Source organism: Fringilla coelebs (genome assembly GCF_963513975.1).
Source record: "Fringilla coelebs genome assembly, chromosome: 8".
Taxonomy (NCBI): domain Eukaryota; kingdom Metazoa; phylum Chordata; class Aves; order Passeriformes; family Fringillidae; genus Fringilla; species Fringilla coelebs.
In genome coordinates, this window is record NC_140066.1 from 29,082,487 (window position 1) to 29,204,382 (window position 121,896).

Consider the following 121,896-nt stretch of genomic DNA (forward strand, 5'->3'; position numbering starts at 1 on the left):
TATTCTGGGCATTTTTTAGAGCAGGATTAAAATCACGTTAAAATTAGAGCTTGGTTCAGTTCTTCCTTAAAGGCAGAAGAAAAGGACTTTTTTGTACTCAGCTAGACTCCCCATAGCTCAGGTCCCAGAACTGATGCTGAGAGTTCTGACTCTTATAATACCTGTGCTTAAGCCACATTTTCATGTGAACAGTATCTTATCCCCAGGAGGTGGCCACAGATACTTAGGGAATGATAGTGACAGTCCTTCCCCAAACCACTTACAGGATGTTAAATCAAAATGAATTACTGGACCTCTTAATTAGCCAGCCATAGCTCTTATTTGGCACGTTCAAATGCTGAGGAAAACAATTCCTGAGCGAGAGAACCTGCCATCTGAAAGACAGACAGTCCTACACAACAGACTTGTCTGCTGCAGACAAGCTCTGCATTGCAGAGGCAGAAGCAGAATTTGGCCCACATATTCAAAAGGTTGTAGTTCTGGCTTTTGGCTTATGCTTTATTATATAAGAAAAAGGAAAGGAAGTGTTCATCTGATTGCTCAGTTTCCAGATTTGTTAATTATCCAGAATATTTCTATAGCTTTGCCCACTGAAAGGTCTTACAAAGCTATTTTTTCTCCTTCAGCTAAAGAAATGTTAGCAACTCCACTTTAAGGGACAACAATGAGGTGGCTCAAACAGCAGATGTGCTGAGCAATACCCCACACTCCTCTGAGAGCACTGGTGTCAAAGTACCAAAGGAGTAAAAGGTTTCACAAGAAGAAAAAACAGCCATTGGAATAATCTCCCCAAGGAAGTGGTGGATTCCCAATGCTGGACAGTTTTAAGATTCAGCTGAACAGGGTACTGGATCACCTTTTAAGCAATAAAGAAAGCCCAATTTTTTTTTTTTTTTTTTTTTTTTTTTTTTTTTTTTTTTTGAGAGCGGTTTGAAGTATTGAAGTATTTCTTAGTGCCTTACTGGTATTAGTTCTTCCTAGGCATGAGGATTACTGGGCTAATCTTAGGGACAGAGGAACGAGGGGCAGGGAGATGATGAAGGCTGTATGATCATGATTGCCCTGTCTCCCCTCAATCTCCCCCACACAGGTGTGCCTACTCTGATATGAAATGCTGAGCAATTTGACATGTGGGTTTCTTGAAATCCCACAAAATTTCACCTAATTTTCCTTCTTGTTGTAAGAGCAGTCTCTGATCCACTCAGCTTTGCTCAGGCTGGAGCTGGAGGTTCATGTGAGCCAGGAAGAGTCTTTCCTCTGACTTTAGTAGGTGGTATCTTAAACCATCTTAAAACTCAGCAGCCCTCAGATGTGGTGTTCACTTCTCTTTTGAGAATGCTTAGTTTGGCAGACAGGATCCTAGACTTAAATACAGATAATTTAGACTGAAACACTGTCACAGCCAGATGCCAAATGACTTAAGGCAAAATAGCTATGCTTCAGCTACTTCTCTGTGAACAGAGATAATTATTCCCTGCTGTAGAGAACATGTAACAATAAAATCCATCACTGATTTTATACACTTTAATAATAAGTACAACAATGTAGGCACTAAAATAGATCAGATTAATTTATTTTTTGGTGAAAGCTTAATTGCACAGCACTGAGAACACCTGAGATCATGTCTGAGTAGTAGCATAAAACTGCAGCAGTCTTGAGGAGGAAGTATATTTTCCCATGAAGATAGAGACATGGAGGTGGGAGACAAAAAAGTTGAAGAAAAGGGGAAAACACCTTGTATAGAAAAGAAAAAGGAAAAAGGACAAAAGAAAATGAGAATAGGTTGGAAATGGGAAATGATTTATGTTCTTGGCTGCAGGGTGAAATTCAAATACTTTAAAATAGAAATGCATCAATTTTATGTATCAAATTTCAGCTTTTTGCATAGCTCTCACAGCCATTTTCTGAATTTGCATGAGATAAATTGGGGTTACTGGTTCAACCATGAATAATTATGTCCACAAAGATGCTCAAGAGGCCTGTTGCACCTCTGCTATGAGGTCAGGCTGGGAACTGGGGCTGTTCATCCTGGAGAAGTCTCCGGGGAGACCTCAGAGCACCTTCCAGTATCTAAAGGTACAAGAGAGCTGAAGAGGTAAGTTTTACAAGGGCATGTAGTGATCCGACTTGGGGAATGGCTTCAAACTAAGAGAGGGTGGGTTTAGATATTGGGAAGAAATCCTTTGCTGTGCGGGTAGTGAGGCCCTGACACAAGGTTTCCTAGAGAAGGTGTGGATGCCCCACGCCCCATCCCTAGAAGCACTCAAGGCCAGGTTGACTGGGGCTTGGGATAACCCGGACTAGTGGAAGGTTCCTGCGGCCGTGATGGCCGCACCGCGGGCTGCGAGCGGCCGGGCAGCAGCACATGCCCCGCTCCGCGCCTGTGCACCGGGCTCCCGCCTGGGCGGGGCGGAATGAGCGGCACGGAGCCGCCGGGAGCGCCTGGAGACGTCGCTGGCCTGCGGGGGCCGCTGCTTCTCCTCTTCCCGCCGACGGCCTTCGAGTGAGCGCCCGGCCCTGCTTCCCGCGTGGGGCAGCGCCGACGACGGGGCGGCGGCCCGGGGTGAGCGCTGCTCGGAGGGGCGATAGGGGCAGGGGCGGCCCGGGGTGAGCGCTGCTCGGAGAGGGGAGAGAGGGGCAGGGGCGGCCCGGGATGATCGCTGCTGTGGGGGGCGAGAGAGCGGGGAAGGAGCGGCCCGGGGTGAGCGCTGCTCGGAGGGGCGATAGGGGCAGGGGCGGCCCGGGGTGAGCGCTGCTCGGAGAGGGGAGAGAGGAGCCGGGGCGGCCCGGGATGAGCGCTGCTCTGAGGGGGGAGAGAGGGGCAGGGGCGGCCCGGGGTGAGCGCTGCTGTGGGGGTCGACAAGAGGCTAGGGGCGGCCTGGAGTGAGCGCTGCTCTGAGGGGCAGGGGCGGCCCGGGGTGAGCTCTGTTGTGAGGGGCAGGGGCGGCCCGGGGTGAGCGCTGCTCTGGGGGGAGAGAGGGGCAGGGGGTGAGAGCTTCGCTTTCCCCCGGGAAAGGAGCCGGGGGTGAGCGCTTTGCTGAGGGGAGAGAGGGCCGAGGTGGCGGGGCTTGGCTTCGGGCTTGGGTGCAGGCCCTGGGACGAGGCTGTCTGATTTTATTCTGAGTTACTTAAAATCACTTAATTTTAATCACTTGAAAATCACTTCAGAATCAGTTAATTTTAATAATACCTCTTTAATTGCTGTTGTTGAAAGCACTTTTCTGGTGGAGTTGGTTTGCAGTGTCACTTAGAAGACTGCTCTATTCACAGGTTTCATTTTAGTTTGTTTTTGACTATACTTTTCATTTAAAACAATTATATTGCATCTTAGCATTCGGAAAGCAGGTGCTGAAAATGCATTTCCGCAGAGCCCAGGGCTTTGCTTCCTCTCAGGCCGCCGCTCTTGGGGCAGTGGTTCCCCTTCGGGCATGAGGAACCCAGGAGTGCAGCCTGTGCTTTTTATTACTACAAACTTTTTTAACAAAAGTACAGCGAGGTCTCTTCCAGAGACATAGTGAGCTTCACGTGCAGGTGTTGATGGCTGCTCCTATTTGTCAGTGTGTTCCTCTTCTAAAGGAATTTTCATCATTTAATCTGCAGTATTCATTGTTGAGTTCTTTAGCGCAGAAAGTTTTGCTGTGCAAACAAAAGAAATAGATGGTAGGGAATTAGCCTTCCAAAATGAATGCTTAAATATATCTTCAGAATATGACCCAAAAATACTTTCATTTGTGTGCCTGCCTGAATTAATCTTTAAATCTGTACTTTTGCAGTTACCTGGCCCACAGCCACCTTTGGTCAAACTCTTAATGTCAACCTTTACATGATGGCAGAACTACTTAATCTTCATCATAACGAAGTTACAGATGCAGATTTAAGCAACAGGGTCACAGGTACAAACTTACTGTTGAATAGCTTTTAGTTTTGAGGCTGAATTTCTGAAATATTTAACAGGATCCCATATTTTGTAAGCAAACAATACAGGGTATTTTTGACAAATGTAGAAACAGTACAGAAAGTTTTAACAAAGGCAGAAGTGCAGTAAGAGAGATTTTGTCCTAAGCTTGACAGAGGTATCTTGACTTTATTCTTCTGTGATTGTGGATATGCTTTATTATTGATACACATCGTCAGTATGAGTATGGCTTGTGAATGTAATCCTAATTATCCAAACTTGTGCCTGCTGAAATGCCTCAGAATCTAAAAAACCCACCAGGATAATTGAAGTGTTAGGGAATTTGGACTGATACATGGGAGTTGGAGTTCCTTCAGCAATGCTTCTTGCCTCTTAAGTACCTTGGTACTGTCTGATCCATGTTCTCTTACTCCAAGCTGGGGAGAGGGAAAGGCTTCATTTTGGGAGATCTGAACTAGCTTTATGTGCAAACATCTTGGGTCTGGAGAGTTCATGAAATTTGATTTCGTGTTAGGCAAGAGTTATAGTTCAAGCAGAGTTTACAAGGTTTACTTGCTTCCAGGTGGGAAAAAAGGCCGTCTCAGTGGAGACCTTGGACAGGCCTGCCAGACTGGAACGAGATCTGAGTGGCTTATGTAGCCTAGCACAGAAACAAGTTCTTTGTAGGTGGATGAGTTGCCCCTCTCTTATAAAAACAGAGTTCCTGCTATATTGATATGCAGGCTTAGTTGAATGTTTTCTAAGAGTTGTTTGGTAAAGAAAAACTCGCAGGAAAGACCACAAGGTTTACAAGGCACTCACTGGAAAGTCAGAGTCTCTTGTTTCAGAGTGTTTTGTTTCTCAGTATTGAGTGATAAGCACAGAAGGTGAAAGTGTTGTTTTAATAATACCACTGATTGCATGATTGAGTAAATGTGGTATCAGAATGAAAACAAGTGACTTCCAGAGTGTGTCATGGTCTGAGCATCTCCATTTGTTCAAACGGGCTGGCAGAATAGTAGGAGTACCCAAGAGCCTTGTTTCTTCCTGCAAATATTCCATAACATAGGCTTGTGTTGGTGTTGTTAATCAGATCCCTTTGCAAATACTTCTGCTTCTAGGAAGTTCTATGGAAGACAAAACTGGTAGAGAGAACTGCATAGCTGCAGCTGATAAAGAAAATACTGTGAGTTATTTCACTTTATAGTTGCCCCAAGTATTCTGAGCATTTCTAGGTAGCAGGAATTATCAGCATGTATTTCTATTTCTAGAACTTAAAAGTTTTGTCTCCTTTTGTTGCCATGTTTTTATATATTAGAATATTTCTACCCTAATGGGCAGGTTTTTTCCAGTAAGAATGACTTCAGGTTTTTCTTCCACAGGTGTCACATTCTAATTGGATTAATGGGAAGCCAAAGAAATTGCAATGTTCCTCTAAGAGTGCTTTTTCTATTTGCTATGATAAGAGTTTCTTGAGTTTGTTAGTACCACCCCCTAAAGGGGGCACTTGCCATCGTTGTGGTCTGTTTGGTAAGTGCCTGCTGTCCTGTAGTCTGTGACATACAGTACATCTCTCAGTGAAACCAGACCAGGTTTGCTCAGAAATGTCTTTAAATGGATGAATATTTTTAACTCTCAGACACAAGTATATTCTATTCAGAATATAGTTGGAGTAACAGAACTGACAAACAGAAGAGAGCATTTCTTTATCAAAAGTGGTGGGTTTTTTTCCCTTAAATGTAGAAGGAGTTTTGGACATTCGAGCAGTGATGTCTGGTAGCTGTTTGTTAATACAAATACCTATTTGTGTGTGCTTAGAATTGCAGGGGAGCTGTTTTGTAAAGCAGTTATTTAAACAGTTGTTTTTCCTTCCAATACATGTTTTGCTCAGACTTCTCTTGTCTTTTTTTTTTGGTTTGTTTTAGGAAAGCTCAGATGCTCACAGTGTCTGCAAACATACTATTGCTCTGCAGATTGTCAGAAAAAAGACTGGCCAGCACATAGAGTAGTTTGTGATCCCCTTAAACAGAAGTAAGTTTGTTTAAAGTTCTGCCAAATAATCTACCCAGAAAAACAATGTCCCTCCCACTACAACATAAGTGACCATGGGAAGGCACTATTACAGTAAAATATGTTTCTTATTCTTAAGCTAGTACTGCATTATCTTCTGCCTGTCATTATTACATATTACCATATTTGTAATTCTGCATTTTAGTGGATGAGGAATAAGGGTTGGCAAGAATCACATACTATGAACACAGCTTTTTATCTATTTGCAGGTAGATTCTATTATTAATGCTGCTTATCAGTCTTATCAGTTCTTCAAACTGACATATTTTTCTTTGATTACAGTTTAAGTCATAGCAAAACCAAGACTGGAGTTTATCTTAAGGTATGTCAGACAATTTTGACTATGTCTTGACTGGATCTGCTGTGAGTGAGTGGCAGTGTGCTTCATTTAACCTGTACAGGAAAGGAGCAAGTTGCTCCTTTTGGAAAGATCAGTGCTTCAAATGAAAAGCTACTGGGAGAAGCATTCAGAAAATTGTTACTTCTAGAGCTCTTAGAAGCACTGTCAGACAACTCTGCTTTTATTTGAAAAAAACTTCAGTGAAAAAAGTTAAAAACTAAGACATGTATGATGTTGCTAGAGAAATAGTGTGGGAAGGAAACAGATGCAGTGTGTCCAATTCAGAAAAATTCTGGTGTCTTGTTTCTGTGAAAAAATCATTAGCTGACTCTTAGAGCCTTGGAAATTTATTAGTAAAACACATTGAATGTAGTATACAGTAACAGATGCAGATAAGCTGTTGTTTCTTTGCTGTAGAAGGAGCTAAAGATGACACAGTTCTCCTCTGTAATGTGTTGAAGCCTCTCTTGATCTTACTTTGAGCCAAACATTTCTTCCACTCTATGAACTCTTCTGCAGGAGTTGATTTTTCTGTCTTTGTGGTTTCTTGGGATCACATTTATGAAGGTGAATAAGTTGGCATACCTCCAGCTAGCCTCTTGCTTTGTCATGTGCTTCTTTGAAGTAGCTTATTCATCTGTTTAACTTTTTGAAGGAATGTAGAAAGGAGGCTTCATGTCATGAGACTTCTGTTATCTCATCCTGTCAGTTCCTGTTGTGTGTGTACTTGTGACTGGGATCTAATGAAACTGATCAACTGATGGTGAGGGCCCTTTATACCCAGTGGTTGTACAGTATGAATAAAACATTTGCAGTCACTTCATTTTCAAAGTATGGAAGAGGTTTTGTTATCTTGTTCACCTTTTGAAGCTCTCATAAGTTCTGCAGAAGTAAGAGATTGCATGTTGAAGGGTATTAAAGTGGGTTACATTAAATTATTAGACTTTTAAAAAATGGATGCCAGCAGATGAAGCAGGAGTTCTAATCTACTCTGAGGTGTTAAGGTTATGAGAAAGCTGGTGGAATTTGATTCTTCTTATTTATGAGAGCATCATAAGTGGGAATTTTAGCTGAGTTGTCCTGTAAAACAGGTGAGGAGGTGAATGTGTGAGCCTTCAGCACTTGTTCTTCATTGATGTTCAGCATGTCTCTGCAGTGTTTGTTGAACTTTGTTTCTACAAGCTTCATATTAAACATAATATGTACCTGTTTTAAATAGGGTTCTTCTTGGGATTCTTTATTTTTACCTTAATTTCTGAATTCTTTGGAAGAGAGTGCAGAAGTTAGTTGAATTGATAGCACTTCAAGCCCCAGCAGCAGCTTTAATATGTAAGGTGATATTTTTGAAGGCCTTTATTATTTAGTCACTTAGATGGGAAAAAATAATCTGCTATCCCTTCTTGTTCTAATTACATTATTTCCAAGCCATTAAGTGTTTCTTTGCCCATTATGATCCAAAAGAAAAAGGATGGAATGGAGGCATTGCCAGCTTTTTTTCTCAGCTCTTAGGAAAGCACTGTTCATTAACTGGTGTTGATATATTGCAGGAGGAAGTGAGGTTGAGTTTTGCTGTAGATGTTGTACTTCCAGATTCTGGTGAGTGCTTGATTGTGTGGGTAAAGTAACTCACCATAATTAAGGCTTTTATGTTCACACCCGTCCCTAACACCTGTAAAAGAGAACACCTTTTTTTTTTTTTTTTCTTTTGCCATCCTCCCTCTTGTCACTTTCCCAACCTCTCCCTTGACTTCTTTTTTTTTTCAATTCTACTTTTTCGCCTTTCCATAACTTGTCAGTGCCTGAAATACCTTGCTAAGATTAATAACCTTAAATTTTAGTAAGGTTACTTTTCCAATAGAATTGTACTAACTTCAGTGTGTTCTGGATCATCTTGTTTATTTTTGTGTTTTAACAGATGCATGAAAATTTGGTACTATTTTATTTCTTTCTCATGCATTTTTAACTCTTTAAAAATTACAGTGTCAATTTCTAGTTCCACATAGGATTTTACCAGCTTTCATTATATTTCATACATGCTCACTAGGTATTCCAAAGTCAGAACAATCATTGGATATTGCTGTGTCCAGTTGGAGAACTCTATAAGCGTGTTTATATTTCTAACTTAGCAAGCTTCAGTGAGAGACAAGCCAAGCACAAGACCTTTGAGGAGTCAGACTTCAGATTTTCAGTTGAGCTGGGTTTGATTGTCAAAGCAGATCAATACATGCAAGGTGTACCTTTTGTCATGTGGAAGATTACTGTTTAGATTTTCCTCTGTCTGCAGACAGGAATGATGTAGTGCCAAGACCATATTCATTTAATTGATCTGCAGCCCACAGAAACATTCAGGGATGTGGTGGTTGATGTTCCTAGCTTGCTAAACTTGCTCATGTGCAGGAAGCTTATCTCCATGTAATACTGTGCAGTCTGTCAAAGGATGGTTCACTTTAGTCCCCTGTAAATTCAACTGATTAAGGATTGTACTGGGCATATTTCACATTTGGTTGCTTCACAGCACACTAGTGGTGAAGTCATGTGTGACCTGCCAACCTTTGGGAGAGAAGATCACATAAATGTCACTGCATTCTTGAAGTGTTCCATGCATTCATTCCAGACTTTATAAGCAACTGAAACAACTGTATTGAGGTTTTAATTTGAAAATAATGGTATTGAAAGTTTGGAATGCTGCTTCATGCATCAGAAATGGAGTATGTAACAGCTGAGAAACCAAGATTTACAAAGACATCTTGACTAAATCATTACATACTCAGTGTTGTAAATAATGAGGTAAGTTATGAATCCTTGTGTCTAAAAAGCAGTAATCAGTTTTTCAGCTCACAGTCTTTAGTGGCTGCAAGTAAATGTTGATTGTTACTGCTTTGCTCATTTTATGAAGTTAGACAGTCTTGGAGCTCTGAATGTGCTCCGAGAACTCAAGTAGCTGAGCTACTCTGAAATTACCTTTGTTTTGCATTTTAAGCATTAAGTGCTGAGCAATTAAGTAGAGTATGCTCACCTTGTGATAGGAATATAGATCTGGCTCAGAGGATGTTTCTGAAGTGAAACTAGCTGATGGCTATCTTGTGTGATAAATCATTTATTCTTGATCTGTATTTTAGAAGACTGCGTAAATAAAGTTCCCTTAGAAATGAAGTCTTATTTAACTTCAGGAAGTGATGCCAAAGTGGACTCTCCAAGAGGTAAGCAAGCAAACCAAACTAAACTTTGGGAAATTTAGATCCTCCTGTGCTGCATGATATTCTAGCTGCTCATTAGCATCACCTCAAAGTTAAAAATGTTGGCTAATGGAGCTTCAGATCACTGTTGGCATTAGCTCATAGACATTTTAATAGTATAAAACATTTGTGTAGTGATTATTATGTGAACATGAATTTCATAATATGACAGGAGCCCTCCAAGTCCAAAGCATCAATAAAAATAATAAACTATTTCAGTGTGTTTATATTTTCAAATTCAGCTAGCTTTTGATTGGCAACCTTTTTTCTTTTTTATGTGCAGTATCAGAAAATCATTCAAAGGGAGGTGAAAAAAAAATACCTGAGGATGAAGACTCTTCTCACTGTGTTAATTCAATTACCAAGTTTGTCTCTTTGAGTATTGGAGATGAATTTTCTGGTGTAGTTTCTCACATTCAAAGTCCAGACATCTTTTTTTGTCAGCGGATGCAAAGTGCTCGTAAGTGATGGGTTGGAAGTCGGATGTGGAATGCCTGGTATGGCATTTTGTTTTTGGTAGGGAGTGGCTGGAGGAAGGTGAATTTTCTTCTGTGTCCATGTGCAGCCTTTTAATTCTGAGTAATCAGTAGCAAAGTGTGTTCTTTGGGAAGAAGTGGCCTACCTCATCTGCCTGTTGCTGGAAGAGCTGTCTTCCTTGGTTTCTTCTTGGCATGCCTCCACTAGCTTGTTTTTAATATGTACTGGCTTCAGCTTTGTCCCTTTGCTGAAAAAATCCATCACTGGTTTTCCTGTCTGTTCACTGCTGCTGTGATTCCTCAGACACACATGAGGACTCTCTTGGATGTTAATGATTGAAGAGCCCTGGTCTGATCACTGTTAAACATTTGAAATAATGTCCATTATGCTACAAGATGTTCTTCCAGGCTTTGAGCTTAATTGTTTTGTAATAATTGCAAGACAGGCTGTGTTCCAAAACCTATGTATTTTAACATCAGGTCAACTTGCTGAGCTTGAAGCATCTCTTAATGAATACTGTGGCAAAATTCCCATTAATCCATCTTTCCATCCTGCTGCTGGCAATGTGTGCTGTGCCCAGTTCACAGGTAAAAATTGAGTGAAAATACTAAGTTATGTTACTTAAATTTATTACCAAAAAGATACATTTTGTAATTTTGTTTAGAAATGTTTTATGTAGAGTTGATTTATCTCTGATTTTTAGCTGTGGGTAATGCTAGGTAGTGATTTGAAAAATTGTTATCTGTAAAATGCCAATTTTAAAATGTCCCTTTATTGACCAAACTCTTAACATTGGATTGAGATTATTTAGAGTAGTTTATTAGGAGATGATGGAAAGTTTGGGGTTTTTTTATGTTGCTAAGTACTATTTCCTCAGGGGTGGAAATAAGTATATATTTGAAATTTCAGTCCCCAAAAGAAGCACAGTTGAAATGGGATTATTTGGAATGATGCTGCTCTGATAGACTGCTTCTCAAAATGCTACTTTAGCCAACACTTGGTAGTCCTGAGCTGTACTGAGATCGATGTATTTTTATATTGGTCTGGCAAAAAAAAAATTCATTCTCTTCTCAGACAAAACATCTGTATCTTCCTTTCTAGAAGACAACCTTTGGTATCGTGCTGCTGTTACAGCTTATGCTTCTGAAGACACTGTTTTGGTAGACTATATGGATTATGGTAATTCTGACTCTCTTCCACTGACCAGACTTCGTCCTATAATTCCAAGCTTAATGGACTTGCCAGCTCAAGCCATAAGATGTAGCCTGGCAGGTATGAAGTAAATGATTAGCAGTTTCAAACTAGATAGGGGGAGAACAAGTGGTATTACATAACCACCACACCTGTAGCATCTCACTCTGAAACATGGGAAAGGATGGAGGTACTGCTAGGCATTATTTCCAGAATTCTTAACTGTCATGGCATATCTACAAAATGTGACAAATATTTCAGAATGTACTTGCAGTTGTTGTACCTGTTCACACATTGGTGAGAGTTGAACTGACCTCAGAACCTTTCCATACTATGTGACTTTTTAGGTGTAAAGCCACCATTAGGAGCATGGACCTCAGAAGGTGTTTCTTACATGAAAAAACTGGTGAAAGACAAAGTGTTGACAGTAAAAGTAGTGGATAAAGAGAGTTCTAAATCCGTGGTGGAGCTTACAGATGCCTCAGGTACTCCAGTAATAAATGTATCGAGCCTTCTCATCGAGGAGGGCTTTGCAGCTGAGGAACTGAGCATGGCCTTAGCAGCAGCCAGAGGGAGTGATGTTGAGCAAGCCAAGGGTGAGTATGAACACATCTTGCTGCCCTGGCATTACCTCCTGCTAGAGTGGGTACAGAGAATGCAAGCTCTTATCTCTTAGAGCTTTTCAGATTGGCTCATCAAGTCTAGCCTTCACAAGGCCAAAGTTTATCCATGGCAACTTAACTGTAAAGAATTGTGTGTCTGTGTGTGTGTCCAGGTGTGCACGCTTAACAAAGTTGTTATTGCCTGCTTTTGGAAGTTGGTACTTACTCTTGTTGGAAGTATTAGTTTGCAGTTGAAATATGCTATGGCTAGTTATTACCTACTTATTCCTACGTCCTTGTCCATCAGTGCAAATAATGTTTGCTCTACTGTCATCTTCATTGTCCTATATTTTACACATAAACCCACATACTTAGTCCTTGAATATTTGACTGTAGTAGCTTATAAAGCTTCAAATCTATGCTTAAATTGCTTTGTTTGAATTTAGTGACCAAAGCTTCAATCCAAGAGATCTCTGCTACATTACATTAAAGTTACATTAAATTTCTTTGAAATCTTGGGGAAGATTCCTGGCTTCTCTCTTATGAAGCATGCTAAGTTCCTTTTCTTTCCATCCTATGTCTGGCAAGTGTATGTATTCTCTTCTGATCCATTGGTACTGAAAACTTTCTGTCAAGTCTATGTTCAAATGATTTTGATCTTTCTCACTCGAGGCCTTGTGGCCAGGACGCAATTATTCCTTGTCTTTGTTCAGAAGAGTGAGGAATCTTACAAAAAAAATAGAATAAACAGTACTTTCCTGGCTGTATCTAAACACATTTTTATCTGTGGCCCTCATCAAGGGCCTGTTTTGTACTTCCTTGTTTTATTGGTTGCCTCTCACCTTTTTGTCATTTCCATCACTGAGCCAGAGCTGTTGAATGCAGGTTTTAAAGAGAATGTGTTCTCCAGTGCCATGATTTAGTGTTCTCATGATGTATTCTACAACTTGTGTTAAATAAAAAGTTTCTTTCAGGTACCTGAGTATAATATTCAGTGCAAATTTCTGCCACCGTCTTTCTGGTAATCTTTTTTGCTCTTCCTCCTTAGATTGTTTCCAGTAGTGTTGGTGACAGATGTTTCCCTCTTTTATGCTCCCTACACTGTTTCTAGGATCCAAAATTCCGCAGTGACCCTCTTGCCCAGGCTGTTGCCAGCTAGCCTTTACCTCTTTGTGTAATTACTCTTCCCTGCTATCTATGGCTTCTCTTTTTGATAATGAAGAATTACATTAAAGAACTGGCATATTTGTCTTACACCCTTTATGATTTTTTACTCTGCAAAGAGGCTCTCACTGGTAATTAGGCTGTTGGACAGTTTATAACAAGATATTCAAGGATGTGAATGAGCATTCAGGATTTTTTTTTTTTTTGTGTAAAAGTTACTTTAATTTCTTTTCATTCTGTGCTTTTTTCTGTCCTCTCTAGAGGACACAACGAACAAAAGAATGTGCAAGTGGATTAAATTAACTCTTAACCAAACACTCAGTGTCATAGTATGTACAGTGTACAATCCTGGAGAATTCTACTGTCAGATTTCAAACAGCCATGGTAAGTTTATTCAGCTTAATTCTTTCTGATAGTTTCTTTGCTTCTTGGTTTGTCATTTATTATAGTTCTAATGAACTACTGTGTCAAATAAGCTTACAGCACAAAGACTTACCTCTGAGGTTTTTATCTAAGAATACAAGTGGAGTGACCAAGAAATTGGGTCATGGTACTGAAATCTGAAAATGGTGAAGATAAGCAGAGGAGGAAAGGGAAAGAGTTACCAAAGGATATCCTAGCCAAAAGTTATCTTAATTTTTTTCCCACTGGACGAGTGGCCAGGCATTGCAATAAGTTGTTCAGGAAGGTGTAGAGTCATTGTCTCTGGAAGAGTGCAAGAAGCATCTGGATGTAGTACTTAGAGGTGACTATGGTGGTGCTGGGTTGATGGTTGGACTAAATGATCTTGAAGGGTCTTCTCCACCCTTCATGATTTAGTGATTCTGTTAATAAAAGCAAATAAGAGATATGTTCCCTGTGCCAAAGACAGTATTTGCTGGAGCTCTCTTCTAGTACGCTCTCATAATTTATAAAAACTTCAGGAGATGTAATAAGTGTAACACAAAAAAGAGAAAATGCAGCTATTGGGATGTGACTTCCTGTTGGATTAATTAAAAAGTAATCTTGTTTCTCTACCAGAAGTCAGTATAAAGACTTCTGATAGCCATTGGCATTGTAAATGCTAGAAAAAGAGTGTGACAAAATTCAGTGGCTGAAGAGGGAGCTAAAGGCATTCAAACAAAAAATATGGGGCAGCTCTTAAAAGTGGTGGGTTGTTTGTTCCTTGACTTATGTAGTCAGGGAGTACATTTGAAGGTTTACAAGTAAACTATAGAGTGAACAGCATTGATAAAGTTCAAGTCTGCTCATTTCATTGATCTCACCTTCGGTTTTTTTTTCTAATTTTCAGAGTTACTTGCTCTAAACTCACTTAACAAATCATTGTCTGAATACTGTCAGAAAACACCACCAGATGTTTTTGAGCCTGAGAATGGAGACCCTTGCTGTGCTTTTTACTCTGGCAAGTAACAGACTAAAACAGTTTTTTTTTTTTAATAGGGTGAACATGAAAAATCAGCTGATAGTTCACATTAGTAGAGGACAGCAAAGAATCATATTTATTTACTAACAAGTGAAAGCTGGTAGACTTAGCAAATGTGTGAAGTAATTATTAATTTTTTTTTTAATCTTCTTTAAAATTAGAGGATGGTAACTGGTACCGTGCTGTGGTGCAAAGTGTCACTTTAGATGGGAGTGTTCGAGTGAGCTTTGTGGACTATGGGAACACTGAGGATGTACCACGGGATAATATCCGACAGATCTCGCCCTCTTTCCTAAAACTTCCATTTCAAGCAATTAAATGCTGGCTCTCAGGTGAATCTTCTTTTCTCATACAAGTGCTCTTGCATTTAGAGACTTGCTGCTTTGGGGGAAGGAGGTGATGACAGGGAATACTGTGCAGAACTCTGTTCTTTTGGGTTTGTTTGCTTTCTCTTCTCTGCACTCCTGCCAGTTCTCTGGAGTGATCTGCATGGACTTTGCTTACTGCTTTACTGGTCAAAAGGGAGCTGGTTTAGTTCTGCTTTATCTGTAATGCTTACTGGTTTTTGGTTGTTGCCTTCCTAGGAGTAAAGGTGCTTTTGTGCAACTTTATTTCTCAAAGCTTTTGCGGGCAGTGGAGCTAATCTGTTTAAGTAAAGCAAGTTGGCCTTTCAGTTCTCTTTCATTTGACTCCTGAAGAGTTTGGCACTGTACTGCTGTTTCTTAATGTTCTGCAAATTCCTTTTCCACAGGAATTCTGCAGAACTTCTCTTTCTTTCTGGTGTAGTCTGCTTGGTTTAAAAATGAAAAATGTGGAAACAGGAAAAAGCTCAAAACCTCACTTTGTTCAAGTGTCTTGTGCAGTTCCCCTGCCCACCCACCTTTAAAACACTTAGGTTTTGTCTGCTCCTTTGATAAAAAGGCCTGATTACACTGATCCAAAACCAGTTTTAATATTGTTGTTTGTGCTCAGGCATAGGGTTTACTTAGTTGAATCATAAAATATAAAAGATGAAACTTGGGAGTCCTGAGAAAATATGGGCATTTAGAAAAAAGGAGGGAGAGCGAGAGCAGTTAACAGGGTGAAGGACAATGTGTTGCCCTAGCGTAGTAAAAGTAGCCGTGATATTTCAGGGTATGCTCTAAAGAAATATTTTAAGTATTTTTTAAAGAAAATTATAATGTTGAGGAAAGTCAGTATTAGTGAATGGAGATATTTTAACAGTTTCTTACTTCCCAGGTATAAAGCCTGGAAATAGCAAATGGAATCCAGAAGCTACAAGAAGATTTCATGTGTACACTTCAGGCTTAGAGCTTCAAGCCACAATAACTGCCCTTTCTGAAGATGGGGCAGGTGTAGTGCTTACTGATAATTCCACAGATTGCCCAACAGTTATCAATGAGATACTAACTTCAGAAAAACTGGTTGTAAAGGAAGTTCTACAAGATAAAAATGACTTTCCAAACACATCTCTTGACCACAAAGGTAATTAAAGGAATGTTGACTTTTAGATTTAACAAGAATTTTCAGTATTCCAGCGTTTAACTGTTATTTTCTTGTTTAACTACAATTAATATCAATGCAGGGTTTTGGGTATATTGTCAGTTCTTACAGTTGAACACCAGCTGCCCTGCAGGTGGCATTACAGACAAAAAGAGAAAGTTAAAAATCACTGTACTTGTCTTAAATGAATGTTGTTTGAGTAGGAATCAGAAGTTTTTCTATGACTGAAACTTTTCTCATGTTTGCTTTTCAAGGTATTATTTTTTCTGAGCTGTTTTTTACTTAAGCTACTTTTATATGCCAACAGTTTATGAACAGTAAAGTAAGCATCATTATCTTGATTTAGATTTTTCTTCTTGGAGGGAAGGCATGTAGTCGTGTCTGAAATTCAAAAAATTATTATAAATATCAAATAAAATAATGGTTCCTTAAAATATATATATGTTTGGAGGACAGATAACACTGCATTTTCTTACAATTTCTATTAGCAGCCTCACTTGGGCACTGGAAGTCAATTGAATTGGCTGTAGATGAAACCATGTCTGTCTGTGTAACTGAAGTTGTAAGCCCAGACTTGTTCTATGCTGTACCATTTCCAAATAAAGGTAAGAAAAAGTGTTCATTGTTCCTAATGCCAGTAAGAAGTCACTGTTGCAAGCTAGTTAATAAAATGAATGTGTAGTGAACTGAACCGTGTAGAAATGTATCTTGGGCAGTAGGAAAATATAAAAATGACAAAAGTGGGAGCAGGGGGCTTCAGTATGCTCTTCATTGTACCAGATGTGGTTAGTGAATGTGGCTTTTTTCCTGTAGGTCAAAGGAAGCTCCTTAAGGAGCTGATTTCACTGGAAGACTATTGTAGATCTTGCAACAAGCAGCCCTTCCAACCAAAACTGGGTGAAGCCTGTTGTGCTCAGTTTTCAGGTGAGACAATCATTTGTCCTTCCATTTCCTTGGCCAGTATAAAACAGCTTTCATTTTTGCTTTAAACAAAGGAAAAACACCAACTTGTAAGTGCTTGTGGTTCTCTTAATTGTGCTTCTAGTCAATTGGCCTTTTATATATCCACCACAGTATTTAAAAATTCTTTAAAAACTTTACAGTGTCTTGTTCTCAGGATAAACTGTATTTATAAGATGATTCTTCTCACGTGACCCTTCTTGTTCCAATCTTTTCAGGTAATGGCAATTGGTACAGAGCTGTTGTTCTGGAAGCTTCCCAGTCTGCAGTGAAAGTTCTGTATGGAGACTATGGCAACACAGAAACTTTACCCCTTTCAAAGGTGCTGCCAATCACCGATTCCTATTTAAAGGTGCCTTTTCAGACCATTACATGTTCACTTGCAGGTAAGGAAACCACCCCAAAATAAGGAAAAAAAAAAAAAACAAAACAACAACAACAACAACAACCAAAAAAAAAAAAAAAAAAAAAAACCAAACAAAAAAAAAAAAAACCACCACCCCAAAAACCCCTGACTGGTTTTCTTGAACATTTTAATTTTTTACCTGTTCTGGTAGTAGTGTTCATTCTTTACTGCTGGTAAACAGCATGATGATCTTCCTGAAATACTATATTGGTAAGCATGGTAAAAGCTGGTTTAGAAAACATGGATTTAGTTCATTATCTCTAGATTTAAGCTATTTATATTAGGAAACTTTAGCATCATATCTTCCAAAGCATTGTATGTATGATTCAAGTTACAGCTTAAAGGAATTACTTATATAACAGACTTGATTTTCCTTTTTTCACAGGAATAGAGAAAGCTGAGTGGTCTCCATTAGCACTTGACACATTGAAAAAGCTGTTATTGAAGCAACATGTCACAATTACAGTGAAAGGGATTAATGGAAATGTTAATTTAGTAACAGTGCAGAAACACCTGGACAATGGTTATTTGAATGTAGCTGACAAACTGCTAAAGGAGGGTTTGGTCACATCCTGCAGTACTGAAAACTCACATAGTGAGCATCAAGGTACATACTTTGGCTTGATTACTTCAGTTTGCTTATTCTGAAGAACTTGTAAGCACATGGGGTGGCTAAATGACTTTTCCTTCCAAAAATCTTGGAGAATGCCACCTGTCACCTCTTAAATTAGGGAAAGAATGTATGTGTGCATTTTACTCATTCACTTTGGTTTTTGTAGGTAATGAAGGTGAGACCAACTGCTGCTGCAAGGAATTAAAAGTGCAAGTAAGATTCACTCCAAGCAATACTTCCTTTTTTATGTTTCCAGAATTCAAAAGAAACCCTGTGTAGGAAGCAAATGGGAGTAGGGGGAATAACAGCTACTGAAACATGGAAGTTTAGTGATATGTATCCTGACACTTGTTCTCAGGTTTTTTTATATATGGTAATAATTAGGGCACCCTGAAGCTGCGGGAGGATGGTGTTTAGAGCACACAGACTTCATTAGTCTGGACTCTGCCCCACAGACAGCTCTTACTTAATTTTCCAAGTCTTTGAAGTCTCAGGGGTGGCACTTTTCCCTGTTACCTAATTTAAGATGGTGATCTCAATCTTGAGTATTTAATCAATTTGATTTGAGGTAGCTGCTTTAGGGAAGAAAAAAGGGAGGAGGGACACATACATGGACAAGGGGAAGTCAGCTACAGTTCTGTTGGCTTTTTCCCCCTCCAGAAGATTTTACAACAGAAAGGAAACTAAATCTCTCTATGGAATGAATATGGTATTTAGCTGAGTTTGTCATGTTAGCATCTACCCTAATCTGAAATCAGCAATTAAAAAACCCCAGAAATGTATACTTCTAATTCTTTCTGCTTGTTCCACAGCTTGAAAAGCATAAACAAGTCCTGCTCTTCCTTTTAAACAAGTTTGGGAATCCAGATGGATTCACTGATATGAAAAATCTGTTGAAGCACTAAGTCTCTGACATGCACCATTTCATTTTTATGTCCACCAAGTTGCTGCAGTTCCTTTTTTAGAAGATCAAGAACATCAGCTTAAAAAATGAGGGTAGAAACTGTGCTGTTAAAGCACCTGCATTTATCTGTATGCTTGATTGTTACTGTGACACAAGTATGTAACTTGGAGGACTGCAAAGCTGCAAGCTAAAATTTCTGTTCTGTTCTTGTTTTATGCTACCATGTGCTACTGAACATTTTGCTTGTATTTTCTTGTTAAATGCACAGAAGTTTATGGAATGGCCATTACATTGTGAGTCTGTTCTGCAGACTTGCATTTGAAATGATTGCAATTGTAAGGCTCTCTTAACTTTGGTACCATTTATATTACTTGAAAAACTGTATCTTCTTTTGATTACTGATCTTTCCGCCTAATTTCTGGTCTGAAGTTAGACCCCCATTTGTTCTTCATAACCTTGATTTCAGTATCATTAAAGGTTGAATGTTGTCTTGGACTGCATACAGGTAGTTCTCTCTAAAATCAGTAAACCCTTTAATGTGCACAGTTCTTTTTTACACTTAATGCTGTATAATATGCATCTATGAATGTTATTTTGAAGTGAATTGTATTGAAGCTGTTTTTTGTGTACTTACATCATCAGGATTTCTACACCATCAAGTTTTCACATCATAATAAAAAAGACCCAGTCTCAGCTATGACAAAAATACTGAATCAAATTATTAAGGGATTAGCAGTATTTTCAGTATTAAGAGATTATCAGTAATTTCTGACTAATTCAAGAATGTCAGATTACTGTGTTTCACAAAAAGTAGACATTTGCTGATTGAAACTGCAAGGTCAGCCTTTTTGTCCACTTACACATACTTCAAGTTTGGGCTTTTGCAGATTGGAAGAATCTTGAGATTAAAATTGTTGCAAAATATTTTCCTTTGACTTAATGTTTTATTACACTCAAATTGCCGCAGATTTTTTTTTTCCTGCCTCCTAGTTTTTGTTGCATCATATTCTTGCAGTAACTAGTAATTAGATGAATGCTTGCAGTTGAATTTCTGGAGTTCTGTTCATGCCCCTGGTTCTCAACCAAGACTATGGCTTTGTCAAGAATCCTTTGACTCCCTGGGAGCAGAGTGACTTGCACAAGCATTTGCTCTTGTGCAAAGCACCTCACTGATGATTTAGTACTCCCACACCTCTTGTTCACTTGTCCACAACCTCCCTCAAAAGCAAACTGGAAGTCTAGAATAACAGCACTTTTGAAAGCGAAGTAATATGAAATTAATAAAAATTACCTAGCACTGCAAAGCAACAAGGCTTTTTTTATCCTTACAATTTTAATTTATGAAGCACTGATGGAGGAACTTGAGTGTACTTTGCTTACTGGGTTTGGCTGAAATTATTTATTATTTAGCAGTTGGTATGTTCCTAAATCTACATACTGTGAGGTAGACACAAGGGTGTGTTTTGCCTGTACAATTCAGAAATTGATCATTGGTTAGGTTTTGTGTGGGAAGAGGTGTGCAAGCTCTTCATTGACTGAAAGAGCTCAGTTCTGTGCAACTGCTAGTACTGGCACAGAATAATAATAACAGCATAATAACAAAACATGATTTTTAAAACAGGCCCCTTACATCATTCCTCCTGGTGTAGTTGGTGTGAATATAGTACTTCTGCTCACAGGTCAAGAATAGTTTCTGTGGAAAAGAAAGCATTAGAAGAAACATTTTAAAAGCCTGATTCCTCCATGCAGCTCCTTTGGGGCTGCTGTGAGCACAGTGACTGTGTGTCTGTTCTGTCGGTGCTGCCGCCAGCCCTGCTGGCTGTGCTCCAGGGCTGCCGACAGTTTGGGCTGTCCGGAGCCTATCGGAGGAGCGGATGCACCGATGTTCCTCCTAAATGTAACCTACAGCAATGTGGGTGTTCCTGGCGTTGTTTCCCCACCCCCCAGTTGGTAGTTATAGGTTTGGGCTGTGGGGGATGTGGAGGAGAAGCTGTCAGAGCTGGGCACGGTGTGAATCCAGGTGGGGCGAAGGCGGCTCATAAGCCCCGCAGGTGCACCGGGGCCGCGCAGTCTGCCGAGAAAAGGTAAAGTGCAGCTCGGAGAGCTTTTTTCCCACCCTTTTAAACGGAGAACATCCTAAACCTCCGGCTGGGAGGGTAGGGGCCGTGTGGGGCTCCGAGGTGCTGGGGGTTCGCTCGCTCAGCGGAGCCGGGTGTGCGGCGGCGTTCGGGGGCAGCCCCGCCCGGCTCCTCCTCCGCCTGCTCCGGGCCGCTGCCTCCGCAGCCCGGTGCGGAGCAGGTCGGGGACGGTGGGGCCCGGGAGAGCCTTCCCGGGGGGATGATGGGGCCCGGGAGAGCCTTCCCGGGGGGATGATGGGGTCCGGGAGAGCCTTCTGGGGTGTGCTGGGGCTGGTTCCCAGCGGGCCGGGCGGTCCCATCGGCGGGGACACTTTGCTGTCCCATGGGCGGGTGCGCGGGGCAGCGGGGATGCGGGGCCGGCTCCGAGCTCCTGCGCAGCCCCGGACGGGCAGGAGGGACAGGAGGCACCCAAAAGGGCGGTTCCGCAGCCCAGGTCCTGTCCCGGCTCTGGAGGAGCCCCGGCCGCTGTGCCTCTGGTCCCCCCGCAGGGAATGCCGAGCTCCGTGCGGGGATTGCCGCAGCTCGGCAGGAACACAGCGTGAATCTCTTCAATAAATAAACAAGGGCATGGTGCGTTACTAAAATAAAAGTAATCCCCACCAGCCAGGAAACCAGACTCAGCCCGAGCTCTCGTGCTTTAATTACTTTGTTTCTAGCACTTTTGGGGTGCGGCCAGAGGAAAGTGCTGAGCCTGCCAGGGCTGGCTTTCCAACAGGTTGTGTCTCATGTCTGTAATAGACATCTTTCTGCAAAAGACACAATAGCAACTTGATCACGACTTAATAATCAAGGAAAGACTGATACCTCTAATGTGTCTGGATACTTCATGAAAGAAATGAGAGCAGCCTCTTTGTTTATTTTGCATGGTAAAGATGAGGCGTCCCTGTGAGATAAATTGTCCACGCAATCAGATTTCCCCATTTATTCAGCAAGGGCTGTGCTGGACAGGCAGTGTGTGTTCTGACCCACTTCTCATCTGTTGGGGTGTGAACCATGTCATCTTCAGTGTGTGCTCTAGCCACAGGGAAAGTCAGTAGCATAAGCACTTCTGTCAGAATAAACTGCACAGTAAGTTTAGCAAAAGCCATCTGGTCAGAGAAGTGCCTTTTATTCTGTAACTCATGGGTTGTACAGGATCTGATCTCCAACATGCTGATTTTGACAGCACCCCATGAGAGCAGTGCTGCAAGATCAAGGTTTCTATGGACAGGAGTCTTTGCTGTACAGGGGAAAAGGGTCTCTCAAAATTCCCTCACTGCAGAACTGGGCGGGGGAGAACAAATAAACTGGTTTTGCAGAGTGTCTTCTGGAAATTCAATCCCATTTATCCCTTGGAGAAAAACATTGTCAAAACTTTTAGACTGAAATTTGTGATGTTTGTTTTAAGAAGTTAAACGTTTCCCTGTTGTCTTCCTCCTCACCCTTCAGTTTCAGATCCCACTGTGAGCTGCCCCCAAGCAATGCCTGGGGCTGGGCAGAGGGGATGTGTGGGGCTCCTAACAGAAGTTGCTTACTGCCTCCAAACCTTGGCAAGAAGAAAAAAGTAACATTTATTTATGGAAAACAAGCTGAGAGAGACTGAAAAAGGAGACAGGAGGACTGGCTCCCTGTCTCCCTCCCTACATCTGAACATCAGATGAGCACGTAGCAGTGAGCTCCCCTCAGCAAGCTGGGGCCATTCCTCAGCACTGACAGGAGGTTGCTTGGCTTGTTAAGAATATGTTTTAATGAATATGCAGTGTCATCTTTCCTGCTTTCTCCCCTATTAAAATGAGTGATATTTTACAATGTTGAAAGACATGTTGGGAGGGTACTTGTCAAGAGGAGCTTTTCTCCCCTTTACCTCTCTTTCTCATCTCTGGTCTCATTTCTCCAAACACATGGTTACACATGGTTACAACTCTTACTTAACAAGAGTAAATTGCTGTCATATTCATCCAAGTGAGAATCTGGGTACAAAAATAGGAGTTTTGACTTAGTGTGGTTTAAAAAATACGTATTTTGGACTCATTATTGAGGTAGACGTTATTAAAATTCCCTATTTAATGGCTGAGATGACAAAATGAAAATTCCTTTGCTCACCACCCCATCCCTCCAGCAAAGCTGCTAAGGTTGCTGCTGCTAATCCTCGGCTAATGCTGATGAGCAGCAGGTGATGATGAAGCTTTCTTTCAATTCCTCTTGCTGAGAGTCTGGCAGGGCTAAAAGGCAAAGAATTCATCCTGCAGATCGGTTGATTTAAACCCAAGATAAAACCAAGTTGGCGAAACGTCTTGACCTGTCAATGTTTTGTATGAAAACAATGTGAAATCCCCAGCACCTGTCACATCTGGCTGCAAGCAGAGGCCTGTCCAGCTCTGGGTGATGTGCACCCTGGAAAGAGCTCCTAGGAAGAATGTCCTTGAGGCACGGCAGAAGAATGACCTTTCCTCTGTGGAATTTGCAGGGCTTGGAGCTCCTGGGGGACACACAGTGGGGCTTCCCCAATGAAGTCATGTATTGTGTTATTTCCCTTTACTTGGCCAAACCTGGGATCTGCTGAAGGGGGATGCTTGATGCACCTGGCGCTGCAGGGCAGGGTTATTGTGTCTGTAACAATGGTGGGGTGATTTCTTAATCCCCTCTTCATTTTGTACCTGTGCAGGTAACTGAGCATGGCCTGCTTTAGGTATCTTGCTGTATCTGATGTGAGTGATATATAATTTGCTGCAGAGACAAGTATTTCCTGAGAAAAATCCACCCATTTTCTGGAAAAACAACTAATAGAGCTGGTTATCAAGAAACACACTTACTTGTCTTTAACTACATAAAGAAAAGCTGCTTGTGCAATGACAGGGGCAGAGACCCATCAGGAATCTGGTCCAGTGAGTGCTTTTAATCTGGAGAAAAAATAAATATACATGTTTGAAATAGAAAGCCAAGAGCTCTACCAGATACATTCGGTCTAAATCCGGGCATGCTTGAAAGTGTCACTGAAATCTACCTACGATGTGATGGCAGCCTCGCTGATTTCAAAGGAAAAATGAGCAGAAAATTGAGTTTGCTGGACAGTTGTGCATAAAAACATCTCCCCAGAATGCCACTCCTTGTAAAACAGGAGGCATGGGAGAGCCTGGGGCTGAGTGTTGTTGGGGACGGGGATAGGGACAGGGATGGGGGCTGGGGATGGGGATATGGGGACGGGGGTTGGGGATGGGGCTGGGGATATGGGGACGGGACTGGGGACGGGGATGGGGATGGGGACGGGGATGTTGACGGGCAGCAGCGGTGCTCGAGGGACGGGTCCCTGGGCTGGGCTCCCGAGCGGGGCCGCCCCAGCCGGAGCTGATGGGGAGCTCGGGGGGGATGCGGCTCGGACCGTGCTCGGTGGAGCCCCGAGCAGCTCCCGTGGGCTCTCCAGCGGCTTCCCCAGGCACACGGTGCCCTGGTGGGACTCAGCTGAGAAAGGGAGGAGAGGAGAGGGGATGCCTGCGTGGGCAGGGAGAGGAGCGCAGACTGTCCCTCCCTCCCTCCCCGCCCGGGCTGCTCTCTCCGGGTGTGATGGAAAAGGAGAGGAGTATGTTGAGAGATTTCCTTTCCTATTATTCCTTAATTTTCATGGTTTTCCCTTCAATCTGTTCCCCACCATTCTCCCCAGGGCAGGAGTTACTTTTGCCCCCCAGACAAAATGTTTCTGAGCTCATCACCTGAGACACCCAGGAAGAAGATGATCAGCTGCAGGTAAAGAAATTGGCTTTGGGAACTGGATTTCTATTCCTCTCTTCTTTTGTTTCTTTTTGGTGTTTTTTTCGTTCCAGATTTATCACCATGAACTTCTTGGCATTTGAGTCCATCTGCATTTTCCTGCTTTCCCAAGGTATGTTTAAAGCTGCCATTTGCATCAGTGGTTTTTGTCTTGGGTGCTTCCCTATCTCCAGCTGGGGTTCTTCACTCTGAGGAATGAGAGCCAAGTCAGCGCCTCTCCAGGAGGTTTAGGGATAAACTTCTGAAACATGGTCTCACACAAAAGGGGAGAAAATAATACCTGGAGAAAAAGGTCTTCTGAGAATTTGAACATGTAACTGATCCGTATGTAAAGTGTCTAACTGATGTGAGAAAAGCTGATATTATATTAATAGGGCAGAAATCTATCCAGTGTTTATGGCTGTAATCTCAGAAGCCTAAGGCTGGCCTAGCTATCATTCTTCCCTGTGTCCCTGCATGCAGTGAGCAGAGAGACTGTCCTTTGTGCTGCAGTCATGTCCTTGTCATTCTCGTGCTCTCTGTGTCCCTGCCAGAAGGAATTTCCTGACATAGATACACTGCTGTGTCACCAAATTATGTTTTTCAGCTGTGGAACCTATCCAGCAAACCAGCATTTCTGCTGTTATAGGATTGTCTTGCTCATGGATGTCTGTTTGATCCCACAGCTTTGCTGGTCTTGGGTATACAACAAATCCACGTTGGCCAGGACATGATTGGCAAGATCTCAGCTGCTGGCCAGTGTAAGTTTGTTTTATAAAGCATTTTCTATATCTGAATTCCCTCTTTCTTTGGTTGTCTTGTGTGTTTTGTTTGGGCATTTTAAATGTTTTTTGTTGTTGCAGTTATTTACATTTATTAGCCCCTCTTCAGTCTGTAAAGTCCCCACTCACAGCACTGTGGCTGCCTCTACCCTAGCCTGGCTTTCTTCCCCACTGGGATTAGCTCTCCTGGGATGTGATCTACTCTGCTTTTCCCCAGACTGGCTATTTGCCAGCTGGATGGTGTTTCTGTCAGTTCTTCAGAGCCTGCTCCAAGCAATCCTGATTTGCAGAGCTGTGTTTAATTACAGCCTTGATCAGACCTCCCATGTGGGTGCTTTTTGCAGGCTGTAAAGCCAGCACAGCCAGCTTGCTGGGAGCAGGGGTGATGGGGCTCTGGCTGGCCCATCTTCACCTGCAGCTCCCTTGTTGTACTTGCTGATAAACTCCTGTGAATTCTCTCCTAGTGCCCATTATTTTTCTCTTGCCTGTCAAGGGATAGAGTGTATTCATTCCTCTGCCAGGCATGCCTTGCAGTTCTACCCTGCAGCACCATGTGTTCAGCTCAGACTTGCCATCCAGGGATGTGTGTTTGGGTGTTTCTCCCTGCTGCACATCCCCAGGAGTCCCAGCTCCCAGGGCAAGGCTGACAAGCCAGGACAGGGCTGTGCTCCAGCTTGTCCTCCGCACAGAGCCCAGGGCAAGGCTGGGTGCCCCCTTAGGAGAGGCAGTGACCCAGAAGGGAATGCCTCCAGCCTTCAATCCCTGTAGTCTGCTATTAGAAAAACCTAATTATAAACTCAGGTCTTAACTCACAAGAAGGATTTGGAAGAAGTAGTGACAATATAAAAATTATAATAATGGGGGTGGAGTAAAATCACTGGCCAAAACAGCTCTGAAGGGGTCAGTGTGCTTGATCTCTATTGGACTTCTGGATCCTTTTTCCCTGGAAGTTGATTCTGGCAAATGCTGCAGAGGAGACTTGAAAGTTTCCCTTTAAATGCTTTGAAAATGATTCTTCATAGTCTGCAATCTGCCATTTATTTATTTCAGTGAATGAAAATTAAATGTGAATGTCGGTGAAATTGTGGGTTTCCACTGCAGCGAAAGCACCTCAGAAACTTCTGCCTGGGAGCAGCTATGTTCATGCAGAGAGGGGTGATACAAAAACACATCTCTGAGGAGGAGATAAAAGGCAGATTTTAATGGAAAGTGTTTCTGTCAGTGTCTGGGAGCTGTTCAGTGAATTTGTGTTTAGGAAAATAAGAGCCTGTTTTGAAAAGTGTGCTGCAGATGAAACATGCTGGGCTCTGTGGGACTCGATAGACTTTGTAAATGCCTCCTGGATTTATGTCTGCCTTGGTCCCACTGGGCTGGGCTCCCTTTCCCTGCTGCTCACCCCTCCCTCTGTCCTCTCTGAGAGGAGAGAGCAGCTCTCCCTGTGTTTGCTGATGCTGCTCTGGCTGCTCTGAGCTGTCCCTGAGACCGGGCTGAGCTCTGAGCTGGGTCTGGCAGACTGAGAGCTGAGCTGGAGCTGCTGCAGGCCAGAGCAGGGATGCCTCTGGGCTCTGGGTTGTGGGCACTGACTACCCCTGCCCATCCTCTGCAACTGTCTGGATTTTCAGCTCTTGGCTGCCTGCTTCCAGAGCAGGCTAACACAGGGCACTTTCACAGTTAAAATGTTTTTTCTCCTTTTTTTCTCCTAGTGATGCAGTGCTCTGCCTCATTAGATGTCCTTTTCCTCCTGGATGGCTCCTACAGCATTGGCAAAGGAAGCTTTGAAAGGTCCAAGCACTTTGCAAGCAAGCTCTGTGATGCCTTGGACATCCATCCAGACAGAGTGAGTGTCAGGAATATCTCCTCTAATTCTCAAACAGCTTGGCAGTGTGTCTAAAGGCCAGTGGTAACGTGCTGAGTGAAACTGCAAAATTCAACCTACCAGCTGCCATGGGGGCAGAGTATTTATTTTTATCAGAAAGATGTGGTTTGTGAAGCACTAGGATGGTAGGAAGCTTCTTGATTCTTCAGATTTTAAGCAGTTCCTTTTGTTGAGAAAAGACATAGTACTTTAGGTTAAAGATTAGGATTTGGATTTTTTTTTTTTTTTACTGATTTTATTGTGGTTTGGAAGCTCATAGATTGGTTCTTTCTCTTGCTTTTCCTTGGAAAGCTGCAGAATTAATCACTGGGAACTTTGCCACCTCTCTGTACAGATGTAAAGGATGCATTCTGCTTGCTCTGCTTCCCCCAGCAGGAGATGGGTGCTGCTGTGCTGCTGTAGCCTCAGGTCCTGCTCCCTGGGTCAGCCTTGAGGCACCTCTGGGCCTGAATGAAACATCCTGGGGTTCATCTGAGGGGATGAACTGGCTGTGGTTCCACCACCACCTCAGCTGAGGGCCTTGGAGCAGGCTGGGATGGTTGCTGGACTTGACTCCATGCCAGAGCCTTTCCAAATGAATGCCAGGTCTTTGGGAAGGTTGTGTCAGTGAATATTTAATATTTGCAGATTTGGTAGTGTGTTTTATTTTTTAAACACTATCTTTCCACTAGTCTTTCACTTAATCCTCACATGGACTGGACTGAAAATTGGTAATCTTTTCATCTTTGGAGCTGTCCCATTCCATAATACATCTTGTAAGGCTTCAGTGAAGTATTCTGGATGTGCTGCCCAGTGCAGACCATTTAGTCCATTTGCATTTCCAACTAGAGATAATGGTTTGAGGGGAACTATTAGAAAAAGTATTGGTTTGTGTTGCCTGCTGCTCTCAGTGATGGAAAGGTTGCCTGCACAGTGTATAAATGGGCTGGTGTAGAAGGTGTTAGTTATAAACTTACTGCCCTTGAGGCTGTGAGCTGCTCTGGGTGGATAAATGTGGATCCTGAGCTGCCTCCAGTGCAGCAGAGGCTCCTGTTGCTTCCAGATAAACTTTTTTTTGCCTTGTTTATAGTCTGTGTAGATAATCCTGGAGTTCTTGCTCTAAGTTCATTCAGACTGCCTGTGGCTCAACAGCAAACACAGTTTGCTTGCCTCCATACAATTTAGTCTTCCCAAGTTTGTGAATTGATCAAAAAAGTACAACTTGCACAGACACCTTTCATAGCCTTCCATTGCCTTTTCTTTTAGGTCCGTGTGGGAATGATACAGTTTAGCTCAACTCCCCACCTTGAGTTCCCACTGGATTCTTATCTCACCAAACAAGAAGTAAAAGAGAGAATCAAGAGGACTGTGTTCAGGTCAGCTTATTTTACAACTCTCCTCTTTCTGGGCCGTGAATATTCTCTGGATTGATGGGGTTTTTTGAGGTTTAGAAATCTCTGCTTCTGCTGTGCTTACAGCAGTGTGATGTCCCCAGGGAGGGAGGTGAATGAACACTGAGCTCCATGACCCCCAGTCCACTAAAAATGTGAACCTGGTCTGTCTTAGTGAAAGCTGATAGGAGACAGAGTTTTCAGTGTCCTCCTATAACACAGTAAATAGAGAGTTTCCCTGGGTTTTTCTGTCTGTTTGAGGCAGGCCATGGGTTACATCCTCCGTGGAAGAGCAGGCGTGTTGTTCCCTCCTGCACAGTGTGCTGCTTCATTTCTGGTGGTTACAATTTCCTTAGTCCTGTGAGTCAGTGACAAACTGCTGCTCTGTAGATAGCCATGTGTGCTCGCTGAATTCCAGGGGATCAGGCTTTCAGATGGAAACCTTTCTTCTTCCTGAACGGTAAGCCTTGGATTTCTTCCCATGGCCCCAGGCAATGGAGCCCGAAGTCCAAAGGGCTGTCCTTAGAGCATCTCAAAATCCAAACTTTCCATCTTGGAGGAGTACATTTGGATCTACTAAGGACCTGACAATCACCCCAAAACAGCAGCTGTTTTGATGATAGATGAGGTATTGGTAAGGCCTCTGGATGTCTACTCTTTTAGCTGATCTGCTTTAGGACTGAGGGTCAGATCAGCATTTCCCATGGATATCTGCTGCTCTCAGGATGTTGCACATATTGCAAGCAAATGTGATCAGTTTTGCATTTTTCAGGCAGGACCAGCTGGCTGGGTTTTGTTGTATTTCTTTTGATGAGTTTAGCAAATCAAGAAAACCTCTTGTGTACTCTGTTACAGGAAAAACTTGGAGAAAACAAAGATGATGCATTCCCCCTCTCTGGTTGTTGTTGAAAGTCTGTGGGAGCAGAGAAAGTGAAGCAGCATTTGCTGGCTGGCACTGCATTTCCTTGATGACAACAGAGGGATGCTGACAGATCAAACAGAAATAATTACTTTTTGCCTGGCTATTTCATCTAGTTTAAATGAAAACCTGACATTTTGAAGTCGATAAAATAGTTATGGATGGATTCCAGCTGGCTTCTGAAAAAGAATGGGTGCTTGACATCTTGGTTGAGAGGTTCCTTGATGTGTTCCTAAGGAGCCTTTGGCCAGGGAGGCATTTCCTGACTTCAGCCCAGAGCTGACAGCACTTGGAAGGAGGCAGCACCAGACTAAAGTGAAGCTTTTGTGATTTATTTGGAGACTGCTGGTCTCTCTCTGTGAATGCTGTCCAAATAGCTTTGGAATTTGTTGGCCAGTTCCAGCCGTGCTCGGTGGTAATCTCAAGCTAAATTTCATATGAATTTCTTTCATATCAATCAGCAGCTGGTTACAGGAGAGAAACCTTCTTAGTGCTGTCCCTGAAGAAAGACAGCAGGTAAAGTCCAGATCTCCTTGTACTTCAGAAAATCCTGATTGGAGTGATGCCTCAAACACATCTCCGCTGTGACAAACCCCAGTGAAGCTCCAAATGCAAATTAATAAGCAATTTAATGAGCTCTTTGTTAATTTTTCTAATCATCAGGGCTCACATGGGCTCAGTGTACTGAGTTCATCAAGATTTAGTCCCACACTGACTATGCACTGTGTGTTTTGCTTCATGCAAAGCACTATTCAGTGAAGCATCTCACAGACATCTGGTCAGAAAAAGGCAAATTTGGACTTGCTATGAACACATGGTCACTGAGTATGCTTGGAAATGGTGGAGTGCAGAGGAGGAAGGAGTTCAAAGCAAAAAGGCCTGGCAAGTACAGAATGAAAAAAGTTTGTGTGAAAATCAGAGGGTAAATGGAAAAACAGTGCGCTTGGGCATGATGAAATGCTTTTCTAGAACAAGCAAATCAGGAATCAGGTGCTAGGGCAAAGGATGGATGTTCAGAAAGCAGCTGAGGTGTGTTTGTGTCAATGCAGAAAAAGAACATGAATCCTCCAAGGAAGGAGTGACACTTATGGTTTGGTTACCCTGGGTTGCTCTGGACAGCAATAAAAGCAGCCCTTAAGGGCAAGTACAGGAAATTATTTATGGCACAACTCCTTGGACAAATTAGAAGACAGCTGGAAATGTTCACTCTGCCCTAGTGGCTTTATTATCAGCAGGTCTGTGGCACATGTGGGAAGCAGCTGGGCAGGGCAGGGGCTGAGCAGGAGCACTTGGGGTGTGGATGGAGGAGAAGCTGAGCCTGAGTCAGCAATCTGTGCTGCCAGCCCAGAAAGCCACCCCTGGGCTGGGCTGCATGAAAGGGCTGAGGAGCAGCAGGTCGGGGAGATGATTGTGACCCAGGTCAGATTGTGGCCCTCCAGTCCATTGTTTGAGACCCCCCTGGAGCACTGCAGCTGTGTCTGGGGGCACAGCATGAGGAGGATGTGGGCCGGTTAGAATGAGTTCAGAGGAGAGCAACTGAGATCCTCAGAGGGTTGGAGAACCTCTGCTTTGAGGAACAGGCTGGGCAGAGAATGTGTTTTAGGGAGAGATGCCTCTGCTGGAATGAAGATGCACATGAGACCATATGAGGGCAACATACAGATTTTATTTAACATGGATTTTATTTAGAAGAAATGTGAGGGAGCGAGAAATAGGAAAGAGGTCTCAGAGAGGAGAGCAGAAGAGAATCAGTTGGAACTAGATGATCTCTGAGGTCCATCTCAAATGAAACCATTCTGTGATGCTAGAGGATGTGTAGATGTGTATTTTAACTTGATATTACTGTTATAATAAGAAGAATTTGCTATTACTACTATTTTATCTTCTTCATCTTCTTCATCATCATCTTATTGTTGTATTCCCTATTGCTCTTCTCCTTCTTCCTAGTATTTACTTCTATTTCTTCTACATCAACTTATTCTTGTCCTTATTTCTTTTCTTATTTCTTCTTATTCTAATTCTTATTCTTTGTTTTCTCGTTCTTTTTCTTGTTTAAATTCTTATTCGTTTTCCCATTCTTTTATTCTTTTTTTTCTTATTATCATTCTTATTCCTTTTTCTATTTTTACTCTTTTTCTCATTCTTATTCCTTTTTTTTCCTTTTTCTTATTCTTATACTTAATCCTTTTATTTTTCCTAATCTTGTTCTTATTATTTTTTCTTTTTCTTATTCTCATGGTTATTATTATTCTTACTCTTTTTTTCTTATTCTTATGCTTAATTATTTTCTTATTTACTACTACTACTTATTCATCTTCTTAATCTTCTTCATATTTTTATTAGTCCTACTATTCTTTTTCTCTTTGTGGTTTTTTTTTTGCTGTGTTTTGGTGGGTTTTTATGTTTGGTTTTGGTTTTGGTTTTTTTACTACTGCTACTATTTTTTCTGTCTGTTTTGGATGAATTGTGTTTGGCGAAGTCATGCAGTGTGCAGAACACCTGTCTGTGCTCCTTCCTCACGGATAAAATCCCAAAGGATCAGCATGTAATCCTTTTAGGATGAGAGAAAATGTCCTTGGATTCCACCAGGGGAGGTCCTGATGAAATTTTCAAAACAATTTTTTCCTGACAGAGTGGTCAGGCGTTGATTGCCAGGGGTTCCTCAGGGGGGTCTCTATCTTAGGGAGCGTTCAAGCCTCATCTGGCCGGGGCACTTGGGGATGTGGTTTCCGGGTGGCGAAGGTGGTGCCAGGGTGACGGTGGCACTGGATGACATTCAAGGTCTCTTCCCGCCCTGATGAGTCTCTTCCCCACCGAGTCCCACAGCCCCAAGTGTCCCCCACGGGCGCTGGCTTGGGGCTGACCCCTGGGTGACATTTGTCTTCGGGAGACCAGCTTGGGATGCTGCGAGCAGCTGGGGATTGCTGGGGCTGCGGGGCCATGTCTGGGCAGGGCAGCCCCAGGACAGGGGGCAGGCTGTGGGCCAGCTCTGCCTGCAGGGCCCGGGCTGGTGCTGCCAGCCAGCCCTAATCGTAGGGCCATGGGGCCAGGCAGGAGAACAGCCCCCGCAGCCCCTGCAGCGCCCGCCGCGCCCGGCGCAGGAAGGAGAAGCGTTTCTTTCTGCCAATGGACTCTTCCCAATCAGACGCTTCTTGGTAGCTGCTGACGTCTCCCTGGAGCAGCCTGGGCTCGCTGTATTCGTCCCAGTCAGACAGAGTCTGGGAGATGTCGACTTTTAGGCCCTGCTCCTTGCCTTCTTCCCAGACTGAAATTTCGCGGTCGCTACCGACATCCCCTTGGGACGGCTCTTCCTCGATGCGTTCATCCCAGTCAGAGAGCTCGTGGTGGCTTTGGGCTTCTTCTAAGGAGACCTTCTGCTCTGTGGCTTCTTCCCAGTCTGAAATTTCTTGGTAGTTTTCACCATCCTCATGGGACAGCTCTTCCTCAATGTTTTCATCCCAATCGGAGAGCTCATGGTCGCTTTGAGCTTTTTCTAAGGACAGGTCCTGCTCAGTGCCTTCTTCCCAGTCTGAAATTTCTTGGTAGCTTTCAACATCCCCGTGGGACAGCTCTTCCTCGATGTATTCATCCCAGTCAGAGAGCTCGTGGTCACTTTGAGCTTTTTCTAAGGACAGCTCCTGCTCCGTGGCTTCTTCCCAGTCTGAAATTTCTTGGTAGCTTTCAACATCCCCGTGGGACAGCTCTTCCTCAGCGCGTTCATCCCAGTCAGAGAGCTCGTGGTCACTTTGGGCTTCTTCTAAGGAGAGCTCCTGCTCATCGCTGGGTTCCTCTTGGGCCCCTTCCTGATACCTACCTGCTTCTTCCAGGGACAGCTCCTGCTCAGTTCTGGCTTCCCCTTGGGACCCTTCCTCATGGCTAGCAGTTTCTTCAAGGAACAGCTCCTGCCCACTGCTGACTTCCTCTTGGGACACTTCCTGGTAGATTCTGGATTCTGCTTCAGCCAGCTCTCGCTCAATGTAGTCTTTCGTTTGGAACTCTTCCATGAACCAACCAACTTCTTCTAGGGCCAGTTCAAAGATGGCTTCCCCTTGGGATCCTTCCTTGTAGCTACTGATTTCTGCTGGGGACAGCCCCTGCTCAGGGCAGGCTTCCTCTTGGGACCCTTCCTGATGGCTACCAGTTTCTTCTAGGGACAGCTCCCCCTCACTGCTGGCTTCCCCCTGGGAGTCATCCTGGTACGTACTAGCTTCTTCTAGGGACGGCTCCTGTTCAGGGCAGGCTTCCTCTTGGGACCCTTCCTGGTGTATACCAGTTTCATTTAGGGATAGTTCCTGCTCAGGGCTGACTTCCTCTTGGGACCTTTCCTGGTGTATACCAGCTTCTTCTAGGGACAGCTCCTGTTCAGGGCAGGCTTCCTCTTGGGACCTTTCCTGTTGTATACCAGCTTCATCTAGGGACAGCTCCTGCTCAGTTAAGGCTTCCCCTTGAGACCCTTCCTGGTAGCTATCAGTTTCTTCTAGGGACAGCTCTTCCTCAGTTAAGGTTTCTCCTTGGGACCCTTCCTGGTAGCTATCAGTTTCTTCTAGGGACAGCTCCTCCTCAGTTAAGGTTTCTCCTTGGGACCCTTCCTGATGGCTATCAGTTTCTTCTAGGGACAGCTCCTCCTCAGTTAAGGTTTCTCCTTGGGACCCTTCCTGGTAGCTATCAGTTTCTTCTAGGGACAGCTCCTCCTCAGTTAAGGTTTCTCCTTGGGACCCTTCCTGATGGCTGTCAGTTTCTTCTAGGGACAGCTCCAGCTCAAAGCTGACTTCCCCTTGGGACCCTTCCTGGTAGCTATCAGTTTCTTCTAGGGACAGCTCCTCCTCAGTTAAGGTTTCTCCTTGGGACCCCTCTTGATATTTGTTGATTTCCTCTTGGGACAGCTCTGTGTGTTCCTCATCTTCACACTGAGAATGCTCCAGCTCCCCAGCCAAGGCCCCCTCCTCAGGCTCTTGCTCTGCCGGGGCTGATCCCTGGTCTGCCTCCTCCTGCTCCTCACTGGAGCCTCCCAGTGGGCTGAGCAAGGGGCTGGGGGTGCAGCAGGGGCTGTGGGGGCCAGAGATTGGGCTCTCTTCCCCTTCTCCTCCTGCAATCTCTGCTTCTGTTTCAGCAGCCAAGCTTTGCCCCAGGTCCCTCTGTTCCTCCAGCTGCTGGGCAGATTCCTGGATCAGAAGCACAGCACTGTCCACGATCTCACAGCTGATGCGCCTCGCTAAATCCAGCACAGCCTGGCTGCAGGCTGGGGAGAGCCGTGGGTTCTCTGCTGCAGCTGCTGCTGCTGGCACCTCCTCCCTGAGGGCAGGAGAACCCGGTGCCCTTTCCACCTCGGGGGGCTCTTCCTCCTCAACACCTCCTGCCAGAGCAGCAGTGGCTGCCAGCTCATCCTCCATGGGACTCCACAGGGCAGAAGAGGCTCTGGGCAGTTCATGGGCTGTCTCTGCTGCCACCTCTGTGCCCATACTCCTGGGAGAGGTGGGGCCCTCCTGGGCATGCTCATCCTTCTCTGGGAGCAAGGGTTTGTCCCATGTCGGGAGCAAGGGTCTGTCCCATGTCCTGTGATCAATGCCTTCTGCCCGGTGGGACAGCCCCTGGCTGCTGACACTTCCTTCCTCTTGGGGCAGCTTTTGGTCTCTCACATCTTTTACCCATTGGGGCAGCTCCTGGACATTGTAGCCTTTTCCTTGTGGTAGGTCATTGTCCCTGTTGCCTCTCACTTGGGACAGCTCTGGGTGTCTCTTGACTCCTTCCAGTTGGAATGTGTGTGGACTGCCTTGCACTACTGTCCAAGGAGACGGTTCCTGGTGTGCCTGCCCTGCCTGCAGGGACAGCTCTTGCTGTGTGCTGTCTCCCCACTGGATCCTCACAGTTGCCCCTCTCTCACACTTGCAGCTCTGATGCAGCTCTTGGTGTCTCACCTCTCGCTGTGAGGGCACTTCTGGGACCATCACATCTCCTTGTAGTTGGTAATACTCTTGGACTGTCATTTCTTCCCAAAGGCGGAGCTCTCGATGGGAAAGGCGTCTCCATCGGGAAAGCTCTAGATCCAAGTCATATTCCCAGTCTTCATCCATGTGGGCAAAGGCCCCCTCAGTGTCCTACAGGGGCAGGCCTGAGCTGCCCCCTGCCCCCAGCCACTGCCCACCGAGGGCTGGTCTTCCATCCATCCAGCCGGGCAAGGGGCTGGGGGCTGAGGGTTGGGGTTCACCTCCTCCTCCTCCTCATCTGACGTGCTCGGGGCACAGGGATCTCGGGAGCTGATTCCTCCTGGGAGAGCAGCTCTCACAGGAATGGGCTCTACAGGGCAGGGTGGGGCTCTGCCATGTCACAAGGGCCACTGGGCACCGCGGTGTCACACATCACCCAGAGCCCTGACACAACACCCTGTGTCACAAAGGGCCACACCCGGCACCCCCTCAACAGCCAGATGACCACAATGTTCACATGGAAAAACTGACGCTGTAGAGACATTTGTAGGAGATGGAAATAAAGTCCAAATATCCAAGAGTTCTGGTTATTGCACCAAGTGCAGAAACACTCTGCTGTAGGAACCACTCTGAGCTGGAGACGGGGGACATCAGGGTGAATAGATGGGACCAGTGGGTGGGAAGATGAGAAGAATGACAGGATTAGACATCCCCACGGATCTGTTGTGTGGCAACAAGCAGAAACAGGCTACATTTCCCATTACCAGAGGGTAAAAATTTGCAACCCAAATGGTAAATTCAGTATCAGGGAAGGAATTCTGATTTCTTCTTTTCTTATTATATCTCCCTGCTTCCTAGAGGTGGGAGCACAGAGACAGGTCAGGCTCTGAAGTACATTCTCCACAAGGGTTTCCCTGGTGGCAGAAACTCAAGTGTCCCCGAAGTCCTGATCATCATTTCGGATGGAAAGTCCCAGGGCAGCACTGCAATGCCTGCAATGCAGGTGAAGGAGAGACACATCACAGTTTTTGCTGTGGGAATCAAGTTTCCAAGGTAGGAAACTCTCCAGAGTGGGAAGTAGACATGCAGCTAGCCAAATGGCCAGTCCTGGTGAGTGAGGGGTCATCTCAGGCTAGATGTGAGTTTTGGAAAGAGAAAAGCTGTCTTAGTTTTTGCCAGAGCAGGGCTGATTTTTTATTTTCTGTGACTGTGGGTGTATCTAGGAGATAATCCATACCACTTTATCATTGCCAGGGGTGGGGGACAAGGGACTTTCTCCCTTCAGAGAGGAAGGGCATTCCTTCCTTCCAAGGAGGGGAGAAAGTGTGGTGGACAAAACAGTCAGTGTTGAGACAGACTTCCCAAGTAAATTGGATTTGTCTTATATCTTTTGTTATTCACATTTTTATTGCTGCTGTTACTGCTTGATTTGTCATTTAATTTCTGTCCTCAGTAAATTGTTCTTATCTCAGTCCATGAAATAATTTTGCCTTTCGCGTTTCCAGCTGGAGGTGAGAGGGGAGGCAAGTGTGGGCCTGGTTCCAGTGAGAACACTAAACTGGGGAATACCATACTTAAACCATGGCAAAAAGGAATTTGCAGGGTAATACAGGCACGGGGGAAACACTGACTTGGTGGCTGATGTAGAAGGAGCACCAGAGCTGATGAAGGAAACTTTTCCACTTGGTAGAGCTTTGCTGCTCTGAGACTAAACGCACCAGGATCTTGGAAACTGAGGAGTGTCGTGGTTTTGCATCAACTCTCTGTTTGTTGCACAGGGTTGGTTTTGGCTCTTTGTGGGGGAGGCTGAGCAGCTGATGTGTGCCTTGCTTGGCAGGTGGGAGGAGCTGCAGGTGCTGGCCAGCGAGCCCCCTGAGCGGCACCTGCTCTTTGCTGGAGATGCTGAGGATGCTGCCAACGGCCTGTACAGCACCTTGAGTGACCCTGTCTGCACTGCCACCGCTCCAGGTGACCCTGCTGGCCACACCTCCCTGCCCAGGCCTTTAGCTCGGACATGGCACGGAGGGGGGAAGATAAGGCAGTGTCAGGAAGCACGCAGGGGAATTAGCAGGTGTTGCTCTTTGAGGTAATCTGCTTCTGGTGCCCAAACAGGAGGGCATGCTCTCTAAATACCTCCAAGCTGCAGAATCCTAAATCCTTCTGCATCCTGATTCACCTCTGAAAATGGGAATATTGGCTTTTGCTCATGTGACAGGGGATAGAGGGATAAAAGCAGTTGTGTTAAATTTTCTAATGGACTTGGCTGTGTATTAAGGGGAAGTGCCCAGGGCTTGCAGGAGTTAGAAAAGATAAAACTAGAGTAGTCCAGAGGTAGCAGAAAATCAAACACATGAATGATGAAGGCACCAAAGGGGCTGAAAAGCTGTCACTGAACCATGAACTCAGCAGTGTGAGATTTATAGCAAAGCAAAGGAGGCTGAATGTTTAGGTTCCCAGAAAGTGGAGTAGGCTGGTGATCTTTTCAACAGGAAATCTCTCCTCTGGGGTCTCACAGAGGCTCTTGGAAGCTCTGCCCAGTCTGTTGTTGTCAGGTGGCTGAAAACAGCTGTCTGCTCTTACAGCCTTTGTATTTGCAGGCAGTTGATGCCAGTTTGCCTTTTACTCTGCTGCAGGCTGCAGAGTTGAGTCCCACCCGTGTGAGCGCAGGACCCTGGAGACTGTGAGAGAGCTGGCTGGCAGCTACGTGTGCTGGAGAGGCTCCAAGCAGCCCAACGCAGTGCAGGCTTCCCTGTGCCCTTTCACCAGGTAAGCTGGGCACCCCCAGCTCGAAAAATGAGCGGGGCTGAGAGATAACAAACACAGCAATGAGGCTTTTATCAGACCTTGACTCGTCACGGGGATAAAGATCCCTCAGAAGACTGATGCAAACAGTCTCTAGTCCTAGGAAGAGTCTCTGCTCTGGTCATTGGCTGAGAAGCAAGCAAACAAAATCTTTTTTTTTGAGTCTTAAATATAAGTCCATAATTTTAAAATGTAAAGATTACAGTTGAATAATAATTTAAAAAAAGGTAGATTCAGTGAAATGATGCTTTTCCTTTTGCCATCTCATTTAGAATGGACTATTTTTAAAAAATACTCATTTTGAAAGCTTGTGTTTTCAAAGGAAAATTTGTTCCATTGAAAATATTCCACCTTGTTAATATTTAAATTCATGACAGATCCTGTTATTCCTGTTTCAGGTGGAAGCGAGTCCTGATAAAACACCCGTCCAGATGCTTCCGAACTGTATGTCCAGGTGGGATTTTGCTCTTCCAAAACTTTAATTTGTGAAGCAGGAAAGGTAATAACTAAAGAACAAAAAGACAGGGGTTTACTTTCACTTCTCAAAAATTTTGTTCTGAGTGAGAGACTGTGATCAGTAGATATTTAATCCATTTTTTGTTTCTCATGGGTACCTATGACCAGAGTTTTTTGGATTAAAAGTCTCCCAGTAGTTTCTCCTCCACTTGAGGAGCCAGTGAATCCTCCTGTGTTCAAGTCCTGGGGGCAGAGCCTTGCACTGCTCCCCAGTGCCTGCAGGGAGTGACTGTTCTCCAGCCAGGAGAGCACGCAGGGATGCCTCCAGTCATTCCTGACACCATAAGCACATCAGGTCAGTGGGGAGCCTGACCCGTGCTGATCACCAGCCTGCTTTTGTAGCTGTGCTCCTTCAGTCCTTTTTGCAAGTTGAGGCGACAGCATCTTCATTTTCTTTACCAGTACAGCACTGTCCAAGCAGCAGGCCAGACCCTGACCTCTTCATTGCTGCTGAAAATCTGTCAGGGCTGCAGGACCTTTAGCAAGTCTCTGTTTATACAAATGTGGTGTCACTGGCATTGTTCCACATCAAATGAAGTCAGAATCTGGTTTGCTTTCTTGTCACAGCCTGCTGGAGAGCCATCCCAAATGGAAATTACCTTGGAGGTGAGGTGGCCCTGTGTTAGTTCAAACTCAAACTCATGAGGGGCAGAGCTGTGATCCTTTTTCCACTAACAGTGCTGCTCATACTGGCAGAGGATGGGGAGGGGCAGACTCTCTGCTGATGACCTGTCTTTCTCTTCCCTGTCCTGTTCAGACCCCTGTGACTCCCAGCCATGCCAGAATGGTGGCACGTGTGTCCCAGAGGGACTGGACAGGTACCACTGCCTCTGCCAGCTGGGCTATGGAGGAGACATCCACTGTGGTAGGTGTGAGCCTGGGCTCTGTCTCCTTCCCTCTCAGCTGGGTCTGCCTTTGTGACCCCCTCTGTGCCACCCTGGGGACAGCTGGGGTGGGACCACAGTCCTTGGGCTTTTCTCAAAAGGCAGGCTGAGTTTACTCTCATGCTGATCATGCCTGTGTCAGGCCCAGTGGCCTGTCCTGCTGTTCAGACACCGTGTGGGTGTGAGGAGCACCAACATTGACAGTCTCAGCCTGGCATGGCTCCTTTGTGCCTAAATGCAGGTGCCATGGGGATCAGGAGAACAGAGTCACTGGCAGAGACGTGGATGTGTCTCTTGGTCCCCTCCCCACACACATGGGTGCAGCAGGAGCTCCTGGCTTTGGTTTGGTGTAAAAAAGCCAAAAGCTCCTGATCATTAGAAAACACCTTGTACTTACTTTCCCCAGAACCAAGGTTCCAGCTCCAAACTGTCTCAGGGTGTCGTAGGTGAGGGTCTGGTGCTTGGACTCTCTCTCCAGTATGTGATTGTGTCATTCAGAGTGCTCTGCCCACAGCACTAAGAGAGTGGAGCTGTAATTTCTGATTTGAAGTTTGCCATCCAAAAGTTCATGAATCTCCATAGGTATTTCTCATCTCAAAAGGCTTATATGGCATCCAGCCAAAACAAAGCCTGCTCCTGGCTCATTTGTCCTCCAGCTCATGATATGAATGGCAAAATGTTTGGGTGGCTGGACACAATGTCCCCTCTCCACAAGGCTTCCAGCAGGCCCCTGGGGCTGCCCTGAGATGACTGATTGCCCTCTCCCTTTCCAGCAGCGAAGCTGAGCCTCGAGTGCAGCGTGGATCTCCTTTTCCTGATGGACAGCTCGGCTGGGGTCACGCTGGAAGGGTTCCTGCGCTTCAAGGCCTTCCTCAAGAGATTCCTCCAGGCCATGGTGGGCCAGGACTCGCCAGTGAGCGTGGGGGTGGCCCAGTATGGTGACAGTGTCCAGGTGCCCATTGAGCTGGGCCAGCACAAGGACGCGCTCAGTCTCATAAGGAGTGTCGATGCCTTGAATTTCAGGGGAGGGAGAACCCTGACAGGCAGAGCCCTGCAGTACATTGCACAGCACGGTTTTAGGAGCACCCCAGTCTTTGCAGATGTGCAGGATGATCTCCCACGTGTGGTTGTCCTGCTCACCGACTCCAAGTCCCAGGATTCGGTGGCAGAAGCCGCTAAGTATGCGAAGGACCAGAATATCTTCTTGATTGGCATAGGCAGCAGCTTCATGAGAGCAGAGCTGACCACGGTGACTGGCAACCCACAGCACACCATTGTCTACTCAGACCCCCAGGACCTCTTCAACAGGATGCCAGAGCTGCAGGGAAAAATCTGCAGCGTGGGCAATCCCGAGGGTAAGAGTGTGGTGTGGGCAAGGTGGGGCAAGTTGGCCAAGCCATGCAGAGGTGTCCTGAATTCCAGCAGGGAGGAGGGAAGGACAGAAGGATGAACGTCCTTGTTTTTGTTTGTCAGTCACAGATCTGGGGAGTAACCTTCCGTGAGTGATTTTTGTGATGGAGACATAGATCACCCTTCACAGTCGGTGATCAGCAGTGCTGAATTTTGCCCACAGTTTCCTCTCACTGCTGTTTTTCAGACAGAAAGAAGCAGATATGTATTCTGAGAGGCACCACCTTTGTGCTCCTTTCCCCAGGCTGCCAGGCCCAGTCTCTTGATTTGGCATTTGCTGTGGATGCCTCGTCTGGAGTTGGCCTGGAGAACTTCCAGCGTCTGCGGCGCTTTGTCAGGAGCAGCTGCCTGCACTTCCTCATCAACCGGGACGTCACCCAGATCGCCCTGGTGACCTATGGCGGCCGAGCTCACACCGTGTTTGCCTTGGACACCCACACCAGCAGCTCTGCTCTCCTGCAGGCCATCGAGCAGGTGCCCTTCCTCGGGGACTCAGCCTCTGCTGGCGGTGCCTTGCTGCACGTGCACAGCGATGTGATGACCGTGCAGAAGGGAGCCAGACCCGGCGTCACCAAGGTGGTGGTGCTGCTCTCCAACGGAGGGGGCATGCAGGGTGCAGCTGGCCCAGCTCAGCAGCTGAGGCACGATGGCATCTTGGTGTTTGTGGTTGTCGTTGGGGACGCAGACAGGGACACGCTGCTGAGAGTTGCTGGCTCTCCCAGCTACCTGGTCCACATCTCCTCCTACGGAGACCTGCAGCATTACCAAGGCCTTATCATCGAGAGGATCTGTGAAGGTAGGAGAGCTCCAGCCATCACTGTCTCTGTCAGTGCCACCAGCTGTGCTGTTGTAGGTTTTTGGATGTTTTACTGACTGAATTTGATACTGTCGTTTGCATTTTATGGAGGGGGAAACTGTGACACAGAAGTCTGATGACTGCCCAAAGCAATCCTGCAGGAATTAGTAAACAACTTTCCAAAGATTCAGTCCAGTGGGTGAGAGCGGGCATAGTGTGGCAGGTGAGAGCGGGCATAGTGTGTGACAGGTGAGAGCGGGCATAGTGTGACAGGTGAGAGCGGGCATAGTGTGACAGGTGAGAGCGGGCATAGTGTGACAGGTGAGAGTGGGAATAGTGTGGCAGGTGAGAGCGGGAATAGTGTGACAGGTGAGAGTGGGAATAGTGTGACAGGTGACAGCGGGCATAGTGTGACTGGTGAGAGCGGGCATAGTGTGACTGGTGAGAGCGGGCATAGTGTGACTGGCTCTTTCCAGCCCTGCTAGATCTAGGTTCTGCTTTCTCTGATGGAAAAAGAAGTTTTCTCTTTTTCTGATGTTGCTTTAAATCTGTAGAATTTGTTGTGTGTTAGTGAACCCCTTCGGTGTTTCTGGGGGGGGCTTAATGGGCCCCTTTTTGTTCTGGTCTCTGCTCTCTTGTCCAACAGGTTTGTGACCAGGTGTTTGTAAAGTGGTGAGTCTGCAACCTCATTACTCCTGTTCGTCCTTAATATCCCACTACTGAAATTATCATGCAGGCTTTTCAGATTTTCTGTTACACTGTATTTAATCTTAAAATCAGAATCTGTGCATTTGAAGCCTTCAGACTGTTAAACTGAACTTCACACAAAATGTGATTTATCTTATTTGTAGGACCAAATCCTTATCCTCAAAGTGTAAGGGAAGAATTTTCAAATATTTGTGTAAAAACTCGTGTTTGGAGGTTGAAAAAAATAGGTGAAGTTTCTTCAAAACTTTGAGTCATGAGTGCCAGTCCTCAGCTGGGGAAAAATATGGCTCTAATACTAAATTTGAAACACTTGCATGTTGTCTAGAAATCAGCTTTTCAGAAAGGACAGCAGCCCTAATTTTCAGACAGTGACAATGAAATTCCTCCTAGTTAAAATACCATGCCTTGTTTTCTCATTCAAAATAGCCTACGTTTAACATCTATCCATTTGCTTTGTTTTAACACGTTTATAAGATCAAAAGAAGCGCATCTGAGCAGCAGCACAGAGGTCCTTTTCATCTCTGGGCACACCTGTGTCTCTTTCAGGCTTAGAAAGAGCTGCAGCACCATCTCTTTGGGGTGAGGAGCTGCTCTCCTGGCAGGCTCTGCAGAGGGTTTCTGCCTGAGCTTTCCAGTGTGTTTCTCTTGCAGTGGTACTTTGTTATTGCAAAAACAATGTACTGTACCTTGGAATTAGCTAAAATGCCAGGGGTGAAGGGGAAGAGACAGCAGGGTTCAAGGAGTCAGGGTAATGACATCTCATTGCCTGAGAGTGAATTGCTGCTTTCATTCCATCTGCAGCTAAATCACAGTTTGCACTAGATAGGCTGGGACCAAGGGTGATGTAAAGATAAGCCCTTCACTCAGTCTTCTACTCCCAAATCTGAGGCTCAATAACAGAATCATTGTCTGTGAAAGGACTTTAAGAAATTTATGATTCATTATAAAAGTATTTGAGAAACAGACCCTGCCTCTGTATACCTGGAATATGGTATTAGTTTTGAGGCTCATCTGAAAAGAGTCCAGAAAAAAAAGACCTAGGGTTTAGGAGAAAAGTTCCCAAGCATTAAATAGATATGAATCAGATTAATGGAAATACAAGTTATTAGGATCACCAAAGTGCAAGAGCCTCATTTAAGGTAGGTTAACAGCAGGCTTGTGTTCAGAGAAATGGTGTTGTGGCAGAGTGATTCTCCACAGCAGGGACTGTGAGGTTATGCTGTGGAGCATCCCTGGAGGGATGAGGTAGATGCATGACCTGTAGAACAGAGCACCATGGAACAGCTCCCTGGGGAGCAGCAGCACCTGGAAGATGAGTGACGTGTCCAAGAGATCCAGCTTTCATTGCCAGTGGCTTTTCCAGCCCAATGGAAGTGTCCATCCCTGGGAATACACTTTCAGGCAGGACCCCAGCTCAGAAATCCCATGACGACAAAATTGTTTTTGAACCCGGCTTGGTTCCCAATAAAATCAACTGGAGCTAAAGACTGATATGTCTCAGGTCTAGGAATGTCAAAAAAAAAAAAAAAAAAAAAATCAGCTATAATTTTGCCAGTGTTAGGTGTGGGTTGAGACTTGATGTGCAGAGGGAGAATGAGCACAACATCTATTAAGCTGTAGAAAGCTCCCTGACAGATAGGGGATAGGATCTGTATTCCTTTTCCTTCCCCTTTTTCTGTTTTCTCTGTGTTTTTTCTACCCTGGAGCAAAGGGTAAGGCAAGCAGCTCTACACCACCTCATTGTTGAGCAGAGGAATTTCACACCCTCACCAACACCAGTGGTGTTGCCAGCAGACTGGAAGCAAATTCCTCTGGGATGCTGCTACTTAACCTCATGTATTGGCAGCAAGGCAGCGTGGAGCAGTGCCAGCCCTGCTGACAGCTGGGCTCTGCTGTGTTGAGAGGGTTGGGAAAGCTGTCACACACTTCATAACAACAGGGCTAATAACTTGGGCTGTGCTTGCAGGCTTCTCTCAAGCCCCCTAGAAAAGAAACCCAGAAATTTTCCCTGTGTTGTTTTCCATTCATACCATCCTTGCTTCCCAGCTGGCAACTTCTTCTTATTCCCCTCCAGTGGAAACTTTTATCCTCTCTGGGGCAAAGTGAGGTTTGAACTTCAGTGGCATTTGGGATTGAGAACTTGTTAGGGCATGTGTGGGGAGTTTGGGGGTGCTCACAGCTCCGCACATGCTCCATTTTGCTTTTCTGGGACTATCATTAAATGACTCTTTAAAGCTTTACTATCATTAAATTCCTCTTTTAAGCTTTACTCGGAATATTCTCTAGATTGAGACACCTGGAAAAGCCATCCTGTTCTCAAGGTTAAAGGGTCAAGACAGAATTGTGGCTTGCACCCTCTGCCATGTTTAAATGTTTCCCCAGTCCCATTAGCCCCTGATGACAATTTTTGCAGCACTCCTGATGGATGTGGGTCTTAGCTGGTAATAATGCAGATGTGCCTGAACCTGCTCTGTGCTTGTGCCTGTTGCAGAAGCAAGAAGCCCTGTGAACCTGTGCAAGCCCAACCCCTGCATGAACCAGGGCGTGTGCATCCTCGGGCCGGGGAGCTACCGCTGCCAGTGCCACGGCTGGGAGGGACCCCACTGCGAGAGCAGTAAGGATCTGCAGCCCCCAAACCCATCCCTCCCCTCCCTGAAGCAGAGAAATGGCTGAAACTCCTGCACAGCTGTTTGGTCAGGCCGTGGTGCTGGTGTGATCTCTGTCTTATGGGAAGTGGAGAGGTTTGGGCTGATGAGGGGAGCAAGGGCTTCTCTGGAGAAGCTGTGCATTTTTATACCTTCACTGAGTGAGCTGACTGTGGAGGGAGCCCAAGGAGGTCTAATAATTCTGGTAATCTTCCACTCTGTTCTGTTCCCCTTTTCCCTCTGCCCTGCTGGAAGAAACAATCTTTCCTAAGTTCCCCAGGAACTCTCTTTTAATGGGGGGAGCTGTTTCTGTTGGAGCAGACACCCTCTCAGTGCTGTCCATGGTGTAAAACCTCCCCATTGCCTTCCTTCTCTTCAGCAGGGGAGCAATGCCCACGAGGTGGGGAGCCTCTGGCTCCCTAGAGGTGGCCTTGGGCCCATAGCACGAAGCTCTCAATTCAAGTGGGGTTTCCCCTTGCCCAATATTTTGCTTTTTACCTGAATTCTGACTTCCAGCCTGTGGCCTCTAATATCTGTCATCTAAGGGAATGGTTGGGTGGGTGGTTGGCTGGGTGAGTGGTTGGTTGGGTGTTTGGTTAGTTGGGTATTCGGTTGGTTGGGTGGTTGGTTGGTTGGTTGGCTGGTTGGTTGGTTGGCTGGTTGGTTGGTGTGGATTGAGTGTGACCTTATCCCTTGGTCCTAAAGCCCTCATCCCACATCTGTGCTTCTCCTCTGCCACAGGAGTTCTCCGGGGTGACTCTCCAAGATCTCCAGCCCTTCCTCCACATTCCCATGTGCAGTGGAGTCCAAGGGGTTTGCAGCAATTCTCCAGATCCCTCCAGCCTAGCAAAAGGCATGTGGATCAGAGGCATTGACATGCCATGGCCTAGCCTATTGTAGCATGGCCTAGGATATTATCTATATGCTATAATAGGGTAGGCCATGCGATAATATCCTAGGCCATGTGATAATATCCTAGGCCACGTGATAATATCCTAGGCCATGCTATAATAGGCTAGGCCATGTGATTATATCCTAGGTGTTCCAGATTGCAAGGCAAGATGTATTCTCTTGCCATCTGTATGGCAGTTGTCTGGTGTCAAGTGGGCAATGCTCCTTATCTCTCTTCCTGAGTGATCATAATCAACAGGGGACATCTGCTGATAAAGGGCTATTGAATGTCACCCCATGAATGATAAGAACTATAGCATCCCATTGTGAGATGCTCCGCCCAGAGGGAGGAGCCAAGCAGTGCCATGCAGATATAACCTGCAAGGTTCTGACACCAGCACAGCCTTTGCTCCACTGGACTCCCCAGAGGAACAGCAGCTGCTTCTACTTCCACGGATCTGCGGAGGAAGAATTCACCCCTTTCCTACAGGACTCCCCTGCTCCAACAGAACCACGCCTGACACTCCAGGAGGACTGCAGCCCCTTTCCAACTGGACTGCTACCAACACCCTGACCCACAGGGTGTCAGGTTGTGTTCTGACTCTGTTAGTGTTGTTCTGGTGTATTGCATTGTTTTATTTTATCATTTTATATTTTTTTCCCTTCCCTATTAAAGAACTGTTATTTCCTGCTCCCACATTTATTGCCTGAGAGCCCTTTATTCATACCAATTAAGAGGGGTGGGGAGGGTTTGAATTCTCCATTTCAGGGGAGGTTCCTGTCTCGTTTAACACGCACCGGTCTTTCCAAACCAAGACACCATGCTATAAAAGGGTAGGCAATGTGATTAAATCCAAGGCCATGTGATTAAAGCCAAGGCCATGCTACAATAGGGTAGGCTATGCAATAATATCCTAGGCCATGCGATAATGTCTTAGGCCATGCTATAATAGGGTAGGCCATGCGATAATGTCTTAGGCCATGCTATAATAGGGTAGGCCATGAGATAATATCCTAGGCCATGCTATAATAGGGTAGGCCATGTGATAATATCCTAGGCCATGCTATAATAGGGTAGGCCATGTAATAATATCCTAGGCCATGCTATAATAGGGTAGGCCATGTAATAATATCCTAGGCCATGGTATAATATCCTGGGCCATGTGATAATATCCTAGGCCATGCTCTAATAGGGTAGGCCATGTGATAATATCCTAGGCCATGCTATAATAGGGTAGGCCATGCTATAATAGGGTAGGCCATGGTATAATATCCTAGGCCATGCTCTAATAGGGTAGGCCATGTAATAATATCCTAGGCCATGCTATAACAGGGTAGGCCATGCTATAACAGGGTAGGCCATGTGATAATATCCTAGGCCATGCTCTAATAGGGTAGGCCATGTGATAATATCCTAGGCCATGCTATAATATCCTAGGCCATGCTATAATATCCTAGGCCATGCTATAATAAGGGAGGCCATGCGATAATATCCTAGGCCATGCGATAATAAGGGAGGCCATGCGATAATATCCTAGGCCATGCTATAATAGGGTAGGCCATGTAATAATATCCTAGGCCATGGTATAATAGGGTAGGCCATGTAATAATATCCTAGGCCATGTGATAATATCCTAGGCCATGCGATAATATCCTAGGCCATGCTATAATAGGGTAGGCCATGTAATAATATCCTAGGCCATGTGATAATATCCTAGGCCATGCGATAATATCCTAGGCCATGCTATAATAGGGTAGGCCATGTGATAATATCCTAGGCCATGCTATAATAGGGTAGGCCATGTGATAATATCCTAGGCCATGCTATAATATGGGAGGCCATGTGATAATATCCTAGGCCATGCTATAATACGGGAGGCCATGTAATAATATCCTAGGCCATGGGATAATATCCTAGGCCATGCTGTAATAGGGTAGGCCATGCTATAATAGGGTAGGCCAAGTAATATTATCCTAGGCCATGCTATAATAGGGTAGGCCATGTAATAATATCCTAGGCCATGCTATAATAGGGTAGGCCATGTAATAATATCCTAGGCCATGCTATAATAGGGTAGGCCATGTGATAATATCCTAGGCCATGCTATAATAGGGTAGGCCATGTAATAATATTGTAGGCCATGCTATAATAGGGTAGGCCATCCTATAATAGGGTAGGCCATGCTATAATAGGGTAGGCCATGTAATAATATCCTAGGCCATGTGATAATATCCTAGGCCATGCTATAATAGGGTAGGCCATGTGATAATGTCCTAGGCCATGCTATAATACGGGAGGCCATGCTATAATAGGGGAGGCCATGCTATAATAGGGTAGGCCATGTAATAATATCCATGGCCATGCTATAATAGCCTAGGCCATGCTATAATAGGGTAGGCCATGTGATAATATCCCAGGCCATGCTATAATAGGGTAGGCCATGCTATAATAGGGTAGGCCATGTGATAATATCCTAGGCCATGCTATAATAGGGTAGACCATGTGATAATGTCCTAGGCCATGCTATAATACAGGAGGCCATGCTATAATAGGGTAGGCCATGTAATAATATCCATGGCCATGCTATAATAGGGTAGGCCATGTGATAATGTCCTAGGCCATGCTATAATAGGGTAGGCCAAGTGATAATATCCAAGGCCATGCGATAATAGGGTAGGCAATGCAATAATATCCTAGGCCATGCTATTATAGTGTAGGCCATGTGATAATATCCTAGGCCATGCTATAATAGGGTAGGCCATGTGATAATATCCCAGGCCATGCTATAATAGGGTAGGCCATGTAATAATATCCTAGGCCATGCTATAATAGGGTAGTCCATGTGATAATATCCTAGGCCATGCTATAATAGGGTAGGCCATGTGATAATGTCCTAGGCCATGCTATAATACGGGAGGCCATGCTATAATAGGGGAGGCCATGCTATAATAAGGTAGGCCATGCTATAATATCCATGGCCATGCTATAATAGGCTAGGCCATGCTATAATAGGGTAGGCCATGTGATAATGTCCTAGGCCATGCTATAATAGGGTAGGCCATGTGATAATATCCTCGGCCATGCTATAACAAGGGAGGCCATGTGATAATGTCCTAGGCCATGCTATAATACAGGAGGCCATGCTATAATAGGGTAGGCCATGTAATAATATCCATGGCCATGCTATAATAGGGTAGGCCATGTGATAATGTCCTAGGCCATGCTATAATAGGGTAGGCCAAGTGATAATATCCAAGGCCATGCGATAATAGGGTAGGCAATGCAATAATATCCTAGGCCATGCTATTATAGTGTAGGCCATGTGATAATATCCTAGGCCATGCTATAATAGGGTAGGCCATGTGATAATATCCCAGGCCATGCTATAATAGGGTAGGCCATGCTATAATAGGGTAGGCCATGTAATAATATCCTAGGCCATGCTATAATAGGGTAGTCCATGTGATAATATCCTAGGCCATGCTATAATAGGGTAGGCCATGTGATAATGTCCTAGGCCATGCTATAATACGGGAGGCCATGCTATAATAGGGGAGGCCATGCTATAATAAGGTAGGCCATGTAATAATATCCATGGCCATGCTATAATATCCATGGCCATGCTATAATAGGCTAGGCCATGCTATAATAGGGTAGGCCATGTGATAATGTCCTAGGCCATGCTATAATAGGGTAGCCCATGTGATAATATCCTAGGCCATGTGATAATATCCTAGGCCATGCTATAATAGGGTAGGCCATGCTATAATAGGGTAGGCCATGTGATAATATCCTAGGCCATGTGATAATATCCTAGGCCATGCTATAAGAAGGGGGTCCATGCGATAATATCCTAGGCCATGCTATAATAGGGTAGCCCATGTGATAATATCCTAGGCCATGCTATAATAGGGTAGGCCATGCTATAATAGGGTAGGCCATGTAATAATATCCTAGGCCATGCTATAATAGGGTAGGCCATGTGATAATATCCTCGGCCATGCTATAACAAGGGAGGCCATGCGATAATATCCTAGGCCATGCTATAATAGGGTAGGCCATGTAATAATATCCTAGGCCATGCTATAATAGGGTAGGCCATGTGATAACATCATAAGCCATGCTATAATAGGGTAGGCCATGTGATAATATCCTAGGCCATGTTATAATAGGGTAGGCCCTGTGATAATATCCTAGGCTATGCTATAATAGGGTAGGTCATGCTATAATAGGGGAGGCCATGCTATAATAGGGTAGGCCTTGCTATAATATCCGAGGCCATGCTATAAGAGGGAAGGCCATTTGATAATGTCCTAGGCCATGCTCTAAGAGGGTAGGCCGTGCTATAATAGGGTAGGCCATTTCATAATATCCTAGGCCATGCTATAATAGGGTAGGCCATGTTATAATATCCTAGGCCATGCTATAATATCCTCGGCCATGTGATAATAAGGGAGGCCATGCGATAATATGCTATGCCATGCGATAATAGGGTAGGCCATGTAATAATATCATAAGCCATGGTATAATTGGGTAGGCCATGTGATAATATCCTAGGCCATGTTATAATAGGCTAGGCCATGCTATAATAGGGTAGGCTATGCTATAATAGGGTAGATCATGTAATAATATCATAAGCCATCCTATAATAGGGTAGGCCTTGTGATAATATCCTAGGCCATGCTCTAATAGGGTAGGCCATGTGATAATATCCTAGGCCATGCTATAATAGAGTAGGCCATGCTATAATAGAGTAGGCCATGTGATAATTTTCCCCAACAGCATCATTAGCTCACCCCTCACAGGCCTTTGTCCTCTGCAGGATCAGCCTGAACTCACACTGCCTGGCACACAGCTCTGCAGCTGGGACCTGCCCTCCTGGCCTTCTGCAAGTGCTTCAACCTTTTCCTTGTGCTGATTGCAGGATGCTGTGTGCAGTGCTGCTGCTGAGCACTTTAGCTTGTGGCTGATGTGGTGTGGTACAATCTGTGAGTTCTTTATTTTAATATATTATTGTGAGATAGATATATATATATAAATCATTAAAATATATAATATTTATATTTATATATAAATATATTATATTATATTATATTATATTATATTATATTATATTATATTATATTATATTATATTATATTATATTATATTATATTATATTATATTATATTCACATTTTTATATAATATATATTATATATACCATTTTATAGATAAAATTATATATATTATAGATATAATTATATATACAATTATTATTATTAATATGCAAAATAATTCCTATTTTAAAATAGAATTTATATATAATTAATATATTAAAATATTATATACTAATATTTACTTATATATTTATAAATATATATAAAATTTAATTATACTTTGTTAAGTATACATGTGGGCTGCATGAGGAACAAGGCAGGCTTGCCTGGGTCCTGAGCTGGGGAAACCCTTCATTTTTACCATCCTGATGGCTTTAAGCATCACAGGTACACAAACATCCCTGTGTGATTCAGGAAGCAAAATCTCATGCTGGAGACAACATTTCAATGCTGGACAGGGTTTATCTATCTCTGTGCATCAGTTTGTCAAGTAGAGATGATGTGAGAGGTTGGAAACTCGTGGAGCAGCTCAGGAAAGCTGGTTTCTAAACCAAATTTTTGGGCTCTGAGTACACCTGGATAAGATCTTAGTGCCTTAGGGGATCCCCATATGTCAGGGATCTACATGTGACCTTCCTCCTGACATTCCTGCTGAGAGCAGGTGATTCCTGAAGCCTGGATAGATGCTCAGACATTCTCTGGCAGCAGCAGCAGCAGCACCCACCAGCTCTCCTTTTGTGTGAGACAAACTGCTCGGCAAGGTAAGAAGGTCATGGGGCATTGGGAGGAGATGGGAAAAGCCAGCCTGATCATTAGGATACAGGGGATGGTCTTGGAGAGATCTGCTGATCCCACAGGACGGTAGGACACAGCTGAGCAGTTTTTGGAGCTGTTTCCTTTTTCTGTTAAAAAATTTTACTTGAAGTTCCTGGCTAATCTCTAGGCCCTTTCTCTTGTAAATTTTAATTAAAAAAGAGTAAGTAGGTAAGTGGGTCTCTGACATGATCCCTTATTAAATTCACTCTCAGACTTGCCATGATTCAATCAGAAATATTTAATGAGGCTGTACCTGATGGGAGCTCATTCCCTTAAGGCTGGGTCAATATTTGAGGCTGGCACAGGCACTGGGGAGGTGGGGTCCCTGCAAAGCCAGCACTAATCCTGTCTGGCATCACAGGAGCTCAGAGGATGCTGTCTGTGCCAGCTTGTCATGGGTGTCTGGGCTGCTGCTGCTAATGGAGCTCTGAATTACTCTGGAGGATTGCTGGGTGAGCTTTGGCTGGTGCTGGGCCACTGCTGACTCCAGGAGAGAGCCTGTTTCTCCTTTAAAAATGGGATTTAAGTAAGTGCCACGATTTCCACCCCCTTTAGTCTTACACCCCCTCAGCAAGTGAAACCATACCTGTTTGTGGTGAGTAAATGTTGGATGGCAGCTGTCCTGTAGAGGCTGCTGCAGGGAAGCTGGGGTTTGATCCCGCCGTGCCATTCTCCCTGCACACCAAAATGCAAAAGGCCAAAAGCCAGGGCCAGACTGCAAGAGGTCTGCTGATGCTCCCTGTAAAGCCAGCTGGCTTCTTCACCTTCAAGCCCCCCTGCAATCTTGTAGCCATATTTTCTGAATAACTCTGATATTTTCTGAAAAATCCTTCCCTTAGGATTTTTCCTCCTGAGAAGCTGAGAGGCCTCAGGAACTAAATGCAAACAATGATTGTTTGCTGCTGTGGAATGCCACAGGTGGATCTGGGATTGGTGTCATGTGATTGTTTCTAATTAATGGCCAATCTCAGTCCAGCTGGCTCAGACTGGGTCAGTCCAAGCCTTTGTTATTCTTTCCTTTTCTATTCTTAGCTAAGCCTTCTGATGAAATACTTTCTTCTGTTCTTTTAGTATAGTTTTAATATAATATATATCATAAAATAATAAATCAAGCCTTCTGAAACATGGATTCAACTTTCTCATCTCTTCCCTCATCCTGGGACCCCAGCGAACACCGCCACAAGGAAATTAATTTGATTCATACCTGAGACATCTTACATAAGCATTCAGGCCAGCTTCTCCATTGATCTGAGGTAATTTTTTTTTCCCTTTTAAAATCTGTCACTTTACTTCTCTCTTACTGGAAATCAACATGCCCACTAGCATATTGTGGTAGTGTGGTAGTCAGGAACACTCAGGAGCTTTTGTGGGGTTCTGTGTCTCCGAAGCAAGAAATGTGGAGGTAGTTGAATGAGAAACTTGCTAAGGGAAATGGTTTGTAGCAGGAAATTTCCCTCCAGAAGAATATGGAATTCTTCTGGGGACACTTCAGGCCCCATGGTGGGCTGGCTGCAGTTGGAGGACGGCACTGGAATGACTAAAAAAGCAGCAATTTTATCAGCTGGAGCTGATACAGGGGCGTTCTGAAGCAGCTATAGGCAATGGGGCAGCGATGCTGGGCAAGGACAAAAGCAGTGCACAAAACCATCCCCCCAAATGGAGTTATCTGGGGAATCCTGGGCTCAGAGGCTGACAGGACACTAAGGAGCTCAGTGGCAGGTTTGTGTCAAAGAGCCAGCTCGGAGAGGCCAGGGAGTGGGAGCTGCCCAGGAATCTGTGCTGCAGCTACAGTGCCTCCCAAGCTGCCTGTGGGAGTGGAGCCACCAAGGGAGGTTTCACACACGTGTCTGCTTTGGTGTCCGTTCTGTAAAGGACTCAGCTGCTTTCTTTCATAACTTTTTTCTTTCCTTCCCAGCTAAAGCCCATCCCTCAGACTGCAGCAGGCAGTGAGCCTGCACACAGTTGCTATCTAGTGGCCAGAGGAAGGCAGTGGAAGGTTTTCCACTGCTGGTTCTGGGCAAGAGGACTGCTGCAGAGATACAGGCAGGAATCTGTTACGTGTCTTCATGTAAATTCTCAGGGTTACTGCTGTTTTGCAGTGGGTTAGATCTCTGAAAATTGTTTTTCTTGAAGCTGGAATCGCAACTGTTTAAGCTATAGTTCACTGGAGTTCTAGTGTACAGCTAAGGATTTGTAGTAACTACTGGTATTGGGGATTTGATGCACTTAAATCTACTGGGAAGCAGAGCAGGGACAAGCCCCATCACTGAGAAAACCACTGGTACCATAATATACTCAACATTTTATTATAAAACCCTCTAAAGCGCCACTTTATAGGTCACAGTTACAACAAAGGAAATGCCTTGAGTTAGGAAAACAATGGGGACACAGAGACATGGTTCAACGTTTCTTGTTTGGGGGAAGTGTGTCCTTCAGGACTTGCCCATGTTTACCATTCCCTCATGGAGACATCCCAGCAGGAGCACTGAAGCTGCTGGGCAGTGAGGGGGAAAGCAGAGCTGCTCCTGCCCATGGCTGTCCCAGTGAAATGTCTGGATAACTCCGGGAGGATGGCAGCGGGGGCATGGCGCTACACGGATAGTCAGGTACAGAGAGGGGCTCTTGAGCTCTTCATGGGCCAAAACAAAACCTTCGTGGAGTCTGTGGCCTTCTGGTGCTCTGGAGAAGGAAATCCCCAGGGTCCTGAACCAGAAGGGTCAGCAGTTTATTTGCATGATTTTTTCCTATGTGCAAAACTTTGCACAGAGCCAACCTGCCAGCCGAGGCTCCAGAGGCCTGGCACTAGCAATTCCTCCATCTGCACCACAGTGGGAACTAAAGAGTTTAAAAAAATGGGAGCACAGTCACCTTTCTTGCTTCCATGATACCCTGACCAAGGGTTTTGTTGCACCCTGGCTCTGTGGTGGGGGCAAGCAAGCCCAGACCCTGTCAGGACATCCTCACTCACCGCAGGGGCAGCACCAGCTCTGGGGATCACAGCCCGTGCTCCCACGGCTGTTTGGCCATTGTGTGAAGAGAGATCAGCCCTTCAGAGCTGGTCTCAGCCTGCCAAATATGTTCAAGGGTGAGGAAGGTACAACATTTTTCCTGTCTGCCTTCCCTTGGCTTTGGTGCAGCCACAGGGCCCCATGGATAACGCAACCTGGGAAGTGGGGCTGCTTTAACTTGGCAGGGCTGGAAAACAGCTCCAGCCCCATCCAGTCAGCCCAGTTCCTGAGCCTGGGCTCTGAAGGGCCACCAGAGGAGACAGGGAGAGGTGTCTCCAGGCCATCACACGTGTCAGCAGGTTACAGGGACGGGAGGAGTGCATAGATTTCTGCCAACCCACTGCCACCCTTCAAATTTCAATGTCTCTAAGTTTAGCTGTTCCAAATCTCCAGCCCCTTTCATCAGAAAGCTTGGCTAGGGTAGAGAGGGTGGGCTTTGTGGGCCACACTGCCAGGGCCCAAAGGCTGTATTAATGATCAGGAAATGAGGGTGACAGCACCAAGAGGTCCAGCAGAGCCCTGGCAGTGCAGCCTTACTGCAGGGCAGGCTGCTCAGCCCTGCAGTGCGGAGGGACACGGGGACAGAGGGATGGCTTCAGCTGCAGCTCTGTGAGGATCAGGCACCACCACAGCTGGGGCAGCAGCACAGGCACGGCTTTACCTCCCCCCTTTTGGGAAAGGGGATCCCTGAAGGATGCACAGGGATCCAGCTGAGCAACCCCTCCAATATTACTTTTTTATTTATTTTCTTTTTTTGTTCCTTTTTTTTTTTTTTTTTTAAGAACAAACTCCTCAGGGGAAGTAAGACCTTCAAGAAAGTTAACTCAATGTGCCTGGCAGGTTTTCTTTGCTCAGAGCTCTTGGTGCTGCCAGTCTGTAACACAGCTTACAGCATGAGAAGGTGAGCAGCTCAACATTCTAGCAAACCTGCAGCTGGTAGGAGATGCTGGCATGCACCAGGACAATGATTGAAAACTGCCCTGGACAGGCTGCTGTGTGCTTCTCATTCATGTCTGAAGAATTGCTCACATGTGGGACAGCCCTTGACTGAAGGCTGGATGAAAGTGATGACTGGCACCAAGACAGGTTGACAACTTTATCAGGACAGGTACAAACTCACCAGGCTGAGGAAGAGCAGAGGTTCCTTCTGAATCCACTACAGTCACTACTATAGAAACCTTAATAACTCATTGATAACCCTTCAGAGTAGAAATACACAAAACACCCCCTATGTACAGTAACGTTCTTGTTTACATCAGCTGGGTTAGGACTTTGATGGAAGGATTGCCACTGGCTGTTATTGTTTTAGCTACACGGTTGGGATTGGTCTGGAAAGAGCAGGTTCACGTGGGATAACTGGGATAACTCCTATCAGCAGCTGTGGCTCCAGCGCTGCGTCGGAGCCGTGGGCACCACGTGGAGGAGGCACTTGGTGTGTGGTGGTGCTCAACACCCGACCTCCACTGACAGATGGTTGAATCCCCTGGGCCAAGCGTGGGCAATTCGAGTCTTTAGTCCATCTCTGAACAATGTGCTTCTAACTAGCTCCCTTTTTCTCCCATTCCTGCCAAGGAATAAAGGCAAATCAGTCAAAATGCAAAGCAGGCAAGCGTGACGTGCATGGGATCAGCATGACTGTCTGGTCCCCAAGTGGTTTTGGCTGCAGGGTGGGTCAGGGATATTTTAAGTTATAAACAATGCATGTATTTATTCATTTAAATTGTAGGCAAGGCAAACACAGGTGAAAAGACTGGAGGAAAATCAGGCTGTTGTGTCTGAATTGTTTTGGTCAGGGGTGTTTCTCAGACATAGGAAGCCCACCCACATCCCATCCCACACAGCCAGTTTGCTCCACTGCCAGAAGGGAAGAGCAGAGGCTGTCCCAGATGGATTTTTGTGCTGTGCCTCACCTTAGCTTTCTGTAGGACTGTTCCCTTCCCCGTGACCATAACAGATAAGGGCCGGTTTTTTAAAGCCGTGGCTGAATTGACCGGTGAGTTCTCTGTGCTGTTTGCTGGACTGGCACTTTTTGCCTGAACCTACAATAAAAATCAGAGAAATGGTTATGACTACAGACTCCTGAGAGAGACTGCTGCCTTTTCCCACCATCTCCTAGTCACAGTGTCATCCCATTTGCATGGAGGTGCATTTTTTCAGTGACATGCCAATTTCAAAAAACACCAGGGGAGTTTGTGGTGTGTTTGGGTTTTGAGGACTCTAGAATTAGATATAGAGCAGGGTGCAGGTGCTGGAGATCTCCATTTCATGGGAAACAAGTTCCCAAGAAGGAATTTAGATGCCTGAATCTCCTCCTGCAAAAACCATCCCTTAGCTCAGCCAAGCACAGAAGGAGCTGAATCCAGACCTGCATGGCTCTGGAGGGTGTTGCTCAAGGTCCCACAGGAAAATACAACCACTCTCCTGAGCCCCATCCACCTTTCACTTCCCCATTACTGCTGCTGCCTGATTAGATTATTATTACATTATGTATATGATATATAATAGTCAATACAGACATTTTAGCTATACATTCATACAAAATGGCATATTACACTAATGATGCTATTATTAATTACATTTTTAAGCAGGCTGAGACTGTGTGACTGCCTAGCTGCCAGAAAGCTGCTCTGCATCCCAGGGGTGCCCCACATACCCGTGGGGCTGTGTTCTCCAGGTGTGTGGTGTCCACTGCTGTGCCCAGTGTCACCGGGCCAGACTCTGCCTTCCTCAGGTTCTCCTTCACCTCCACCAGGCTCAGCTCCAGGTCCACCCTCTGGCTTTCCTTCCTTTTGCATTCTTCATCTATCTCCTTCAGCCTCTGCTCCAGGCTCTTGTCTGTGTAGGAAGAGGAATCTTGGTGCCTTGCTGGGAACCTGGGGAGCTCCTGAGGGGAGCAGGGGTTTTATCCCAAGAGGGACTGTGGCTCTTGCTCTAGTGCAATCTGGGTTACATGGTTTGGCTCAAAGCACCAGGTTCCCCCCATCTCTTCTGGTCCCAGAAGGGCCAGGTCCATTGCCCCCTCTTTCTCCAGAGCCCCACCTCGGCTCAATTCCACACATCCCACCTGTGCTGCCACCAAGCATTTCCTTCAGCTCCCTCCTCTCCTTGCGCAGCTGGGTGAGCTGGGCTCGGATTTCATCCTTCTCCCTCTCCAGCCGCTCCTTCTCCTCCGTGAACCTTTTCACCTCTGCCTCTGTCCTGTTCTTGCCCAGCTTGGTTTCCACTGCTCCTGCTGGAAACACAGCCCACCAACAACAAGCTCAGCCAGGGGAAAAAAAGCAGGAGGGAGAAAACCTTTCCAGGTGCTTGAGAAGAAAACAAGGGAAGGTCTGAAAAGCCACCAGCCACTAGAGTCAGCACACAGATCTCGGGACTGTAGCTGGTCACACTGACCCCAAGATGCGTTAGAAAGTCTCTTTTCCCAGCCTGGCAGTCGAAGAAGGAGTCAGAACTCCTCAGTTCTCGGTCTCAAGGTTGTTTATTGTTTCCTATCTATAAAATTCTTTCTCCGACCCGCTGAGGTCTGTCTGGCAGGTTGGGTTGAGGCACACTGCCCACCTCAGAGCTGGTGTTGTCTTGTTATACTAAAAACTATGTGTACACTCTTTACAATAACTTCCCAATACCTGTCACCTATGTTAGACAGTGAGCTTCTACTCTAAACCAATCTAAAAGTGCCAACATCACCCAGAAGATGGAGGCCAGGAAGAAGAAGGAAAAAGGACAAGGCACGCCCAAATTCCTCCATCTTGGGACCCCGAGCCCCCATTCTAAAAACCTCAAAAATCAATTTTTCACCCCATGACAAATTAACTATTATTCTACTTCAACTCTTTTGACTTTTAAGTCTTATATAAAGGTTGATAATTGTTTTTTCCAAGGGCTAAATCAAAGGCACAGGTGTCTTGGGCTGTGTGCCAAGGTCTCTGAGCCCCCTGGGCATGGCTCAAGCCCTCCAGGGTAGCCAGAGGAATTTCCTGGGTTCCCACACACAGGCTGCTGGAGAGCAGAGGCACGTCGAATCACAGGCACCCCCTCTCTTTAGTCACCCCTGGGCCCCCGGAGCAGCACACCCACCTGGCAGTGGCATCTTGGGCCGGTGTGCAGGCACCAGCTGGGGACTGCCCGCCGGAGTCAGGCCCGCTGGCACCTCGGGGGACACGCTGCCCTGCTGCTGGCTCTGCCCCTTGGCAGCGGGCACCCGCGGCACAGCCTCCTCGGGCTCCGGCCTCTCCACGAGCTTCTGGGGAGGAAACCAAGGGGGATGGTGAGGGGTGGGGAAGGGCTCAGGGGTTAAGTCTGGCCTGGCATCATGGTTTGGACAGTACCTGCTCCGAGGTCTCTGCTGCCTTAGCACAGGGCTCAGCTTCCTTAGCCTCAGGTGGGCTCTCTGCCTTGCTGGCAGCCCTTTCTAGAGATGGGGAGCTGAGGGGGGAGGACTGGCATGACATCTTGCCAGCACAGTGCAGCAAGGACTTCACTGGGGTGAGATCCAGATACACTCTGTCTTGATCCCCCTCCAGTTTGCTCTCACTCTTGGGTGCTTCTTCCTGCAAAAGAAACCATCTGCTGCAACTGGAAGTACAGGAAACATCTCGCTGCAGAGCTGCACTATCTCAGGCAGTCTGGAGTATTTTCCAAAAGTCTTAGAGGAACTAAAATGCCAGTCTCTGAGTCATTCCACAGAGACCTTTTTCAAGTACTGAAGGAAAGGCCCCTCCTGTTTTCCTTCAATAGGTCTCTGATAGCAGCAACAGCCCCATGCAAGGATATCACACTGTTGTACATCCAGCAACCCCTGCCACATTCTTTGCCTTTCCTAAGGTGACAGTCCCATTCCCAGCAGGACCCATTGCTCCTGTCCTTTCACACAGGACTTGCTCTTACAGGCATAGAAAGGAATTTTTGAAAGGCTAGGCTCCAAAAAGCCCACTATCACCAAATAAGCCATGCTGTTTGCTGATGAAAACTGTAGAATTTTATCCCAGCTGCCTGAGAATCCCTGCTGCCCCTTCCTGGAAACCTCTCTCCCATTCCTTAGCAACTCCTCCCCATACTTGCTTCTGCTCCATTGCAAAGGCCAGGATCTCCCCAGGGGCTGGAATCCCCCCTTTCCCTGCTGGAGACTCCCCGTGGGCAGATGTTTGCTGTGGTGCCCCAGAGCTCCCTGCAGCAGGGCAGCTGTCTCACCACAGGCAGCTCTGGCAGATCCACGTCGTCGTAGAGCTCGTCCTGCTGCACCCTGCCCTTGGGCAGGCTGTCGATGTAGGCGTTGGGCTCCGAGTATTTCCTCTGCATCAGCCTGTCAACAGGACACCCCATCAGGGGGACTGGAGCTGCTGCATGGCTCTGCACTTTGAGACATCTGAGAACACCAGTGCTGAGGTCTGGGCAAGGCCAGGCAGCCAGATGCAGCAGGGGAGAAGGCAGAGCCATGCAGAGCAGTGGGGTCACTGCTGCTGCTGCTGCTGCCCCGTAAGCAGCACCCACCAGAGCGGGGCTGTACGTGCCCTGGGCTCTCTCCTTTCTCAGCCACAGCAGCACAGCCACCCTGCCCCAGTGGCATGATGCACTGGGTGGATGAGAGCCCAACCTGCTTTTGCCACAGCCCCATGGCAAGCTGCAGCTCAGGCCAGACGCACTCTGGTGGGACAGGAAGCCCTCTCCTGTCCCAAAAGAAAGTGACTGAGCTGGAGCTGTGAATTCACCACCTATTTCCACGGCAGCCAACCTCCCACAAGTGGAGAGCCCCCTGCTCTGGCTTGCTTTCCCTCCACCAGCCCCAACCCATTACCAGTGACATACAAGAAGGAATTCTTGGCAGCGCTCACAATGCAGGAAACCCTGTCAGCATCCACGTAATCGTAGGTAAATTCCTCTGGGTCTGTTTTCGAGCCTGACTCCGACAAGAGGAGGCCCAGCCAGTGGCCCATCTCCTCTGAGGACTTTGCCTGCAGGGGGATCAGACAGACAGGACAGGTTGCAGCAGTGTTTTCTCTGCACTCACAGGGCTGATGCTGGCTTAGGTTGTGCAGGGAAGCACGCTGGCAATCCCCTGGGTATTTATAGTAAAACTTAAAAGTAGGCTCTTAAAGGTGCCTTAAAAGTACAGCTCTGTGTATGGACTGATTCAAAAATTTGGCAGCTACATAAATGCAGCTCTGCTCCTTCCTAAAATTTCTAGTCAATCTGCATTTTCCTTTCAGTGGTGATCAACTCAGCTGTCTACAGGAGTAAGAGAAGTCTCTGGGGCTGGAGATGCTGGCAGGGAGCAGCTGTGGGTGAGGAAAGCCTGCGGGTTTTATTTTGCACCAGCAGAGTGCAGCAATGCCATTGCCAGAACAGAGGCAAGGAGACCCTGCCAGGTCCCAGGGCACAAACCCCTTCCACGGTTCTTTGCAGAGGAGAAGGGAAGGGTTCAGAGCATCAGAGTCCGTTGCTTTAACATGGTCAGGACCCAATTCCCTGCTGCAGTGAGCAGTCTGGCATTCTGCAACACGAAGAGTTAAATTCTGTGCCGTAAAGTCAGCTCTAGCAAACAGCCACATGCACCTCCCAGTGCAGGGGACTGCACCTAAATCAAGAAGTTGGCTGATGTAGCCACTTTTTGCACTGATTTGAGGAGTCAGAGCAGAAACCACAAAGTAAAATTCAGGGCAAGTGAATATATATAAATACACTTTCCAAACTGGAAAGTATATTTTAAGCTTTCAGTCTGTTTTATTTAGCAGAGACTTCAGTCCTTGGGAAGCCTGCCAGCCAGCCAGTCCGTACATTGAGTCTGACATTGAGTCTGACATCCCAACAAAATACAGATTCTTCCATTCACAAAATGTAAATTTTCCCAGCACCTCTTCTTCACATCTGTAATTGGGCAAAATTTGTGAGATACACACAGACCCTGAGTCAGAAACAACAAAAACATCTTCCAATTTCATGGTATGCCCTCAAAGTCAGTTGTTTAGCTATAAATATTCCACCCACTGGAAAAATACAGGAAATTGCTCACATTGTCCACCTCCTACTATAACCATGCTGTCATCAGAGAGAAGTAAGATTAGAGATAAACAGTCCTGGATGCAGGCAAAGGAAAGTAACAGATGGAGATGAATTCACTTGCACTTTCAGGGGCAGACCTGTGATAGGCTTACTTGGGATGCGTGCCCCATCGCTTTGGGGCTCTGCTGTCAAAACATGAAGCTCTCTGTTCCTCCTCACCACAGCTTTAAATCCCTGAAGTGGCACTGTCCTCATCTAACATTACCCATCTGCAATGCACCCTGCAGAACTTAATTATCCAAGGTTATCCTGCAGTGGGGGGAGAGATGGGAATCTCGAGAGGACCCCTGTCCCACCCTAAGATGAGAGGTGAAGGCTGAGAGCTGCCAGCAGCACACACAGCCTGCATTACCAGCGAGGGGGGACACAATTCCAGGTGACCACAGCCAGATGAACCAAAGCCCTGCTCTTCAGGTTCTGTTTGGTTGAACCAACGTTCCTCTGGAGGAATTCATTGGCATTTAGACCTCCTAAGGTTCCCGAGCTGGTGATTTTAAGCAGAGCTTTCTCTGAGATGGACCCCCTACCTCCAGAACAAGGCGTTCCTCCCCGTTGTGCAGGATGCGGAAGGAGTAAAGATGGTCAGGGCTGGGCTCTGGGATGATCTCACAGCCTGCCAGACTCAGGGGCTGCTGAGCCAGCTTGCTTCTGTTCCTGTCCTGGTAGAAATGGAGGTGCCCATCTTTTATCTGACACCACCGTGACTTCCACTGGCTGTTCACCAGCACATTCAGGTAACCTGCAAGGAATCACAGCTCATTAGACACATTTTCCATTTAATCCAGGTTGATCTGTGTGACAGCCTGGGGATGTCTAAGGGGCAGGTTATGAAATCACCACACAACACAAAGTCACGGGCACCAATAAAGAGCAAAAGCACAAAGACAAGCTTTCCTATCTACATAAAACAGGGTGAAAAGGCTTTTCAAGGTCAAAATGAGACCCTTGAAATTCAGGATAGCTTTGGAGCAGCAAGCTGGCTGCAGCTGCTTGGACAAAGTTGGTCCCAGGTGGTAAATACAAGCTGACCCTCAACTCTCCCTGCAGGCTCCCACACCCTGGGCAGCACAAATGCCCTGTGTGTGCATGTCTGGTGTTACCCACCCTTCCTCTTGGGTCACCCTGAGAGCCACAGGCACCACAATCTGCATTTGGGCAGGACCCCCTGGCACAGGCCCATTGGAGGAGGATGATGCCCAGTGCTCATCCTGCCCTGCACACTGAGATCCAGCCCTGAGGCCAATCCCTGCAGAGGGACTCATGCTCCACTTACTTGAAGTCTCCAGGGATCTCTCTGGGCTATCCAGGGAGCTGGACTTCTTCCTCCCAAGGTTCATCAGGTTGCTCAGTTTCAGGCCAGTTGTGCCCTTCTTCTTAACTACCAGAAATGAAAAAGACCTGTGTGGCTTCCCCAGCTCCCAGCCTGCTTCCCACCTCACACACATCCCTTGCAGAGTGCAAACCTGCACCTCAGGGACAGGCTGGAGAAGTCCAGAGCCCAGGGAGTTCAGGAGCAAGATGGCACCAGTAAGATCAGTTAGGGAGCTGTGGAAGATGCCAGTCTGCCCTGCTTTACAAGTGGGTTGGCTCTGACCAAAGGCCAGTGACTGCAGGAGCAGTGGGAGGTGCTTGCACAGCCCTTGCTGGGTGCTTACCAACCTCCCTTCACTTTCCTACGCCACAAACAATTTAATTAAGAACCATTACCCATTAAAATTTACTGTATTCAAGTCCTTTCCTCTCTAAAACAGGGACACAAGGTGGGAGGGCAAAAGTGTCTAAAGAACCTCTTCAACACTCTCCTACTGAGCACATCAGTCAGTGTGTGAATAGGCCTGTGGAACCAACAGGTAATCCTGGTAAGAATACCAAACTCCCAGGCAAGGAATGCACACACAGCTTTCATCAGGTCTGCTGGAGGTGGCAGTGGCAGCAGCCACAGAAGGGTCAAGGGCCCATTTTCCCTGTCACTCCCAGGGCAAGGTTTTACCATCTTTTACAGCCTCAGCAGTCTCCGTGTGGCCGTCGGTGCTGCTCCCGCTCTCAGAGGCTGCAGAGTATCTCTCAGACACCTCCACCTGTCAACAAGCACCAGGCACAGGCTCCACAGATGCAGGTGACCCATTCTTCCAGCCAGAATGTGCTGCAAGGACCTTTTTCCCCTTCTCCCGTATCCTGAGGTCCCACTCTCTCTGTAGCAGATGCTTTCACCCAGCCATCCTCAGCCAGCTCACTCACACTGTGCCCTTCCCACTGCTCCTGAACATGCCCCACCCCAGCTGGGCTCACCTCTGAGGAGACACAGGGACACCAGGTGCCACCCCATGGCACCCTGCAGCCTGGCTGGTGGGGGCATTTGACAGTCCCTGCAGGGGACATGGGCAGAGGAACCAGCCAGGTGCCCAAACAGGTCAATTTTGGGTGTCCACCAGAGACTTAGGAAAGTCTCTTTGTCCTCCCACTGTTTTGAAACAAGCTGCTCCCAGGGGAGTGTCACCTAAACCTGGACTAGAGATAGCCCAAGCCCAGGCATCCAAGTGTCTGTGTCCCTCCCAAAGCTCTTGGAGAACACAACCATCCCACTGGAGGAGATAGCAGTTCCTGCCCTAGACAGTGGGTAGCCAAATGCTGAGTTAGTCTGGGAGGGAAGATATGGCAACAAAATTAGGATGCAAAGGAAAATTAAGACAGTTCCAAGAATGCTCCTTTTCAGCAGCACAGAGGTCTGGTGACACTCATATGAGTCCTTGCTTACTCAAAATTAAGGCACTACACTACTGTCTACTGGAGGAACAGGGCTGGAAAGCCTAAGTGCTGTAGAGACAAGAGGTACCTTTGGGTAGCTGAGACGCTGCGAGTCTGGGATGTACTGGTTGCCTTCACTGCCTCCTTCACAGAGCAGACCACTGGTCTCTTGGATTACCTGTGCAGAAGGGGAAGCCAAAGCCTGTGAGAGAGCTGCAGCAACAGGATCAATTCATCTCCCCCAGCTAGGACAGGCAAAACCACATCAGCCTGGCAGCCTGGTTTGCTGTCCCTCTGACCCTGGGGACTGTCCTGGTGCTGCACCAGGCGTCCAGCAGCAATTGCTGGATCCGAGTCCCTGGGAGAGGCTGCCAGCAAAGGCAGCCCTGGCTCTCACAGCCCCGAGGCTGTCCTGGGCTCCAGGAGGCTCCAGGCAGGGGAAGGGCTGGATTTACGCCTGCCCTCAGCCAATTCCTGCTGGGGACCCAGCCCAGACATCTCCCCCACCACAGCAGCGGGGCTGGGAGGTCCCCACGTGGCCTCCAGCACAGTGAAGGCAGCAGGGAGTGCAGGAAGAATCCATGGCAGGACATGAAAATGAAGTGGTATATTTGTATAAAGGCTTGCAGGGAGGAAGGGAGCCAGAGCATGCAAGGACAGGGCTGAGAGAAGATCTGCTCTCCCAGCAAAGCATGGGAGCACCAGTGGGACAAATCCTGAAGGTGTCACTGACCCTGAGCCACTGCTCCGCCTGGTCTTTGCTCTGCAGCCCCAGCACGATGACATCAGCGTTCGTGGGGATGATCTTCAGCTTGTGCTCCTTCTTCCTCACTTGCTTTTCCTTGTGGATGACTGTGCAGCCCAGCAAGTTCACGTCCAGCTGGGGGTTGTGGTCCTTGGAGCTCTTGTAGCACTGGGGGACGAAGACAGGAGCGGGTGAGAGGCAGAGGAGGAACCTTCCTGCTCACTGGCAGGAACTGAGCCCCACAAGTGATGCATTAGGTCATGCAGCCACGTGCATTACGTGCACTGAACACAAGAAGGTCCTGCAGTTCCACCCAGTCTGCACAGACTACACACAGGAGACCCCTGATGTGCAGGTACACATACATCTGACTGCATGCATGCATGGTCTGAAATACCTTCTACTGACCCAGGATCAAGTGTGTGCTTAGCCTCTGGGGTAGGTATCCCTTCTGCTCAACCACCTCAAAAAGTTTCCCCAAAAAGTATCCCTTGACATTTTGGGGGATTGGGATTTTGGTCACAAATATGTCCTTATGCCCCCTTCACAAATATGTCCCATGCCCACGTTCCTTCTAAAAAAGAAACAAGAGCCCCAAATCTCCAGGACGTGGCTCTTGAAGCATTGCTTCTAGGGGTACTTTGTTTTTTGCCAGCTCATTAACATGGTTTGAGGTCCCACTTCCTTCCTCAGCTCATAAAACCAGATTGCTTTAGACAGAGAGTAGAGGATCTGCTCACCAGCAGCCTGGTGTCCTTGATAACACACAGCTGTTTTGCCCACTGTCCCAGCCACTTCTTTCTCCACAGGAAGGCACAGATGCGGGCGTCCTTCATCAGCTCAATGGTGGCCTCAGGGGACGGCCACTGATGGGTTGCTGACTTGCCTTTGCTGCTCTCTTCCTCATCATAAGATTCGTAGGAACTACTAACAGCTTCACCGTCTTCTACAGCAAAAGCAAAGCTCTGTCATTAAATCCATTTTTAGAATAACTCTGAGTCAAATGCTTCCCTCAGCCATGCTCACACATGCACAAGCTTCCAGTGCAGGGATGTGTCTTTTGAGGCTCTTCTACAGGAGGATAATTAACTGGGAAATTATCTTCACAGATCCTTTTTTCTTTCTAGCCCAATATGAATCTCATTGCAGTATTTTGTGCCTAATGGCCTCTGTTAGCAAACACTCAAAAGACACTTCTTGGTTGACCACAAATCTGAGAACATTCCCTCAGACATTTCCTGATGTTTGCTGCTTTCCCCCCAAAGATGCTTTTACTACTTTCCACTTCAAGCCAAACACACACAATTTTAAAGGCAGCAGCAAGCTACAATCAGCCCTTGTCCTCTAAATGCCAGAAGTAAAAATGGTATTTGCAAGGCCATGCAGCAAGCAATGATCTATTGTATTTCAGATGTCATTCACTTTCCCCTTCTGGTCTAACAGGTCTCTCTCTACTCAGCATCTAAGGGACAGCAAGGGGCTTTGAAGTAATACACTGTTGCAGCACCAAAAATTAGTCATAAGTGGCAAATGTGAGGAGCAGTAACAACATTTTTTATGTTCATTTTTAAATGGATTGCTATCTTACTAGGGTGAGTTGGAATTTTCAATACTCAGCTCTGAGGCATTGCAGAATTTTGGAGTTTTCACCTGATCAGTGGTACCAGGCTTCTCAAAAACACTGAAAATGTTCTCCCTGACTGCAGAGGGATTTGCAATGCTCGGCTGGCATTTAGAGCTCTGTCACAACATAAGCTCACAGAGCAATATGGTAAGATTAGGGCAACATTTGTGTAGGGTTTGGCATTCTTGTCCTACCAAACAGCATGGAGGAATATTGTTAAGTTTCTCTCACTGGAACTTAATCTAATTTGGATTCTCACCAAATCCTACTATCTACATAAAAATAACATTATCAGATTGGTACAAATGCAAAGAAGGAAAGCAGCCAGAAAAGGGAAAGAAAAAGGCATTAGGAGCTTCACTGAAGAACGTTTCAGTTGGGTTTATTTGTTCTTTAAATAAGGAACTGAGATGCAGTAACAAAGCTACACTTCTATCCCCAGTGAAATTCCACACTACAACCTCCCTCAAGTAATCAAAACTTCACCAACTAAGCAAACTTTTTAAAAAGCAATTACTCCCTTTCAAAGTCTCTGAATGGAGCACATCTCCGTGCCCTCAATGTACCAAACTGCCCATCTTTTATGGGAAACCTCAGTGCATTCCCACTATGCAGACCTCGTCCACAGGCAGAAATTCAGATGGAGTAACAGTGCAGGTTTTTCTCAGCCCTGCAAACACCAAGGAGCTGAACCTCTGCACTGCTACAGGACCCTTCCACGTGCAGCAGCAAGGATGCCTAAGGGAACCTCATCTTCCCAAACTCCCTCCTTTTCCACATGGGCCCTCTGGCTCTTTTGGAAGTCTCTGGTGCCCCACCTAAGCAGCAGGTCTCAGGCTGCCACCTTACTCCTGAGAAGCCCTGGATGCTCTTCTGTGCATCAACCACAACCCCAAGTGTGGTTCCTCATGAGGTGAGCTCCTCCCTGCTTGAAGAGCTGCTGGCCTGGTGACACTGCTACAGCCTCACGAAGGAAAGGCATTCACCAGGCTGTGATCTGCCAGATGGGGACAAGCCTTGCCTGGTGGCTTGTGACAGCCCTGTGGTCACTACTAAGGCTCACTCAGTCCCAAATCGTACAGCTCAGGCACTGGTGGCAGCCACAGTGCTGGATGCCTTCATCTAAAGCCACCTCTGCTTTCCTGTGGGTCTTCCCAGATGATCTCAATCAATGCCACGAGGCAGGAAGCTCAGAGCATCTTATATTCCCACTCTGCCCAGTGGAGCACCTTCAATCCTTCACCAAACAGCCATTTCCAGCATTACCACCCATTATCAGCTCCACACCAGTGACAGAACCAGAATAAAGGGGAATAAAGGCTAGGGGAGTTCTCTTCATTGCCATCCTGAGCACAGGGAAAGCCACATAAAATAATGCTTTGTGCAAAACAGACAGGGAGAGGTGGTTATCCTCCATGCACGTAGCAGGCAAGTCCAGGGGAAATACCTGATAATCTTTGCTAAAACTGAGCTTTTGGGGGGTATTTTTGGGTTGTTTTGCTGTTGTTGTTGTTTAAAAAAGGCACTTCAGGTTTGGAAAGCATGCCATACCCATAGTTATTGTGGCATAAATAACGCCCTCAGTAACCTGCAACCCTGGCCTGGGTCCAGCCGCAGCAAGCCTACCAAAAAGACCTGCACAGTCAAAAAGAAAGAGAAAGGGAGAGAAGGAGAGAAAGCAACAGATAAGCAAATGCAGAGAACAAGGGCATCAATCCCCTCGGCCAGTCAGGCTGTCCCATCCCTGCAGGCTGAGATTTCATAGAGGGACAGCGTTTTCAACCCATCCCCTCAAACAAGGCAATTCCCTCTACAACAGAATCATCGCAATTAAGAGCAGCCAGGGCTGATGAGCTGTTTCAGCCAGAACAGTGATGGCTCAGCTGGCAGCCACGCCGCTCCTCTCTCTCCCGGTTCCACTCCGCTCCTTATCGCACCCTCCAATTATGCAAAGGCTGCTGATAAGGCTTTAACACATTTCAGCCCAAGAGGGAAGGGAAGCAGCAGCCTCTGCTGGAGCTGGAAAACGAAAGGCAGAGCATCCCCAGCGGAGGGGTGGGAGTGCTGATGAAAGATGGACCCCGAGACCCAGCGGAGTCGGCCGCTTGCTTGGTTTTAATTAATTCACCCGCGGTCTGCTGCAGTGTCTCACAGTCCCACCTCTGACGGTGCACGAAAGCTCTATCTCCTCAGCCCATCTGGAGGCTTGCTTTGATGTCCTTTCTTGGCAGTGCACCCACTTATTTTAGTCGTGTTCCTATTTTTGTCTGACTTCACTACGCCCATTTGTTTGGGGACACATGGGTGTCTTCCAAGGCTCATGCTGTAACACTGTCAGAAACTATCACAGACTTCTCACAAGGGCTCACAGCCACAGGACGAGGGGAAATGGATGCAAACTGAGTGTAGCTTTAGCTTGGATTTCAGGAAAAAATTCTTGACTGCAAACATGATGAGGAACTGGCACAGGTTGCTCAGAGGGACTGGGGATGCCCCAGCCCTGGGAGTGCTCAAGGCAAGGCTGCTGGAGCTCTGAGCAGCCTGGTCAAGTGAAAGGTGCTCCTGTACATGGCAGGGGGGTTGGAACGATGTCACCCTGTTTTTTTAAGATTTTCTAAGCCTTCTGATGTTAACATTTTTGTAGCGAACTTTCTCACACACTTTCTGTTAATAACTCATTATTTTGCCTTCTTTTATGGAGGAGGAGAAATTGGATGGACTGTTAGTTTGTCCAGTGTCATTGGAGAGGTGGCACTGCCACCCTCCAATCCACTGTCACTTTTAAAAAGCTATAAATGTTGGGAGTCAGAAAATAAACTCCCCTTTTTCTCTTCACCTTAGAAACAACTGTGTGCGCCTGTGGTTTTTTTGTGTCCTATAGTGACAGAACGAGATGGTTTTTAAAATCCATTCCAACCCAGGCCATTCTATGATTCTATGAAAAGACCACCAGCAGCTTCCTGGACTGCCACCCCCTCCCTACCCAGCTTGTGGGGAAAGGCACAGAGGGCTGGGGGGTTACTGGGGCCAGGCTTCAGCATCTTTGGCTAGGGCAGAGCCAGGCATGTCCACACTGCCCTTGAGCAACAGCAGCCCCACCAAGGTCCCAGACCATCTGCTAGCAGTGAGCACCACTGTGCAGGACAGGTACAAATATTGCTGACCCCTGCTAGGGCACAGGGTGGGGCAGGGGGCAGGGATGGGGGGGACCTGCAGGAATGCCCCCATGCTGCAGCCTGATCTCCTGAGGCCAAGCAGGGCACCAGCATCACTGCCCAGCTCCCCTCTGCACAGCACAGCACAGCACACTTCACCTTCTCCTGAGCCCCTGCAGCCCCTCCTGCTCCACATCTGTCCCTCCTGCTCCACATCTGTCCCTGCTCCTCCTGCTGGCTCACCCCCCCAGGAACCCCCTCCAAGGTGAGGCTGCCAAAGAGCACAGAGACTCTCACTATCATTCCTTCCTTCCTTCCTGCTCACACAAAGCAGGCTTGTGTAGAAGGGATGTGGTGGGGTCTGCAGAGGTGCTGAGCAATCACAGGATGCAGAGGCACCACACTCCTGGTGCTGGGGAATCACTGGGATCCTCTGCCCCATCCCTGCTGCTTTCAGAGGCTCCTATCCCCACTGTGACCGTGCTCAGGCAAACCCAGAGCCTGCTGGTGTGACAGCTGGTCCCAGCAGCCACAGAGAGCCTCCCAGAGCTGCCCCCCTTGGACAGTGCCCCCATCGTTTGTGCTTTTCTCTTTTAGCACAGCTCTGATCTCTCATTTCCTTGGGCACCTGACTGACCTACATTTGGGGGGGTGGTGGGTGTATTTGCATCTCAGAGCAGCAGGTTACCAAGGAAAAGCAGAGGTGGAAGCTGGGTGTGCACTTATCATTCCTGCCAGGCACGTCTCTGATCCGAGGGCGAGTTCTGGAGCTGCCTGGATAACACAAGCTGGGGATCCCATGGATCCATGGCTGTACTCCAGCTAATCTCTGCTTGCCTTGACTCTTGCCACTTAGCTCTGCCCATGCCACACACCCTGCTGCAGCAAGGCTGATGAGCAGAGATCTGCAGTGGGGTGATAGGATCTGTCTCATGTGGGCTTAAATGGATTAGAAAGCGATGACAAGATCAGCTCTGCTATCAGATCACAGGAAGGCAATCTCAGTGGAGGCTGTTCAACAAAAGGATGCAGGAATTCAGTGTAAAAAGTGAGAATGTGGGGGCTCAGCATGCAGCAGCCTCCTCCCAGAGGGGTGGGGAGCCCAGAGGGGACAGGCAAGGGTGGCACTGCTCCAGGACATGGCTTGGTGCTGTCCCAGGCAGTGAGGGTGTGTGCAAGGGAACCCACAGGCTCTCCCCTCACACCAAGTGTGGCTTTCTAATCAAGTTTACAGATGGTTAAACTGCCTCAAGAGACAGAGCTGAATAAAGAGCCAATTATAAAAATGGTTATCACTCCTAGCAGACCAGCAGAGCCGTGGATTTTGAGCCCCAAGGGGACAATTAGAGCACTAGGACACGAACACAAGCCACCACAGCTTCACCACTCAGTCCTGAATAGAAACTTGTGTTTGGCTGCAGCCTATCTGCCAGAAAACCACCAAAACAAAGAGGACCCACAACGGTTTCTAACATTTTACACTGACAATATATCGACCCAAACATATTACTGACTTCTACAGGAAAGTTAAAAATTGGAGCAATTCAGAAGTCTTTCTTTACAGCTAGCATTAGGTCTGTAATATCAAGGGTGATGAGCAGCAGAAAACGAATTTGTCCCAAAAGCTGTAGGAAATATCTGTGCTTTCATTGACTGATTCTCATGAATCTCAAGTCACCATCTCCCCCACGAAGCCCCTCCCAAGGGTTAGCTGGGATATACCATTTACTGAGATGTCATAGGGCTCAGCCTCTTCGTAATATCCCTCTGGGGACTCAATCTTGGGGACTGCTGGTTGCTTTGTTTCGAGAATCTGCAGAATAAACACATAAAAGAAACATGATTTAAGGTAAAAACAGATCCACCAAAACAATGGGACATCCTTTCCCCCCTTTTTTAGCATTCAAGTGCACCCCAGTGGATGAAATCTTTTAGATGTGGTACAGTTAGCTCAAATATAAATTGAAATTACTGCATAATGGCATCATAAAGGTTACTTTTTTCCCGTGTTGCTGAAAGCCCTGGGAAGATCAGCTTATAGCAGCAATTGCAACCATCAGCCTTATCCTGAACTGAGATTTCTGCCTGCTGCACTGACCCCCCCTAAGCTGCCCATGGCAACTGGGGATGGTCCTCTGTGCTATGGGTTATCTTATCAGGGAACCAGAAGGGAGGACAATGGGTGCAACCCTGGCTTCACCCTAAAAAAACAACCTGAGCAGTCTCTGGTTGTGTCTCCAAGCCTCTGACTGACAGAAACTAACAACAAAATCTCTCTGCCTTAGGAACTATATTGGGAATCTTTAATTGTGCTCTTAACAAAAAATGAAGGAAATGGATAAACAACACCAATGGAAAATAAGCCTTTGAAAAGAGTCCAAGTGCTGGAAAATCCCTGTGGCGCCTGCCAAACCCTTCCCTAAGCACAGGCAAGGGCTGGCAGGAAAAACATGCCTTGATCCTTTAGAAACATCAATACATGAGGGGGGAAAAAAAGTGAAGAAACAAACTTTTTACTTTTCAGGTAATTCCCAGAGATGTTGGACACGAGACAGCAGAGCAGCAGCACGAACAGATCAGAGCACAGAGTTTATGTTCCTCCCAAACACCTGGAGCCCATCTCCCACCCTGACCTGAGAGCAGCATTCCCTGTTCCCCAGCGAGGTGTCCCAGCTGACAGCAGGATGCTCTGTCCTGCCACGCTCCAGCTGCCCTGCCTGAGGCTGTGCAAACCCTGAGAGGATGCCCAGGGTTAAACCCCACTCTCCCAGGAGGAGAGGTCACAAATCCTGCACTGGGCCAGCCCACAATTGCCCCTGGGGAAGAGGGGCCAGCTGTGCACCAGCAATGCAGAGCAGCCCAAGGCAGGACCAGCCCCTTTGCAGGCCATGCCAACACCATCAAATGCAGGTGCAAAGCTGCCCATCCTGCCCTGGATGTTTCCACCAGCAGCTGCTGGTGCTGGGAAGCAGAAAGGAAGCTTTGAAGGAAGAGATTTTCTGGCCAACATCTGCCCACAAAGGGAAGCTGCTGGGCCAGTGGGAGTGAGGAACCCTGGCCACACCAAAGTCACACGTCTGCTCCCACTTGGACGGGCTGCCCGTGCCTCTGCCAACCTCCCCAACTTCCCCAGAGTTAAAATTCCTCATGTGGGTCTGCCAGATGCTGTGAGCAGCCTGAACTTTCCTTCCAGAGACACGTAGAACACTGCTGGAAAACACTCGCCCTCCAAACACTTAAAAGGTTTAGGAACTTCTTGTCCTAATGTGTTGCATTAAAGAAACAAAAACAAACCCAAGTCACTCCAGGGCTTTACTTAATCCCTTCCCTGGCTAGGAAATGTGTCTGTAATTGCCATCTGTGGTGGCCTCCTGCGTGCAGCCAGCTCACTTTGTGCTGTGACCATAAAGAAATTGCCTACACAAAGAAATGCTGTGGGTTTTTTTAACACCATCCCACAGCTGACAGGGAAGGGGCTGCTCTGTTTGGTTTCCTACAGACCATGAGGTTTCCTACAGGGTGCACCTTGGTTGACCAGAAGGTATTTGTTTTGTCTCCTCTTTCCCTGGGGGTGTGGTTTACTCTCTAACTTCAGTCAAAGGCTATAAATTCTGTTATTTACCCACGCTGGCCCTTGCAGAACATTTGCCTGTTGCATTATGGCACAATGAGCATGCAAATATCACCGCCCTGGGTGTTTGCATCCCTACCACAGTACCTTCCCTGAGGGTGGCTGCAGGAACAGGCAGAGCTGCAGGGCACAGGAGAGGTCACCAAGGCCTGCAGAACTCATGGTTTACAGGTTGTTTTGGGACAAATCCAAAGGAATCCGTGGGATCAAGGTGGGACACCCCTGTTGGGTTGCCCAGTGGCTGCTGGTGCCTGTGGGTGCCAGGGACAACCTGCTGTGCAGAGCTTTATCACCACATTTCTTCCATGCCTCAAGAGGCAAGTGTAGAGCAACACCACAGGATGCCTGAGTGCCACCAAACCACAGAAAAATCTGCAGGGCAAACCCAGATTGAATCTGATTTCCTCTCCTAACCTCTCAGTTTCTGTGCAAGCAGTTGTGTTCCACCCTCCACTGCCCAGGTGGCTGTGGCTCCTGCCTGCACTGGGAGCTGCAAATCCAAGGGAAGATCCATTCCCCCTAACAGCAATTTCCACTCATTAAACTCTCCCCAGCCTTGTTCCCTGAAGGACACTGATATCTTTGCTGCCAAAGCTCACTGACACTCAGATGCTCACAGAGAGGAGGTGCCTGACTGCTGCATCCAAGGGAGGTTAACTCCAGTGGTAAGCAGCTGGGAGAAGGTAATTCCCAGCACAGGTCTGGGAGAGGACAGGTGCCCTTCTCAGCTGAAATCTAAGACTATTTTTTTTTTAATTCCCTCATTTAACTTCCTGATTGCCCAGTCAGAAAGCTGGGCTGCTCAAGAGAAATGCCTGGGGACACCTGGCTGCTGCTCCCCCAGGGGTGCCTTCATTCCACCTCCTGCCCACCATGAAATACAGAGCCAAACAGAGGTTCCTGCTCTGGCCACGGCTCCCAGGCACTCCAACCCAAGCCATGGGCATGGGCAGAGCCCTCTGGGGCAGGAGCAGCTCCCAGCAGGCAATCCCACTGCATCCAAGGGTTTGGCAGCTGCACCCCATCCTAGCCCTTGTTCTCCCAGCTCCTCCAGCTAACTCCAGCTGAGCCACACAGATCCCTGGGCAAAAGTCCTGGGGCCTCACCCTGCATCCTCCCTCCTGGGAAAAGAACAGATCCTCCTTTGTGGTTGATGGATGCACCACCCCATCCTGCTCCCTGCCCTCCTTCCCTTCCACATCCTGAAATCCCAGCTAACAGCAATTCCCACATTGCCCCAACTACTGAACAGCAACATCAGGGGCTGGAGCATGAGCTGTGCCTAGGACAGCTGGGCTGGCTCCTGGCACAGAGACAGCATCCCACTGAGAGCTGGTGGGCTTTACCTGGCTCAGAGCTGCCCTGCAGAGAATCCTACAGAGCCAGCATCCCACTGAGAGCTGGTGGGCTTTACCTGGCTCAGAGCTGCCCTGCAGAGAATCCTACAGAGCCAGCATCCCACTGAGAGCTGATGGGCTTTACCTGGCTCAGAGCTGCCCTGCAGAGAATCCTACAGAGCCAGCAGCTCCTCCCCACAGACCTGTGGGCTGCACAGCCACAACAGCACCAGCACCCAGAGCACACACAGCTCCAGCTGGGAGCAAACCTCTGGCAATGGCCAAGCTGAGAAAGGCTCTGGCAGCAAGGGAGGTCCTGGTACTGCCCAGGGACCTTCCCACCACCCTGCAGCTGAGGGATTCCTGGCTTTCCTAAGATCATGTCAGCAGCCCAGGCACAGCTGATTTACGACCCAGGAGAGATTTCCAAAGCAGCAGCTGAGAGTCATCACCACCTCTGTTTCTTTGAAAAGCTCTCTCTCCTTCCTTGAGCCTGGTGTGCCATGCAGTGGGTGTGGGTGTCCCTGGCAGGGAGCACAGCCCAGTTTGCACACCCATGGGGAGCTCCCACACCTGCCTGCTCCACCTGGGCACAAGCTTTGGGAACCACAGGGGCTCCTGTGTGCCCAGCCAGCCCAGGCCACCACCCAGCTGCACCAACCACACACTGGCCCACAGTCTTTGTAAACATGAAACATGCAGCTGGAAATGCCTAGTTCAATGTTTTGCTATTGTTTTTAAAATAGAGCTCACCAGGACTCTCTGCCTCACTAACATACCCAGGCAGAGGTGTTTCCACCCAGCCATGCTGCACAGGGCTGACAACAGCAAAGCCTCAAGGGGTTCAGAGCCCCAGGCTGAGCCAGGGAAAAGCAGAGGGTGTGAGATACTCACCTTTGGAGGGGGGAGGTCTGGCAGGCTCTTCTGAGGAGGTGACAGATGCAGTCCTGAGTCTCCATTGGTCAGGGAGTTCTTCTGATCCAGCACTGCAAGGCAGGAACAATCACACAGATGACATGTGGCCTCTCCCAGCAGAGCACTCGCTACCCTGGGCTGTGCTGGACAGCAGGATGCTATTCCAGTGGGGAGCAGGGTGACAATCACAGGCAGGGCTGCAGGGCCACCACGGCACTTCAGACCACAGCCAGGAGCGTGGCACTGGGAGACCCAGCAGAAGAGCTGACCTCTGGTTTTAGGGCATCTTTTTCCTTCTGGAGGGAAAACTGTGAAGGCCAGACCCACTGCTGAGACTTTAAAGGGTCTGGAGAAGCAGCATGGGCAGACACCACACAGTGCCTGGAAGCCCCTGGCAGCTCAGTCCTTGCCAGCAGACAGGTCAGTGACTGTGCTCCTCTGCTGCCTTTCCCAAAAAATGGGTCCAGCACCGCCTGCAAAGGGCAAACTGCAAAGGTGGCTGCTCAGCTAAGGGCACAGGGGCTTTTCACAGCCAGCCTGATCAGCAGTGGGATCACTGCTCAAGGGAGGCCAAACACGTGGCAGCAGAACTGCCCAGGTGACCCGTGTCTGCCTCTGCAAAGTCACTTTTTCCAAGCAGCTGGATCCAGAGGGATTTAGTGTCTGGAGGGTACATAGAAGGCTCAGAAAACTTGTGTTCAGTCCCCTTCTCCTACCACAGAACTCCTGGGTGGCCTCAGTGAGCGCCCAAATCCCATGACCTCTGAGACAGTGCAATGATGGATGAACCCCCTCCTTCTCCAGCATCACAAATCACAGACTGTTCCCTTACTGGGAAGGAATATTTTTCCCTAGACAAGCAGTAACATTTTGCAGGTGTCCTCTGATAAAGATGCCTCTCTAAAAGCTGCATTTTGAAGAGGACTTAGAAGAAGGAAGGAAAAAGAAAAACCAAAATCCTGCTGAAATTCACATCTGTACTAACTGTTACTTATCTGTGCTCTCTGTTCCTTGTCAAAGTGAATGTCACTGGGCTAAGAGGATCACTGTGGCCACGCCAGGAGCCCTTCACACCAGTCCCACCTCCCAGACTCCTGCCCCTTTGTGCTGACTTCCAGGAGGAGATGGCATTTGGCTCACTGGAGAGCCCTGTGGACTTGGGTGGAGACTTGCTGCATCTCTCAGGTAAATGAGATCCAGTAAATGATGGTGCCTTCATCACCCAGCACAGGGAATTCAATTACTGGGCCACAGGAAGGCATCTCAAAAGCTGTGTCTGTTCTGCTTAAATCCTTACCACTGGAATTGCAAGTAGATACGAGGAGCAGGGAAATACATTTTTGTGCAAAAATCGCATATTTTAAAGTTTGGAGGGGAGATTTTAGGAGCTGATGGGCTTTGGAAAGCATTTCACCCTGTGCTGCTGGAGCACAGCTGCTGTAGGGAAGAAGCTCTGCAGAGCAAGAGAGGCAGGGAAGTGTGTCCCCAATCCCATTACAGGCATGGAACTGCAGTAGATAAAAGGGACAGAGGGAGTCATGTCATCACTGGAGGATCAATATCCCACCAGTGGGCACTTGGCCCCCTCCATCCACTCAGCCTGAACCTGCAGGCACTTCTCCATCCAGCCACAGAGGCAGGAGCAGGGCTCTACACCCAGCTGCACACCTGTGTCTCACTGACTGCAGCATTTCCAAATCACTCTGCAGTTTGACTTGGAATAGGGAAGTGTTTGAAAACAGAAAGAGAGAAGTGCCAGGTCCCACAGGGAGTGGCTGAGTGGGCAGGGTCATGGCCCTGATAGGGAAAAGTCTGGAACAAAAGAACCACCTCTAAAAATAAATTGTCTGAAATTTCCCCTGTGTTTGAGCATGGTGGATCAGCGCAAGCTTTGCTTTATCCACCCAAATGAGAACTTATACAAAGAGATGTTTCTGTTGCTGCTCAGCTGCTGGGAGGGTGTGTGATCCCTTTATAGAGCATTACAGCATCACCCAGAGGGCCCTGTCTGGAGGTCACACAGGGGCTGCACGTGTAAGCTGGGAGGACATCCTGTCTTCAGAGGCATTTGAAGTTAGCCCAAGTTTGGCTGCAGGTAGTTTAAAGAAAAAAATCAAACCAAATAAACAAAAAAACCACCACAAAGAAATAAAACAAAAACAAACAGCTGTGGAAGTGAGACAATCCCAACTATTGCAGGACCAGCACATCAGCAGCAGGCTGCACTGATGAGTCCTTGTCTCATCCCTCTGCCCTGGAAACTCTGGGGTAGGACCAGCCCCTGACTAGGAGCACATTTTAAAAATGTGTGTCACTAATACTCTCACTCCAGGCAATTATCAGCAGCCTCTTTCATGGTGAACTTCAAAGAGGAAGAACATTTTTAGACAATCATGTTCTTTGCCGTGTTACAAATCCAAAACCTGGGAAAACTAAATTGGAAATGAGTATTTCACCTAGGTTGGATTTCTCAGCTTTTACTCTGCAGAGCTCTCACACCCCTGGAGATGAAGGAGCTCTGCCCCTGCAGAGGGTGAGGCTGAGCCCAAACTCACCTCACAAGGCTCTGACAACACAGACCCTCTGAGCCAGGGCAGCGCAGCACAGCGAACCAGAAATACACTTTCAAGGTCTCAAAGATGCAAAAATGACTTGTTTTGTGGCCAAAGAAAGCATGAAGGCTTCCTTGAATATTTCAGGCACTGGAGCTTCAAGCCTTAGAAGGCAACATTTTTATCCCAAAATAAAGACCTCCAAAGTGCTACTTCCAGGAATAACCTCCCAGTGCTGGCAAGGACCGCTATTTCCAAGGGAATGTTATGAAAATGGCCCTTCCACAACCAGCAGCTGCTTCAGCCCTCAGAGCTGCCAGAGCAAGGCTCTAACCTTGTGTGCCTTCATCATCCCTTGGGGACACCATGAACCCATTAATCTTCAGCTGCCTACCTTTGTCTTGTTTCTCTTGGTCACCCTGCTGTTTATGGACTGTCACTTTGTTCATATAAATGTACTCCTCATCACCACCTGCAAACAAAGGGAAAAGTGAACTCTTTACCCACATGCTGCTTTCACACTGCTCAGTTTTTCCACAAAGGCAGATGTAAAAAGTGTCTCTGCTGAGCACATTTGGAGGGAGCATGTTGGTGGAGGCAGGAAAAACCCCAAGCAATAATAGAAAGCAGAAAAATTAAGTGCTTTATGGCCAGGAAATTCCGTAAGTTAAAATTTCTACTTAAACATTAACTTGGCCAAACAGTACATCCTGTGTATCTTACAAAGTGGATTAAATAAACTTAAGGTTTAATAAGGAAAACAGAAAGGATCAGGAATCTTGGGAATCCTTTGCTTGTAAAGCTGGACACATAACTATAGTAATTTTACATAAACAATTAGAGGTCACTGCAAAAATAAACTCAGTTTCATTTTCTCCTTCTAATTTTCATGTCTCCCATTCCCACCAGCTGCCAGGAAAATGTTGCTTCATACCCCGTAGCAATTCCCATGACAGCCCACCACCCCAGCCTTGGTTTTCCTCATCTGTACCACTGGACTTGGTGTAGACTTTCAGAAGGTCAGACAGGAAGCTCTTCTTCACCACAGCAGTGCTGCTCAAGTTCTCCTTGTCCAGTATCCTCAGAAAATCTTCAAGTTCTGTGAGCAGCTGCTCGAGAGCTACAACAGAAACAGAGACAACTGTTGGCAAAGCAGCTGGGTGGTGTGTCAAAAGAGGATATATGTTAATTCCATGATCTCCAAAATCCTTTGCTTTTTCTGCCCAGGAATAGTTCATATTTAATTTTCCAGCTTGAACTCTGCCTGTAGCTTTGGAAAGTAAGTCAGTCTCAGACCAAAATGTCTCCAATTTCCCTTGGTCTGTTCACACATCAGTGAAATCCCATGTAAATAACTATTCTTCTTCCATTAGGACTCCTTGCTCAAGCAAAGACAACCTGAAGAGATTTTGAATATTGGGGCTGACATTACATGAAGGCAGCTTGCAAGGTCTTGATACACGCCCCTTGAGTCTGGGCAAATATCATTCAAACCTCATTTGGCTTGGGACCTACCAAAAATCCTGCTTTTTGCTTCTTCTTTCTAAGCCTCCCCCTTACCTGGGAGAGATGGGGTGCAGGTGTAGCAGGAGGTGTCTCTGCCCATGGCAAGGAACTAGATGATCTCTAAGGTCCCCTCCAGCACAAACCACTCAACAATTTTATGTTTCATTCCACCATTATCTCTCTGTCTGTATTAATTTGAAAATGTCTATGTGTGTATTGCAAAAAGAAAAGAAAAAGAAAACCGCCCACCTCCTTGAATCCATAAATCACACTCCAGTACCTTCTCAAGCCCCCTTGCTTGGGCAGTGACCACAGACCCACTGAAGCTGAAGGCACAAGGCTCAGCAGCCTCTCTCGGAGCCCCAGGATCGCTGCTGCACACAGGGCATCCCTGCACGCCCGGAGCAAGCAGCTGGGACGGGCGCTGCCCAGCTGAGCCAGGCTCAGGGGTTTGGTTTCCTCCCGAGGAGGTGCTGCACAGCCCTGCCACCAACAAATCACCGCTCTGACAGGGCTCACGCTGGAGCAACAGCCTCTTAATTGCTTGCTTTTGTTCACACCAGGGTTTATCGTGGGCTAATTAGCAGCAGGGGCAGGAGGAGGAAATAACAGAGCATTATGTGGAGGGAGGGAGCGCAGCGCAAGAACCGCAGCCTGTGGGAAAAACATCAAAACATCCCAAACCCAGCTGGGACCGTTCCTCCTCTCTGGAGGCTCCCCTGCTGCTCCTCTCCACGGCTCCCAGGTGCTGAGGAGCTGCAGAGGTGCCAGCACCACCCTGCAAGCCAGGCAGTGACCCCCGAGCACCCCAGCAGGGAGCTTTGGGATGACTTGAGCGGGGACACGCTCCCGTCCCTGTACCTACAGCATCCCCACACTGCTGATCCCATGGACCCCGTGAGTCACAGCTCACTCCCACCAACCAGGGAGTGTTAGCACTTTGGATTCATAACACAAAGCGTCTGAGCAGTTCTGGTTACAGAGCTACCACATCTAAGGTCACAAAGAAGAGGTTTTCAAAGGCAGGAGAAAGCCATCACCTTCCTACCCATCCATCTTCCACCAGGCAGCCCTCCTGGGGTAAATGCATGATAGAAGACTGATAAATAAACAACACTGTAAAGGTTTATGTTGCTAGCCATTAATTGAAAAAAACTTGCTACTGCTCTCAAACTGAATTAATCCTCACCAGACTGACTGTAAAAGAGCCTAATGACTCCAGATCAGTCAATAACAGCTCCAGAGGAACCAACCAACTTGTAGCTATTCACAGTTCACTCTATACCCTCTACACCAAATTAATTCTCTTCTGGTCTGATTTAGGACCAGCAGGGAATGGAAAACACCTGCCTCATGCTGTGTTAATGCAAAGGTCTTTGCTAGCTCCTGTTTTGCCCAGAGAAAACAAGAATCACCTCAAGAAACAGAAGCTTTTTTTTTTTTCCATAAGCTGTGAGGAAACAGGTAGCATTTGCTGATAACACTGCTGGATGCCAATAAGCAATGAATGGTGTCAAACCTACTCACAACTGGCTTCTCTAAAGCTTCAGGGACCCCATTTCTTCCAAGTTTGAGGAAACTACCCATGGTGAATCACAGCCTTGCTATACTCATCTGTTTCAGTGGCCCATCTCAGAAAATTCAAATTGAGGTCAGGTCCTGCTGTCAGGCCAGCTGCACAGGACATTGATGTGTCAGGGATGACACCAGAAACAACAGCACCAAGGACACCCAGCCTTAATCTGTAGCTTCAGAAGCAGCTGCCCACGTGGATGTCACAACAGTGGGTTTGCAGGGAAGGGGGCACAATTCCCATTCCCTCCTCCACCCCCAGACTGCAGAAAATGAGTTTATTCTTCTCCCAGGCATCCACAGCTAGCACACACACAGGGCTGAGCCCTTATGAATAGCAGAGCCCATACAGTAGGTTACATTTTCCAGCCCACCAAAGCTGAACTCAGGCTTCCAGTGACTCAAAGCAGCTCATTTAGAATGGGATCCTGGGGCCACAGGGGTCAGTGGAAAGGCTCTGTCAGACCTCAATGGATTCAGACTTCAGGGACTCAGGAGAGGTTAATTCTGTTCTTCTTCTGCAAGAAGCAGTCTAGAAGCCATCTGCTTCTATGCAAGTATCTCCCTGACCTCAGCTGGAAATTCCCAATCCAAACCTGATACCTGCAAAAAACAAACTCCACTGACCATTCATTCTCTCCTACCAGAGGGAGAACAAGCTAATACTTATCAGAGACTGCTGAGGGTGAGAAGTAAAATGAATTATTACTAATAGAGTCTGTAAGATCCTCTGTGCAAGCCACTGTCACAGCAGGTCCCAGCAGTAAAAACAATTGAGAGTCCTTGCACATTAAAGCAGCTCAGGATTCTGAGTGCTGGAAGTCACTGCTTGATCTCAGCTGAAAACCAATCCTGCTGTGCTGGTGATGCATGGCTGTACCACACTCATGGCAAAACCAGGCTGCTGGCTTTTCAAAGAGCCTGAAACAAACGGTTCTCCCTCCAAGCTGCATGGTTTTGCTCTCCTTATCCTAGCAGTCCAGAAATGACAGCACTTAAAGAGATGATTCCTGCTCTGCAGGGCAATAGTTACAGGTCCAAGGAATATATTTCCAAAATGGTATGGCTGTGAGCAGCAGGATGAGAGATCAGACGTAGACAGAAGCCTAAGTCATAAGGCAGAGAAATTCTCAGATGCTTTTCTGAAACTTTTTTCCACTGCTATATTGCTATTCTCAACCCCCATAGAACTTCTTTGTGACTTAAGGAATATTTCTGGCACCACCTCAAACAAAGGGCTTCACAGATCTTACAGAAATCCAGGCCCTTCATTGATAACAGGGATTACCTCCAAGGTTTAGATTGTCAGAAGAATTAAGAGGCTTGGCCAAGGTCACTGTGAATACCTGCACTGAATCCAGTCCCCTCAAGCACCAGGATATGACCTGCTCTGGTTCCCTAAAAGCATGGCCTCAGACCTGGGGTGCCATCAGAAATCATGCACAGCTCATGCCATGTTCTTCTCCATGGCAACAGACATCAGCAACTGGATAAACTCTGTAGGAATTTCTCAACCCGTGATGGAGAAAGGCACAGGAGCATCACACAATGGGAAACTTGAGTGATTTGCATCTGTAGTGAGTGGATGATCATCACTGAAAGGATGGTACTTTGAAATACATAGAAATATCACACCTTTACTGATGTAAGAAGGACTTTCAGGTGGGGGTTACAAGCAGAATTACCAGCTCCTTCTTCTTGCATGCACTTAACTGGATGATGAGATATGTTCTCCCTTCTTTTACTCCAAGACAATGCAGCCCATTTTACAGAAACTCCTGGGCTGCCCCTGAGCACCACAGGCTCTCTCAGTTTGAAGGCTGCAACTCCAGTTGCAGCAATAAGCAAAGAGATGCTTTGAACAGTGATCTGTTCCAACAGCAATTCAGTGGCAGCAGGACAGCACTGAAAAGGGCTTCTTTTGGCAGCAGTCTGTGCCTTTCTTTGCAGACTGAGAGTCTCTTGCATTGCAGCAGTGTCTACCCTAGCTCATGAGAAGCTAGAGCCAAAAATGAAACAGCTTGCAAAGCCCTCATTGAGGAAGCACATTCCTTGCAAAAGAGCTGCCAATTTTGCCTGACACCAAGGTCACTGAAAGGTAAATGACCATTAAACTAGATTATAGAAGCCATTCCTACCAATAACCACTGATCTCTGTCATGGTGCTACAATAACAACCTATGTCTACATCTAATTACTTCACGTCCTGGCCTCATGAGGAAATGGGAAGACAGGCTCTGAATGAACTTTCATTCAAGTGTTTCAGTAACCACTGGGCAGGATGGTATTAGACCTTTTAATCTAAATTCAATTACTTATTTTATCAAGGTAGAGGGGCCCCAGCCACCAGACAAAGAACTGTAATGAGATATACACTCAAAGACAAACTCTTTCCTCTGCTGAGATGAGAGGTGAAAGATAAGGAGTATCATTTGCTAACAGGAAGCTAAGGCATTGGGAGATGAAGTGATTGGTCCAAGGATACGGGCATATTCTTCAGCAGATCAGGAATATAAACTAGCTTTCCCACATCCCAGCCTGGGGATTGTGTTTCCAACCCCCATCCATGGATACTGAGAGATGCTCCACCCTCTTGCCCAAAGCAGAGTCTGGGTTTGGTACTTTTGGCTTCACCCTTCCCTCCTAGAAGGAGCTGGGCTAAGCTGCTGACAAACATCTCCATTCAGGCACCGAGTGAATACCTGCAGTCTGGGCCATGCCAAGCTTCCTGCTTCAAAAATCTTGGGAACTGCAGAGACAGTGGAACTGGTAACAGCACTGTGAGCCTTGAAAAAGCCAGCCCTGGGAGCAGAGGGGCTGCTGAGGAGAATCCTGAGCTACCTGCCCACACCCAGCCTGCCCCCACCCTGCACTACATCCCATGGCAGCCTTTCAGCTCCCATTTCCCACTGCCCAGCCCTGGCTGGCAGCACTGGGATTCCCCAGGGGCTGCTCTGGCAGACAGCAGTTCCTTTCTAGCCCTGCTCTCTTTTTCCCTTTGCTGCACAAGATGAATAGGGCAGCTGAGGAGCGTGCAGAGAGGACAGGCAGGCACAGAGGCAGCATTCAGGCTGCTGAATAGCAAGCGCTGTCAGAGGAGCAGGAGGACCCAGCCCAGGCCTCCCTGGCTAATTTGGAGTTTTACAGTAACAGTTGGGCTTTGCAAGAGGGAAAAGTCACCCACGGTTACAGCTAGAGAAGGCCATTCTCCCCAGCTGTGAGGAAAGGCAGATGTGTGGATGGTGACAGCTGTAACAGCTGGATGACCCCTACACTGGGCCACCTTCCAGACCAGCAAAGCAGATCCTTCCCCAGACAAACCAGCCCTCCTCACCCTGCTGGCTGCAGGGTCGTGCAGAGGAGCAGGGGAGGAAAGGCAGCAGCAATGCTTTGGCTCCTCTGCAGTGGATGCAGCTCCTCTGTCCTGCTCCAGACGCTGCTGGCTTTGGCAGTGCAGGGCAGGGAAGGACAGGGGGCAGATGGTTCATCCAAATACACTGAGAAGCAGCAGCATCCCTGTTGAATCCCAGAGAGCTGCTCCTCTGGAAAGCATCCCCATCCCACTGAAACCCCACCAGCATTCACCCAGGGGGATGAGCAGAACAAACCAGGTGTGTGCAGGCTAAGCACTCTGAGTGAGATCAGGTTTACCACCTTGGTTTTGACCATCAGAAAAAATTATTTTCTTCTCAAACTTGCACCTGTAATGACTGGCTAGGCTTCCATCTTCTTGGTTTTCATGGGAAGAGAATAAAAAGCCCAGCCCACTGTTGCCTCCAGTTGAAAAGGTTTCTTTTACCCACAGAAAAATAATTACGAATATACGAATAATTGTAGAAGAAATTTCCCCACAGCAAAATCAGAAGTGCTGTGTTTTTCAAAGGAAAACCCACAAAAACCCCCTCTAAGCTTCTGGCAAACAATGAACTTTCTCATTGGAGAATCACTGCTAGATTAAACAAAACAAAAGGCGAAATTCATAATCCTGAGACAAGCTAAAATCCCTCAAAATAAGAAAACTGTAAAAGTGAAGAACTCCTCTCAGAGTATTCCTAAGAAGCCAGACAAGGGTCAGACAGCTCTGACCACTGTCACAAAGCTGTCTGATTTTTAGACACAATGAGTGCTCACAGGGAAGAAAGAAAGAAAGAAAAAAACCCCACCCAGGCTGTTCTATTAATGCACCTAAAATCCAGCACCGCTTGGATTCACACTCTCCTTGGGAGCACTGGCCTGCTCTTTGTTGCAAAGCATGATTCATGGAAGGACAGAGGCAAACAATGTGTTTGGCTGGCTGTGGGCTGTGAACTGCACAGATGAACCCAAGCAGCTCTGCGTGGGCTGCTCTGGAAGTTCCAACAAGACTCGCATTGAGAAGGGGCAGCTCTAACCCAGGAACTCTGAACTTTAACAAAACGGCAGCAGAAAGTGCACACAAAGCTTTTTTCAGCGAGCTGAGCAAACAACAGACTCCTCTTCCCTCCACTGGAAGGTGGGAAACAGCATCCAAGAAAAATTAAGGCAAAAAAAAGAAGGAAGAGAAGCAAAACATGAAAATTACCATGTCACATGGAGATTTTACTGAGCACTCCTGCATTTTAGTGCCATATTGATCCAATATATCATAGAAAAGTTTGGGTGGGAAGGGACCTTAAAGATCATCTGGTATTCAATAAAGGGTGTATGTTTGGCACTTCACAGGCAACATAGTGCTGTGCTTCTCTGCAAAGGGTCTCAGTCTTTCCATGACAGAGCAATTGGTGACTCACTGGAGGTCCCCCACTGCCAAATCTGCTGGATGACATCCAAGAGGAGCTGGCACCTCTTCCTTTGGGGCAGGCCATCAAACTCACACGGTCCCCAAAGCTGTGCTAGGCTGCAAACTGCAGGTCTGTGCTCAGTGATGCTCACAGCCTCAGCAGATGGGAACACACCACAGAGTGCCATGGAAAACCCTGCTGGGACCTGGGGGGGATCAGAGGAGTGCCACATCCTCGCTGTGCAGGTCACACACAAGTTGTGTAGCACAGTAACTCCTGCTGGGACAGGACCCAGCTAGGACAACAGAAAGGAAGCAACTAAAGAAGCATCAGTGCAGTACTCAAGAGGGCGAGTAACGATCCATCCAAATTAAGATGTCAATTAAAAAAGTTGGACCAAGTCAGGCAGAAAGGACATTAAAGACGACACTGTTTTTAAGGTAAATATCCCCCAGAGCAAGGCCTGGTGGGCTCCTTTCCCAGTGGGGAGAAAAACAATCCCAGCAATTTTTACAAAGCAGAAATCACATCTGCTGCCAAGCCCCAGAGCTGAATCCTAGACAGAATCCCCACCAATTCCTGGGAAGCTCCCTCCAGTGATTCCCTTCTGTCCCCGTGATCCTTTCTGCTGCTTTTCCCCTTACTCCTTCAGCTTCCAGCTAAGATTGGTGGTTGGCTGGTTTGGGTTTTCTCTGCCTTGTGAAGGGCTGCTCTCCTCTCCATCACTCTGTAGGGCTGACTTCACTGGAGGGGTTGGTCACCACCTGACCTGCACTCAAGGCACATCTGCTGTTTGCTGGCTACTGCCATGCACAGCTGTGCCCAGGAAGGGGCTACCAAGAAGTGGCTGATCAAATGGAACAGCTGCCTTCAAGAAAAAGAAACAGGCAAAACTCTCAACCAACTGCCACAAACACACAGGGCTCCACTGCTGGAACCCTGTGCAAGAAGGCATCCCACAGCTGCCTGCTCAGCACAGCCTTTGCTCCATGAAGGGGGCAACATGCTCCCTGGACCTCACCTCAGCTCTTTGCCAAGGCTCCTGGAGCATGGCTTTAGTCAAAATGCTGTGGCAGGCTTTGTCTCATCCCTGCCCATCACTCTGCAGGGGAAAGCACATTTCCATCCCTGTGCACATTACAGAGCAGCAGCAGCAGCAGAGAGGCACACAGCAGTCCCCAAAGCCTGCTGAGCCCACGGCCACGGGAGCTCTTTCCCATGGAAAAGGAAGCCTGGCATGCCTCATTCCCAAAACAGAGAGTGAGAAAAGGCAAGGTCCTGGAGAGATTAACTCTCACAAGGATGGAGAAGGACAGCCCTGGAACAACACCCATAGTCTGTGCCACTTCCATACAAATGAAGGAGGTTAACTGCCAAATATGTTTTGAGATGGATTTCTCTCTCCCAGGCAAGACACAAATTACAGGAAGCTGCCAGATACACACTGGGTTGTGCTGGTTTTTTTGAGAGAGGACAAGCACACACACACACACATGCACACGCCCTCCTAAGGCCTCATATCAAAGCATTTTCCCACCATTCTCTGTTGATTTAATGGCATAATTTCTCCAATGAACAATAGGAACACAGCAGAAGGGGAAAGCAGTTATGTTTGAGAAAGCAAAAGCAAGAGCTCTGGGGTCAGAGAGAAAGACAGACACACAGCCCTGGAGTCCCCAGTCTTCCCTTGCTGTTTCCTCTGCAGAAAGGGCTTTCAAGCCATGCTGCCCACAAGAGCCAGGGCTGGGCCTCTCTGCCTGCCTCTGAAAAGCAGAATGACCACACCAGGCTACTGCACCACTGCAGGGGCAGAACAGGTTCTTTAAGCATCCTGAGTGTATCAGGGTGGGCTGTCAGAGCCTACAGCAACATCATTATTGATTGTTTGACTTCTTCCTTAATAATCTTGCTCAATCCAGCATGCAGTCCTTACCCATCCTCCTCAAGGTAACCTGGAAGCCTAAATTCCAAGAGGGAGGATCATGCAGCTGAGTCACTGAGCAGTGTTGATGGAGCAGAGTGCAAAGCAGGGATTTTTTCCTCTGGAAACCTGGTGTTTAATTATCAGCAGAGAAAAGTGCTAAAATCCCCAATACCAACGCTCCCCCCAGAAAAATCCCCCCCCAACTTGCAAAATTCCCCCATCTACAGACATCACTGAGGACATCACACTTCTCCCTAACAAGATTCAAAGTACACTTCAGTTTAGGGTTAAGAAGCACAGAAAGACAGGCTTTAGTAATTCTACAAAGAGGTCAGACTACAAACCCTCTCCTGCCAGAGTCACCACCGCTCAGGGAGCTCCTCCCAAGGGGAATCCAACATCTGCCAGCAAGGGAGGCCACAGCTCCCACCCACCAGGGGAAGGCACACCTGCCAGGTGACCTGGGGACATTCCTCACTCTTGTATTCAAGAGATGCCACCTTTATTCCTCTCCCACACCTCCAAAATGATGATTTCACTAAGCCAGGTGGGCAGAGCAGCCTCCCAGGACAGGCAGCTCCCCTGTTTGCTGTGGATTATTACCAAGGCAGCTGGGCAGCACATGAGATGTTTCCAGACACGTGTGCCCTGTTAGGAAACACCAGCATTGTCCTAATGCTGCAGTGATGCTCAGAGAAAGAGAGGCTCTGCCCTGCTTCACACCCCAGACACCACTTTCATCACTCAACAGGTTTTCAAATGGGATTCAAATCTCTGGTGCCATTTTTTTAATCTGTGTTATTAATTCCTGCTGCCAAGAAACTCCCACATACATTTTCTCCATGGAGCTCCTTTGTCCAAAAATAAGCATTGGTGGCCTTGAGGAAAACAAGTGTCACTCATGGAGAGGGTGCTCAGCAGAGAGCCTCTCCCAGGCCACCCAATTTATGCAATGGCTGCACACAGATTAAATTTCCACCCACGTGACAGAAACGTGTCCTACCAAAACACAGATGGCATCACTTGGAGACCACAGGAGCTGCACACCACAAGTGGCAGGACATGAGCTCCACTTGTCTCCCCACAGATGCAGGTCCCACGTGGGGTGATCTGACTGATGGAGCTCAGCCCAGAGAAGCCACAGACATTTCCCTGCTGAGATGAACAAGTGCAGTGACCAAAGAGAGGGCTCCTGGCCTGACTTGTGGTGACAGCCCTGCTCCCCTGCCCAGGGATGCTTCACTGCATGGGGGTACTCTTATAAGGTAAGGTAAGGGTGAGCACCCAAAATTCTGCTGAGACCAAGGCTCAGTCAATAAACCTTGATTTACCATCTGCACCCTGACCCCGAGCTCATCCCCAAGCAGCAGCAAGGCAGGCTCACAGAGATGCCCTGGGGGCAAAGGAGGCTCAGGACAAGACCACCCCATGGCAGCTCTGCCACCCTCCCCAGCAGAGCCTGGCAGGAGCCCAGGGGGGCTGATACACAGGAAAACCAGGACAATGACCTGAAATTAATTTTTTTTTCCATGTGAGTTGGAAAACTTCTCCCTTTCTATCCTGACTGTGAGGCATGGGAAATGAAAGCTCTTAAACCAGCAAAACAACCATTTACAGGATAAAAAAGATTTTCTTACTTTGTCTGTCTTGCACTTTGTTTACATGAATGAGAGCCAGTTATCCAGACTGGGAACAATACTCTGAATTAAACCTCTGAAACCCATTACATAAATATGCCAAAAGTATCACTAATCCTATCACAGATTTAAAAGTTAGATCATTATTTTCATTTACCATCTCAGCAGAAAATTTATGACAAGAAACTGCTGATGAACGAGTTCAAGTCTTTCCAGCAAATTCAGCTTCCTTGGAGCTTTTCTAAATGCACTTTTGACTCTTTCATCCCCCTCTTAACGCAGTTTGGAAGCATCCCTGTGGCTTGGCCATAAGCTAGCCATGCTGGCATTTCTCTTTCCTCAGCATTACATGCTAATAAACACTTTTGTCACCCCTGGTAGCCGGGGATCCTTTGCGGAGCAGTGGTTTGGGACCAGCAGCTCGTGCCTGGCTCCCTGCAGCTGGGGCAGGCCACAGCACCCTCCCTCCAAACCACACTGCTGTGCTTTCCCTCCAGAAAATGAATGGAATATGGCTCAGCACTGGCACTAGTGAATTAATAACATTTAATGAGAGTAATAACTGGAGGAACTCTCTGTTGACTCAGGGCTAAGTGCAGCCTGGCCAGCGCACCACCCTGCCTGCAGCTCAGCCAGGACACCAGGAGCATCCTGCAGGCAGGAGCTGCCCTCAGGACAGTTTTCCAGCACTCACAGGCGTAAAGAGATGCTCATCCCCACCAGTGCCAGCTGGTAAGGCACAGCCAGCCCTTCCTGCTCTGCAGAGAAAACTGCTGGCCATTCAGCTTGAGGGCCCCGAGAAAAGGGGAGCAGCACGTCTTGGACACGGCTCAAGAGAGATCCCAGGCTGCCACTGCAAGGCTCTACTCAAACTTTTGTCTTTCCTTCCACCAATTCTGGGCTCAAGCCCCAGCCCCACAAGCAAAGCCACAGAGCCTTTCAATCTTCTCAGGTTAAGAAAAACACAAGGATTGCTTCTGTTGTGGTTTGTTGCAATTTCCTTTGCTTTACTGCTATCTGCTCAGCATTTCTAGGAAAGAAGCAGGCAGGCAAAGGAAAGACAAATGACTGGGAAAACACTCCCCATTTCAAGGACTAGGCATGTTTTGTTGCAGAAGACAGTGAAAACAACAAAAAATGTGGGCATTTATAAGATAAAATACCAATACAGTGGATTTAACTCGTTTGTTTCAGGAAAAGAGACAAAAAATAGAGGGGGCAGGAGGACCCCGGTGCAGTTGTCCTCTCATCCTCTCATCCTTACTTCCAAGGTGGTGGATCCTTAACTGAAGGGATTGGAATTAATCTTCTCTGGAGGCTGCTTCACCCATTCATGTTGCTACAGAGGGTAAAAACCCAGCTCTCCCACCTCAAACAGCAATTGGGATTTAACTACCACGTGTCTCTTTTGGTTCCACTGAAAAGCTTCTACATGTTGTGGGGCCTTCACCCCTCACCTTTGGTCACAAAGAAAACCAGACAACCTTTTGTTTCTCCCAAAAAAAGTTTCCTTCAGGCACTCACCCCAGTTTCTCTCACACTGACTCCAGGAGGAGTTTGCTACCACCCCAGACCCACCTGTGTGACAAACTGCCCAAAGGGGAGAGGGCAGGGAGCAGTGCTCAGCTCAGCCTTCAGCAGGGACATCTGAGTGACAAACTGCCCAAAGGGGAGAGGTGGCTGTCCTGGCAGCCAGGGGGAAAGGGCAGGGAGCAGTGCTCAGCTCAGCCTTCAGCAGGGACATCTGTCACAGCACCTGGGCAAGCTGCAAAGCAGGTCACACTCTGCACAAGCTGCAGACAGAAAACACAGCCACAAGAACTGCCAGGCTCTCAAGGGCTGTTCAGGCCATCAAACTCCATTATGGCATTCAAGAAATGTACACTCCAAAGTTCCTCTCCATTTTGAGTAACAGCTGTCTGAAATTTCCATGTGGGACATGCCAACTTCTGCTTCTACAAATTGCCCCTCCTGAGGGGCAAGGAAAGTGCAGGAAACTATTTTGGAGATGCAGAAAACAAACTGGACCTAGAGGACCCTCTCAGCAACAAAATAATACATTTCATTTTCCCTACCCATGATTATCCATCCTTTCCCTTACCCATGATCATCCATCCTTATCCAGAGTTCTTTGGAGGCAGTGCTCCAGCACATCTCACCCACATCCTTTGTGCTCAGGTGCATCTCAGGACAGCACAGGGCTCAGCAGCTCTGCCTCTCTGCTGCTCCAAGGAAATCCATCAAATGCACACTCAGCTTGGACAACGCTCGGTTTGTCCTGCAAACCTGGAAAAGGCTCCTGTGCATTCAATATTCCAGAGATTTTGCAAAACTCCACTTTCTTCATTTGCTCTTCAACATAGGCAGCCTTTTAGGCTGAACCACATGACTCCAGTGGTGGGGCTGATAATCAAAGCCTTGGCAAAGGTCCACACATTCAGCACTCACTGATGCCCAGACTGGTTCCACCAAGATGTATTTTCTCCCCTAACTCACCTCTCTGCACCCAGACCTCTGCTTGCACCCAGGCCATCACACTTTGCAGATTTTCTGCCCTGTGTGAGGTGCTGCAGGAACTTGCTCTCCTGGCTGCCACAAGGCACTCTACCTTCCTCACATGAGTCAGCAAGGCAGCAACAGGAAAGCTGTTCTTTGTACTTGGAAAAGAATTGAGTGATTTTGAAGCAGTGGAATGTTTTGGACTAGTTAGCTGACCGACAGCATGAGCGCTTCAGAAGAGGCTGCATTATGAGAAGCAAACTTCAAAAGGATAAGTGACAAGGCCAGAGTGTTTGTGGTGCCTGAGGAAGTAATTAGAATTTAAAAGGGACACAGATTGGACAAGTAAACTAGGCTAAAAAAGATGAACTGCTGCCAAAAAAAGTTTCTTTTGCTTTCCCAGCTCTCTCTAGCCCACGTTAGAAATGCAGTTTCATGAATACCTCTGTCTCAAGACATTTTTACAGAAAACCCTTGCAGTTGTTGAAAACACGAGAAAGATGCAACCATCAAAAGCTAGATCCCTCCTGCTCCCATTTCTCTTCTCAGCTTATTAATAGCTGTCTTGCTTTCATCATTCCCAAAGAGGAGAGGGTTTCTGCAGACCCCTCAGAGATAAGACATTTCTTAGACAAGGGGTTTTGTATACAGCACAGTTTATCTTCCTTCATCGCAGGGTTGGATTTTATTTTTATTTTTCCTTTTTAAGCGAAGGCTTCAAAGGCTTGCAGGGTGTGTGAGCACTGATGTCTGCTCTGCTGGTGAGTGACCTGCCAGGTCAAGAGCACTGCTCCAACTGGAGAGGTGTGATGTTAGTCAGAGATCAAACTGCACGCAGAACTTGGTGGTTTCCAGTCACCAAGGATCATTGCTGAATTTCTGCTGCTTTGAGATCTCTGCTATGGAAGCTTTGAACCGGTGAGTCAAACAAATGCGAGGTTGCAACACAGCAGAAATGTCTGTCCTGGTTTTCCCCAAAAAACTGAAGCAGCTCACAACAAACTCAGCATTTAGCCCCTTCCACCAGGAGGTCTCAACAGGAAAGGAAAGGCCAAAGGTCTGCAATAAACTCCAAGGGCAGAAGTGCAGCTTCAGAGCACAGCCAAGGGTGGTGATCCACCAGGGCCATTTCTCCCCAGCGCCTGCTCTCCACCTGAAGACATTAACACCCCATTTTCTTGAACTTTTCCCCTGCAGTAGAGACTCAACAGCTCCTATTCAGACAGTGACAGAGACAACTAAAATGAGTCACCATCTCTCCCAGTCAGACAGAGCCCTGCTGTGTGCCCAGGTGCAGGTGAGAGAGGGTGAGTCAGGCTGGAGGAATGAGCTCCAGCAGCACACCTGGCACAGCCCGCCCCATTCTCAGCTCGTGGGTCACTGCAGAGGAGGCTCTCCCATCACTCATCTGTCAAGTGGGCAAGGAAAACAGATTGCTGGGAGTTTGGCAGGCGTAAACAGGCTTCCAGTAACACTCTGAGGAAACTCCGATGTCATAACTCAGATGTCAGGGTGTCATAACACAAAGTATTTACTGAAAATCGTCTCGGCATTCAAACGTTCTTTATGTATTTAGTTCAGGCTGTGTTGGATTCCATCTGCCTCAGGCTCGTGGGTGAAACCATAATCTCAATGGAATAAAAGTTTTCACCCTATGATGTCACTTATGCCCACAGGTTTCATGGGGACTTTCTTTCCCAAGCTCCTGACTCAGTTTTGAGGGAGAAAGAATGATCTTTGTACAAATGCAGCTACTCCTCACAAGAAGGTCTACAAAGGGGGCTACACTTTGGGACACAAAGCTTCTTGCCAATCTGGAAGTGAAGACACCACTTCAAAACTTGCTCCAGGAGGTGTCAGTGGTACCATGAGCCTGGCCCATTCAGGGGCAGCCACGTGGGTGTTTGAGCCATGAATCAAAGGCAGCTGGACACCCTGCTCCCCCTGCTCACCTCTGTAGCCAGTGCCAGGATTTGGGTGTCAGCTGAATGGGCTGAGTTGGTCTTCCTGGACTCTTGGATTGCATGGGAGTTGGAAGGTTGTGTTTAGAATATGAAAGGAACATTCCTCTGAGAACACAGAAATGCTTGGAGGATACAGGAGCATTGCTGTAGTGCTGGGCAACCACCACAGGTATCCACTGGAGCTGTACCCTCACCTCATGTAGAGCTGTGCAGCCCCACTGAAGCTTACCAGAGTTTCAGTTTAAGCCCAGAGAAGGATACTCTTTCACATGGAAGCTCCAGGTTTATGCAGGCACAAATGGATAATACAGAAATTTCCCAGTTCACATTAGTTGCAGATGTCCAGCTCTGGGGATTCCAAAACACCAGAGAAAAAGCAAGATGAAAGCAAAACAAAGGCAAGCTGCACTTTATTGAAACAGGAAACCACAAGCGGCTCCATGTTCAATGGGAAGCCCAAACTTTGGGATTCTGTTTGTTTTGAACAATAACCCCACCAGGCTAGTGGAGCCCTCCTCAAGGGTGGGAGGGACTGAGGACCAAATCCAAGCTCACATTGGGCAGCAGCACAGGCAGATCCTCTGCACATTTAACACCAGTTCCTCTGGAGCTGCTCTCTCCCATCTTCTCCCATCTAAGAAATCCCCTATACATACATTACACATGCTGCCACTGTTCCTTGGGGTAGGACTCCCTGCAAAACTCAGTGACTTCTGAGGCTCAGGCCCAGGGACCTGGGTTTCCTGGACACTACCATCACCACAAAGGCTGTTTTTGACAGAAATACCAGCCAGGACCCAAGGAACTTTAATGAAAAATACTTCTGTGCACCTTCACTAAGAGAAAATAAACAAAAAAAACCCCAAAACCATCACTGTCCTGATGGGTCAGGATGCAGAAAAATCTTCTACTTGTTGTGTGAGAAAATAAATACCAGGATCAGACTTCTTCATGCCAGTAGAGTTCCCCTGGGTGAGATTCATTGGGGCAGCTCCAGTGACTCCATCCCTGAGGGGTGCTACAGAACCCTTCCAGCTCCTGTTCACTGCACTAGCAGACTGAGTTTATGGCCCTTTTGCATTAGCCCAAAAAGCCCAAAGCAGCTGGGAATTACCAGGCATAGCCACAAGACTAAAAACCAGTGCTGAAAAACAAACAACACCCAAACCAAGAATCACAAGGCAAATCTTCTTTTTGGAAATATTTAGGCAGGATGTCTTGCTGAGCTGACACATCTGGTTTCCAGAAGGACTTCAGCTGGGAGCTGTGCTGGACTAAAACTTTTCAGGATGCCACGAGAAGTGGGAAATGAGGAGCCTGGGACAATCTTTCAGCAAGATGAGGAGATGGAGCTGGAGAGCCCCAAGGGGACAATTCCCAGGGCTATCCCTGCTCAGCAGGGACTCGGACATAACTTGAAGCAAAGTCCTCTATTCCTGCGTGTACCAAGTACAGTGGGAGGGTGATGTGAAGGCTGTGTTTAACTCTTCTCTTTCCCCTAATCCATCACTAACAAGCCCATCTTTTGGCAACTCAGAAGGGCAGATCTGTACAAAACACAGGTGGGACGGACTTATGGATGGCCCTGGTCCAGTTAAAGAGGTCAAGCACATGGTTACCCCCATCCCTTCACAGCACATCCTTGAATTCACTCTGAAGCAAGGCTGTGGTGGGTTCTGAGCCCGTGCTCAGGCTGGGGGAGGGATGTCTCAGCAGCAGAGCAGGCAGGAGCATGCCTGTGCTTAGTCAGTTTAAAACCTCCCAAAGCATCCAACCCAGCTACAGAGAGGAGAGGAGCTCCTGAGATGTACACAGAGCTCATTCCTAGCATATTTCACCTTCCAGTACAGGCAGGAAGCAGGATCCAAAATTTCAATAGGACAAAAAAATATCTCTTCTTTCCCTTGCTACACAAAGTGTGGCTTAGGAGCACCAACCAGGTGAAAAAAACCAGCTGGTACTTGCACCAACACAGCCCACCCTGCACACTTCCCATTCAAAGAGCATCCCTTCTGCAAAAAGGGCAGAGTCCCTTGCTTTGTAATTGCTCTCTTGCTTTGTAATTTATCTCTTGCTTACCTAACAAAAAGATCATAAATCACAGCTGGCTTCCAGCTCTTCGTTATTGTCCAAACAGCACTAACAAAGGCAAACTCAGCACGGACCCAGGGGAGCTGGAAACACCCAGCCAGTCCCAAAATAGGAGCAGCTTGGGGACACAGAGCTGGAGCAGGGCCGGCCCCTCCCGGCACTCCGCTGTCCCAGAGCGGTGGGTCAGGAGGCGCATTCCTGCGACAAAAATACTCTGAGAAAAAACCACCCAGAGGCAGCAGCAGGCCCCTGCAGGGGCCACTGGAGCTGCACTGGCCCCGTTCATCTCCAGGATGGTATCAGGAGCCAGGGAGCCCTGGGAACAGAGAACAGGGCATCCCTGCAGAGTGCCTGGCACCGCCTGCAGCCCCAATGGGACGATGCTGCAGTGCCAAGGAATCCTGCTGAGATCCTGGCTGCAGCAGGAGCAGGGGAGATGTGCAGCAGCACTCGTTCAAAAAAGTAAAAAGCACACCTAAAAAAGGGCTAAAATCAGCACCAACCCCAAGAGCAATCAGCTTGTTGCCATAGGAACAGGTTCAGTGTTATGGCAGCCAGACAAGCGGGTCTTGTAGGCTGGTGTCCTTCTGGTAAACTTGGGAAAATCATCAGCTTTTAATTACAAATCTGGGGGAACATCAGATATTAGTGTTTGCACTGCCACGTTACAGCTTGGCTCTGGTTAAGGCTTCCCTTGGCTCCCAAGGTGCTGGAAGACAAACATGTATTTTCTTTTCATTTCGAGATAGCTGAAAGCCACGGCCTAAGCAATGATGAGAACTGTATGTGATTAGGAATAAACGAATAAAACATTCTTAAAGAAACAAACAGAAATCCCCAACCAGGACCCTGAGGAGCCAGAGAAATGCAGCATTGGGCCAGCAAGCCTGGATCAATACCTGGTGCTCCAGAGCAGAGTGGGTTCACAGGCAGCACCTGTGAAACAGCCAGCAGGGCACAGGGGCTGCATTTTGGGGTCTGGCACAGAAACTCCTGGGTCACAGCCCAGTGTGCAGGTTGATTTTGGCCAGTCCCAGGGCATGATGCAGAGTGGCTGCTTTGAGCTCAGGCAGATTTAGGTGACACCCATCTGGCCAGCCCCTGTCAGCAGCAAGGTTACCAGCAGGGATCCTCTGGCCCGAGCAGCACATCCCACAGTCACACCCACAGCACAAGAAGGAGCCCTTCCTTCATTCACCTCCCATCTCCTGCCCATTTGTTCCAGCAGCAAACTGCCTGTTCTCAGAGTGTGTGTGGGATATGTGGAGAGGGAAGGAGCAATCCCTCCCCTCCACACTCTCTCCTTCTCCATCACACGGTATCAGCATCATGAACTGTTTCACCCTGCTCCTTCCACGAAGGGGGAAGATTTGCAAACACAGTTCTTCTGTTGAAAACCAGCTTTTCCAGAGAAAGCATGGACAGAATTAACAGCACCCTCAAGCAAGGCTGGACATGCAGTTTGCACAAAAAAAAAAAAAAAAATCAAATCAATCCAACTGTGCAGAGGGAACTGCCTCCCCTGGGTAAATGGCATCCCCAGGCAACTTTGCTCATTAAGAGGAGATCAGCTGCCACAGCAGGTGGAGGAAGGAGAGATCCAGCACAATGAAGCAAACCTCCCTGCTCTGATTTTGTTATTAAGGGGATGGAAGGGAATGTGAGGAGGCTGAAAAAACACCCACTTAACCCTGAGCACAGAACCAGGCTGGGCTCAGCCCCCCGTGCCACAGCACAGACTACTCCACTCCAAGGTGCCCCCAGGAGCAGCCCTGGTGCTCCTTCATGCTTACCCTTACACAGGTGAGATCAGAGGCACCTTGCTGCAGGCTGGAGCCAAGGCAAGCACCAGCCAGAAGGGCCAGACCTGCACAGGCATCCCCCACCAGCACCTGGGTGCTGCAGGGCGAGTGCAGCCTGCCAGCTCACTGGTGGGCACCACAAATCCTCAAAGCTCTTGCCCCATGCAAGCCTTTTCCCATGCTTCTGTTTCTGCCCTGTGCTCAAGTGTGAGGTTTTGCAGAGAAAAGGAAGGGATTATCCCAGCAGTTTGATGGCTCATCGATGGTTTCCTTGGGCCAGCTCCTGCCATGGCCTCACAGCCAGACCCTGCTGATGTGGGTCAGCAACAGAGCCTGAGGACAGGGGAACTCACCGTGGCTGCCAAGGTCTCCCAAGAGCTGGCCTCTCCTGTGGGCCCTGCAGAGCTCCAGCCCTTCTGATTTACAAATACACTCAGTGCCAGATGAGTCAGCCCTGCTTCCCCCAGGATTTACAGCCAGGACACGGGCAGTGCTGCAGGGGAAGGTGCAGGGAGGGGTTCTGCACCATGTGAAAACAATGCCATTGTTCTGCTGGGCACACTCACACCCTGCAGCAGGAATGCTCCAGCTGGAGGAGAGAAGCTGAGCACGGACCATCCTTCACCAGCCCCCTTGCAAGGTGCACAGAGCCACAGCAGACACATGGGTCCTGCCTGACCTGGCCCTACAGGAGCTTTCCACCAACACAGCTGTGGGGGTCAAAGGCACTGACTAATTTAAAACAAAACTAATCTCTTCAGTTAAGAAAAAGAATCATCCTGAACATTTACTTTCCCTCTCCTCCTGAAAAAAATCAGATTAGCAGGCACTTGGCTAAGATCTGCTTTGCTGGAGGGATGGAAACCTTGACAGTGGTCACACTTAAGGAGTAACAGATGTTCCCTTCCACTAGAAGTCCATCCTTCCTTCCCTCCTTCCTTCCTTCCTTCCTTCACTCCCGTGTGTGTAGGAGACCTGATGTGCCCGACACTCTGCTGAGGAGCATCCCAGGGACACTGCCAGACCCACAAAAGCAGGGCTCAGCCAAGGAGGATGGACATGGCAAACACTGTGCTTGGCTGGAGGAGCTGGCCTGGCCAGCAGCTCTGCCCACATCAGCACAGCTGCCAGGGGTGGGAGCTCACCTTCGTTCACAGCACAGGAATGGAAAACAGCAGCTTGGGAGAGCCTGGGAAGTGGCTGACCTGCCTAGAGAGACTCCATGCTGAACCAACCAAATAAATACATAGAGTGATTTTTAGAACTGCTAACAAACCACCTTTCTGCATGACACATTTAGCAGTGCTTGAGAAAATCAGGGAGGCAGTAAATCCATTAGCACAGAAAAGCCTCATCTTCCAGCCCTGACAGCGCACTGTCAACACTCAGGATTTTCATCTGTAGAACAGCTTTAGAGCCACAAATTCACAGGTACCTGGAGTGTTTGAAAAGCAGCTGCAGCAGGGTGGGATGGCTGTAGATCCATGCAGCTGTGCCATGTGTTACAGGAACACAGGCCCTGCTCCAAGGAGCTGAAACTCCCTTGACCGACACAGATTTGCCACCATGCAGAAGCGCTGTGGGATGGTTTGTGCCAAATTTGTTTGGAAATTCCTCCTCTGTTACCCAGGGTGCATCAAAGCCCAGCATGTGTTAGGACTGGGCTCCCTCTCAGATTAATGCATGCTGGCCTGCTGCCATCAGGGCACGCTGCTGGCTCCTGTTCACCTTGGTGTCCCCCAAGAGGCTTTCTGCATTCCAGCTGGCTGGCCCAGATGTGATCCCTGGGGTTATCCCTCCTCCGGGCAGGACTTGGTCCTTCTTTCTGGAACTTCAGGAGATCCTGTTGGCTCATTCCTTCAGGCTGGTGAGGCCCTTCCTAACAGCAGCACCACCATCAGCGCTGCTCCTAGCGTGGTGTTATCTCCAAAACTGCCCCTTCAGCCGGGTCATTAATGCAGGTGGAGAAGTGACTGGCTTCCAGCTGGATTTTGTGTCTCCAGTCACAACCCACTGAGCATGGCACATCAGGCAGTTCTTGCCTCACACCTCAAATCCACTTCTTGGGCTTGTACTTCACCAGTCTGCCCAGGAGGATGTTACAAGAGAGTGTTGAAATAAAGTCAATAAACACCCACTGCTCTCTCTTCGTTTACCAAGCTTGTTGTTAGAGTTTTGCACACATCAAGACTGTGACATGATAAGGTGCAATAAATAAAGCAAACATTTTCCCAAGCTGTCTACTCATCACAACCCAGAGATAAGTAGTAAGGTGTGTAAGGGGTTATTTAGAGCGAGCAACACTGTGTGTCTGTGGGTTGTTTGTATTTCTGTTTCAGGATGGAAATACAGAGATAAGAATATCCATATATCAACAGACAGACAGAATCTGGTTCCCTCACCTGTATTTCTAGATGCTGCCTTAAACCAAACAACAGATGCAGTAGATAGATACTGTGAAGGCTCATTTTAATCAGCATTCACCTGCATTCAGTTTACAGCAGAAACACTGGCACTGGGTCAAGTTACATCACACCATTCTGGCAGCATTTGAATGCCTCCCACTACTGCATCAGACTTTCTCTCTTGGCCTTCCTTTTCATGGGGTTAGAAGAACATCTTGTTCAGAAGATTTGTATAGTGTATACAAAAATCATACAAACAGGTTGATGCTTCTTTGTTAAAGTCCTGGGCTCTTGGCCTCTTGCCTGAGCTCCATCCCAAGAGAACAATTCACATTAAAGAGGCCTTGATCTGAGTTTCACCGATGGACAGGGCTGCTACAGGCAGACTGATCTATTCCAGCCAGAGGAAGGAAGTCAGCCTGGAGAGCTCTTGCTATCCTGACAGCCCCCACCAGAATCTTCATCCCACTGTGAGAGCCACACACGAGCAGCTCCTGCTGACAAGCAAGAGCAGCCCTGGACTTTCTGCCCTGATGTGCACTCAGGACTCACAAAATGGCTCAACACAGCTCACCTCCAGCCATTCCCCCAGGCAAGGGCCCCTTCCACACACCCCGAAGGCGGGAGTTCAGCTTGAACACAAACCATAGTCTGTTTTCTTCTTCAGCCCCAAAATTTAGCCAGTTCTTTACCTGTCTGCTAGGCCACCCACCCAGCCCATCCCCTTGGACCATAACATCTGGGCACATATCTGAGCTGGACAAGACCCTGCCCAGAGCTGAGTACCCCCCACTGCATCCCAAGCCAGGAAATATCCAGTTTTCCATCCAGACACAGGCTTTCAGACTGGGGAGCATCTATTTCTTTTCAATTTACAGCTAACAAAATCTTTGCTTTACAGCAGTCAAAATACTTCACATAAACTTTTCTCCGTGTTGTGGGTAGGAAGAGAGCTGAAAAAAAGCAAATCAGAATAGTTTACTCAGGGAAACACAGAAATTGCATTTGCTAGCACAAAGTCATTTTGACAGATATCTTCTGTTTGTCTTTCCTGGTTTAACCCAGACTGACAGACCCAGGGCCTTGAAGTTTCCTTGAAGTCAGTAAGAGAATTTCATCAGCATTCTGAGAATTTGGTTCTCAGATGGAAATAACACAGATTATGTATACAACCAGTCAAAAAGAGTCATTTAAGAAGCAGTTTTTCAGGTTGAAAATTGTATTTCAAACACAGACATTAACATCAAGAGGGCTTTGGAGGGCTCGGACAGCTCCAGCAACAAGCAGAGTATGAGAGGTCCTGTGCAAACAGGGACAGTAAATTCCCCAGAATGAGTTTGTTGGCAAAGGCAGCACAATTCCCTTCTGATTTATTTCTGCATTGAAAAAGACATTCAACAGCTTTCCAGCATTAAGACATTTTCACCCCTCAGTCCAAAAAGGGCTTAGAGCTACTTCTGCCCAGTTACTGTACATTTCCACAACAGCGTGGAGCCTTGGCAGGCTTCTCAACCAGCTGGTCAGCCTCAAATCCACCAAAATGTGAGGAATAAAATATTTTTCCTCCCAAATTTCTGAGCAGCTGTTTCTCAGGAAAGACACTGGACACTTTCAATGAATCTGCAAAGCTGCGGGGTGGGATGTAGACACTACCACTTTGACCTTGCTCACAAAGCCGGGGTGTCTTCACCTCTCTAATGTGATTTTAGGAGGGATTAATTCCTTATCACAGAGGATACTTCTTGAGTTAAGATAAGCAGGCCTTCCAGAAATGCAAAAGAAATGTCTAAGGAACTGTTTGCTCCCTTTGTGTCGGAGTCCCCTCTGTATCTTTACAATAAATTCACTTTGGGAAACACCAAGGTTATTTCCATAAACCCATAAACCTTGCAAACAAGGAACCCACAGAGCTACTGAGATCCACTCTGTCCTGTTTGGATACTCTGCTTCAGCCCTTCCTTGTCCTTACAGGGGTGTCCCCCAAGAGCTGCTGATGAGCCACATCCATTCTCATTCAGGGGAGGATACATGCAGCAACAAAAGGATTTGGTTTGTTTGGTTTGGTGGGTGTTTTTTCCCCATCAGGCTGGCCAGATGAATCAGCTCAGAGGGTGGTCTGGCAGTCAGAGCCAGCACAGAGCAGCCAGCAGCAGAGCCTGGCTAGGGCAGAGCAGGTACTGCAGCTCCCCTTGCCAGAGCTTCACAAGTGTTTAGCAGCTCAGGGTCCCCCACTCTGATGACCCACTTAAAAACCTCACTGGCTCCAACCTGCCCTTCAGGCTCTCACTGGACTGGAAACTGTCAAGGTCAGACTTTCCCACCACTTTTTATCTCATTACTCTCCCTACCTCTGGCATCTCTGGGTTGGAAACCACCCACACACCCAGTTCATGTGACAGCTCCAGCCACTAACGTTTAACAGCTGACATTTCCCCCGATCTGCTGGTTCAGAGGCATGTTTTTGTACACAGTAACACTCCAGAATATCAAACCTGTTTCATGTGGGGAAAAGTCTCTGATGAAGCCCATTGCTTCCCAGCAGAAGGTCTCTTGTAGTTAATGTATGCCTGATGCTCATCACTCAAACACACCTTCAGTGAGTGCCAGTGCAGTGTCCTGAGCACTGCCAGGGTCCAGGGCAGCCAGAGCATGCACTTCTCACTAAACCCTTACAGGCTCTGTCCTCCCCACTATCCTCACTTGAAACCAGACAAGAAAGCCATCAAAACCCAACCAACCATCAAAAATCCCCACAAACCCACCACACTCAGAACCTCCCCCAAACTTCCTCCTGGCTCTCAAGCCAGCAGCCAGGATGCTTGGCTGGACTCTCAGGACCAGCAAAGTGCCCGACAGCCAGCAGGGCTGCTCCTGCTGGAGCCAGGCAGCTGTTCCAGGAGGAAGGCTCTTTGGCAGGGTGCACTGCTGGGCTGCCCAGCCCCTCGCCCTGCCCAGAGCACACAGGCACACCCAGGAAGGAGGATGCCCTGCTGCCCCTCCTTGCCGAGGACAGTGACACAGCTAGAGCAAGCTCCTGCCAAGGAGCAGGTTCTGCAGCTCCTGCACAGCTGCCGGGCTAATGATGGCTCATTCTCAGTGACAAGCGCCAAGCTCAGCTGCTGCTGCTGCTGCCAAGCCCTGTCACAACAGAACACCAAGCACAGGACCCTGCCAGGTGCTTTGGCTGCCTGCCCTCCTCCAGGAGCTTTTCTTCTGCTCTGCATCCCTCCCCTCCCCATGCTGTGTCTCACAGTCATGCACAGGGAGCTCAGGAGGGTCTTTGGGTGCTTTTGCAATGCTGTTGGTGTCCAGCACCTCTGGAGTGCCCTGCCCTGGGCACAGGGGACACCCCTCTCTCCCCCTTCCAGTCCAGCTGGGGGTTTGGGGCAGGGCCTTTAGGGTCTGTAAGGTCACTGTGGCTCAGCCTGGAGGGACACACAGGTAACCTGCAGTGCAAAAGGTTCAGACAGATGGGGAAAAAAAGGGGGGGTGTTTCACCCTGAGCAACCAGTGTGAGGTACCTGTGCATCCCAGGCTCTCACTGTTTGCCACCTCATACAGATCTTCTACCTTCAGACCCCAGATGAGTTTCAGGTTGGTGCAAAGCTTATTTGCTTCTGCTGGGCTTGGGTCAGGCCCCTCCTAGGTGAAAAACCCAACAGCTAATGGGCATGGAGCACATACATGGAGCTTCCACTCCTATTAGCAGGCCTGTCTGGGACAACACAATTTTCCACCCATGCATTAAGCCAGTCCAATACTGACATCAGCTCATTTCCATTGATCCTGATTACATAATAGTGACTTAATTCTCCACAGAATTGAATTTTCCATATGTTTGGATCTTTTGCAGTTGCTACATGACTTCCTTGTTCCCTGCTGAATTTATAATTTATCATCTCTTTGTCCTATGCTTTTAAAGTATGGCCTTTGCTGCAAGCAGAAAGTTCTACCGATTTTTTGTTTTTTTTTTCTTTGTTTCCTGATATGTTTATCACATCAATTTCCTTCCATCTAAGAGACCTCCATGACCTTACTGCAGTATGGACACCCCTACAGCTCAAAGGATTGCCCCCAACTCTGGAGTGAAGTTATATTCTGTTACAGCATACATTAACAGCAGCTAATAACCATCATGGCACCCAGGTCTTTAGGTACATTTACTGTTATCTATAATTCATAAACATCGATTTTATGAGATCTGAGTGTCGCCCAAAAACCCCAGGTGACTGTAAAGGTTGCAGTTTTAGGGCTGCAGATGAAAATTCTCACTGCATGTGTCCCACCCAACAGAGAGGAATCTCTGTAAAATCAACATGGTCCCTCAGCAGCTTCACTCAGAAAACACCCAGTAACACCTCTGGCTCTGTTCATTTCCTGGAGGACTGGAGCCCACATTCCCAGTCTCTTTGAGAACATATACATTTCCAGTGCTACTCACAAGAAAACATTTTTCCTTTAACATTCATGCATTGCCACTGGGTAAAGCCATTTATTTTCACAATCTTCTTTTACAGCAAAGGCTGTTCTATGCACTCAAAACAGGAGTAGACTGGAACAAGGGAACATCAAAAACACATTTTAAATGATTCTATTGAAAAGGCTTGAATTCAGGGGAAAGACATAATCTAAAAGAAGGAAAAAGCCTTTTCTGTGGCAGGAGAGCCACTGCCCACAGTAAGACTTCTAAAATATAATATTAACCATCTGCTCCTTCACAGAAAGGAACTCCTTCTGCCTCTGCAGGCCTTTGAAAATGGGTGTTAGTTCCTGGAAATGCATCAGCAAAACAAATCATCATAATGGTATGTGCAAAGGGAAGCTGGAGAGGAAGAGAAGGATGTGATGACATCTGGGAGCTCTCAGCCCCCTGCACTGCAGCACGGGCAGCAGGTGCCACCTCCCTCCCACACAGCCCAGCATGACAGCACCTGTGACCCTGCTCCTTTCTCCTGGAGGAGGGAGCACAGTCCTGCTGCTCCACACCTGCCAGAGGTCAGTCCCCCAGCTGCTGACCCTGCTGGGGCTGCCCTGGACGCACCCCAGGAGCTGCAGGGAGCAGGGAGCCCTCCTGGTGCCTGCCTAAGCTCAGCCAGTGCCTGGCCAGCACCTTGCTGCCCTCCAGCCACACTCTCAACACTTTCTGTTTTCAAGCCTTGAGCCTCTGACCCCTCTCCAAGAGCGACCTCTGCTCTCCCTCTCACACCAGCGTGACAAATTGCACGCTGACATCACAGGGACAGCCCCTGCCTGCTGAGTGCAGGGGGCTCTGACCCAGAGCCAGGACAGCTCTGATTTGGGGACAGCAGGGAATGTGGGCAGCTGCATCCTCAGCACATCTCCTGACACAGACACACTGCCTCCAGCTCTCATCACAGCCCTGGCTGCTCTTCAGCATCAGTGAAAATGGCTTTTTGTTTGCCATGCCAAGCAAGGAAATGATCTGATTCTCCCATTATATACATCCAATCTGAGTAATCTGATGCCCTTACACTTCACACCCATAAGAGCAACAGGACCTTCCAGACCATGGAATAATCCCTAGGAGAACTGAGGCAAGTGACCTCACTGGGAATAGTTTGCATTTAAATGAGAAAACACCAGAAGATGCACACTGTCCAGACCATCTTTTAGATGATCCAAAAGATCTTTTCTCTCTCTAGGAGGAGGTATGTCACCTCCAAACCTGCACAGCTTGGGCCACCTAATCAGACTCCTATTTTGTAAGAAATCCTGTGACCAGGGCTACAAGACAGGTCAGGTGAGTCCTGCTCCCAGGCACCACTGAAGAACCTGCACATCTTCAGCATCCCAAGTGAGCCCACTTGACAGAGCTTTGCTACCCAGCAGACTGGCTCCCTGCCCCAGCACCCTGCTCCCATCACTGCCCAGGCTGTCAGGTCAAGCCAGCAGAACAATAACCCTGTGAAAAGCCAAGGGCTGTCTGCTGGTGAGAAGGGGAAATAATGCCACAGATGGTGCAGGTGAGGAGATGGGATCGTGAGACTGAGGAGAAATAAACTCCTCAGCCTCAGCAGAGACAAACTGCTAGTAGCAGGATACTTCACAAGGCAGCTGTGCCAAAGCAGCCCCCATCACCTCCTGCATGCAGCCACCAAGAAGAATCAAGACACGTTCTTCAGGCAGAGCCCCATTTGTTGTTAGCCTACACAGGACAGCGGCACAGAACAAAATGAAGCTCAGGGGCTGGATGCAGAATAAAGCTGCAGAAATAATGAACACCAATGACACTTTGCTTCACACTGGGGGCTGCCAGCAGCCCGTGGTGTGGAGCCAGACGTGTTTCACCAGGTCCCCAGGACACCGGCCACGCCACAGGGCTCTCACTGCACGCGGGTGTGCAGCAGGCGCAGAGACCCAGCCGTGCTGCAGCTGTGTTTGTTTGGCCAGCTGCGGTGCCACAAAACACAGCTGCATTGATCAGGGCTGTCACCTGGCTCTGGATGAAAGCAGCTCAGTAGCAGGAATCTGGCCATCCCTGCTCTGTGCAAGCGGAGCCAGCCCAGGGACCGAGCGGGGTCTGACCGCAGCCACCTCCTGACCCGGAGCGCTGTCAGAGGGGATGAGGAGGGTGAAGAGCAGGCAGCAGAGATGGATTATGGAGCCTGACTTGAGGCCAGGAGATCCCAGTTTTCATCCTGGCCCCACCTCTGGCTTGAGCTGCACTGCAGGAAGTCTTTCCCCTTCCTGCTTTGTCCACATTGCTCATTACTCCTATTGCAATAGGAATGATCTTACCCCACCCCCAGTCCTTTCTGACTTGAGGAAAACTCTTGGCAACCAAACTCAGAAATGGTTTTTTATTATCTTCAGAAAAGCTTCCACACTTCATTTCAGATGTTTATGGTTTTCATTTACACATAATATATGCTATGACTGATGTGTCAAAGCCATCATAGCCCAAATCTCCAGGTTTTATTTCTAAATGCACTATAAAGAATTGCTCCCTGCTACTGACTGAGTCATCTCCTCCAGATCAAAGCCTGTCCTGCTCAAACTGAAACAAAACAGTTTGGTATTTGACTCTTTCATCTAGAAGCCAGTTCTGTCTGTGCTAAGCAGCCCTTCCCTTTCCATATTCAAAAGGGAACATTTTCTTTCCTCCTGTCACTATGATGGCAGAGCAGGCCTGCACATTTGTGAATAACCAACAAAAAACAACTGCATGAATGAGGAAAGGCAATCGTGCCATCAACAGGTGAAAGAAAATTTGAAATTCCATCCCAGATTCCGGGATAAGCAAACATTCCCAGAGCACTATTTCACCAGAAGCTGGAAAGGCTTCAGCCTAGAGGATCAGAGAAGGTGACAATGCCCTTGCTGAAGTGTCCACAGATGATTTGGCTGCATTTTCATAGAGCATGTCTCCAGTGTGGTAGAATCTCCTCATCCTTCATGGTCCAAATAACTAACACAGCCCAGACGCTGGTCTGGAGCAAGGGTCAGCCACGTCAGTGCTGAATTCTGAGCATGTCTGCTTGGCAAAGGAGGTGTCAGCTCTACATCCCTCCTCTATAACAAATCAGCTTTAATTATATTAAATTCAAAGGCATCTTTATCAATTGAACCAGAAATACAGTTAGGTAATGTATCAGTAAAAATTGGTAAAACGTGGAGTCAATCCAGTGTAAATCTTAGACCCAGTCTGATCTTTGTGGTCAGCCCACTGACTATGCTGGAATGACACCAGGAATTAATTTGGCCCTTCCCACCTCATGTAAACATGGGCCAACAGACATGCATGTTTATCAGGAAAAACAAGAACATATGCTGGAAACAGAGCATTTCCAAAAAAAACCTCAATCCAGCATGGGAACAAAAGCAAACTGCTAAGATTTTGTAGCTAACCAGAATGTCAGAGTGAGATTGTCTGATCAGGATTAAATGTTAGAAGAATACCTTAAAGAAAGCACTGGGCATCATCCAGACCTACACATTTTTAATGGGCACATCGAGCAGCCAAAGGTGTAAGAATGTGTCACCTGGAAGTGGCACCCAACAGTCCATGGCTCTTATCCTGGTTTTGGGGCTATGCCAGTTCCAAAGGGACAGCCAACAGCCTGTGTTACCCACGAGGATGGCCCATTTTATCCCCTGCACAGCACTAACAGGACACCCTATTTATGTTCTTCAGTCTCTCTCACACAATGTGTGCTCAACACCCACCTGTGCTCCTGTCAGTCCCCATGGCTTCAGCATTCCTGTGGGAGCTGTAACTGACCATCACAACAATAAAAGACTGGCCACAGCTAAAATGGTATCAGCAGAAAATTAAAAAAAAACCAAAACAACCAGCATATAAGCTTAGGGGATGCCATTATTTAGGCCAAAGAATTGAAGGAAGGCTGACGTAGCCAATCCAAAGAAACACAAATGTGAAATCCTGTGCTGTTCAAGACAGATTTCCAGCCAGAGTCAAACCTTGCCTCTGGGTGCTGCCCCTGCAGTTCAGGCCATGCTCTGGCTGGGCTGGACTCAGCAGGGCTCCAGTGTCTGGATGAACCTGCACTCCAGGCTTTTCAGCCTCAGCATGGCCCAGAGCTTGCTGCCTTTATTTCTAAGTACAATAAAACTGTCACTGCTCTTTTGGTTTAAGAGCTCCAGTGAACTATCAGAATTAAAAATAAATCATTCTGTTTCGGGGAATGTTGAGCCTCCTGGGTCTAGAAAGCATTTGTTTCTCTTCTCAGCCAGACGTGGGAATTCAGCCTTTAGGATAAAGTATGGGAATTTTGATTGCCATTTCACTTCCCCCCACTCTGCCAACTCCCACTTCAACTTCCAGAAATAGATCTCGTCTACACTTAGACAGCATCTGTTTGAACAACCTGATAGGAAAACCACCCTGACAGAAGTTAACTAGTGCAGGATGCCAACAGGCTCAGGCTTCAAGCACCTGCATCCTCACCCAGGTCTGCTCTGCTTCACACACTGCCAGTTCACCCTGGCCCAGCACAGACCAGGGTAACCCACACAGAGAGTCCATCACTATTTGGCATGTCCTGGTGATTAAAGCCCATTCAGCTGAGAGTGTGACAGGCTAGCATGATCCAAGTGCTCAGATGACAGACCACATCAGCAGTGTCTCCAGGGCTGTGGATCACAGTCAGAGACAGAATTACAGTTCAAGAGCCCAGAAATCAAGAGAGTATGTTGGCATAATTAATACACTTTGTGATTGATTTACTGGTGAATTTTCCTAGAAGCAGACCTTGGAGTTCAGATGGACTCAAACACAAGCCAAACCACACTTGGAGCACTGATAATTTTCTGACACACTTTAATCAGTTACATGGTCTGCACAGAACTGTATTAGAGCAGCCAGCTCCAAAAAAGTCAATAATTCCTTTCAACACCTGGAAGACAACCTAGTTTCCAAGGAGCATCATCTCATGAGAGGGACAATTTCCCAAGCTCCAGCTATAGCAAATTAAACTGATGTGGCACACAGACAGCTAGATAATTTCATCAGCTAGCACTGCTCATTAGAGAAAGGCAAGACACTGTGCATGGATTTGTGTGTGCTTCCTGTAACACAACTAGTAGAGAGAAAATGGAATAAAGTTGAAGCAGTAATGAAAATCTGTGTTTATATAAAATAATACCATGCTTAACTCAAGAATAAATCATTTACAAGTGCTGCTTTGCTAAATAGTTTGGTAGCTGACTTCTGTTGAAACAAGACAGGCCCTTGTGAGCAGAAACTGATTATATTATTAACTCTTTAGTGTTATGATTACTTAAGTTACAGACAGAATTCAGTAGCCCTTGATTAGTACTATCATGAGAAGTTCAGTCCTCATGCCTTCCTACAGCTTTTTCAGAGCCTGGCAGGAGGAGGCACTGCTGGATGAATTGGTGGGTGAAGGGTGAAGGAGCTGCTCTGCAGACAGGACTGACTTATTCCAGAGGTCACTGGCTTCGAGGTCATTGTGACCCTGCACAGGCTTTTAGGGCTTCTAGGTCACTGTGACCCTGCACAGGCTATTAGGGCTTCTAGGTCACTGTGACCCTGCCCAGGCTCACCAACATTCAGCTCTGACACTGCTGCTCAGAGGAGCAAGACACACAAGTAAGTGTGGAGCACAAACAGTGGTGTGGGAGAAAACCAAAACCACCCAGAACTGTCACATGCACACTTCACTGGTGACTGCACAGCTCTGGGGCACTTGTGACCGTCTTCCAGTGAGACAGGTGAGGTTGCTGAACTCCAAAAGCACCTGCAGGCCCTGCACTGGCTGCACCTAGAGCCCCAGGCACCAAGTGCAACGTGTCCCAGAGGAGGTAAACAACCCACATGGACTGAAAAAATCCAGGATGAAAAGCACGTAGCCACCCTGCTGCCCAGCAGATTGCAGACCCCTGCAGCAGGGGATGGTGAAGCCAGAGCCACCCTGCCCAGTGTGTCCCCTGCTGTCTGTGACCTCAGGCTTGAGGAGGAGGGCTCCTGACCACTGGGAGCAGCCCCCACTCAGACCTAGTGTACACAACTTCACACGCAGCTCACACCTCAGCAAAAGCGATGCACCCCTGTGCTTGTGTAAAAAAAACAACCCTGGCTGTGGCTGGGTGATAGAAATGCACATCCCACTGCTCTGCCCAGGTAAGCACAGCAAGGTAAAGACAGCTCAGCTGCTTTGTTAACTGAGCTCAATTAATCTGAGTGTTCTCTTCTTCTTTATCACATTTTAGCAGCTCCCAGGACCAGGCAGTCCTTCAGCAGATGTGGAACTGTACACTACAGTCCCAGCTCTCTGCCTGATGCTGCATTCCCCAGAGCCAGGGGGAAGTCTGAAAAGTATGACAATAAAAAGAGCAGACGTTCCCACCATTCAGGACTACGTGGCACATTTTTAGAGACTGCAGTAGAACACAAAAGATCCTTGAAGATGCTGGGTTTACACAAAGGAGATGGGACATGCTCCTCAGCCAGGCAGCCTGGGTGAGGCTGCTGATGGGATGGATGGATGGATGGATGGATGGATGGATGGATGGATGGATGGATGGATGGATGGATGGAGCAGACGGCCTCCAGCTGTCACAAGCCACTGCACAAGTCTGGGCTGGCCACATCTCCACTTTTAAAGTCAGCCCCAACTCCCAGACTTGTGATATTTTGCTACCCCAAGTGCTGGCCCCCTAACTGCTGCAACCACGTACCTGTTACCAGCAGGCACCCAACAGTCCCTCTGCATTCCACTGATTTCAGCTCATTCCCAGCAGGACCATCAGAAGGCAGAGCTGTTTGGCACTGGGACTGTCTGAACAAATCCGTGGGTTCCTTCCAGAGATGACAAACTGACAGTGCTACTGGAAGGCTGCGGGGCTGCAGCTGGCTTGGTTGCATTCCTCAGCAGAAGAAAGCCCCAAATTTCACACACACTTGGGGAGGACTTTCAGCAAAAGCCACTTGTGACATCATGTGCCCTTGTGCAACCCAGGTTCTCTGTGAGCCAGCTCATTCTTCCCAGCCTCAATAGCTGTGACACTCTGCAGTGACAAACAGCAATGATGAGATCTGCAGAGAGACTCTGGATCAGAGATCTCTCTGCAGATACCTTATCTCATCTCACAGGAGCTGCACACACGCTTCCCCTCTCCACCTGCCTGGGCTGGCTGCCCCAGAACACACACAGGCTGCAGGACACAGATCCCCTCCTTGCAGCAGACCAAGACTTGCTCCCCATCTCACTCAGCCCAGGAGGGAAGGGCTCCAGCACACACTGCAGGAATCTCCTGGCTCAGACCCTCCTCTTTCAAAGCACTGCTGCCAGAGTGTTATGCAAACTTCTTCAAAAGGCATCCCGACTGCTTAGCTGCCACCTCTACACTCCAAACTCAGCGCCAGCTCTGGAAAGCCTCATTAATTACTGGTAAAATTGGGAATCTAAAGATATTTTTTAAAAGATTCAGTCTCCTACAACACAAAAGGAAGTAAAAAGCCTCACGTGCCCCACACCAGTGCTGGGGTAGCTGCTGCTGCTGGTTATCTCTGGAGGAGATTCCTACACTCAGAAGTAAGAAGCCCACAGGCTAAACTGCCAGCTAAGACTTGTGAATCCCCATTTCCCAGGCTTTTTCTAAGCTTTGTGCTATACTTTTTTCCACTTTGGATCTACTTAGGATAAAAGAAAAAAAGAAAAAAGAAATACACCAGAAAATCTTTACGCAACACAGAGCACAGTCCACCCAAGGAGGGGAAATACTTTTATTAAATTTCAAGTGGCCAAGTCTGTATGTTATGTGGGAGTTGATGATCCCATAATTCTCAGATATTTACTTCCAGACAGAGCTGTTTACAACCAAAGACAACATTGCCATGCTCCAAACCATCCTCAGGCTTGCTTTCTATGGAATTCTGCCCACGGAGAAAGCGACAGGTCAGCGGAGGGGCGGAGGGGAAATGTATTTTAGTAAGCCCTGGCCCTTGTCCTTTGAACTTCAGACCAACCCAGCACATTTCCCAGGCCTGTGGCTGGAACTGCCCCACTCCCAACTCCTCAGGCAAGGGCTGCTCTCCCAGCCTGGCCCAGCAGCCCCAAGGCAAACCCCTCTGGGTGGCTGCAGCCCTGGCTGTTCCTGTCCCAGCGGGGGCACAGCGCCAGCACCGAGCTGTGCCAAGGCCCCCGCTCCTCTGGCCACCCTGAGCAACTCCTGTTTGTTTTGGAGGCTTTCCCCTCCTAAGGCTCTGCTCCCTGGATTCAAGTAAATCTAGAAATTTTATTTGAAAAAAGAAAAAAAAGAACATCGGCTACCAGGGGATCGGCGGCTTCCTACTGAACACTTCTGAAGAGATTTTTCATTTCTGAGCTCCTACAGTTATTCCTTCAGTTCACACAAGTTTTTTAGCCATGCACTGCAGCACAAGCAAGAAGTTTAATGCCTCTTCTTCACAGGGCAGCACAGCTCTTCCAATGGAAATGCTTTCTCTCAGCGACTGCCAGGGAATTCACCAGCTCAGGGACACTTCTGCCCAATCCACCACCAGCCCAGGAAGTGGCTGCATGAACACCTGCACCAGCAGTTCCTTGGAACAAGACCCTGTCAGACTCATCTCTGACCCACAGAGCCGTGCTGGCAGGCTGCAGCACAGACTGGACCAGTCTGTCTTGTCTGTTGACCCAAAAGAAAAGCACAAATGACTCAACTTCCACGATGAAGTAAACAATAATATACAGGTCATCAAACTGGCTGTGTGACTGTAGGATCCCAATTCACTTGTTGGGTCTGGATCTGTGCTTCAGCCAGACAGCTTCAAAGAGGAACACCTATGCCCTGGGTGCACATGCTCTGCATCCCCTCTGATGATAGGTGCACCTCTTAATTTTGGTTCCCCAAGACATCCCCTACAGCTCTGGGCTCTCTGGTTACTATTGCCTGAAGATGCACTTCCCTGCATTGCATGAATCCTGCCTGTCCACAGGGTACAGCAAATTAGAGCTTACAAAGACTTCTCAAAAGAACAGCACCCTTGATTTCCCTTGATCTAGGGAGGATGGTTGCAAGAACAGCATTGGACATTGATGAAGGAGCTTGGGATTCGGGTCCTGAATTTGCCATGAAATCTTAAGGGATTCAGACAAATCACTAAATCCTTCATATATACTGTATGTTGAGATGGAAACATCAAGGAACAAGCATGCAGCTGAGCAGGTATCCAGAATTCAGATTTTAAAGCCTGTGTGGCTTTGGTGCACAGCCTGGGTGACATGAGCTGCCTGCTTGCCCCCAGCCCTCCTCGCTGCTGGGAGCTGACAGAGCCAGGATGCCCCAGCAGAGAGCAGGACCAGCACTTTTGCATAGACACTCCCTGTGCTCCTGGCTGTGGGTGTTCAGTGAAAGCCATCAGTGAGAGCCCAGGAACAATACCCTCATTCAGGCAGTCTCCAGCCCCCAGCCAGGCACACAGAGCCAGCTTCCAGGAGAGGTGAAGCTGTGGGGAGGAAGGGGAACATGACTTGTTACACACAAAGGTAAAGGAAGGGCTCTTGCCCTGTCTAGAGCCTTCCAAAAGCAGATGCCCAAAGGCTCAGAGCTTGTGAGCTAGCTTTTATCCTTTCCCCCCCCCCTTCTTTTAGGAAGAAAGCTTCTCTCCTGGCTTTAGGAGCAGGGCTCTTGGCAATTTTGGTAGTGACACAGAAGGGGCACAGACCCCAGAGCTGCAGGGGTACTGCTCCCCTTCCTTCACTCCATGGATCCCTGCCCCTTAGTCACAAGAGCTGGAGGATCCCCAGGGATCATTCTGGGGTATCAAAGGGAGCACCCCAAACCTGGCAGCTGCACACCTCCCATGGGCCATGGCTGCTCATGGAATGGGGCTGAAGCCAGCTTCCCTAGAGCCCATCTGCAGTGAGCCTGTCCTGGTGTGGGCAGCACTGGAGAGCCTTGTGTGCACGAAACACCGCTCAGAGCATCCTGGTGTGCCCTGTCTGAACGGGAAACACAGCTGTGCTGGAACAGACAGAAGTGCTGTCCTGGCACAGGTGGGACGGCTTGGAAGGGTGGGCACGGCAGATGTTTGAGACAGGCTGTGGTTTCAGATGCAGAAAAAAGGATTCATGTCCTCAAGCCCTGCAGAGTAAATAACTCTGCACTCCTGCTGCCTATTCCCCAACAGAGCCCGTTCCATTCTCCAAAACCAACCAGGGTCCCTCTCCCCTAAGTGAGAGTTACTGTGTATGTTATGAGGTTACACATGACACTAATTTTCATCTGCATTTAAAAGAAGGCTCAGCCCAGCAGCTGGAAGTTGTACTGGGTTTGGCACAGAGCAGCACATTGCCCTGCTTTCTCCAGTTGCCACACCAAGACAATGAGTTAAACACAACAGCTGTGTGGACAATCAGTTGAGGAGAAACCACATATGTCTGCAGACAGACCAGATTTTGTTCCTATGAATCAATCCATTTCCAACTCTGATTAACAACAGTTTATAAAGCACCCCAGATTGTTACCAGGGTTTGTCTTTCATTCATGTCTCCCCTTTTCAGTCTAACCCCAAGCATATCCCTTTGTATGTGCAAGAACACGTGCCCTAGTCCTCAACAGACCCTCCTCCTTGCCCCTCCCAGTTAAAACATGTTAACTTAGCAAGCAAACACTTCTTTCTACCAAGTCACCATTTTACTCCTTATCAACACTAACCTGTTGATTTCTGTTGACAACCTCTCCTTCATGGGCAAACAATGTTCATCTCCTTGGGGGAGCACTGCAAACACTCCCAAGGACCCTCTGACAAAGAACGTGACTCTTTGCTCAACAGAAACAGTAAAACACGAATGCCAAACACTTCTCTTTGAAGAACTGGGCTGGAAGCTGCTCTGATTACCATTACAGACCTCTAACATGTTTAAAACACAGTAATAATCTTACAGAACTCCCCACACTCACATCACTCAACATTTCAGACTACGAGCATAGGGCTGCATCACCCATGACTGCAGTGACAAGGGTGTCAGTCTGAGAGGACTTGCCAGAGATGGCAGGTAAATGAAGGTGTCCCCAGCACCTCCCTCAGCAGCAGCAGTGCCCTCAGCACCTCCTGGGCTCTGCAGATGGTTGGTCACAGACCAGCCAGCCATGTCTGACAAGCGTGGCAAGGAGCAGGCAAGAAGCCATCATGGCCCTAGAACAGGGAGCACAAGTTGGGACAGTTGCCATATTCAAAGGCAAAACACATGGGAAGGGGGTGAGAGCACTCACAGGAAACAGAGGAGGAGCAAGAGCAAGAGCCCAGCAGCTCTGTCCTTGTCACTACAGAGACCACCCCCGGTCACATCTGCCCTCTGCAGGGCTCCCTCTTGTCCCCTTGGGCTGCTGCTCTTTGTGCCTCACACACTCCCTAATCACAGGGAGAAGGTGCCTTTATAAACAGCATCTTCACCAACAGCAGGCATTCTTTAGGGCAGCCTGGCAGGAAAAAACCAACCCCTCATGCACTTCATGATCATCCCTCAGAGCTCCAGCAGCCTGAGAGGAGTCAAGAGGCAGCAGTGTCCTCCTCTGCAGCTGCCCTTGTGACCTCATTTGCAGTGGCTGGGAAAGGAAACCCATTCCCAGGAGAGTTTCACAATCTCTCCTTCACTTCCCACCGTGCAAGTCCAACAGCCTGAGCTCTTCCCACTCCACGGGTGCCACCCTGCCAGGCACCAGCCCCAGCCTCCCGCCCCAGCCCTGCACACTGCACCCCACAGGATTCCTGTGGCTGCTTCACCTGCCACTGGAACAGCAGAGACACCTGCACGTGCCACCTCAGAGTCTGGGTCACTGCACGTCCCTGCCCGTGTTCAAAGGAAGGATGCTGCTGTTTGCTGATGATTGCCAACTTAATTTCATCAGCAGTAGGACAGATTTTGTAGTCAAATTCAGTTTCCCAGAACACCAATTCATTGCTCAACAGCCCTCTTTGAGTCCATCCACCTCTATCATTACAGGATTTCCCTGTACAGGCACTGTGCCAGGCGAGTGGCAAGGATGAAAACTTCCCATAGCAAGTCATCAACAAGTTATCCCCACCAGAACAGGCACATATCCCCCGTGCCTATCAATAACAACCCACTTGTCTGCCCTCTCCACCTGCTCCCCCATGTTCTCCTCCAGCCCAGCCTTCCCCCACAGCTCAGCAGCTCCAGGTCACCCCTCACACTGGGGACACCTCCCACGCACTGACCCAGCTGTGCTGTCACCTGTGGCTGCCCCGCAGGGCTGGTGGTGCCTCATTACCACCCCCGCTCCCACAGCAGCACAAAAAAGCCCTGGCAGGGCTCTGCCATCGGTTGTGCTCGCTATTTATTCATCACACATGTGCAGAACATCCCCGCTGCTCTGAGGGAGCAGTGTGCATGTTTAAAAAGACAATATACAAAACATAGCTGAATCTTAATGAATCTGCTGCTTTGCTACTGGAACTGAATGGAATTGTGCAGACCCTGCCAGGATGGAAAAAAAAAAATCAAACCCAAACCAACTACACAATATTTGATTTGTAATATAATCCTTAAGATCGCTTTTGCAGTGTGTTATTATTGTGCTTATCAGGCCTGTAAAGCACCAGTTGGAAGGAGGAAAAGGATCAAAATGCAACAGGCAGCACAGTGCCAGCCCTGTCAGAATGCTGAAGTATTGCACAGTGAAAAAAACACACAGTCCTGGCAAAAGTTAATTTCACACAATATGATACCTCAGCGTTAGGAAATGAGCTATTAGCTCAAACGCATCTCTGAGGTGTAAGCAAACCTTTCTGGTATGGCAATAATAAGTATAAATGGGGTCTGGCAGAAATACATTTGTTTAGTACCAAGTTCTCCACTGAAATGTTCGAGTTCCACGAGGAGGACAGCATTTAAAAGGAGAGTCCCATTTCCTCTCGACAGGTAAAATGTACCAATTTACAGGCTTACTCCGTGCTACCCAAGGGGTGGATCTGCCTCCTCCAGGGGAGATTTCTACACATCAGCAGGAGCAGAAATCAAAGAGCACCCGCACACATCCGAGTGCTCCGTGCCCGGACACCTCATCCCACCTCCTCCCGCCCCAGCTGGCACGGAGAGCTCATCTTTGAAAAGTGCCCAGGAGTGCCCACAGCAGCAGGGACCTGAGATGTGCCAGTCTCGGTGCTCATGACCAAGCAGCATCACACAGGAAGCGCCAGAGCCATTGATTGAGGAGAAATAAATGGGCTGTGGGTGACAGCCAGCCCGGATGAGACCTGCCAGGGAGAAAGCTGGGAACTGCTCACCTACCCTCTCCCTAACCACCAAAACTATTTGCGTTTAGAAAACAGGACCTAACCCTAACTCCACGCCGTGCCTGTTCAGCCTGGGAGGGTGGGAAATCCACGCAGATGGACGGCTTAGGACGAAAGACGGAACGGGCAATGCCAGACAACCGAGCGCCTCCAGAAAACGCAACAAGCCGCTGCTTTTAAGCGGCAGAAAAAGGTCCCGATCCCCGGATCAGATAAAACGTGAATTCTCCTCACATCTTCCTCCTTCTCCTTCCCTTCCTACCCGGTGCCAGGAGGAGGCACGCAGGGAGTTCACATCCCCGGGTGGGACCTGCCCGCGCTGCCCCGCACCTTCCCCATCGCTCCCCAGCCGGCCCCAGGGCGGGCACCGCTTCCCCTCCATCCCCGAGCTGACCCCGGATCACGGGCAGGCACCGCTTCCCCTCCATCCCCGAGCTGACCCCGGATCACGGGCAGGCACCGCTTCCCCTCCATCCCCGAGCTGACCCCGGCCCCAGGACGGGCACCGCTTCCCCTCCATCCCCGAGCTGACCCCGGCCCCAGGGCAGGCACCGCTTCCCCTCCATCCCCGAGCTGACCCCGGCCCCAGGACGGGCACCGCTTCCCCTCCATCCCCGAGCTGACCCCGGATCACGGGCAGGCACCGCTTCCCCTCCATCCCCGAGCTGACCCCGGATCACGGGCAGGCACCGCTTCCCCTCCATCCCTGAGCTGACCCCGGCCCCAGGGCGGGCACCGCTTCCCTCATCCCCGAGCTGACCCCGGCCCCAGGGCGGGCACCGCTTCCCTCATCCCCGAGCTGACCCCGGCCCCAGGGCGGGCACCGCTTCCCCTCCATCCCCGAGCTGACCCCGGCCCCGTCGCGGAGATCATCTCTCCCGGAGCCAGTTCCCGTCCCCACCGTCCGTCCGCCTTCTCCTCCGCCGAGCGGGATCCCCGCTCTCCCCGCCCGGTCCCGCTGGCGGGACAGCCCCTCCCGGCCGCAGGAACTGCTCGGCCCGCACCCGCAGGGACCCTTCCCCGCGGCCGATCCCGGTCCCACTCTCGGGAAACATCGCCTCGGGAGCTGTCCCCGCATCCCACCGCCGCCTTCCCACGCGGGGGACAGCATTCCGCAGGGGCCCGTATCAGGGGTCTGTCACCCCCCAAAGCCCGCCGCCCCGCAGGTCCCCCGAGCCCCCCGGCGGTCCCCGAGCGAGGACACGGACACGCGTGACACCCCCTCCCCTCACCTTTGTACTTCTCCATGGCGATGAGCAGGACCGCAGCCCAGCGACTGCCGAGGGCTCCGGGACACGACGCCGCCCGCACCCGGCTCCGCTCCGCAGGCTCAGATAGCAGCAGCGGCAGCTCCGGCTGCCCCGGCCCGCCCCGCTCCGCAGGCTCTGATGGCAGCTCCGGCAGCTCCAGCAGCTCCGGCTGCCCCGGCCCGCCCCGCCCGCCCGCCCCGCCCCGAGCCGCAGCTGGCCGGGATCGGCTCCGGGATCCGGGCTGCCAGCGCCGCCCGGCTCTGCCGCGGGGAGAGAGCCGAACCGAGCCGAACCGAGCCGAGCCGAGCCGAGCCGAGCCGGGCCGGGCCGGGCCGTGGGACCGGTCCCCGGTCCCCGGGAGAAGCGCCGGGCACCGGGATGTGGCGTGGAGCGGCTCCTGAAGATGCCCCGGGTTTGGGATGGTGACCTCTGGCTGCAGTGGGGCTTTGGGCACGTTTGGGAAAGGCCCTTCTTATCCCGGGATAGGCACGCGTAGTGCCGGTGCCGTGAGCCAGCCTGCCAGAGTCGCACCTGGGCTCTGGGCTGGCAGGCTGGAAAGCTGGGCTCTCCTTCCCTGCCGGGGTAGCTGTATCCCAGAGCCACTGAATAGGCACTCTTCTTTCCAGTGATTTCATTAAGGCTTCCTGAGAGGACCTGGCTCCTGGACAGAGCCAGTCCCACAGGGATGTGTCCCTCTCCTTGGTTTGCAGTGACATTTTTGCCTGACTTCTGCCGTGGCAGCCAGAACTGTCGTGTCCAAAGTGCACAAATAGTCACACGTGGAGATGTGAGCGTCCAGTCTGACCTCAACACAAGGCACAGGTGACAGTCTGTGCTCAGGCTAAAGTTGTGGAGATGCTGAAGGAATTTAATGGGTATATCAATAATGAGAACATTGAAAGTTACAAACAGCAAAGTCTATGAGGGTTATAGGGGAAATTTTAAATATGCCTGCCATGTAGGAATACTTCTCTTAGGACTCTTCCCAGCTGCTTCTTGGCTATAGCTTTCAAAATCTAGCAGGGTGGGCCTTGGCCTTGAGGTGTGCCTCTATCTTGAAGCAGGTGAGCAGGCATTCTGAACTGAGCAAGGCTAATTAAGGATAATGCCAGTTACACAAACTAATTAAAGATGATTTTGAAAGATCAAAACGTCAGATACCTGTGATTCCTGTCTTCAGGACCCAGAGCCTGCTTGTCCCTTCCTTCCCTTTCCATGATAAGGATGCTCTGGAATTCCAGGACTCCTGGTCAGGCCCATGGCAATTGCTGGACAGGTAACAATGGGACGAACAGTAATGCCAGAGGAATACAAGTTCTTCCTGTTTGCCCTCTTCTTCTTGCAGTAGGAAGTACCTGAAATACTTTGCAGTATTCTTTTTCAAACAGGCTGTTGTGTTCTGGGGTTTAATAGAACTGGGAAATACTCAGACCCTGCTTAGAGTGAGGAATTCATGTTCCCAGTGTTGGTGCTGAAATCTAGATGTTTACCACTGTGCTCAAGCAGAGCAAACACTTGCAAACTGGTTTTCCTGGTGGAGCTTCTTGAAGCCAATAAAATAGCAGCCATCTCCCTGTACACCCATGTATTCATTGCCTTTTTTCTTCTTATTATTAGTGATGCTTATTAATGATGATGATTATTATCATTAATGATGACTCAGGTGTGAAAACCCTGGAGGGCCAAGCTCATCTTGTTGAATTCCTTTTTTATGTGGCTGACATCCTATCATTCAGGGCAGAGGTTCATAATACAGTTGACATGTTTTGATCCTTTTCTCCCTGCATATTCATGCTGTGCTGATGGGCAGTCTGGCTGCTAGTGAAACTGGCACTTTGGGCTAAAGCTTTCCTTTAGCTGTGGCT

General features: G+C 47.9%; 3 protein-coding genes across 4 annotated transcripts; 2 read left to right on the forward strand and 1 right to left on the reverse strand.

The window, feature by feature from the left end:
- Positions 1-2,365: 2,365 nt before the first annotated feature.
- TDRD1 (tudor domain containing 1) lies at positions 2,366-18,785 on the forward strand (the record flags this gene model as incomplete). Its single annotated transcript, XM_084210170.1, is given in 25 exon segments — positions 2,366-2,528; positions 3,017-3,119; positions 3,774-3,801; positions 3,803-3,893; positions 5,017-5,081; positions 5,278-5,425; positions 5,821-5,926; positions 6,248-6,287; positions 7,767-7,800; positions 7,803-7,901; positions 9,425-9,505; positions 9,825-10,001; positions 10,498-10,605; positions 11,120-11,290; positions 11,557-11,805; positions 13,237-13,359; positions 14,267-14,377; positions 14,560-14,730; positions 15,638-15,883; positions 16,390-16,506; positions 16,715-16,825; positions 17,080-17,247; positions 17,653-17,874; positions 18,047-18,093; positions 18,693-18,785. Coding segments are annotated over 25 exon segments (3,072 nt in total).
- Positions 18,786-20,831: 2,046 nt separating this feature from the next.
- Positions 20,832-46,152, forward strand: VWA2 (von Willebrand factor A domain containing 2; the record flags this gene model as incomplete). The annotated part of the gene is made up of 15 exons (XM_084210138.1): positions 20,832-20,868; positions 24,560-24,642; positions 24,720-24,778; positions 25,332-25,406; positions 27,131-27,264; positions 28,549-28,658; positions 36,375-36,569; positions 37,354-37,484; positions 38,150-38,282; positions 38,717-38,772; positions 39,592-39,699; positions 40,492-41,073; positions 41,373-41,924; positions 45,124-45,246; positions 46,019-46,152. The coding sequence occupies exons 2-15, from the start codon at positions 24,590-24,592 to the stop codon at positions 46,150-46,152; spliced, it is 2,445 nt and encodes an 814-aa protein (XP_084066264.1). The 5' UTR covers positions 20,832-20,868; positions 24,560-24,589.
- Positions 46,153-54,412: 8,260 nt separating this feature from the next.
- On the reverse strand, positions 54,413-120,195 carry AFAP1L2 (actin filament associated protein 1 like 2). 2 transcript variants are annotated; one of them, XM_084210357.1, is made up of 19 exons: positions 120,014-120,195; positions 79,846-79,974; positions 79,249-79,326; positions 76,282-76,373; positions 72,142-72,232; positions 66,381-66,586; positions 65,629-65,808; positions 64,984-65,073; positions 64,141-64,228; positions 63,424-63,528; positions 62,678-62,889; positions 60,897-61,042; positions 60,282-60,393; positions 59,420-59,641; positions 59,169-59,334; positions 58,156-58,323; positions 57,745-57,926; positions 57,002-57,130; positions 54,413-56,655 (listed from the first exon to the last, which is right to left on the reverse strand). In XM_084210357.1, the coding sequence occupies exons 1-19, from the start codon at positions 120,027-120,029 to the stop codon at positions 56,629-56,631; spliced, it is 2,439 nt and encodes an 812-aa protein (XP_084066483.1). In that variant the 5' UTR covers positions 120,030-120,195; the 3' UTR covers positions 54,413-56,628. The 2 variants fall into 2 exon arrangements, with proteins under 2 accessions (XP_084066483.1, XP_084066484.1); XM_084210358.1 differs by lacking the exon at positions 120,014-120,195 and adding an exon at positions 119,632-119,675.
- Between the last annotated feature and the right edge of the window lie 1,701 nt (positions 120,196-121,896).

Bases quoted from the DNA above. Each gene is read 5' to 3' on its own strand.
- AFAP1L2 (XM_084210357.1), bottom strand. The intron at 72,233-76,281 runs GTGAGTATCTCA...TTTATTCTGCAG, and splicing joins CAGACCTCCCCCCTCCAAAG to ATTCTCGAAACAAAGCAACC. The intron at 59,642-60,281 runs GTGAGACAGCTG...TTTCTTTTGCAG, and splicing joins ATCTGCCAGAGCTGCCTGTG to GAAGAAGCACCCAAGAGTGA.